Here is a 111,909-nt window from a genome sequence, read left to right as displayed (position 1 = left end):
AGCTGATGTGTGTGTGTTTTTAACCCGGTTGAACTAAACTGGAATTAACCCGGATTCCCACGACGCGCTCATTGAAAATTAATTAAGTAGGAATTAAAAGGGGCCGGGGTTTGGAGGTCTCCAGACATTTGCGCGGCTCAAACGTCGTTCCGAGTTTTGGGTTGGGGTTGTCCCAGCAGAAGCAGGGCTGCAACGGGCAACTTAAGGTCGTGGGAACGGCAAAGCCCTTGGCTTCGTTAAATTCGGGTTTTATCTCAACCGGCTCCCCACGGTCAAAAATACATTATATCAGCAGCGTCGATTTGGCGGAGCTTTTCGAGTCACGAATGATGCTTTGCGCGAATTTGGCGCGGGTTCAGCCGGTTGTGTGAACCCGCCTCGATAAGACCTCATCCTAAACCTAGAACTGTCTTTAAAAGTGGCTTTAAAGAGAGAGAGAGAGAGAGAGAGAGAGAGAGAGAGAGAGAGAGAGAGAGAGAGAGAGAGAGAGAGAGAGAGAGAGTCAGTTGGAGAAGCAGCGGGAAGGCGAAGGCGATTTTTCTTTTCCGGCGGCTCTGAAAAGAAAGTCTTTTATTTTGTCGTTAGAAGCGAGGTGTCAAAATAAGAAAGCGGATCGTAGAACCCCTATTCGATATTTGTAGGAGCAGAGCTAGGGGGAGGGAGGGGGAAATAGTCTTCGGCAGCCAAAAATCAGAAATGTGGGCAGGAGGAAGCGAATTTTGCGACCCTATAAGGTTTAAACTCAAAAAGCCGCCTCGGAATCAAATGCATTTAGTTGGAAAAGGAAGAAAAGGATCCCCGGATTCCTTCTGATTTGGAGCAATTCCTGTATTTGTTCTCTGGAGACCTTAGAGAACGATTCCTTCCCCCCCCCAACACAAAATATGGGGGGGGGGACAGAACGGGGCTAGCCGAAAAAGGAAAGAGACAGAAGGGTACGGAGACACCCCGCTGTAGGTCTTGGAAAAGGAGGTGAAATCCGTGGAAAAACTAGGACGGGAGGAGGAGCGGACGGAGAAGGTCACCGTCCCTGGGGCGGGCCCTCCTTCCCTCCCTTCCCTTCCCCTCTCCTTCCGTCGCCTCTCCCTCCCTCTGCCCTTCGCCAAGTGCGGCCCGAATCCAAATGCGGCTCTTCGGATCCATCCCAGCGTAAAGGCGCCGGGTTGCCGACTGTTCAACCCGTGATCTCAAAGCCAAACGCGGCCTTCTTTTCTTTGGTCCCATTGCCGCTCCCGACGGCTTTCCACTCACCCCACCGGGCAGACGAGACTGGCCGGCTTCTACCCCCCTCCCCCCCCCCACGATAAAATGACCCCCACCCTTGCACCAAACCAGATCATTTTGCGCTCAGTCTTGCGCCCAAGTCTGTTAGTAGGGAAGGATTTAGATGCGCCTCCCTATTCTTCTCAGCGTTTTCCCTAGAGTTCTTTCTTGAGCCTTTCTGCTTTGGTTTCCAAGTTTCTAGTCCTTTTTGTCCAGCTTGGTTTGCTTGGATTCCAACGCCTGTGCGGTGTCTCCTTTCCCTTCTGCAAAGCCGGGCGAGCGCTTGGCTGCTTTAGCGAGACTTCCCGGCGGCCGGCGATCTTTCGGGATCGACTTTCTTTCCTTTTAAGGCGTCAAAACACCAATCGGTTCCCCCCACCCACCCTCGACACCACAGGGATAACCCCACAGAAACCTCTCAAGGCAAGAGAGGTGACCAAGTCCCCAGACAGACCATGGGGTGGGGTGGATTCCTACCCACAGAGCATGAAGAATCCCGAGTCCTGGTCAGTGGGGAAAGGCCGGAGGCAGCCGGGCAGTTTGTAAACTCAGATGTGGAGATGGTTCACAAAAACGTGCAGTTTGTTAGATGTTGAGAAACAGCCTCGCCGGGCCCCGTCATTCCTTTCCCCTTACTACTACCCACGGTTGGACCCCGTTGGAAAGCCAAGCGATTTTGCGTCCGGTGAGAAATTGGAAAGGAGGCCACTAGGAAATTGCTGGAGACTGGAGGCTAAAATACAGTATATGAAGAATGGTTGCAGGAACTGGGCATGGCAAGTTTAATGAAAAGAAGGACCAGGGGGGACATGATACCGTAGCAGTCTTCCAATATCTCAGGGGTTGCCGCAAAGAAGAAGGAGTCAATCTATTCTCCAAAGCACCTGAGGGTAGAACAAGAAGCAATGGGTGGAAACTAAACAAGGAGAGAAGCAACTTAGAACTAAGGAGAAATTTCCCGACAGTCAGAACAGTTGATCAGTGGAACAACTTGCCTCCAGAAGTTGTGAATGCTCCAACACTAGAAGATTTTAAGAAGATGTTGGACAACCATTTGTCTGAAGAGGTGGAGGGTTTCCTGCCTAAGCAGGGGGTTGAAATAGAATACCTCCAAGGTCCCTTCCAACTCTGTTGTTGTAGTTGTTGTTGTTGTTGTTGTTGTTGTTGTTGTTGTAGTTGTTGTTGTTACAAATCTAATTTGGGAACAGTAGGAATAAACAGCCTTGAAGTTCCGTGTCCTCTGGCCTTAGAAAAGACACGTGTCCACCAGATCTCCGGAGCTTGACCTGACCCACAGAGACCGGCCCAGGGGTTAGCTACTTCAGCTAACTGCTAGCTGTAGTTCAGCAGTTCAGATCTCACCACCTGCTCAAGGTTGACTCAGCCTTCCATCCTTCAGAGGTGGATAAAATGAGGACCCAGATTGTTGGGGGCAATGTTGGGGGAGTCCTCAGAGTGGGGCAGCATACAAATCCAATCAATCAATCAATGAATGAATAAATAAATAAATAAATACATTTAAAAAATAAATTAGCAAGCTGATTCTGTAAATCGCTTAGAGAGGGCTGTAAAAGCACTAGGAAGCGGTATATAAGTCAAAATGCTATTGCTATTGAATGATAGAAGTGTATCTCTACCATCTAACGGCGCGGGTTGATGCTGGTAGAAATTCCCACCTCTTCCATTATAGCAATAGCATTTAGACTTATATACCGCTTCGCAGTGCTTTTACAGCCCTCTCTAAGCGGTTTACAGTGAATGGGCAGTGGTGGTTGATGAAAATGGGGCAGATTCCTTTTTCTCTCTTCCTCTCCTTCTCTCCTTTTTTTTCTCCCTTCTCTCTCCCTTTCCCTTTCTCTCTCTCTCTCCCTTTCTCTCCTTCCCTTTTTCTCTCTCTACTCCCTCTTTTCCTCTTTTAGCCTCTTTCTCCCTCCCAAACTCTCCCTTCCTCTCTCTTCCTGATTCTCTTAACAACTGCAGCAAGGAATAGCAATAGCATTTAGACTTATATACCGCTTCACGGTGCTTTTACAACCTTCTCTAAGCGGTTTACAGAACCAGCATATCGCCCCCAACAATCGGGGTCCCCGTTATCCCCATCCCACTCCGACCGGGCGTCTTGCCGACAAGACAAGATGCTTGGGCGAGGCGTTGTGCTCTCCGCTTTCGGGCGAATCGAGGCCCCGTGGCGTTCGGCGGATGCGCGTGGGAGCGGTCGTGGGCAACCAAGCAGGGTGGGCCGAAGCAGCTGGGCCGCGGGATCCGACTGGTGGGGAGAGGGTCCATCTCCGGCTAAACCCTTCAGTCGCCTCTCCGCTTCCTCGGTGCTCAGCCCGATTTTAACCCAGCCTGGTGGCTTGTGTTCAACCCGACTTGGATGACTTCGGCCTAAAACGTGGGGAATCGGATCGGGCCCGCTCGTTGAACAAGCTTGATATTTCCACCCAGCGCGACTTATGCGTGTGTGGATCCACTTTGCGCAGAAAGCGGGCGCTTGGACCGCTTTGCCCGCGAGTTCTGTGGAACGTGGGGAAAGGACCGCGTGGTTTGGGGAAGCGCCCCGGGGCTGCCCCGGGATCCTAAGCTTCTGTCTTGGCTGGGGGGCGGAGAAGACAGGGCGCGGCCCAGACCGAACAATCCCCGGCCTCCACTCACTTGAGGAACCGCTTGCCGGTCCCAAACGCCGCTGGTCCGAGAAGCAAGCGTGGATGAAGGAACCGGGGTAGGATCGCCCACTCAGGGACTCGCCCGGCGACAGGATTGGTCCCCAAGGCCGCGCAAAGGAACGCAAAACGGCAGTGGGAAAATGGGTATTTTATTTGGGGACCGTTTTTTAGGGGCACGAGGAAAAGCGAGTCGGTAAACCTACGTGTGAACGCGCACAGACGTTAGACAAAATATCTCCGGGGTAGAAAACGGACCTCTTTTTAAAAGGGGGGCAGGGGCGAAAGTGAAGACCCTTCCCCTCCTCCCACCTCCCTCCCTTCTCCAAGCTTACTCTCCTTCAGTTACTCATTCCTTAAGTCGGTTTAGTTAATACTGCCTGGTTTGAGTAAGGCAAGTGTAAAAGTTACAATTACTCACTCCTTAAGTCGGTTTAGTTAACACTGGTGGGTTGAGTAAGGCAAATGTAAAAGTTATAATTACTCACTCCTTAAGCCAGTTTACTTAATACTGCTGGGTTTGAGTAAGTCAGGTGTAAAAGTTACTTGGCTTCCCTTTAGCTGCCACTCCCCACACACTGGGACTCCCACCCCAAAGGAGGGGCATGGAAGTGGGGGTGCTGGAAGGAAGCCGTCAGGCATGGGGGAATTGAGACATCTCCCCCGGGCCTATACAATTCATTTATTGTATGTTTGCGTGTATGTCTGCTTTAATAACGGGTTTTTAAAATGTTTTTAAATTATTAGATTTGTCTTGAATTGTTCTTATTGTTGCTGTGAGCCGCCCCGAGTCTACGGAGAGAAGCGGCATACAAATCTAATAAATAAATAAAATAAATAAATAAGCTGCTTATGGGACTTGCTGGTGGGTTAGTAAAGTCAGCTGGGGACCCATTTCTGCAAACCTGGAACTTGTGCCTATTCCCTTAAAATGTGAAGCCCTGATTCTTTTGCATGGATATAATAATAATAATAATTAATAATAATTTATTGGATTTGTATGCCGCCCCTCTCCACAGACTGGGGCGGCTAACAACAATAATAAACACAACATGTACAATCCAATAATAAAAAACAACTAAAAACCCCTATTATAAAACCAAACATACACACAAACATACCATGCATGACTTGTAATGGCCTAGGGGGAAGAGCTATCTCAACTCCCCCATGCCTGGTGGTATAAATGAGTCTTGAGTAGTTTACGAAAAACAGGGAGGGTGGGGGCAGTTCTAATCTCCGGGGGGAGTTGGTTCCAGAGGGCCGGGGCCGCCACAGAGAAGTCTCTTCCCTGGGGCCCGCCAAACGACATTGTTTAGTCGATGGGACCCGGAGAAGGCCAACTCTGTGGGACCTTATCGGTCGCTGGGCTTCATGCGGTAGCAGGCAGTTCCGGAAGTAATCTGGTCCAATGCCATGTAGGGCTTTAAAGGTCATGACCAACACTTTGAATTGTCACCGGAAACTGATCGGCAGCCAATGCAAGCCATGGAGTGTCGTGGAAACATGGGTGAATCTTGGAAGCCCCACCATGGCTCTCGCGGCTGCGTTCTGCACGATCTGAAGTTTCCAAACACTTTTCAGAGGTAGCCCCATGTAGAGAGCGTTGCAGTAATCTTGCTGGCTGTGGGCAAAAAAGTCAAGATGGCAGCCAGTGTGATTAGGTGTCATCCATAATGAATGGATGAGACTCTGGCAGTGAGGAAACCCTGGTTTTGAACCTTGGTTGTTTCGGATTCTCACAAGCAAGGAAAGAACTTGGTCCCCAGGGGAGGAGAGAGGCTCCCTAACCATGGTTTGCAATGGAAACCTTCCTTTCTTAGCCACTTTTTTTGTTACTCGGATCTCACCCAGATCCCACCCGATCTAAAAGCATCTTCCAAAGCCACCAAGCTCCCAATGGGCCTTGCCATGATCCAATGCCATCCAAAGACAAGATCCATAAGAATCTGCTTGGCAGAGAACCACGTTAGATAGGATCTATAAAGCCCTTCATGGTATCGGACCAGAATATCTCCGGGACCGCCTTCTGCCGCACGAATCCCAGCGACCGGTTAGGTGGCCTTCTCCGTCAACTAAACAATGTCGTTTGGCAGGACCCAGGAGAAGAGCCTTCTCTGTGGCGGCCCAGACCCTCCTTGCCCCCGAAGATCAGAACTGCCCCCATCCTCCTTGCCTTTCGTAAAGTTCTTAAGACCCATCTCTGCCATCAGGCTTGAGACATCTCCCCCGGGCCTATACAGTTTATGCATGGTATGTTTGTGTGTATGCTTGCCTTTAATAATGGGGTTTTTAGCTTTTTTAAAATTATTAGATTTGTTCTTACATTGTCTTTGTTATTGTTGTGAGCCGCCCCGAGTCTAAGGAGAGGGGCGGCATGCAAATCTAATAAATAAATAAATAAATAAATAAATAAATAAATAAATAAATCTCCTCCATCCAAAGCATTTTAAAATTGAAATCGGAAGTCTTTCAACTGCTTCAGCTGCAACTGAGTTTCTATCAAAAGGTGTTTGTTTTATTCATTTTTTTATAGGGTTGTGAAAGGAGCGGTCCTTGGTCCCCTCTGAACTCAGCTGGTTTCTTTTACAGTCTTGTAAACTTAACCTAGTTTAGGCAGAGAAAACAGCCTAGCTCAGAGAGCCCACCAAAGACCCCTGAGTTTTCATCGAATTGTTTATCGAATTTATTTGCCGGTTCCAGGCAACTCTGAATTCCTGCTAAGGAAATTGGGGGGGGGGGCTTCATTGTCATTTGCTGAATAAGACACAATGGTCCAGGGTTCCCACAGCATCAAACATCAGCTAGGACAGCTTCGTTCCTGGAAGGAAGCAAAGTCTAACAAGACAGTTTATCTGCTAGAAAAAAGCTTTAGGTTCTAGGCCTCTGGGCAAATAGATGGGCTTGGGAATGATGGTCAGAAAGTCCTGAGTCCTGTTTTTACACAGACACACACACACACACACACACACACACACACCTGATTTCAAGAAGATGGGAGAAGTTCTTGTTGATTCTTCTTTGCACCCCTACAATGGGCTTACTCTTCTAGTCTGATAGCTTACTAGTAACCTTGGTTATCACTAAGTATTGTATCTTTTTATCCTGGATGAATGTATATTACTCTCCTTATGTACAATGAGAACATATACACGAAAGACAAATATCTTGTGTGTCCAATCACACTTGGCCAATAAAAAATTCTATTCCTATTCTATTCTCTATTTTCTATTCTATGCTATTCTCTATTCTATTCTATTCTACTCTCTATTTTCTATTCTATTCTATATTCTATTCTCTATTTTCTGTTCTATTCTATATTCTATTCTGTTCTATTCTCTATTTTCTATTCTATTTTATTCTATTCTCTATTCTCCGTTCTCTATTCTCTATATTCTATTCTATTCTCTATTCTCCGTTCTCTATTCTCTATATTCTATTCTATTCTCTATTTTCTATTCTATTCTATTTTATTCTACTCTCTATTCTCTGTTCTCTATTCTCTATTTTCTATTCTATTCTATATTCTATTCTATATTCTATTCTATTCTATTCTATTCTACACAGACAGTGGGAGGAATCTCCCACTGAAAAAGACCTCATGGTCCATCTAGTCTGCCCTTATACTATTTTCTGTATTTTATTTTAGGATGGATATATGTTTATCCCACGCATGTTTAAATCCACAGTAACTGAATTGAAACATGCCTGGGATAAACATATATCCATCCTAAGATAAAATACAGAAAATAGTATAAGGGCAGACTAGATGGACCAGGAGGTCTTTTTCTGCCGTCAGACTTCTATGTTTCTATGTTTCTATCTATATTTTTTTAAAAATAGGAGTTACCGAGTGGTTTACAATCATTAAAGCAATGCGGGGAAGAACAGTACTGAAAAGATTTTTTTAAAAACACAGCTCAAGACAAGACAAAGATAACTTTGGGCATCTCTGGTGTCAGTGCCCAATTTTTCTTTCTTAAAGCAAGGCAGATCGGAACAGATTCTACAGAGAACTCAGAAAACTGCATTTGGAGGTTGGGGGGGGGAGAGAAACTGTGTTTGCTGTTCACCCACATGCTTTGTACTCTTCACTGAAGGATCTGCTTTATTAGCTCCTAAAACTCTGGCAATTCCCTATTTTCAGACAACTGAGTGCAATTGTTTTTGTGCACCTCTTGATTAAAGGAGCCATTAAGAATAGTCACAACAACAAAGGGAAGGCTTATTCAATATGTATTTGCCCAAGTAAACTCTCTTAAACACTATGGGGTATAATTCTAAGTAAATATGCCCACAACCATGTAATAAGATAATTGATGGAGAAATGTAATATATGCAGATACCTAATGTAAACCGTCCTTATTTTTCTTGATATTTTCCCAGCATCCCTGTGGAGTGAGGAATATTTAATATGGTAACCGGCTGCAAGTCTTAATTTATACTATGCTTTCCTTTCCTTTCCTTTCCTTCCTTCCTTCTTTCTTTCTTTCTTTTTCTTTCTTTTTTGCATCAGCAAGTAATCTGCAGCTATTCTATTGCCTCTTTTCGTCTTGTCATATGCCTTACTTCTAACTCCTTTTGATGTGTGTGTGTGTGTGTGTGTATTGTGTTGTGTTTTCAGTCCCTGCATGTGCCCCATCACCATTCAGGGAAACCTTGAAGAACTAGCAATTCCCATTTTCACCCTCAACCAGGAAACCTCGGGGGAGGGGGTTATCCGCCCCCCTCCTTCTGGAGCCGAGGTGAAGCAAATGGTTAGCTGTCAATCATTCAGATCTGCATGGAATTTAGTTCCAGAACAATTGCTAAAGGGCTCGAAAGCAGCTGGTGAAGACCCACGGCTAGGAAGCGATAAAGACATTTAAAACCCACACGTTGGAGGGCCCTGTCTTTGTGATGGGGACACTACAGAAAAATAGAAAAATGATGTTAGAAAAAGTGGGACATCAACTCTGCCCTTTGAGTTTTTTTAAATTTTTTGTTGGATGATGCATATGTTTATCCCAAGCATGTTTAACTCAGTTACTCATGCCTGCCTTCCTTCCTTCCTTCCTTCCCTCCCTCCCTCCCTCTCTCCCTCCTTTCTTTCTTTCTTTTTCTTTCTTTCTATTCCTTTGTCTGTCTTTTTCCTTCCTTCCTCCCTTCTTTCTTTTTTCTTTCTTTCTTTCTTTTGTTCTTTCTTTCTTTCTTTCTTTCATTCATTCTTTCTTCTCTTTCAGCCTTGTCATGCACCCTATTTCCATCCCCATAGATAAGATAGGAAAGAAGAGGGTTTATCTGGAAATTTTGCTCATACGCTGAATATAATTTAAATTCGGCTCTCAAATGGATCTGGAAGGATATTGATAAAGTAGAAGTTGTGTTAATTTCTTCCTTCCTTCCTTCCTTCCTTCCTTCCTTCCTTCCTCCCTTCCTTCCCTCCTTCCTTCCTCTTTCTTTCTTTCTTCCTCTTTCTTTCTTTCTTTCTTTCTTCCTTTCTTCCCTTTTTCCCTCCCTCCCTCTTTCTTTCTTTCTTTCTTTCTTTCTCCTGGAAGTAGATTCCAAGCTCCCATGACTCTTTCTGTGAATTCATGCTTCCTATCACGACTTTTGAACCACTCTCCTGTCAGTTTGAGCTTATGTCCCTGTGTTCTTGATTTTTGCTTAATGCTGAAAATTACTGCCTTCTAGAATCTTATTCATGGCTTTAATATATTTTAAGGTTGCAATTATGCCCCCTTCCCCTTTCTTGTGGGTGGGTTCATGCATGGTTCCCAGAAAAACAGCAACAAACCATTGAAAATATCAACATCTCTCGATTTGTGCTAGGTTTCTGGCACTTAAGACCGTAAGAAACATGCTGCTAGAAATAAGAGCACTTTCAGAGTCAGTTCCTGAATTTCTTGTTGGTCTCTTTACCTGAATGTTTCCCAGTTGTGGAGAAGTTCCCATTTTGAAGCTGCCTCACCTAGGCTCATAAAAAAAAAAGAGTTTCCCATTTCAGAATGGAAGGAAAATAAAGCAATGATTTTCAGCAACTAGGATCAGAATTTGGGGTGGGGGAAAGGAGACCCAAAGCTTTTGGGGGGAATCTTGTGGCTTTGGGGATCAAGTTGCTTACCTGTTGATAAAATTTGAAATAAAATCTACACTTATATGCATTATACAGTTGTTATAGGTATATTAAATTGTGGGGGGGGGCAGGGGTTAGAAACTGGTAAGGAATAAATATGGATGCCACTGAAAATGCCCCAAATGCAAAACTTCTTCCCCATGGGAAGATGGGCAAGAAATAATTTAACAAATAAATAAACTTATTGAAATTTCACATGGCTTTTAGGGGCTTGATTGCAGTTGTCAGAATGGAATGGAATGGAATGGAATAGAATAGAATAGAATGGAACAGAATGGAATTTTTTATTGGTCAAGTATGATTGAACACGCAAGGAATTTGTCTTTGGTGCATGTGCTCTCAGTCTTTCTTTCTTTCTTTCTTTCTTTCTTTCTTTCTCCTCTTTTGGCCTAGTCATGCACCTTACTTTTACCCCCATAGATAAGATAGGAAAGAAGAGGGTTTATCCATCTCGTCTGCCCTTATACTATTTCCTGTATTTTATCTTAGGATGTATATATGTTTATCCCAGTCATGTTTAAATTCAGTGACTGTGGATTTACCAACCACGTCTGCTGGAAGTTTGTTCCAAGGATCTACTACTCTTTCAGTAAAATAATATTTTCTCTCGTTGCCTCTGATCTTTCCCCCAACTAACCTCAGGTTGTGTCCCCTTGTTCTTGTGTTCACTTTCCTATAGTCCTATAGACTGGTATAGTCCTATAGACTGAATCTGTATATTAGATTCAGAAGTCCTATAGACTACAGAATCTAATGTACAGCTTGCGAATCTCCTGGTGGTCTCTTAACACACCTTAGGCAAGTCCAACTTTGTTTAATTTCCAGAAGTCCACCAGGATCATCAAGGTTTGGAGTCTCCAAGGTATGGACTATGGATTGGTAGACCAGATTAACAGTGATTTGTCTTTCTGGCTGAATAGATTGATGCAGCTAGACCTCCAATATCCAGTCATTGTCTCCTTTAGGAGCCCACCACCACTGTATCATCCAACCACTTTGTAAAAAAAATCTGAGCTCACGCAGGATTTAGAAAGTTTGGTGACCAAAACATGCTCAAGGCATTCCACTTTGGGCTGTTTCTTTCCAGAGACTGATAGATTGAACTATTGAATCATTCAGCCGTCCAATCATTCCATTGATTGATACCCTAGCAAATGTAAACTTTGGATAGCTAATAATACATTAAAGCTATGAAAATATATAGTGTTCCCTTGATTTTCGCAGGTTCGAACTTCACGAAAAGTCTATGCCACGGTTTTTCAAAAATATTAATTAAAAAATACTTTGCGGGGTTTTTCCCTATACCACGGTTTTTCCCACCCGATGACGTCATATGTCATCGCCAAACTTTAATCTGCTTTTAATAATTTTTTAAAAAATAAACTTTAATAAATAAACATGGTACGTAATAATCTAAATGGTTGCTAAGGGAATGGAAAATTGCAATTTAGGGGTTTAAAGTGTTAAGGGAAGGCTTGTGATACTGTTCATAGCCAAAAATAGTGTATTTACTTCTGCATCTCTACTTTGCGGAAATTCGACTTTCGCGGGCGGTCTCGGAACACATCCCCCGTGAAAAGCGAGGGAACACTGTACTACTCAAAAAAATAAAGGGGACACTTAAACAACAGAATATAACTCCAAATAAATCAAACTTCTGTGAAATCAAACTTTCCACTTAGGGAGCAACACTGATTAACAATCAATTTCATTTTGTTGTCAGCACATTCAATTTGTACAGATATTCAATGAGAATATTTCATTCATTCAGATCTAGGATGTATTCTTTGAGTGTTCTCTTTATTTTTTTTTTGGAGCAGTGTATATATTAGTGGAATAAAAAGTCCACGTGTGATATACATGCAAATGAATAAAATGGTCACCAAGAACAAACCAAACAAGACAATAGATTTGTTGTTGTTGCTAAGTCTTTCTTTTATTTTATTTAGTTAGTTTGTCAAACATGTAGGAGAAAAGAGGCATAAGTATAAACATGGCCATGTACACAGAAAATGACTATGAATAAATAAGGACAATAGGACAGGGATGGTAGGCACGCTGGTTGCTTATACACGCCCCCTTACAAACCTCTTAGGAACAGGCTGAGGTCCACCGCAGACAATAGGTTTTTATGGGTTTGAGGATGTAACAACAGAGTCAGGTAATGCATTCCAGGTGTTGACCATTCTGTTGCTGAATTTGTATTTTCTGCAATCGAGTTTGGAGCACATCATCTTGAGCTTTTATCTATTATTTGCCCATATATTATTGCGGTTGAAGCTGAAGTAGTCATTGACAGGTAGGACATATTGTAGCAGACAATTTTGTGTACTATGCTTAGGTCAGACCATAGGCGGCGTAGTTCTAGGTTGTCCAGGCCCAAAATTTCAAGCTTGGTGGCAAAGGATATTCTGTTATGAGCAGAGGAGTAGAGTACGCTTTTCATGAAATACTGTATCTCTGGATTCGTTCAATTGTATTAATGTCTGATATTCAGTGTGGATTCCAGGCAGACGAGCTATATTCGAGAATTGGTCTAGCAAAGGTTTTGTATTCACTAGTTTGCAGTACAATATTACCGGAGAAGAAGCTTCACAAAGTCTTGTCCAACTCTTCGCAACATGGACCACAGCATCTCTCCCAATACTCCATGTTCTCCTAGAGTTTGCCAAAATTCACGTTCATTGAATGGACGACTTTAACCATCTCCATCCTCTGCCATCTCCTTCTCCTTTGGGCCTTCTATCTTTCCCATCATTGCGGTCTTTTCCAACAAGTCCTCTCTTCTCATTTGGTAGCTCAAATGGTTGAATTTCGGGATCTGTTCTCTTCCAAAGAGCAGATTTCTTTCCATTAGGATTGAAGACACTAAATAGAAACCTCTAAAACATTTCTACTACAAAACCTCTTGCTGTTTTAATTCCTCCTGAGCCACAGGGGGCTCCACAGTCATTTTGAATCCGTTGCTCAACTCTCAGCCCAACCTACCCAGCAAGGTTGTTTTCACAGGATAAAACAGAGAGAGAGAGAGTCTCGCATAACTGTTTTTTGGGGAAAGAAAAAAACAAGGGAATTGATTCAGAGAATTGCGCTCTGGAAAAAGAGAAGGGCCATCAATGCAATGAACAAATGAATAAATAAATACATCTTGCGGACACGGGGATTTTATTATTGGTAAGTAGGTAGCGCCGCGCATTTGATTAAATGTAATGGAAACTGTAATTTGTATTCCATTATGACTGCTCGGTGCTAAACCTCTAAATCGGAATGATCAAAATACCGTCTTTGGGTTCATGTAACATGCTATATACATGCAAATAAAACCTTCCTGAGTTTAGCAGGATGGCCTGGTTTAAGCCATATTTTATTGGTATTTAGAAAAAGCATCTCGTATCACCAGATTCTTACTGGTTAATGGATTGAAGCATTAATTGTATGCTTTTGAATATTTTTTTTTTGTTCTACTGTCTTTTGCTATTTTACCTCTTGCTATGAGCATTTGTTGGATCAGGGGGAAAAAGAATAAAATAACATTGTATCTGGGCTTCTATTTTATATTGAATTTTTCTTCTTTCTCGCCCCCCTTGCTCTTAGAAAGTGGGCACCATAGATCGTATTATTTGGGAACAGAAACACTGTTTCATCTCCTTTTTATATTTGGTGCTAATAAGCAGAAAGCCTATTTCTATTTATATATATATATACAAGGCAGAAGCCCCAGGATCAAATCCCAGTAAGGGTATGGCTAGCTGATGAGGCCAGAACAAGGCCGAAATAGCGCTATCCTTGTCTCCCTTAATTTTAAAAATTCAGCAAAAACATATAATATGTTATATTATAAACATATATATATATACACTTATATATATTTGTGTCAAATCACACAAAAATATGTAACCCTTCCCTGGTACAGATCTGAAGGCATTGGATACTGTAGCCTAGAGGTTAATTCTCTACCTTACAAGGCAAAGGTAGCAGGTTCAAATCCCAGTGAGGGTATGGCTAGCTGATGAGGCCAAAATAAGGCCGAAATAGATCTATCCCTAGTCTCCTTCAATTTTCAAATTCAGCCAAAACACACACATACACACACACATATATACAGTATATGTGTGTGTGTGTATATAATTTTTCTGTAGCAGGCAGATGGAAAATCTCCCCTTTGAGTGAACGTGCACCTAGCAACATAATTTACAGTATTTATGTATGTTTAAAAATGTCACATTATCGTCCTGTTTCTGTTTTTAACCCCCCAAAAAGGAAATTGTTTTTTGGAAACAGTACCAAAATATATCAAAAGCGTTTTTGCTGTTTCCTTTTTCTTGCAAGTTTTCTGGACTCTCTTCATGGCTCTGGGATCTCCTGGTGGTGTCTATTACATATTAACTGGGCTCAGTTCAGTTTCTCTTCCTGAAATTTGCCAATGTTGGCTCGGTGCTGCCCCCTAGCTGTATTTCACCCTTCCTTAATTTTTTTTTATTTATTATTATTGTGTCTTCTGGCTGCTATGACAAAGAAAGAGGAAAAAAGATTATTTTTAAAAACCAGACAAGTTCATAGTGTTTTTTCTCCAGTGCCTTCAGCTGACAAAACCTAAGGAAATAGATCTTTAAAAAGAGACCAAAGCCAGAGCAATTTGATTTGAGATAATATTTACTAGTGAAATATATGTATGTATGTATGTATGTATGTATGTATGTATGTATGTATGTATGTATGTATGTATGTATCTATCTATCTATCTATCTATCTATCTATCCATCTATCCATCTATCCATCTATCTATCTATCTATCTATCTTTTTCTTTTATGTACGCCGAGAGCATATGCACCCAACCACACTTGACCAATAAAATTATATTCTATTCTATCTATCTATAACAGTATTTATTAGCCTTAGCAATTTTAAGATGTGTTGAATTTTCCTTAAGATGTGTCTGAAGTCACAAGTCCTTCAATCACCTTTTAATCATTTTAAACAACCTGACTGAGGAATTCTGGGAGTTGAAGTCCACTTAGCTTCAAGCATGAAGCCTGGGGGGTTCTGGGACTTGAGGCCCACAGAGCATAAAGTGTGCAGGCTTGGGAATTCTGGGAGTTGAAGTCCAGATAGCTTAGAGCCATGGGTGGGCTTCATAAATTTTAGCCAGGGGTTCTCTGCCAGGTTACTGGGTGGGTGTGGCCATGGTGGTTGTGGCCTAGCCAGCCTCTTGCACCATGGGGAGGGGCATTTTTGCCTTTCCTGGGCTCCGGAGGCATCACTCAAGTCTCTGGAAGGGCGAAAACGGCCTCCCCAGGTGCCAGAGGCCCTCTGGAGGCCAGAAATGGGCCTACTGGAAATTTGGGCCTACCGGAATTTGGGCCTATCGGAAATTCGGGCCTACTGGAAATTCAGGTCTACTGGAAATTCAGGAAGCCCGGAAAAGGGCTCATTTCCGGCCTTCCCGAATTTCCGGTAGGCCTGTTTTTCACTCTTCCTGAGCCTCCACGCGTGGCCTACACTTATTTGCAACCAAAACAGGCCGCGTGGGTACTCCTGGGAAGGGAGGGGTGGGAAGGGCCAGCCAGGAGTGGGATTTGGGGGTTCTCCAAACTGCACAGAGTCTTAGCTAGAGTGTCAGGCCGAAGCCATCATTTGGAGTTAGAGACTTTGGCCTGCCATAGTAGAATAGTAACTATGAACCAAAGGTACAGCAGCTCAGCTCTGTTTAGAGCTGCTGAGGTATAAAAACATGCAGTATAAATATCCTGCATTTCTTCTCCCCAATTAAAAACAATGAAAAAGTGTGTGTCTCATTTGATTCCTTCATTTGTAATAGAGGTAGCACCTTTCTGATAAGGCTGAACTAAAAGTCCAAGAAACTTCTGCCAACATCGATAAAAGGGGTTCAAAGTTGTAACTTGCTACCTCTGTTGTAGAGGAGGATTCAGTTTACATACCCTGGTGAGACACTACAAGATGTGGTTCCTTTGATTATTGTTCCTCACAAATAATGTGTGTTTTTCAAAGGCGTTAAATTATAACTCTCCAAATCCTACAGCCTTGACTACTGGTAGTGAGGGAGATTGCTGGTGGGTAGGTGCCAAATTGATTGGGTGGAAACTAATCAAGGAGAGAAGCAACCTGGAATTAAGGAGAAAGTTCCTGACAGTGAGGACAATTAACCAGTGGAACAGCTTGCCACCAGAAACTGGGGTAGCTCCAATGCTGGAGGTTTTTAAGAAGAAATTGGATAACTATGTGTCTGGAATGGTGTAGAATTTCCTGCCTCAGCAGGGGGTTGGCTTAGAAGACCTCCAAGGTCCCTTTTAATTCTATTATTCTGTGAAATTGGGATTGGGAAGACTGAGACTGAGGTGGGTGGCTTTGGGCCAGGTAGTATTCCTAGCCTTGAAGGATTGTTGGGCATGTGGGGGAGGCAGATAAGAGAGGTGATAGTCTTTCTTCTTTCAGCTTCTAAATAAAAGAGGAGGATGTAAATCCAGTAAATAAAGGGGGGGGGGTTTGGCACCAGAGATCTGAGATACAGCACCAGGTGGGTGGATTGGCAGGTCCCATTGGGTTGGAGTTACGATTATCCCTCTTCAATTTCTTTTAAACCAGAAAAATGGTTGATCTGAATCAAAATTCTTTCCTTATCAATTTCACTGGTGATCTGTTTTTTTCCTCCCTCCCTCCTTCCTTTTTCCTTTCTTTTCTTTCCTCCTCCCTTCCTTTTCCTCCCTCCCTCTTTCCCTTCTTTTTGCCTGCCTCCCCTTTTCCTTCCTTTTCCTTTCCTTCCTTCCTTTTCTTTTTTTTCTTCCTTGCTTCTTTCCTCTCTCTCTCTCCCTCCCTCCCTCCCTCCCTCCCTTCTTTTTCCTTCCTTCCTTCCCTTCCCTTTCTTCCTTTTCTTCTTTTCCTTCCTTTATTTTCCTCTTATTTCCTCCCCTTCTCTTCTTTTCCTCCCTTCCTTCTTTCCTCTTTCTCACCTTCCCTCCTTTTTCCTTCCTTTCTTTTCTTTCCTCCTTCCTTTTTCTTCTTTTCCTTCCTTCCTTTTCTTCCCTCTCTTCCTTCCTTCTTTTCTGCCTCTCTCCCTTTTTCCTTCCTTTTTCTTTCCTCCTTCCTTTTCTTCTTTTCCTTTCTTCCCCTTTCCTACTTTTCTTTTCTTCCCCCTCCCTCTTCCTCCCTTCCTTCTTTCCTCTCTCCCTCCCTCCTTTTCCTTCCTTTCCTTTATTTTCCCCTTCCCTTTCTTTTCTTCTTCCTCCTTCCCTTTTTTTTCTTCCCTCTTCCTTCTTCACATCCTCTTCCTCCTTTTCCTTCCTTCCTTCCCCTTTATCTTCCATTCTTTCCCTCCCTCCCTCTCTCTTTCTCTCTCTCCCGTTCCCTTCCATCCAGGTGTTTTGGTACCAAGTGCGCGGGCTGTGCGCAGGGCATCTCTCCCAGCGATTTGGTCCGGAGGGCCAGAAGCAAAGTCTTTCATTTGAACTGTTTCACTTGCATGATGTGTAACAAACAACTGTCGACCGGCGAGGAACTTTATATCATCGACGAGAATAAATTTGTCTGCAAAGAAGATTATCTGAGCAACAGCAACTCTGCCAAAGAGAACAGTTTGCACTCAGGTGAGGCATTTTCCTGGCTGGGGAGACCTTCCTCCGAACAGATTACGCTTGGTTTAGGTATCAAAGGCAGTTCTTGGTTTCAAACCTCCTAAGGTGACAAAAAGGTATTCGGTTTATATTATTATTATTATTTATTACATTTGTATGCCGCCCCTCTCCGAAGACTCGGGGCGGCTAACAACAATATAAAAAGACAATGTAAACAAATCTAATATTAAAAATAATCTAAAAACCCCCAATTTAAAGAACCAATCATACATACAAGCATACCATGCATAAATTCTATAAGCCTAGGGGGAGGGAAAGTCTCAATTCCCCCATGCCTGATGACAGAGGTGGGTTTTAAGGAGCTTGCGAAAGGCAAGGAGGGTGGGGGCAACTCTGATATCTGAGGGGAGCTGGTTCCAGAAGGGTCGGGGCCGCCACAGAGAAGGCTCTTCTCCTGGGTCCCGCCAAACGACATTGCTTAGTCGATGGGACCCGGAGAAGGCCAACTCTGTGGAACCTAACCGGTCGCTGGGATTCGTGCGGCAGAAGGCGGTCCCGGAGATATTCTGGTCCGATGCCATGAAGGGCTTTATAGGTCATAACCAACCATTATGTGCTCCAGTGTTGGTGAAACCGAGCCCAAGTTTAGAAGAACTGACCAGATTAGCTAAAAGGGGTGGGGTATAGATTCAAATTTTTCTGCAGAGCTAAGTAGAACTCTCAGAGTCCATGGCAGTCTATCTGGGAATATAGACTATAGAAAACCTATAGACTGCAAAAACTTTATACATCCCAATGGCTGTCAGGTCCTACAGAGTCTGCCTTCTCCAGGTCCCATCAGCTAGCTAGACAATGTCATCTGGCGTGGCCTAGGAGAAGAGCCTTCTCTGTAGTGGCCCCGGCCCTATGGAACAAACTCCTCCCAGAGATTCATACTGCTCCCACTCGCCCTGCCTTTCGTAAAGCTCTAAAGATCCATCTCTGCCGGCAGGCTTGGGGCCATTGAAACTCTGATATTTTGCCCCACCCAATGAATGAATGTTGGTTGCATGACGTATGAATCTGGTTTGTCTAAATTTTTAACTGCGAGTTTTATAGAACGTAATTTTATTTAGATTTCTAAACATTTTGTAAGCCACCCTGAATCTCGGGAGAAGGGTGGCATAGAAATAAATAAAATAAAATAAAATAAAATAAAATAAAATAAAATAAAATAAAATAAAATAAAATAAAATAAAATAAAATAAAATAAAATAAATAAAATAAAATAAAATAAAATAAAATAAAATAAAATAAAATAAAATAAAATAAAATAAAATAAAATAAAATAAAATAAAATAAAATAAAATAAAATAAAATAAAATAAAATAAAATAAAATAAAATAAAATAAAATAAAATAAAATAAAATAAAATAAAATAAAATAAAATAAAATAAAATAAAATAAAATAAAATAAAATAAAATAAAATAAATAAAATAAAATAATAAAATAAATAATAAAATAAAATAAAATAATAAAATAAAATAATAAAATAAAATAAAATAAAATAAAATAAATACGTTTGACAGTTGTGTGGGCTTGCAGATAGTTGACCCAAAGCCCAATGCTAGCATTCCTTTGGGAGTTTGATTTTTCTCCTTTATCAGACTTTCAAACTGTTAGCACAGAGCATGGTCTTTTCCTGACACAAAACCCCTAACCTATTTATTTCGGTATCGTTTATATAGCAGCATTTCTCAACTTTAAGAAGTCTGGACTTCAACTCCCAGAATTCCCCAGTCAGCATCACTTGAGGTCCAGACTTCTTAAAGCTGTCAAGGTTGAGGAAGGCGGGTTTATACGGACTGGCAGCTCTGTCTCTGTCTCCAAGCTTGGCAACTTGTGGACTTCAACACCCAGAACTCTGGGAATTGAAGTCCACAAAAAGTCCACAAACTTGGAGACCCCTGGCCCAAGCAACAACCTTTCTGTGTCTCAAATTAATGTACCCTCCAAACACCACATCAAACAATGGAACCGCGTCAAGGGGTGGGATGCCTTTACAAAGGCAGAAAAACCAAAATACAGTAATTAACAAAGTCACAGGAGAACAGAGGGGAAACCGTGAGAATCATTGAAATGAAAAAGGGTTGTTTCAGCTGTTGAATCCAATTTCTGGCTCAGAGCTGGAATGCAAGAGAAAGAATTTTACATCCAACAGATCAAAGTTTGCACTGGATCATATAACGGAAGACCTAAACTGGAGGGTTTTGTTTTGTTTTTATTAAAAAAGGAGATTATTGATTGGTAGCTTAAAATGAGGGGTCTTTGGTGCTCTCCAAGCTTGATTTTATTTATTTATTTATTTATCAGATTTGTATGCCACCCCTCTCCGTAGACTCGGGGCGGCTAACAACAATAATAAGACAATGTAAACAAATCTAATATTTAAGTTAATTTAAAAACCCCAATTTAAGAAACCAATCATACATATAGACATATCATGCATAAATTTTATAAGCCTAGGGGGAAGGGAAAGTCTCAATTCCCCCATGCCTGACGACAGAGGTGGGTTTTAAGGAGCATACAAAAGGCAAGGAGGGTGGGGGCAACTCTCATATTTGGGGGGTGTTGGGTCAAAAGGGTCAGGGCTGCCACAGAGAAGGCTCTTACCCTGGGTCCCACCAAACGACATTGTTTCGTTGACGGGACCCGGAGAAGGCCAACTCTGTGAGACCTAACTGGTTGCTGGGATTCGTGCGGCAGAAGGCGGTCCTGGAGATATTCTGGTCCGATGCCATGAAGGGCTTTGTAGGTCATAACCAACACTTTGAATTGTGACCGGAAACTGATCGGCGACCAATGCAGACTGTGGAGGGTCGGTGTAACATGGGCATATTTAGGAAAGCCCATGATAGCTCTCGCAGCTGCATTCTGCACGATCTGAACGTTGATTTTTTTCTTTCAGACCTTTCATTACCTATCTAGGTAACTTCACCAGTGCTAGTGACGGAATGGGAGTTTGCTTTCATTTTATATTTTGGCGGCTTGCCCTGTCCGTGGGGTTGAAAATGGTTTTGGAGCTTGTTTACTGTTAGCTTGTTTGGGGTATTTTTTATACTTCTTGAGCATTGATCAAATGTTCATAATTGGTATTATAGCATTGTTAGGCCAACATTCAAGAAGCAAACATTATTCCAAACGAGCTAGACGTAAACCAACCAACCAAAGAACCTCCAAGGCTACTCCCACTACTACTGACAGGCCAATAATAGAATGTGCAAACTGTCACTCCCTACTAACACTGATGAAGTTACCTAGTTTGGTAATAAAACAGCGAGAAAACAAACAAGTTCCGAGAGCATCAAGGATCCTCTATATCAGGGGTGTCAAACTCAATATCATTGAGGGCCGCACCAGGGTTATGTTTAACCATGGCCATGGCCACAGTGGGCATAGCCAACTCGACATCACTCATATTAGGGGCACTTATGGTGACCTGACAACTCTGTCAATAAAAATGGGCTCCTGACAGTGATGGGCTCCCATTCTTTCCCTTCTGGGCTCTGGGTATGTTTTTCCAATGACAGTAAATGAGGTTGAATTGTATATTTTTGTGTGCCTGTGTGCAATAGGTATGTACACATAGGGCATATGTACATAGAATTAAATAGTATATTTTGGGCGTTCAGTAATAGTAAATAGATGGGGAAATTGTATCTCTTTGCGGCAAGGAGAGGCCAGGCACCCTAACCCTAACCCTTGAAATGAGTGATGTCAAGTTGGTCAACTTTAAGCCAGTTACATGACCTTTAAGCCACCTCCGGTCACATGATTTTGAAGCCACTCCCACCCGGTTGCATGGCCAGCAAGCCACACCCACAAAATAAGCCACACTCACAGTGTAGTAGTAAAAAATTTTGCAGCCCTTCACTGGCTCCTGAGCTCTGTTTTCGACTGAAACGGCCTCCTGCAAACCTCTGCCAGAAAAAACAGAGCTCAGGAGGGCCGCAGTCATATACTGGAGCTTTATTTTTGCTGGCAGAGGCACCGCAGGCCAGTTTATGTGGCAGGCCAAAAGTCTACAAATCAAATGGTGGTTTCGGCCTGACACCTTCCTTGTCTCCAGGGCAGCCCTGCAGGCCGCATCTAAGTACCCTGCAGGCCGGATCCAGCCCTCAGGCCTTCAGTTTGACACCCCTGCCCTATATAGAAGATTATTTTATGATGGCAAAAAAAAAAAGGCAGCGGTTTTCCGAAAGGGAGGGAGAACATATCGGCATTATTTTATAACAAAACAGAACACGGAGTCCCATGGCAGGTTGTCTGAGGAACAAACTTTATTAAAAGGCAGCGGCTTTTGTGAGCTGCCGCTGGCTTCATCGGAGGCATTCAGCCGTCGACCCAATCTATGCATTGGATTAAATGAAACGCAGCTCACCGAAGCTGTTAATAAAAGTTGCCGTTCAGAAAAGGTGCTGTGGGACTCCGCTTTGTCCAGCGTCAGGTGTCAAAGCAATCGGTTCTTTTGGGTCCAGAACAGAACAACCGGGCCAGGAAATAAAGGATTTTAAGCTTTATTATTTGTTAAAAGCGTAGCAAAGTAATGGCGAACCATGTTTTCCTCGGGTGCCAAAAGCACATATGGATGTGCTATCGTGCATGCACACCCATAATTCAATGCCTGGGGACAGCAAATAATAATAATAATCCCCTTATATAGAGCGCTAGTGAGACCACATTTGGAATACTGTGTTCAGTTCTGGAGACCCCACCTACAAAAAGATATTGACAAAATTGAAAGGGGTCCAAAGAGGGGCTACAAGAATGGTGGAAGGTCTTAAGCATAAAACGTATCAGGAAAGACTGAATGAACTCAATCTGTATAGTCTGGAGGACAGAAGGAAAAGGGGGGACAGGATCGAAACATTTAAATATGTTAAAGGGTTAAATAAGGTCCAGGAGGAAACAGGAAAGTGAACACAAGAACAAGGGGACACAATCTGAAGTTAGTTGGGGGAAAGATCAAAAGCAACATGAGAAAATATTATTTTACTGAAAGAGTAGTAGATCCTTGGAACAAACTTCCAGCAGACGTGGTTGGTAAATCCACAGTAACTGAATTTAAACATGCCTGCAATAAACATATATCCATTGTAAATAGTATAAGGGCAGACTAGATGGACCATGAGGTCTTTTTTTGCCATCAGTCTTCTATGTTTCTATAATAATAATAATAATAATAATAATAATAATAATAATAATAATAATAATAGTAATAGTAATAGTAATAGTAATAGTAATAGTAATAGTAATAGTAATAGTAATAGTAATAGTAATAATAATAATAATAACAACAATTATTATTATTATTATTATTTATTAGATTTGTATTCCGCCCCTCTCCGAGGACTCGGAGCTGCTCCCAACAGTGCTGCCAGTTCGATCGCGAAGATAGCACGAGGTTTCGCCCACTCACCTAGATGCCCTCCATTGGGTTCTTTTACCCTCTGCACATGCACAGAAGGCTTTGCGCATGCGCAGAGGGTAAAAGAACCCAAATGGGGTTGGCGGGGTGGACCCTTGTGCTGCCTTCCCGACCAGGTCTCTGACGACTGACAGGCGCAAGCAAACCAGGAGCATTTCACCGCTGCTTTTGATCACAATTGAACCCAACATTTATGCTGCTAAGATTTGCGAAGGGAATTTTGCCCCATTTTACGGCCTTTCTTTGTTAAGTTGTTAAGCAAAGTTAAGTCGTTAAGAGCCGGGGTGGCGCAGCAGGTAGAGTGCTGTACTGCAGGCCACTGAAGCTGACTAGATCTGAAGGTCAGCGGTTCAAATCTTATCACCGGCTCAAGGTTGACTCAGCCTTCCATCCTTCCGAGGTGGGTAAAATGAGGACCCGGATTGTGGGGGCAATAGGCTGCCTCTGTTAAAAAGTGCTATTGCTAACATGTTGTAAGCCTCCCTGAGTCTAAGGAGAAGGGCAGCATAAATATTGAATAAATAAAATAAATAAATTACTGGGGGGGTTTCAGACTACAAGACGCATCTTAGTTTTAGGAAAGAAAAATTTAGAAAAGGTTGATGGGGAGGTGAATTGGCCTTCCTGAATATCCTCAATCAACTGTTCACAGAGGTGAACTTTAGCAACAGTTTCCTTCATTGTGAGCTCTGTGCCTTGCTTTTTCAGCCTGTGGAACCTCCGTTTCAGAGGCTGGGCAGGACTACATTCAGTGTGTAAGGCTCACCAAGTTTTCACCTTCTTTTAGGTGTGTCTTATACTCCGAAAAAATACAATAGTAACACAGTTGTTAAGTGAACCTCAGGAAAGACTTCATGAACTCAATCTGTATAGTCTGGAGGACAGAAGGAAAAGGGGGGACATGATTGAAACATTTAAATATGTCAAAGGGTTAAATAAGGTCCAGGAGGGAAGTGTTTTTAATAGGAAAGTGAACACAAGAACAAGGGGACATAATCTGAGGTTAGTTGGGGGAAAGATCAAAAGCAACATGAGAAAATATTATTTTACTGAAAGAGTAGTAGATCCTTGGAACAAACTTCCAGCAGACGTGGTAGATAAATCCACAGTAACTGAATTTAAACTATGCCTGGGATAAACATATATCCATCCTAAGATAAAATACAGAAAATAGTATAAGGGCAGACTAGATGGACCATGAAGTCTTTTTCTGCCGTCAGACTTCTATGTTTCTAATCTAACTTGCTCGTTGACCTTGCTTGTCAGAAGGTCCCAAAAGAGGATCACATCACTCTGGGACACGGCAAATATAAATGTAAATGCGAGTCAGATGCCAAGCACCTGAATTCTGATCATGTGACCATAGGTATGACACAACAATCACAAGCGGGAAAAACTGTCATGAAGAGCCATATTTTTCAATACCATTGCAACTTTGAGCATTTAGCATTTAGACTTATATACTGCTTCACAGTGCTTTACTTCTTTCTCTAAGCGGCTTACAGGGAGTAAACCTATTGCCCCCAACAATCTGGGTCCTCATTTTACCCACCTCAGAAGCATGGGAGGCTGAGTCAACCTTGAGCCTACTGAGATTCGATCTGCCAAACTGCTGGCAGCCGGTGATCAGCAGAAATATTATTATTACTTACTTACTTACTTACTTACTTACTTACTTACTTACTTACTTACTTACTTACTTACTTACTTACTTACATACTTACTTACTTACTTACTTACCTACCTACTTACTTACTTATTTATTGGATTTGTATGCCGCCCCTCTCCGTAGACTCGGAGCGGCTAACAACAGTGGTACAAAACAGCATGTAAATCCAATACTAAAACAGCTAAAAAAAACCTTATTTGTAAAAACAAACATACATACAAACAAACATACCATGCATAAATTGTAAAGGCCTAGGGGGTTTTAAGGAGCTTACGAAAGGCGAGGAGGGTGGGGGCAATTCTAATCTCCGGGGGGAGTTGGTCCCAGAGGGCCGGGGCCACCACAGAGAAGGCTCTTCCCCTGGGCCCGCCAAACGACATTGTTTTGTTGACGGGAACTGGAGAAGGCCCACTGCACCAATGAGGCTCTCGGTCCCTAAATGAACTGTTATAAGTTGAGGACTGCCTGTATTTATTAATTTTTTAAGATCCCATTTTCACTACTTTCTAAGCAACTCAAGGCAGCACACACAGCTTATTTCTCTCCTCCGAATCCTGCGAGGTGGGTTGGGCAGAGAGAAAGTGACTCAAAATCACCCAGCTGACTTTCATGGACTAGAATTTAGAGTTTTCTGGTGATTGGGCAACAGTCATCCATCCAGGTTTCCTGTGGAAGGCAGGACTTGAACTCACCTCTGCTAGTGCTTGGCCCAAAGTCATCTATCTGGGTTTCATAGAGAATGCAGGACTAAGAACTTCCTCTTTCCTGGTTTCTTTATGATGCCTTAACCGCTAGACAAAACTGGCTCACCAAATAATTATCTTTCACATCACCTTTGAAAATTATCTTTCAAATAGCATAGATAAATACATCCTAAGTGCAAATAGCATTATTTGAATAGAAGACTCCCAAATCAAGATTTTGCTAATCCATTAACAAGATCAGGAGACAGTTAATACATTTGCAAGCTTGACAGAGTAAGTAAAATTCGGTAGTGCATCTGACAGAGCTTGAAAACAGTGATTCCTATCCTTGGCAATTTTACTTTCTATGGACTTCAAGTCCCAGAATTCTCCAGGCAGCATTCTGGCAGGAGAATTCTGGGTGTTGAAGTCCACACATCAGTGAAATTACCAAGGTTGGAAATCACTGCTTTAGATAATCAAAGGCCTTGCAATTTAAGATTCTAAATTTATTCCCTATTTGGGGCACAAGAGTTGAATATCTAAAATTGACTCATTATTATTATTATTATTATTATTATTATTATTTATTAGATTTGTATGCTGCCCCTCTCCAAAGACTCGGGGCGGCTAACAACAATATAAAAAGACAATGTAAACAAATCTAATATTAAAAACAATCTAAAAAACCCCAATTTAAAGAACCACTCATACATACAAGCATACCATGTATAAATTCTATAAGCCTAGGATGAAGGGAAATTTCAATTCCCCCATGCCTGACGACAGAGGTGGGTTTTAAGGAGCTTGCGAAAGGCAAGGAGGGTGGGGGCAACTCTGATATCTGGGGGGAGCTGGTTCCAGAGGGTCGGGGCCGCCACAGAGAAGGCTCTTCTCCTGGGTCCCGCCAAACAACATTGCTTAGTCGACGGAACCCGGAGAAGGCCAACTCTGTGGCACCTAACCGGTCGCTGGGATTCTTCCTGCTAATCCCTCCTGCTTTCTGGAAAACCTCCCTAGTAAATCACACCTATTATTACTACTACTATTATTATTATTATTATTATTATTATTATTATTATTATTATTTATTAGATTTGTATGCCGCCCCTCTCCGAAGACTCGGGCGGCTCATTTTAGCCATCTTTTCTTTACCTTTTTAACCACAAAGGGCATTTTGAATTTTCCAGGCATTTGAATTTCTTTTATTTTTATTTCTTTTATTTCTTTATTTTTAGCCAGGACTTCATTTTCAAATCTTTTACACTGCTATGATGCTCATATCTCATTTTATTCCTGCTCCCTTTGACATGCTGTGTCTTTTTCACCAATGTTGTGGATTTTTAAAACTCTATTTTTATTGTTTTTTAAAGTAAAGTGCAGATTTTAAATATATTGCATGCTGTCCTGGGGGGGAAAATATTTTTGAAATGAGTGAGGAAACAGCAAGATGAAATGTTGGAATAAATAAATAACTGGGAAGGGGTCATACATGAAACTCCTACTTATTTCCATCAAGAGAAGACATATTAAATTGTGTTTAATTATTATATCCATACAAAACTGGACAGGAGAAATCTTTACCTTTTATATATTATGTTAAATTGCTATGCAATTTTAATCAAGTAAGGACACTTTACATTATACTGTAATATTAAATCCCAAATCTAGAATTTCCTAAGCGCACAATAGCCACAATTGCTATTGTTGTGCATTTATTCTTCACATTTATACCCTCTTTCTCTCCCCCCCCTCCACCCCAAACCTTAAGAGCTCAGGATGGCTTATCTGGGATATTCCATTTTATTCTGACAGTGAACCTATAACATAGATCAAGCAGTGATGTTAAAGCTCAGAAAGTGATTTGAACCGTTCTCTCTTTAATCCAGGAGAAGACGATTTAGACTTCCTTGTTTTTATCCTAGAATCTCGAGAGCAAAGCCATACCAAAAAAGAGAAGCTTTAAGATGTGATATTTTCATACCATGGATTTATTTTAGGGGACTGTGAGAGTTTAAATACCTTCCATCCCAAATACCTTTTCTTGTTTCCGGAAAGCTTTCTTCATTTCTTTTGTATAATTTAAGGATACATTCTTACGTTAAGGATAAAGTGAGGATAAATTTAAGGATACATTAAGGATGAACAAAGGATAAATTGTGAGTGTGATTTTGTGACTATCGCACCCCCCAAAATTGGGAACCCTTGTCAAATTATCACACATTCCTGATGAGCTGATCAGTAAATCCACATGTTCTCCCCAAATTTATCACCCTTATCACTTGTCACCCTTCACACTTACAACATTATCTCTCCTTCGAAGGGATACCAGCAGTAAAAATAAAAACATTATCATAATAACAACAGCACCAATATCAACAGCAATTCATTCTGGCATGAGGACCTGTGAGACATGATTAATTATAGTTGATGGCGTATCCTCAACTGCCTTTCTATTTCTTTTCTTCTTGTAGGTGTGCATTTTTTTTCATGTTAATTTTTTATGAATTTAAGGGAATGTCTTGAACTGGATTCCCACACCCTGAATCCTGTAAATCAGATAACATAAACAAACAAAGAAACAACACTATTATTATATTGTATTGTATTATATTATACATTCTGCCGTATAGAACATTCTGCACTTTTATGGTTGTTTATTGGCTCTATTTTATTTATTAATTACATTTATATGCCACCCATCTTGCTATTCAATGTTACAACGTGAAAACAACAACAACAGTATTATTATATATTATTACAGTATATTGTTGTTGTTTTTCATACTGTAACATTGATAGCAAAATGGGAGGCATATAAATGTAACGAATAAGTAAAATAGATAAATAAACAACCGTAATAGTGCAGAATGTAATTAATTAATTAATTAATTAAACTAATAACAATAACAATAACAACAACAACAACAATAATAATAATAATAATAATAATAATAATAATAATAATAATAATGTGGAATTTAGAGCTCGGCCATGCTTAGAAAACAGCTCAATCCTTAGCAGACCTTAAAAGTTAGAACCACTTCTTGCATATTTAATTCTAGAGGTATTTATTTGGAAGAAAATGTATCTCTGAATCAGAAAGACACTTCAACACACACACACACACTCAGTCAATCAGTGTTGCTTCCTAGGTTGACAGTTCGATTTCACAGAAGTTTGATTTTACTTGGAGTTATATTATGTTGTTTAAATGTTCCCTTTATTTCTTTGAGCAGGATAGATAGATAGATTAGATAGATAGATAGATAGATAGATAGATAGATAGATAGATAGATAGATAGATAGATAGACAGAGATAGATAGATAGATAGATAGATGATAGATAGATAGATAGATGATAGATAGCATAGATAAATAGATAGATAGATAGACAGAGATAGATAGATAGATAGATAGATAGATAGATAGATAGATAGATAGATAGATGATAGATAGATAGATAGATAGATGATAGATAGATAGATAGATAGATAGATAGATAGATAGATAGATAGATAGACAGACAGAGATAGATAGAGATAGAGATAGATAAATTCATAGATTGCCAAGATAGATAGATAGATAGAGAGAGAGAGAGAGAGAGAGAGAGAGAGAGAGAGAAATAGAAATAGATAAATTCATAGATTGCCTAGATAGATAGATAGATAGATAGATAGATAGATAGATAGATAGATAGATAGATAGATAGATAGATTTCATTTTGTCTTCTAGGATGGGCTTTTGTTCATTCTCTTCTCCCTCTAAGTCGTTTCTCAGTCTTCTGCAAAGTCGTTCCTTCTTGTCGTTCATGGGTTTTGTTCCTTCTCATCCCTCCTTTCTCTCCTTTTATCTTTGTGATTTCCCCTTTCTTTGGCTTCCTTCTATGCATCACAATTAGGAAAGAAAACTATTTTGTTATTTAGGAATGCAGGGGGGAGGTAGTGGGGGGTGGGGGGAGTCTGGATTGGAGAAAAGGCTGTAAGCTTTCTCGCGGATCAGAATCAAAGCTTCAGTGGCCCGGAAAGATTGACTGAATGTCAGACAAATATTTGAAGTGATGGGGTGGTGTTGCTTGCCGAGTCTGATTTCAGCCGACTTGTTTGTTTCTTTTACTTTGCTGGTGGTGGTGGTGGTGGGGTGTGTGTGTGTATTACTAAAGTCACACCAGACAAAGCGGATCACAAGGGTCGGGGAGATGTGTAACTCGCTATCCACACTTGGTTGTAAACTATGGGGGGCGGAGCAAGCCGTGAGGTGTCTATGGGTCTCTTCCTTTTGGAAAAGCGGCGCTGGGGGAACCGAAAATTGGATCCCCATTTTTGTTTGTTTGTTTGTTTGTTTGTCTGTCTATCTCTATCTATCTATCTATCTATCTATCTATCTATCTATCTATCTAGTCCAATACACAATGAGGGTTTTAGTGGGTATATATCTATATACACATAGTAAAATACATGATGAAGGTTATAGAGGAGATACTCATAGTAAAATATATCTAAGAAATAATAGAAAAGAAGGTATAGTAATAGAACATATCAATGAAAGAATAGAAGAAGAGATACAGGAATAGAAGAAAGGTATAGGAGATATAGGAGAGCAATAGGACAGGGGACGGAAGGCACTCTAGTGCACTTGTACTCGCCCCTTACTGACCTCTTAGGAATCTGGATATGTCAACCGTAGATAATCTAAGGGTAAAGTGTTGGGGGTTTGGGGATGACACTATGGAGTCCGGTAATGAGTTCCACGCTTCGACAACTCGGTTACTGAAGTCATATTTTTTACAGTCAAGTTTGGAGCGGTTAATATTAAGTTTAAATCTGTTGTGTGCTCTTGTGTCGTTGTGGTTGAAGCTGAAGTAGTCGCCGACAGGCAGGACCTTGCAGCATTTTAAATGCCAGGGAGATCAGAGAAGGCAGACGGGCCATGTGGATTTTGCTGGAAAGCATTTTTGGGGTGGGAGTCAGGCGTTGGGTCATGGCAGTGAAGAAATTCACAGGCCAGGCCAATGTTTGGCCAGGCAGACTTAACACAGAGGTGCCTGGGTCAGTTTTCACACCCAAGTGCCAGTGTGTACACGTGTAAAGTGTGAAGGCTTGTGGGGAGGGAGAGGAAGGAGGAGGTTGGGGACTTGGGAACAATTGTCACTCCCATGTGAGAAATTGTTAACACAGTCCTTCTTCTCTTAAGTTTAAAGAACTAAAAAAAAATGGAGTGAGATACAGAGATTAACTTTAGGAAAGGTGGGATGTCTTTATATGAAATCTAATACATGGTCTGGCAGAGCGTATTTTATTTATTTTTAAATTACACCGGTCAACACAAAAAAATAATCAGCAAAGGCAATGCAGTATGTCTGCTTTATGGAGTTTGATGTGCTGATTCCATAAATACGCTTAGTTTTGCTCTATCACATAAAGTTTCTGATATCGAAGCATTTTTATTATTACATTATTTCTACATTTGTAATATATGTGTTAATTACTGGTGGGTAAATCCACAGGAACTGAATGGTATTGCCATTCTCAAAGGCTGCTTATCATCCAAGGCTGTGGTCATCTCCAAAGTCGACTGGAGTTGGGTGGCCCACAAATTTAAGCAAAATCAAAAACAAAATTTAAATAATAAAGTAAAAAAACCTTGATCTGAGGGGTCCTTGGTGTTCCCATGAGCTCGGTTGTTTTCTTCCAGACATTTCATTACCCATCTAGCTAATGGCATCAGTGCCGATGACCATAGAATATCTGTCGCTAAGCAAGGTGGCTATTAAATAAGTTGCACCACTGGTTTTAACCAGCGGAGATCAGGGAGAGGCAGAACATTAGTTTTTCACAATCTACCATGTTTAATATTCTTAGAGACCCAACAACCACTGTGAAATGTGAGGTTTTCAGAGGGAAGATGGATAGTTCTTCTCAGCTGTTTAATAAAGGTGGCACCTCAAGTCCAATGTATTGACCCCAAGACCCTGCCTCGATTCCCTGTTCACAAACTCTGTCCACATTCAAGCTTTCTTCTGCTTATGTTAAGATGGGCCATCTGAACGGGTTGATCTGAAATAGTTTGGGATCGGAAACACTTGGGGAATGATTGCAAATTTCTAATAGCTGCCTCTGTAGTTTTTAGATAAGGAGAGTTGCAATATCCGTGTTGGTCATCATCAGTGACGGGCTCCTATGGGTACGGTCAGGTACACAGAACCGGTAGAAAAAAATTGAATATTTTTCTTTTTTTTCCCTTCTGGGCTCTGGGTGTGTTTTTCCTATCAGAGTAAATGAGGTTGAATGTGTATAATTTTAGAAGAGTTGTGCATGCGTGTGTGTGTGTACATATACATATGCAGTTTATATCAGTGTTTCCCAACCTTGGCAACTTGAAGATATCTGGACTTCAATTCCCAGAATTCCCCAGCCAGCGAATGCTGGGAGTTGAAGTCCAGATATCTTCAAGTTGCCAAGGTTGGGAAACACTGGTTTATATAGTATATATTTTTGTGTGTAATATGTATGTACACATATGGCATATATACATAGAATTAAATAGTATATTTTGGATGTTCAGTAAAATTTGTTAGCCGCTCTGAGTCTACGGAGAGGGGCAGCATACAAATCTAATAAATTATTATTATTATTATTATTATTATTATTATTATTATTATTATTAATAGTAAATAGAGAGGGAAATTGTATCTCTTTGAGGCAAGGAGAGGCAAGGCACCCTAACCCAAACCCTTGACATGAGTGACGTCACATTGGCCACCCTTAAGCCAGTCACATGACCTTTAAGCCACCCTCCCAGTCACATGATCATCAAGCTACTCTCACTTGGTCACATGGCTGCAAGCCACCCCCACAAAATAAGCCACATCCACAGTGTGGTAGTAAAAATTTTTGCAGCCCTTCACTGGTCATCATCTGCTTTGACTTTTAACCATTCTGTTAACCGTTCCTGAAGGCCAATGGTATTTGATAGCACGTTGTTATTTAGGTTATTTACAATTATTTACGATAGCACGCTGCTTGGAGGTATACCATAGATCAGGGGCGATTTCAAACTCGATTTCATTGAGGGCCGCATCAGGGTTTTGTTTGACCTCGGGAGCGGGGAAGGGCCAAGGTGGGTGTGGCCAGCTCGACATCAGTTGTGTTGGAGGCGCCTGTGGTGGCCTGGACACTCTACCAGTAAAAACGGAGCTCAGAAGGGCCACATGTGGGCCCACTCAAGCTCTGTTTTTGCTGGCAGAGGCACCGCGGGCCTGTCCTTCACTTCCCAGGGCAGCCCTGCAGGCCGCATCTAAGCACCCCGGAGGTCGGATGCTGCCCTCAGGCCTTGGATTTGATACCCCTGCCATAGATGGTTACCTTTCTTAGATGTTGAATTGTAACATCTATCCTATTGCGACTCTGGGATGCCATATTACGATGGTTTTTATCATGGTTTTACCTTACTTTAATATTTTATTTCATATATTGTACTGTCTACGTGTTATAAATGCATACAAGTGGTTGGTTCCTACCAGTGTGGTCCAGTTCACTGCTCCGGTAGCGGCCCGTCAATTGCGCAATGCTGGCGCGACGGTTCCGGTTTGTCTTTGCTGGTCTGTGCGCGCCGCCATCTTTAAAAAAAATTTTTTTTGCTATTTTTGGCTCTCTGAGCATGCGCAGAAGGAAAATTGTCCCTTTGTGCATGCGCAGAAGCAAAATTGTGCTGGGGGCGTGCGCGTGCACATCATCGCAATGTGCATGCAGCACATTGGTATGAAACAGTAAGCAACCCACCCTTCATGCAGACGTACATACATACGCTCTGTGTGTGCATGCATATATGTAGGTGTATGTGTGTATACAGTGGTACCTCTACCTAAGAACACCGCTACTTACCAACTTTTCTAGATAAGAACCAGGTGTTCAAGATTTTTTTGTCTCTTCTCAAGAACCATTTTCCACTTACAAACCCAAGCCTCCGAAACTGTAACCAGAAACGGCAGGGAGAGGCCTCCGTGGGGCCTCTCTAGGAATCTCCTGGGAGGAAACGGCCGGAAAAGGTGGGGAGAAGCCTCCGTGGGGCCTCTCTAGGAATCTCCTGGGAGGAAACGGCCGGAAAAGGTGGGGAGAAGCCTCCGTGGGGCCTCTCTAGGAATCTCCTGGGAGGAATCAGGGTCTCCACTCTCCCTGTGGTTTCCCCAATCGCACACATTATTGGCTTTTACATTGATTCCTATGAGAAAAATGGCTTCTTCTTCTCAAAACTTTTCTACTTAAGAACCTGGTCACGGAATGAATTAAGTTTGTAAGTAGAGGTACCACTGTATATACTGATGATCTACATAAACATAGATTTGTGTTTGTGTTTTATTAGTGTGGGATATCAATGAATGTAGGATGCGTGTAACATCATCTCTCTCCCCTTTTTATGTATGCCTCTACCTCTTCCTCTTGCAGCTACAACTGGTAGCGACCCCAGCCTGTCCCCGGATTCACAAGACCCCAGTCAGGATGATGCCAAGGACTTGGAAAGCGCCAATATCTCCGACAAGGAGGTGGGCAGTAATGAGAACGACGACCAAAACCTGGGGGCCAAGCGGAGAGGGCCCCGCACCACCATCAAAGCCAAGCAACTAGAGACCCTCAAAGCCGCCTTTGCCGCCACTCCGAAACCCACCAGGCACATCCGTGAGCAGCTGGCACAGGAGACCGGCCTCAACATGCGTGTCATCCAGGTATGAACGTTTGAAGAGTAGGGTGAGGGAAATGGCGGGATGGTAGGACTTCTGTAGGGAAGCCGATCGCGGTCCAGATCTTTTGAAGTTGGCTCAAGACTGGACTGGCTGGGTTCAGATTTGGGAATTCTGACAGCGGCTTGCATGGAAAACGTTCAGATCTTCATCCATTGGCTGAATTGATTGTTTGGGAGTCTACTTTTTGTTGTACATACTCCTGGTCAGTTGGAGGATGGTGAAGATATTGAGGACTCGGATTCAGATAGTGTTTATGAATTAGTGGGGGGCCCGGGGTTACAGGCAGTAGAACAGGTGGGAGGCCAGCCACAGGATGGGGCTATGAGTTCAGGATCTAGTGAGGGAGAATCAGACATTTGCTGGGTTAACCCTAAATTCAGAAGGGCCCAAAAACGTAGAGAACAGGTGTCTGGAAGAAGATATTAAGGAGAGGAATGGGTTAAATACTGTAGTGATGTATTTGGCACGTCAGGGGGTCAGTGGGGAAGAAGGGTGGAGTTTCAACATTGCCGAAGAGAAAAATGGATGTTTTTCTTGCCACTCTCAAGTAAGCAAAAGTATTCTGTGTTGATTAACAGTCATGGCTGCTGTTTTAGAAATCGTGCTGTTAGGAAAATAAATCTTGTTAAGTGGAGAAGGAGAAGGAATGTGAGAAATGCAGTTAAGGGAGATAACGGACCGAGTGCCTGTATGAAATGTGTTTGAATTCCAGAAGAGCAGAGAAATAAATGGAGTTTCTTTATTCATGATATAATGCATTTAATAAGAGTTATTTGTAATTGCTAAATTTCTACCGGAAACCAGAACACTTTTTGGGTTGCTTTTGGAACTTTCTCAGGCCGTCTCTTTAGAGTCGAAGTAAAGGGATCCTTACCACTGTCTTTAGAAAAGGAATTCTGTAGCAGCATCAATGCACTTAACATAGTACTGTATCTGGTTTTAATTCCTTTGCAAAAGATTCTCAGACTTTAAGGGGGTTTTTTTTCCCCAGCAGGAAGATATTGGACTAAGTCTCAGGAGATCTAGGTTCAGTCCATTTCCTGAAGTGATTTATTTGATTGTGATAATCAGAGGGCATGGATTTATTGGACTTTATTTGAGGATTTTATTTTTGTAAGATGCTCCAAGGGATCATGAATTGAGTTGAGAATGATATGGTTTGTAGGCAAATATAGACGGATATAAGAAAATATAGGGCACCTGTTTGAGGAAGGGTCTTTCCTGAGGTTTAGATCATTTGGAAAGAAGAATGAATTATTCTGTTTAAGTTTTAAATTACAGTGATACCTCGTCTTACAAACGCCTTGTCATACAAACTTTTCGAGATACAAACCCGGGGTTTAAGATTTTTTTGCCTCTTCTTACAAACTATTTTCACCTTACAAACCCACTGCCGCCGCTGGGATGCCCTGCCTCTGGACTTCTGTTGCCAGGGAAGCGCCTGTTTTTGCGCTGCTGGGATTCCCCTGAGGCTCCCCTCCATGGGAAACCCCACCTCCGGACTTCCATGTTTTTGTGCTGCTGCAGGGAAATCCCAGCAGGGCAATCCCAGCAGCGCAAAAACGAGCGCTTCGCTGGCAACAGAAGTCTAGAGGTGGGGTTTCCCAGCAAGGGGAGTCTCAGTGAAATCGCAGCATCACAAAAACACAGAGATCTGGAGGTGGGTTTTCCTCAGGAGAATCCCAGCAGTGCAAAAACGGGTGCTTCGGCTGGCAAAAGGGGTGAATTTTGGGCTTGCACGCATTAATCCCTTTTCCATTGATTCCTATGGGGAACATTGTTTCGTCTTACAAACTTTTCACCTTAAGAACCTCGTCCTGGAACCAATTAAGTTTGTAAGACAAGGTATCACTGTATATGCATAGTCCTTAAAACCAGTATAAAAGAGATGGGAGGGACCTTGGAGGTCTTCTAGTCTAGGTTCCTGCTCAAGTCATTCTGGACAAATGTTTATCCAATCTTTTCTTTAAAACTTCCAGTTTTGGCGCACCCATAACTTCTGAAGGCAAATTGTTCCACTGATTAATTGTTCTCACTGTCAAGAAATTTCTCCTTAGTTTTATTTGGAAGAAGTCTTCAACCTAGAAAATGGCTGATTGGTGAAGCTTTGGCATTTCATAGTCACATAAAGGTCTGGAGATATTAAAGAACTATAGCCCCACCCCATAATCATTTATAGTGTGCTGAATGTAATGTATGTTGGTTGAAAAGAAATGACTGGTTTTTAAAAATTAAATTGGGGTTTTTAGATTGCTTGTTTCAGTTATTATTGGGTTTTAGAATTGTATTGTTTTCCTCTTTTCATATGCTGTAAGCAGCCCTGAGTCCTCGGAGAGGGGCGGGATACAAATCCAATAAATAATAATAATAATAATAATAATAATACAGTAAAGTTGCCACGATACAGATAGTCCTTGACTTAAGACAGTTCACTTAGTAATCATTCAAAGTTACAGCAGCACTGAAAAATGTGTTTCATAATTACAAAGCTGGCTGAGGAATTCTGGGAGTTGAAGTCCACAAGTCTTAAAGTTGCCAAGGTTGGAGGCCGCTGGTTTAGCTTATCCAGATTTCCCCATTGATTTATCTTGTTGGAAATCAGCTGGGGATACACGCTGATTACCGAATTCTGATCACAAGATTGTGGGAACGTTGCAACAGTCGTAAGCGTGAAAAATAGTCTACTACTACTGTAACGCTCTCTACATGGGGCTACCTTTGAAAAATGTTCGGAAACTTCAGATCGTGCAGAATGCAGCTGCGAGAGCAATCATGGGCTTTCCCAAAAATGCCCATGTAACACCAACACTCCGCAGTCTGCATTGGTTGCCGATCAGTTTCCGGTCACAACTCAAAGTGTTGGTTATGACCTATAAAGCCCTTCATGGCACCGGACCAGATTATCTCCGGGACCGCCTTCTGCCGCACGAATCCCAGCGACCAGTTAGGTCCACAGAGTGGGTCTTCTCCAGGTCCCGTCAACTAAACAATGTCGCTTGGCGGGACTCAGGGGAAGAGCCTTCTCTGTGGCGGCCCCGGCCCTCTGGAACCAACTCCCCCCCAGAGATTAGAATTGCCCCCACCCTCCTTGCCTTTCGTAAGCTGCTTAAAACCCACCTCTGCCACCAGGCATGAGGGAATTGAGATACTCTTTCCCCCTAGGCCTTTACAGTTCTATGCATGGTGTGTATGTATGTATGTTTAGTTTTTTTATATTAATGGGCTTTTAATTATTTCTAACATCAGACTACTATTGTACACTGCTTTATTGTTGCTGTTAGCCACCCCGAGTCTCCGGAGAGGGGCTGCATACAAATCCAATAAATGAATATGTAAGTAAGTAAGTAAGTAAGTAAGTAAGTAAGTAAGTAAGTAAGTAAGTAAGTAAGTAAGTAAGTAAGTAAGTAAGTAAGTATAGATAGTCCTCAATTTACAATCACAATTCAGGTCAAAATTTTTGTTGAATCAAGATCCATGGATGGATGTGAAGAGAGTCAGTTCGGTCTAGTGGTTAAGCCGTGCTGAGCTAGAAATCGGGAGACCATGAGTTCAAATCCTGTCATGGCCATGCTGGGTGACTTTGGGCCAATCACCAGGAGAGGGAGAGTTCTAGTCCCACCTTAGCTATAAAAGCTAACTGGTTTACTTTGAGTCAGTCACTAGGAGATGGAGAGTTCTAGTCTCACCTTAGCCATAAAAGCCAACTGGGTGACTTTGGGCCAGTCACTCTCTGTCAGCCCAGCCCACCTCAGAGGGTTGTTGTTGTGAGAAAAATAGTGGGAGGGAGGAATATTAGGTGAGTTCGTTGCCTTAAGGTGTTCGCAAAAATAATAAAGATGGATTATAAATAAATAAAAGAAAAAGGCAAGCACTACATACATCTACATTCATGTTTTCCAGACATGTTGCTTCCTGCAAAGTTTCCAGAGAACTTACAGTATCAGCTCACATGAGAGAAACATCTTTCAGCTGTGGCGAGAGGGGCGTTTGTCCAGGTTCGCCTGGTGCACCAGTTGCGGCCCTATTTGGACCGGGAGTCACTACTCACAGTCACTCATGCCCTCATCACCTCAAGGCTCGACTACTGTAACGCTCTCTACATGGGGCTACCTTTGAAAAGTGTTCGGAAACTTCAGATCATGCAGAATGCAGCTGCGAGAGCAATCATGGGCTTTCCCAAATATGCCCATGTTACACCAACACTCTGCAGTCTGCATTGGCTGCCGATCAGTTTCCGGTCACAATTCAAAGTGTTGGTTATGACCTATAAAGCCCTTCATGGCACCGGACCAGATTATCTCCGGGACCGCCTTCTGCTGCATGAATCCCAGCGACCAGTTAGGTCCCACAGAGTGGATCTTCTCCAGGTCCCGTCAACTAAACAATGTTGCTTGGCGGGACCCAGGGGAAGAGCCTTCTCTGTGGCGGCCCCGGCCCTCTGGAACCAAATCCCCCCAGAGATTACAACTGCCCCCACCCTCCTTGCCTTTCGTAAGCTTCTTAAAACCCACCTCTGCCGCCAGGCATGGGGGAACTGAGATACCCTTTCCCCCTAGGCCTTTACAATTTTATGCATGGCATGTCAGTATGTATGTTTGGTTTTATAATAAGGGTTTTTAACTGTTTTAATATTGGATTGTTATATGCTGTCTTTATTACTGTTGTTAGCCGCCCCGAGTCTACGGAGAGGGGCGGCATACAAATCCAATAAAAAATAAATAGATAGATGATAGATAGATAGATAGATAGATAGATAGATAGATAGATAGATAGATAGATAGATAGATAGATAGATAGATAGAAAGATAGATAGATAGATAGATAGATAGATAGATATAGATAGAAAGAAAGAAAGATAGATAGATAGAAAGAAAGAAAGAAAGAAAGATAGATAGATAGATAGATAGATAGATAGATAGATAGATAGATAGATAGATAATGTTGCTTCCTGTAAAGTTATAGAGAACTTACAGTAGATGGCAGTTTCCATCAATTCCAGCCCATTGAGATGATGGGAGCTGTCATCCAAAATGTCAGGTAGAGGGCATCAGTCTGAAGAAGATGTGGACAAAACTGAACTAAATTCATTTTGGTTCCCTCCACCTCAAATGCTATATTCCAGCTGCAAACACCCCTGGGTGAGCATTAGCTGTGCCTCCCCGGCCCTTAAATTGGCTTTAATAATTACGATTGTAACCTAAGGGGATACAACAGGCGTGGGAAACATCTGTTGGAGATCCTCCAAGTGGGAGCAGATGCTTTGAAGCAGAAGGTGTCTGCTCGGCTCAATATGGGACCTGATTTGGATCAGGTAGCAAGTGATGGGAACTGCGCTGAACCTGGAAAGCAGCCACCTGGTCAAACAATCCTTGAAAAAAAAAAACGGAAGCAATTTTGTTTGCAGATGAGAAATAATTGACTTCTGCTGTTTGACATGCAACCTGCAGATTCCCCGAAGAAGAGGTGCCAGATGGAAGGCTTGTCTTTCGCTCTAAGTCATAACAGTTTGTTTGGTTTGGGCTTGGTGTGAGTGTGTGTGTGTTGGGGCGGGGGAATCATACTCCTGCCATTCGTTTTGCAAACTACAGTGAAAATAAAGCATGCCACAGGTGAACACACTGCTTAGAAATATAGAAACATATAAGATTGATGGCAGAAAAAGACCTCATGGTCCATCTAGTCTGCCCTTATACTATACAATGTCGTTTGGCGGGACCCAGGGGAACAGCCTTCTCTGTGGTGGCCCCGGCCCTCTGGAACCAACTCCCTCCAGAGATCAGAATTGCCGCCACCCTCCTCGCCTTTTGTAAGCTCCTTAAAACCCACCTCTGCCATCAGGCATGGGGGAATTGAGATATTCTTTCCCCCTGGGCCTCTACAGTTTATGCATGGTATGTCAGTATGTATGTCTAGTTTTTATAATAAGGGTTTTTAGTTGTTTTATTATTGGATTGCTACATACATAGTTCCCTCTAAGCTGAGCAGTGAGCAATCGCTCACTTAAAAATCATCATCAACTCAAAGTTTTTCAAACCTGCCCAGAAGCCGAGAGGGAAAGAGTGAGAGGGAAGGAGAGAGAGAGGAAGAGAGAGAAACAGAGAGAAAAAAGAGAGGAAGGAAAAGAGAAAGAAAAAGAATGGGAGTAAGGAAGAGAGAAAGAAAATCAAAATCTAGTTTGAAACTAGCTCAACTATTTAAGTGGCATTTTGATATTGATATAGTTGCCCTATTATGAGCTCACTGTTATAGACACACAGTACAGTATTTTATTTGGATATTCTCTGAGGCAAAACAGGGTGGGTTTTTTGTTTGTTTGTTTGTTTGTTTGTTTATTTTATTTATTTATTTAATATTTCTGTGCCGCCCAGTCCCGAATGGACTGCCGCTCAGACACTATACCTTTCCGCGCACCCCCAAAAAAAATTAGAGGGAACACTGGCTACATATTGTTTTTATCACTGTTGTTAGCCACCCCGAGTCCACGAGAGGGGTGGCATACAAATCCAATTAAAAAAAATAAATAATAATAATAATAATAATAATAATAATAATAATAATTTCCTGTATTTCATCTTAGGGTGGATATATGTTTATCCCAGGCATGTTTAAATTCAGTTACTGTGGATTTACCAACCACGTCTGCTGGAAGTTTGTTCCAAGGATCTACTACTCTTTCAGTCAAATAATATTTTCTCACGTTGCTTCTGATCTTTCCCCCACAACTAAGCTCAAATTGTGCCCCCTTGTTCTTGTGTTCACTTTCCTATTAAAAACGCTTCCCTCCTGAAACTTATTTAACCCTTTAACATATTTAAATGTTTCGATCATGTCCCCCCTTTTCCTTCTGTCCTCCAGACTATATAGATGGAGTTCATGAAGTCTTTCCTGATATGTTTTATATGCTTAAGACCTTCCACCATTCTTGTAGCCCGTCTTTGGACCCGTTCAATTTTGTCAATATCTTTTTGTAGGTGAGGTCTCCAGAACTGGACACAGTATTCCAAATGTGGTCTCACCAGCGCTCTATATAGCGGGATCATAATCTCCCTCTTCCTGCTTGTTATACCGCCCCAAGTCTGCGGAGAGGGGCAGCATACAAATCTAATAGATAGATAGATAGATAGATAGATAGATAGATAGATAGATAGATAGATAGATAGATAGATAGATAGATAGACAGACAGACAGAAAGGCAGGCAGGCAGGCAAACAAACAAACAAACAAACAAACAAACAAACAAATAAATAAATACCTCTAGCTATGCAGCCAAGCATTCTACTCGCTTTCCCTACCGCCTGACCGCACTGTTCAGAAATAGTAAAAATAATGTTTTTAAATGTGTATTTTATATCCTGTTGTAAGCCGCCCAGAGTTCTTTGGGAGTTAGGCAGAATAGAAATACAATAAATAAACAAATCTCCACAGACATTTAGCTCTGCACTTTGGGATTAGCCCCCTTCAAGTGGTGCAGAAGTATGAACGGATGTCCAGAAAAATTGCAGACTGCGGCATAGTTCCCTCTAAGCTGAGCAGTGAGCAATCGCTCACTTAAAAATCATCATCAACTCAGAGTTTTCCAAACCTGCCCAGAAGCCGAGAGGGAAAGAGTGAGAGGGAAGGAGAGAGAGAGGAAGAGAGGAAGAGAGAGAAACAGATAGAAAAAAGAGAGGAAGGAAAAGAGAAAGAAAAAGAATGGGAGTAAGGAAGAGAGAAAGAAAATCAAAATCTAGTTTGAAACTAGCTCAACTATTTAAGTGGCATTTTGATATTGATAGAGTTGCCCTATTATGAGCTCACGGTTATAGACACACAGTACAGTATTTTATTTTGAAATTCTCTGAGGCAAAACAGGGTGGGTTTTTTATTTGTTTGTTTGTTTGTTTGTTTGTTTGTTTATTATTTCAGTGCCGCCCAGTCCCGAAGCGACTGCCGCTCAGACACTATACTTTTCCGCCCACCCCCCAAAAAAATTAGAGGGAACACTGGACTGCGGGGACCGTTTGCATTTCAGTTTGAGATGCAGACAGCAGAAAAATTCCCAAACTGGCAAAGCTTCACTGAAACCCCAGAGGCAAAAAAAATCCCACAAACGGATAAAAGCTCGGGAAAAGGCACTTCCGATTTGCCTTTGCGATGTTTTTTGCACTCTGGGGCTTCAGGAAGCTTCCCTGGAGACAAAACGGCCTTTCCCAAGGCCGAAAATCAGCTGGCCAGCATGTGGACTGGAGGTGAAACATGGCAAAGTCTCGTGTGGTTCCCCATGCCACCTGTGGCAAGCATGCCGTAGGTTCGCCCTCAGGGCCCTATATCAGTAATGGCGAACCTTTTTTCCCTCGGGTGCCGAAAGAGTGTGGGCGCATACCCACGCCCATAATTCAATACCTGGGGAGGGGAAAAATAACTTTCCCCCACCCTTCAGGCCCTATGGAAGCTAGAAACAGCCTGTTTCCAAACTTCTGGTGGGCCCAGTAGGCTTGTGTTTTGCCCTCCCCAGGCTCTAAATGTTTATGTTTATTAGATTTGTATGCCGCCCCTTTCCGTAGACTCGGGGCGGCTCACAACACAATAAAAACAGTTTATAACAAATCTAATAATTTACAATTTAAGATATTTTAAAAAACCCATTATTAAGCAGACATACATACAAGCATACCATACATAAATTGTATAGGCCCAGGGGAGATATCTCAGTTCCCCCATGCCTGACGACAAAGGTGGGTTTTAAGGAGTTTACGACAGGCAAGGAGGGTAGGGGCAGTTCTAATCTCTGGGGGGAGCTGGTTCCAGAGAGTCGGGGCCGCCACAGAGAAGGCTCTTCCCCTGGGGCCCGCCCACCGACATTGTTTAGTTGACGGGACCCGGAGAAGGCCCACTCTGTGGGACCTAATCGGCCGCTGGGATTCGTGCGGCAGAAGGCGCTCATGTCAGGAGCGCCTGTGGTGGCCCGAGTGTTCTGCCAGCGAAAACGGAGCTCGGGAGGGCTGTGTGCATTTTGGCTGGCATAGGCACCTTGGGCCAGATCTAAGCATCCCGTGGGCCAGATCTAGGCCTTGAGTTTTACATCCCTGGTTTGACCATTCACAAGTCTTTCTGGAACTGAGTGTCCTGATTAAAGATTAATGATTAAAGCAACATTTTGAACATGTTCAAAATTGTTCAGAACTCGCTGGGATTCGTGCAGCAGAAGGCGGTCTCGGAGTTATTCTGGTCCAATGCCATGAAGGGCTTTAAAGGTCATAACCAACACTTTGAATTGTGACCGGAAATGCTTTTTTGGAGCTTGTGGAGGGTAAAAACGTTCTCTCCCATCCTCCCAAAGCTCTCTAGAAGCCAAAAATGCCCTCCAGAGCCTTTGTACGAGCCAAAAATCAGTTGGACAACACACATATGCACGTTGGAGTTGAACTAGGGCAACAGCTTGCGTGCCAGCAGATATGGCTCCGCGTGCCACCTGTGGCACCCGTGCCATAGGTTTGCCATCACTGTCCTATGCCATTTCAGGCAAATGGTTGTCCAATCTCTTCCTAAAAACTTCCAGTTGTGGAGCACCCACAACCTCTGGAGAGAAGTCGTTCCACTGATTAATTGTTCTCACTGTCAGGAAATTTCTCCTTTGTTCTGAGTTGCTTCTCTCCTTATTTAATTTCCACCCATTGCTTCTTGTTCTGCCCTCAGGTGCTTCGGAGAATAGCTCGACTCCCTCTTCTTTGTGGCAAACCCTGAGATATTGGAAGACTGCTATCATGTCTCCCCTGGTCCTTCTTTTCATTAGACTAGACATACCCAGTTCCTGCAATCGTTCTTCATATGTCGTATTTAAAAATAATTTTCTCGAATATATAAATATTTAAAAAGACAACAAATACTTTATCATGTGGATACATCTTCAATTGCATACCACATCACATCACATAACCCTAATCCTCCCCCCCTCCTGAACTGTAGCTCAAGACATTTCTTTCCTTGTATGTATGTGTATGTTTGGTTTTTATAATAAGGGGTTTTAGTTGTTTTATTAAATTGGATTGTTACATGTTGTTTTTTATCATTGTTGTTAGCCGCCCCGAGTCTGCGGAGAGGGGCGGCATACAAATCCAATCAATCAATCAATCAATCAATAAATCAATAAATAAATAAATAATGTTTTCACGGCCTATAACAGCAGCGGTTGTTTTCCACTTTTAAGTGTAAGAAATAAACATCAGCAATATAATAATACTTAACGTTATAATCTGTTCTAGATCTAATTTTAATTTTGTTTAGAAATTCTAAAATCTAACACCATAATATATATTATTTACAGCTATTCTTTCTCCTATTATCAACCCATGTGTAAAATTACTCCCAAGTATTGTAGTAACATGATTGTTCTTCATATGTTGTAGCCTCCAAGTCCCCTAATCATCTTTGTTGCTCTTCTCTGCACTTTTTCTAGAGTCTCAACATACTTTTTACATTGTGGTGATCAAAACTGAATGCAGTATTCCAAGTGTGGCCTTCCCAAGGCCTTATAAAGTGGTCTTAACACTTTGTGTGATTTTGAGTCTATCCTTCTGTTCATGCAGCCTAGAACTGTGTTGGCTTTTTTGGCAGCTGCTGCACACGGCTGGCTCATATTTAAGTGAATGTCCACTAAGACTCCTCAGTTGGGGTTTTAGCCTGCAGATGATGGTGTTAGCATCACAGGAGATGGTTTGTGACACTAGAGATAATAATAATAATAATAATAATAATAATAATAATAATAATAATAATTTATTAGACTTGTATGCCACCCCTCTCCGAAGACTTGGAGTGGAGATGCTTTGATTGCTTTAATTTTTTGTAATGACGTTTGGTTTTTAAATAGTTGTGAGCTTCTCAAATTGTGTTTCGTAATATAGGCAGACATAAAGTACCAATAATGGAGAATACTTGTAGCTCAGGTTGAAATGAGGGGTCCCTGGTGCTCTCTGAACTTTGTTGCTTTCTAGCAGATATTTCAATTAGGGAACATCATCAGTGCTAGAAGAGATGGAGGGAGGGAGAGAGAGGTGAGAGAAGGGGAGTGATGGGATCCTATGAGTACCGTCAGGTATGCAGAACTGGTAGAAAATTTTGATTTTTTTTCTTTTTACCCCTTCTGGGCTCTGGGTATATTTTTCCTATCGCAGTAAATGAGGTTGAATGTGTATAATTTTAGAAGAGCTGCGCGGGCGTGTGTGTGTACATACACATACAGTTTATATAGTAGATAATGTATATTTTTGTGTGCCTGTATGTAATATGCATGTACACATATGGCATATATACATAGAATTAAACAGAATACAGTGATACCTCATCTTATGAACTTAATTGGAAACCCCACCTCCGGACTTCCGTGTTTTTGTGATGCTGCGATTTCACTGAGGCTCCCCTCTCTGGGAAACCCCACCTCTGGACTTCCGTGTTTTTGTGATGCTGCGATTTCGCTGGGGCTCCCCTCTCTGGGAAACCCCACCTCCGGACTTCCGTGTTTTTGTGATGCTGCGATTTCCCTGGGGCTCCCCTCTCTGGGAAACCCCACCTCTGGACTTCCGTGTTTTTGTGATGCTGCGATTTCGCTGGGGCTCCCCTCTCTGGGAAACCCCACCTCCGGACTTCCGTGTTTTTGTGATGCTGCGATTTCCCTGGGGCTCCCCTCTCTGGGAAACCCCACCTCTGGACTTCCGTGTTTTTGTGATGCTGCGATTTCGCTGGGGCTCCCCTCTCTGGGAAACCCCACCTCTGGACTTCCGTGTTTTTGTGATGCTGCGATTTCGCTGGGGCTCCCCTCTCTGGGAAACCCCACCTCCGGACTTCCGTGTTTTTGTGATGCTGCGATTTCGCTGAGGCTCCCCTCTCTGGGAAACCCCACCTCCGGACTTCCGTTGCCAGCGAAGTGCCCGTTTTTGCGCTGCTGAGATTCCCCTGCAGCATCGCAAAAACACGGAAGTCTGGAGGTGGTGTTTCCATGGAGGGGAGCCTCAGGGGAATCCCAGCAGCGCAAAAACGGACGCTTCGCTGGCAACAGAAGTCCGGAGGCTGGGCATCCCAGTGGCGGCGGCTTGGGTTTGTAAGGTGAAAATAGTTTGGAAGAAGAGGCAAAAAAATCTTAAACCCCAGGTTTGTATCTTGAAAAGTTTGTATGACGAGGGGTTTGTAAGATGAGGTATCACTGTATTTTAGATGTTCAGTAATAGTTAATAGAGAGAGAAATTGTATCTCTCTGGGGCAAGGAGAGACCGGGCACCCTAACCCTAACCCAAATCCTTGACGTGTTAAGTTGGCCACCTTTAAGCCAGTCACATGACCTTTAAGCCACCCCGGTCACATGATCATCAAACTACTCCCACCTGGTCACATGGCCAGCAAGCCACACCCACAAAATAAGGCACACCCACAGTGTGGTAGTAAAAAAAATTGCAGCCCTTCACTGGGGGAAGGAGACGGACTGTGGGGGCCTTCGTATTTTTTGAACTTGGTTTTTTCCCCCTGCAGATGGTTTCTAAGTAACATAATCACGAGAGTAAAGTTTTCTCCCATTTTATACAAGTAGACCTTGACTTACAACATTTCATTTATTGACCATAGTTGCAGCATAGAAACATAGAAGACTGACGGCAGAAAAAGACCTCATGGTCCATCTAGTCTGCCCTTATACTATTTCCTGTATTTTATCTTACAATAGATATATGTTTATCCCAGACATGTTTAAATTCAGTTACTGTGGATTTACCAACCCCGTCTGCTGGAAGTTTGTTCAAAGGATCTACTACTCTTTCAATGAAATAATATTTTCTCATGTTGCCTTTGATCTTTCCCCCAACTAACTTCAGATTGTGTCCCCTTGTTCTTGTGTTCACTTTCCTATTAAAAACACTTCCCTCCTGAACCTTATTTAACCCTTTAACATATTTAAATGTTTTGATCATGTCCCCCCTTTTCCTTCTGTCCTCCAGACTATACAGATTGAGTTCATTAAGTCTTTCCTGATACGTTTTATGCTTAAGACCTTCCACCATTCTTGTAGCCCGTCTTTGGACCCGTTCAATTTTGTCAATATCTTTTTGTAGGTGAGGTCTCCAGAACTGAACACAGTATTCCAAATGTGGTCTCACCAGCATTCTATATAAGGGGATCACAATCTCCCTCTTCCTGCTTGTTATACCTCTAGCTATGCAGCCAAGCATCCTACTTGCTTTTCCAGCACCCGTGAAAAAAGTGACTTATGGTCATCTTTCACACTTACAACTGTTGCAGCATCCCCATGGTCACAGGACTAAAATTTGGATGCTTGGCAAATGGTTCATACTTATGATGGTTGCCACGTCCCCAAGGTCATGGGATCACCTTTTGTGACCTTCTGACAAGCAAAGTCCACGGGGAAGCCGGATTCATTTAACAACAGTGTTAATAACTTAATAATTTATATGAACCGAGATGGCACAGAGAGTAGAGTGCAGTACTGCAGGCCACTAAAGCTGACTGCTAGATCTGCAGGTCAGTGGTTCAAATCTCATCACCGGCTCAAGGTTGACTCAGCCTTCCATCCTTCTGAGATGGGTAAAATGAGGACCCGGATTGTGGGGGCAATAGGCTGGCTCTGTTAAAAATTGCTATTGCTAACATGTGATAAGCCATCCTGAGTCTAGGGGGAAGGGGGCCATTTAAAAAATTGAATAGATAAATAAACTCCAGTGATTCAGTTAACAACTGGGGTAAGAAAGGTCATAAAATTGGGCAAAATTCACTTAAGAACTGTTTTACTTTGCAACAGAAGTTTTGGCTTCAATTCTGGTTGTATGTTGAGGACTTCCTATATTCTAGGGCAGGGGTCTCCAACCTTGGCAATTTTAAGACTTGTGGACTTCAACTCCCATTTGATAAATGGTCAAAGCAATGGAAACTGCAGTTTAATGTTTCCAAATGTAAAATAATGCACTTGGGAAAAAGGAATCCTCAATCTGAGTATTGCGTTGGCAGTTCTGTGTTAGCAAAAACTTTAGAAGAGAAGGATTATGGGGTAGTGATTTCTGACAGTCTCAAAATGGGTGAGCAGTGTGGTCGGGTGGTAGGAAAAGCAAGTAGGATGCTTGGCTGCATAGCTAGAGGTATAACAAGCAGGAAGAGGGAGATTGTGATCCCCTTATATAGAGCGCTGGTGAGACCACATTTGGAATACTGTGTTCAGTTCTAGAGACCTCACCTACAAAACATTTAAATATGTTAAAGGGTTAAATAAGGTCCAGGAGGGAAGTGTTTTTAATAGGAAAGTGAACACAAGAACAAGGGGACACAATCTGAAGTTAGTTGGGGGAAAGATCAAAAGCAACGTGAGAAAATATTATTTTACTGAAAGAGTAGTAGATCCTTGGAACAAACTTCCAGCAGACGTGGTTGGTAAATCCACAGTAACTGAATTTAAACATGCCTGGGATAAACATATGTCCATCCTAAGATGAAATACACAAAATAGTATAAGGGCAGACTAGATGGACCATGAGGTCTTTTTCTGCCGTCAATTTTCTATGTTTCTATGTTAATTAATTGGATTTGAGATATTTATATTGTGTATTGTTTTTTTGATATGTTGTCAGAGGGGCGGCATATAAATCCAATAAATAAATAAATATAGCCCCCCCAAAATAAGTCATAAAATGGGGCAAAATTCACTTAACTAATTGTTACACTTAGCAACAGAAATGTTGGGTTCATTTGTGGTCATAAGTCGAGGATTACCCGTCAATAGATTCTTTTCCCCCCCCTGCATTGTTACCATAACGAGTCCCTTCGCTTTGCTGCTCCTCATCTGCTTCTCTTTCCTTCCACCTTTCATGTGTGTGATGTATGGGGGGGGGGGAAGAGATTTTCCAGTTTTGTAGAAAATTGTCAAGTGACCGTAGTAATAAGGTTGCGTTCTGCCCTTGTGAATTTGACAGAAACTCCATCAGCTGACGTCTAAAAAAAACCCAGAGATCTCCCCAGCTTGGGAGCCAGCTTAATTGCATCTCAATATTGGTTGTTAAAAGTAAAATTATTGTGATTGGCTGGCCTGGCAACCTGAAAGATGCTGTTGTGTGAACACAATAATTACTATGTGTGAATATGTTAGGCTGCGGCAGCGTGTGGAATTCAGCCTCTGGGGCTTCGGTTTAATTTGAAATGTGACTTTTGTTCCTCTCTATGGTTGCCTTCTCTTTATCAGAATGTCACCACCAGCTACACAAGGGGAGAAGATTTGTATCACACCATCCTTAAAGGCACAGGCACTGGGCCAGAACACCAGGGGCAATTCAGATTTTAAGCAGTTCTCCATGTGCTCTCTTTGGCTATCTCTCTTGTTTTGTATGCTGTTAGGTGGGTGGTGTGTTTTAACAGATTTTTTTTTAAAAAAAAGAGTAGCTGAAAATATACAAAGGGAGGGAGAAGGAGGGAGAGAGAAAAAGGGAAGAGGGAGAGAGAAAGAAAGATGAGAGAGAAAGAAAGAGAGAGGAGAAAAAGAAAGAGGGAGAGAGAAAGAGAGGAAGAGGGAAGAGGGAGAGAGAAGGAAAGAGGGAGAGAGAAAGAAAGAGAGGGAGAGAGAAAGATAAAGAGAGAGAGGAGAGAGAAAGAGGAAGAGAGAGGGGGGAGAGAGAAAGAAAGAGAGAGAGGAGAGAGAAAGAGGGAGAGAGAGAGGGAGAGAGAGAGAAAGAGAGAGAGGAGAGAGAAAGAGGAAGAGAGAGGGAGGGAGAGAGAAGGAGAGAGAAAGAGAGGGGAGAGAGAGAGAGAAAGAGAGAGAAAGAGAGAGAAAGAGAGAGAAAGAAAGAGAGAGAGGAGAGAGAAAGAGGGAGAGAGAGAGGGAGAGAGAAGGAAAGAGAAAGAGAGGGGAGAGAGAGAAACAGAGAAAAGAGAGAGAAAGAAAGAGAAACAAAGAGAGAGAGAGAAAAGCGAGAGAGAGAAGAGAGAGGGAGAGATCAAAATGGAAAGCTACGTTAAAGCCACAACTCAATAACCCAGAGGAGAATTATAGGGAGCAAAATGTTCCCAAAGCCCAGTTATGAACATACTGTATATTTCTTTTATTTTTCCCATTTCACTGAAATTAATAGCAAAATGGTCCTTTGAGGCTAAAATCCATAGGAACTGAATGTGTAGCTTAGTCCAAAGCATTTTGCATTCTTTCTCCCAGCCTTTGTTATAAAAGCCTGGGAAAATTATCCTGTGTTCCTTATGGTTTGTTTGTGTGTGTTTGTGTGTATACAGTGGTACCTCTACTTAAGAACGCCTCTACTTAAGACCTTTTCTAGATAAGAACCGGGCATTCAAGATTTCTTTGCCTCTACTTAAGAACCATTTTCTACTTAAGAACCGAAACCTGGAAAAGTTTCCCAGAAATTTGAGAGCGGCGCAAAGGCCCGGCCAGTTTCCTGCCATTCCCCCTTTAATCCCAGCCATCTCGGGCTTTTTTTGGCCTGCCAGAGGAGCCTTTCGGTGGTGCTTAAGGAGGCTTTGGCAGCCCAGAGTGAATGGAGCGTTTTCCTTTCTTTGGGTGCTTGGAGAGGGAATAAACCACTTCGCTGTGGTGACTCTCTCGCGCTGCCTTCCGGCGCGAGGTTGCCTCCCGGAGCGTCGGAAAGGCAAAAGTGGGTGTTCGCCCTGGGCAGATCAACTCGGCTTCAACCAAACCGAGGAATCATCACAGTAAAGGAAAGGAACCAGCTACAAAGCCAACGAGCAAGAGGAGAGGGGAGCCCTTCAACATGGGAAGGAAGAGGCAGCAGGTAGTAGCAGCAGCCGTCTTTTGGTCAAAGGAGCAAGAGGTTCCCCCCTCTCGCCCGCCTGGGTGTCTCTCTCTGGTGCAGTGTATGGGAGGCAGCCTCATGCCAGGTGTATGGGAGGGGCCTCCTCCTCCTCCTTCTTCTTTTCTCCTTTCCCATCCCTTCTCTTCTTCCTTCCCTTCCTCCTTCTTTTCTCCTTTCTTCTTTTCCCCCTTCTCTTTCTCCTTCCCCTTTTCCTTCCTTCCTTCCTCCTCCTCTTCCTGCTCACCTCTTCAGAGTCTCTCTTTTTTTTAAGCCTTAAAGTTTTGGGTTTTCTTATTCCCCTCACCTCACTTTCTTCCTTCGGCAGCAACTATCCTCCTCCTCTTCCTCATTCCTCCTCCTCCTCCCACCCAAATTCAAAGCTTTTATTTATTTCCTAATGGGTTTGTATGCATTATTTGCTTTTACATTGATTCCTATGGGAACAATTGCTTCCACTTAAGAACCTGGCCATGGAACGAATTAAGTTCTTAAGTAGAGGTACCACTGTATATATATTTATATATTTGGAATATTTACTCTGTTCACCCTAAGAGCATTAAAGCATGGAGGGGGAGAAAGAGGTGGGAGAAGAGAGGAGAAAGGAGAAAAGAAGAAGGAAGAAGGGAGGAGGAGAAGGGGAAAGGAGGAAGAGAAGGGAGAAAAGAAGAAGAAGAGGAGGAGGAGGAAGGAAAAAGGGAAGGAGAAAGAGAAGGGAGAAAAGAAGGGAGAAAAGAAGAAGGAAGGGAAGGAGGCAGGGAAGGGAAGGGAAAGGAGAAAAGAAGAAGGAGAAGGAGGAGGAGGCGGAGGCAGAAGGGGGAGGAGAAGAAGGAGAAGAGAAGATAGAGAAGAAAAAGGAGAAGGGAGAAAAGGAGGAAGGAGGAAGAGGAGAAGAAGGGGAAGGAGGAGAAGATAGAAAAGAAGAAAGGGGAAAAGAAGGAGAAAGGAGGAGGAGGGGGAGGAGAAAAAAGGGGGAGGAAAGGGGGAGAAAGGAAAGAAGGAGAAAAGGAGGAGATTGTGGTTTTTTTAAAAACCAACATAAAATCCTGCCTAAAATTGCATTATGTGTTTTTTTCTCCTTCCTCCCTTTTCCTTTGTTATCCCTCAACATTTGGGGAAGCTCCCTAGTTCCCTCGAAGGCTAAAAAAAGGGGGGTAGGAGGAACAAGCAGTGATTTTCAATGGCCGCTCCTATTTATTTTATTTACTTTCAATTGATATAGCTGCCCGCCTCCAAAACCATGGCTTCTGGGCAGCTAAAAAGGTTAATAACATTTGTAACATTGATTAATGGTTATAACAGTTCATAGCCAGCGTAAACAAGAATGTAATAAATACTTAAGCAGCAGCCAAGATGAAACCTCCAAAGCCCATCAAATCAGCATCCATTTCGGGAGCTCTGTCGTGCAGTCAGTCCCACCAGCCGTGGTGCCACAGCTAAATCTTCCAAGGCCCTGCGAAAAGGCCAATAGAGTTTGTCTTGTCTCTACGGATGCTCCCAATGGTGCCGTGACATAAAAGGCATCTCCTCGGGGTCCCCGCTCCCCAGGGGTGGGCAGGAAGTGGTGCAGCTCCATCACCACTGGCTGAGCACGCACTGTGCACGTGAGATTTGGCTCCTGCGTATGTGCAGCAGCCGAATCTCAACGCCCCAGCTAGCAGCAACGGTGCCCCACGCTAGTGGGCCAGAGAGCGTGGCACTCATCCAGCGGGCATGGGGCGCCTGGGACAGCTGTGGGGATGGGTCCTGCGAAGTGCTGCAGCAGCAGCCAATCCCGGCCGGAAACCACTAGTGGGAAGAAATCCTCCAGGAAAGAGGATTTTTGCTGATAATGACATCTACAGTGGTACCTCTACCTAAGAACGCCTCTACTTAAGAACTTTTCTAGATAAGAACCGAGTGTTCAAGATTTTTTTGCCTCTACTTAAGAACCCGAGTCTGGGAAAATTTTCCAAGAAATTTGAGAGCGGCACGAAGGCCCGGACAGTTTCCTGCTATTTCTCTCTCTGGCGCAGTGTATGGGAGGCAGCCTCGCGCTGGGTGTAGGGGAGGCGTGTACTCCTTCTCGACGCTTCAGAGTCCCTCTTTTTTTAAAAAAGCCTTAAAGTTTTGGATTTTTTTCATTCCCCTCACCTTACCTTCTTCCTTCAGCAGCGACTGTCCTCCTCCTCTTCTTCTTCCTCCTCCTCCTCCCACCCAAATTCCGAGCTTTTATTTCTTTCCTAATGGGTTCGCACGCATTATTAGCTTTTACATTGATTCCTATGGGAAAAATTGCTTCTACTTACAAACTTTTCTACTTAAAAACCTGGTCAGAGAACGAATTAAGTTCTTAAGTAAAGGCACCACTGTACTATTACTTTCCTACTTAAGAACCTGGTCACGGAATGAATTAAGTACTGAAGTAGAGGTACCACTGTATATACTGATAATGACATACTGATAATGACATATATATATGAGCCAACGCATAGCAGAACATGTGAATGCAGTCAAAAAACAAGAAAAGACCTCCTCCCTTGTCCAGCACATTAAAAAAACAGGGCACGAAATTGACTTTGAAAAAACTAAATTACTCCACAAAACAGAGAATTTATATAGAAGAATTTCTCTAGAAGCTATCGAAATTGAGAGAAGACCCCTTTGTCTAAATAAAAGAGATGATACCTCCCGCCTGCCAGAGATTTGGAAACCAGCCTTAAACAAAATAAACACTTCATAATAATCAGCATGTCAATCCTTCTAATAATTATGATTTTAGAATTTTATATTTGGAAATCAGCCTTAAACAAAACACCTCAAAAAAAATATCTCCATATCATTCCTTCTAATAACTATGATTACACCAACCAATCAGATCACTGAAACGTGGTCACCCAATCTATTTGCTACATTCAAAGCAAATCTCCACCCCCACACTACATACTAGGAAGAAATGTCAGTTGCAAACATTCCATTTAAAACAACACAGAGATTGGAACTACAGCCTGAAGATGGTGAATGTGATTTAATTCGTTCTGTGACCAGGTTCTTAAGTAGAAAAGTTTGTAAGAAGAAGCAATTTTCCCCATAGGAATCAATGTAAAAGCAAATAATGTGTGCGACTGGGGAAACCACAGGGAGGGTTGGAGATCCTGCTTCTTCCTAGGAGATTCCTAGAAAGGGCCCACAGAGGCTTCTCCCTGCCTTTTCCAGCCCTGTTTCCTCCCAGGAGATTCCTAGAGAGGCCCCACAGAGGCTTCTCCCTGCCTTTTCCGGCCCCGTTTCCTCCCAGGAGATTCCTAGAGAGGCCCCACGGAGGCTTCTCCCTGCCTTTTCCGGCCCCGTTTCCTCCCAGGAGATTCCTAGACAGGCCCCACGGAGGCTTCTCCCTGCCTTTTCCAGTTACAGTTTCGGAGGCTTGGGTTTGTAAGTGGAAAATGGTTTTTGAGAAGAGGCAAAAAAAATCTTGAACACCCGTTTCTTATCTAGAAACGTTCGTAAGTAGAGGCATTCTTAGGTAGAGGTACCACTGTATGTCAGCATAGTTCCCTCTAAGCTGAACAGTGAGCAATCGCTCACTTAAAAACCATCATCAACTCAGAGTTTTCCAAACCTGCCCAGAAGCCGAGAGGGAAAGAGTGAGAGGGAAGGAGAGAGAGAGGAAGAGAGGAAGAGAGAGAAACAGATCGAAAAAAGAGAGGAAGGAAAAGAAAAAGAATGGGAGTAAGGAAGAGAGAAAGAAAATCAAAATCTAGTTTGAAACTAGCTCAACTATTTAAGTGGCATTTTGATATTGATAGAGTTGCCCTATTATGAGCTCACTGTTATAGACACACAGTACAGTATTTTATTTTGAAATTCTCTGAGGCAAAACAGGGTGGGTTTTTTATTTTTTTATTTGTTTGTTTGTTTGTTTATTTAATATTTCTGTGCCGCACAGTCCCAAAGGGACTGCCGCTCAGACACTATACTTTTCCGCCCACCCCCCCAAAAAATTAGAGGGAACACTGTATGTCAGTGGTGGGTTCTAAACTAGATTGCCACCAGTTTGTGTGTGACACTTCCGCCTGCAATGCTTCTACTACCAGTTGACTGCTGGTATATGTGTGCGTTTGTGCGTGTGAGTGTGTGCCGTATATATCCTAGCATAAGAGAAGCCTGTAAAAGTAAGACACAGCATCACGAAAGGTGAATGATTCTCAAAGTGTCCTTGAAGGTGACCACAACAAAGGGATTGAAGCTCTGATGTCTGTGGGGGTAGGGTGTGCGTTTGTGCACGGGTGTGTGATTTTATATGGACACATACCCTTCCTCTCCTCCCCCACGAATATCTTCTCCAGTTCTAGGCTAGAAAACTGCTGTTCCTGCAAAATCCAAACTCATTAAAAGGTCGTCTTCAGAGGACACAGAAAGTAACTATGTTTTGATTGGCACTTGCAGTCTCAAAATGTGTCTAACTTAAAGCAGTAGCGAAGATTTTAGAGCAAGGGGTGTCAAACTCAAAGTCCGGGGGCTGGATCTGGCCCACAGGATGCTTAGATCTGGCCCATAGGGCGACCCTGGGAATGGTGAAGGGTCGGCCCATTGTGCCTCTGCCAGCAAAAACGGAGCTTGGGAGGGCTGCACTTAATGAAGGGATGTGGCTTCCTTGAAGTGGGGGTGAGGGACTTCTGTGCGCGCGCGCGTGTGTGTGTATGTTGTGTTGTGTTTATCTCTGTTCCCTCCCTCTGTCTCACTCTTCTCGGCCTCCAGAACCACTCTGCAGCCCCAATAAAAATTCAATGGGGATTTCGTAGGATTTAGAGATTTCTGGTGACGTTTCGATGAGGTCCCACTCGTCATCTTCAGGCTGGTGCTTCTGTCCTTGTTCTAGGGCGAACGCTGACAACATTGTCTGGTTGACGGAACCTGGAGGAGGCCGACTCTGTGGGACCTGACCGGTTGCTGGGATTCAAGCGGCAGAAGATATATGATTATATAATATACATAGTATGTTTTAATGATTTGATTGGTTGGTGGAATCACATTTAGTTGAAGGATTGACATGGTGATGATTATGATATGTTTTTTTGTTTAAGGCTGGTTTCCAAATTTCTGGTAGGAGGGACGTGTCATCACGTTTATTCATGCTGAGGGGGTGTTTTTCTATCTCTATGGCTTCCATGATTATTCTTTTATATACGTGTTCTGTTTTGGAAAGTAATTTAGTTTTTTCAAAGTCAATTTCATGTCCTGTTTTTTTAATGTGCTGGAAAAGGGAGGAAGTTTTTTCTTCTTTTTTGACTGCATTTTTATGTTCTGCAATGCGTGCGTGTATTCTTCGATTAGTTTGTCCAATGTATGTGGCTGCACATGTTTTGCATGGTATTTCATAGATTCCTTGGTTTTCGAGTTGGATTTTGTCTTTTGGGTTTCTTAGGATGTTGGATATTTTCTGGTTAGTGACAAATGAAGTTTCGATATTATGTTTGTGGAAAATTTTACTAATTTTGTCTGTGGTGCCTTTAATGTAAGGGAGGAGGGTGATGCCATTATCCTGTTCTTTGTCTTGATTTTTGGGGGATGTCTCTTTTTTGATTAGGTTTGGAATTGTCTTTCTTTCGAATCCATTAGAAATTAATACATCTTTGAGTTTGTTCAATTCAGTTTTTAAGTGGTCATGGTCAGCTAGGTGTTTGGTTCTGGTGATGAGGGTTTTGGCTACGGAGGTGATCTGTGCAAGGTGGTGGTGGGAGTGTGCATTTAAATAACGGTTGGTGTGAGTTTTCTTTTGGTAGATGGTGTGTCCTAGGGTGCCATTGGGTTTTTTATAGATTAGGACATCCAGGAAGGGAAGTTGATCATTGGCTTCTGTTTCCATAGTGAATTGTATTTTGGGGTGTAGGCTATTGAGATGTGTGAGGAAATTGTCCAGTTTTTCTTTTCCTTGTGGCCAAATTGTAATATATATATATGTCACATGTTTTTTTGCCGAATTTGAAAATTAAGGGAGACTAGGATAGATCTATTTCGGCCTTATTTTGGCCTCATCAGCTAGCCATACCCACTGGGACTTGAACCTGCAACCTATATATATGTTTTTTTCTGTTGGATTTTAAATACTGTATTAAGCAATATATATATATTAAAATTCCAGCTAAAAACATTTAACACATACAGAATATAGTTGTCGGCTATAAAATATATTAACTGCCTTGTAGTGGTCCTGGGTTGGGCCTAGAGGCAAAAAAGGAGCTGTGACGTTCCTTAAAATATACCAGGGTGATCCGACATAAAAAAACATATACCCCCTCCCTGGTACAGAGCTGGAAGGGTTCTGATCTGATAGCTCTAACTGCTAGTTCTCTGCTTTACAAGGCAGAGTTCACCAGATCGAATCCCAGTAAAGGAAAGGGTGTGGCTAGCTGATGAGGCCAGAACAAGGCCGAAATGGGACCATCCTAGTCTCTCTTGGAATATTCGGGTTTCTTCCCGTGTAAGATTCAGAGATTTCTTTCCTACACAGGAAGAAACCTGAATATGCCAAGACCTTTATACCAGTACCTGTGAAAATCTATATATAGATTTTATATATTATATATGTTATATGTGTGTGTGTGTGTGTTTATAATATAGTATATACTGTGTGTATAGGTACATATAAGAGAGAAATAGGATAAAAATATAATCATCTTAATAAAAATTATGATGATGGCTTCAAAGCAGTGCAAACCATTTCTAGCCTGCGAGACCCCCTAGGCCATAATAATAATAATGAAGAGCTTACATCTTGCAATGATGCCATTAATATCATGAAACAACAACATCTGCCTATCACAGGTTTTATCCCAGCTGGATAAAAAACGGCAAGTTCTGTCTAAACATCTGGCCGACTGTGCCTTGAAGCAGAACATAAAGACCTGAAAACAGAATGACTCTGGCGAAAAAAGAAGCAAAGAGCGTATCAACAGCGGTAGGCTTGAGCACCATTCCAAAACATGTGGAGTGCCACCTGTGCACCATCAGCATTGACAAAACCACCACCTGTCAATAGCAAATGGCAGCTTTACTCAGAACAGCTTACATCCTGCAGCAATGTTAACACCATGGAATTTCAACATCTGCCTATCCCAGGGCTTTGGGATTAGGACTCACTAGGGAGAGAAAAATGCTAAATACAATCTGAACATCTGGCTGATTGTCACAAACCATAATAATATGGTTATAATATTATTAATAATAATAATAATAATAATAATAATAATAATAATAATAATAAGAAGAAGAAGAAGAAGAAGAAGAAGAAGAAGAAGAAGAAGAAGGATTTAGGGGTAGTGATTTCTGACAGTCTCAAAATGGGTGAGCAGTGTGGTCGGGCGGTAGGAAAACCAAGTAGGATGCTTGGCTGCATAGTGAGAGGTATAACAAGCAGGAAGAGGGAGATTTATTTATTTATTTATTAGATTTGTATGCCGCCCCTTTCCGTAGCCTCGGGGCGGCATACATTGTGATCCCGCTATATAAAATGCTGGTGAGACCACATTTGGAATACTGTGTTCAGTTCTAGAGACCTCACCTACAAAAAGATATTGATAAAATTGAACGGGCCCAAAGACGGGCTACGAGAATGGTGGAAGGTCTTAAGTATAAAACGTATCAGGAAAGACTTCATGAACTCAATCTGTATAATCTGGAGGACAGAAGGAAAAGGGGGGACATGACTGAAACATTTAAATATGTCAAAGGGTTAAATAAGGTTCAGGAGGGAAGTGTTTTTAATAGGAAAGTGAACACAAAAACAAGGGGACACAATCTGAAGTTAGTTGGGGTAAAGATCAGAAGCCACATGAGAAAATATTATTTTACTGAAAGAGTAGTAGATCCTTGGAACAAATTTCCAGCAGACGTGGTTGGTAAATCCACAGTAACTGAATTTAAACATGCCTGGGATGAACATATATCCATCCTAAGATAAAATACAGGAAATAGTATAAGGGCAGACTAGATGGATCATGAAGTCTTTTTCTGCCGTCAGTCTTCTATGTTTCTATGTTTCTAATATTTATTGATATGAATAATTGATTAACTGGTTGGATATTTTGATTGATTATGTGCCATCCACTTATTTTTGATCGTTACTTTTTTAAAATTGGTATACTGATTTTTCTGCAATTCTTTTTTAAACATTGCAATGACATTTTTGTTTTTCCAAAAAAAAAAAAGTGCCCGTAGGAGCAACAGAAACGGTTCCTTGTTTTGGGGGCAAAGATCTTGCCGCGTTCCCTTGGGTTTTCTCTGTAACCAAGGGAGGAATTGGAGTTGATGTAGCTCCTTAACACAGCCAAATTGGATTAACAGACCAATCAGATTGGATTAACAGGCCCGAGTCGCCGAGGGGCTTCTAATATTCCCTTTGGTCAGTAAATACCCCTCCTTCAGCTGGCAGCCCAATTCCTCCCCCTCCCCCTATTCAACAAGTAAAAGCCAGTTCTGAATACACACACACCTGTCAATTTTCAGTTTTTGCCTTGATTCCAAATACAATTTTGGAAGAGTGTTCGGAGACTGCAAATAGTGCAAAATGCAGCTGCGTGAGCTATTGTGGGGCTCCCAAGATCTGCCCACATTTCAACAACAATGTGTGAGGTGCATTAGTTGCCAATTGGTCTCCGGTACAATGCAAAGTGCTGGTTATGACTTATAAACCCCTACATGGCTTAGGACCAGACTACCTACGGGACCGTCTTCTGCCTCGTGCATCCCAGCGGCCGGTTATGTCCCACAGAGTTGGCCTTCTCCAGGTGCCGTTGGCTAAACAATGTCGTCTGGCATGGCCTAGGGGAAGAGCCTTCTCTGTGTTGGCCCCGGCCCTCTGTAATGAACTCCCTCCAGAGATACATACTGCTCCCTCCCTCCTGCTCTTTTGTAAAGCCCTGAAGATCCACCTCTGCCGGCGGTCATGGAAACCATGAGCCACAAGATTGTCCCTGGCCGGCTGATATGAATGATTGAATTAGATGAGTGTGGTTTTAGATTTTTATTAATTTTGTATATGTCTTTTTAAAATAATAAGACTTCCCACATATATTGTTTGCATTTACATTGTACGCCATTATTATTATTATTATTATTGTTATTATTATTATTGTTGTTGTTGTTATTGTTATTGTTATTGTTGTTGTTGTTGTTATTTAGATTTGCATGCCGCCCTTCTCCGAAAACTCGGGACCACCCTGAGTCACTTCGAGAAGGGCGGCATAGATGTCAAATAAATAAATAAGTAAAAATTTATCCCACATGGGAAGCTTGTAACTCACCTATGCCAGTGATGACGAAACTATGGCACTTGTTGCCTCTGTACAAATCAATGGTGAGACCACCCTTGCAGTACTATGTACAGTTCTGGTCACCGCGCCTCAAGAAGGATAGAATGGAACTGGGAAAGGTGCAAAAAAGGGCAACAAGAATGATCAAGGAAATGTTACACCTCACTTATGAAACCAGGTTGCAACGCGTTGGTCTCTTCAGCCTTGAAAGGCGGTGTTTAAGGGGTGACTTGATCGAAGTGTATAAAATCATGCATGGGATAGAAAAGGTGGATGGAGAAAAATTCTTTTCTCTATCACACAATACTAGGACAAGGGGGCCCTCCCTAAAGCTCATAGATAAGAAAGTGAGGACAAATAAAGGGAAATATTTCTTCACCCAGAGGGTCCTTGGTTTATGGAATTCACTTCCAGAAGAGGTTGTGACAGCTGTCAGCCTGGATAGCTTCAAGGCAGGATTAGACAGATTCATGGATGCCAAATGTACCATAGGTGATTATTGAAACGGATGTCCATGTGCCGCCTCTATGTTGGTTGAGGCAGTCAGGATTCCCTTGAGTACCATTTGTTGGGGGTCAAGGGAAAGGGAGGGTTTTGCCCTCTCTTTCTGCTCAAGATCCCCATGGACAATTGATGGGCCACTGTGTGACACAGAATGCTGGACTCGATGGGCTTTGGCCCGATTCAGCAGGGCTCTTCTTATGTTCTTATGTTCACAGGTGGCACATGGAGCCATATCTGAGGGCACACAAGAGTTTGCCCTATGTCAGCACCAGTGCGCATGCACACGCTCACCAACTGATTTTCAGCCTTCTTTTAGCCATTTTCACTCTCCTCAGTCTTCAGGAGGCTTTCCTAAAGCCTGGAGATGGGGAAAAATGACCCAATGGGCCTAGAAGTCTGGAGGCTTCGGGGGGCAGCGCAGGGGGGGGACGCATGCACTGGGAACAGCATGGGGGTTATTCATTATGGGTATGGGCAAATGTACGCAAGTTATCGAGGGCACGCGCACCCTTTTGCCACCCAAGTCTAAAAAGGTTTGCCATCACTGTCCTGTATCATTTCAGAAAGTGGCTGTCCACTGTCTTCTTTAAAAACCTTCAGTGGTGAAGCACCCGACCCTTCTGAGGGCAAGCTGTTCCACTAGTTAATTGCCCTCAATGTTAGAAAGAGTCTGCTTAATTCCAGATGGCTTCTCTCCTTGATTAGTTTCCATCCATTGTTTTTTGTCCTGCCCTCTGGTGCTTCAGAAAATAAACTGACTCCCTCCTCTTTGTGGCAGCCCCTCAGATATCCTGGAATTAATTAATTAATTAATTAATTAATTATCTATCTATCTATTTATTTATTTATTTAGTCCAACACACAATGAGAGTTTTAGTGGGTAGATATACTGTATATATATATATATATATATATATATATATGCACACATAGTAAAATACATGATGAAGCTTATAGAGGAGATACTCATAGTAAAATATATCTAAGAAAGAATAGAAAAGAAGGTATAGTAATAGAACATATCAATGAAAGAATAGAAGAAGAGATATAGGAATAGAAGAAAGGTATAATGATATTACAGTATATAGAACAGAATAGAATTCTTTTATTGGCCAAGAGTGATTGGACACACAAGGAATTTGTCTTTTGTGCCGGTGCTCTCAGTGTACATAAAAGAAAAGAGATATTTGTCAAGAATCATGAGATAAAAAACATTTAATGATTGTCCTAGAGGTCAAATAAGCAGTCAGGAAACAATATTAATATAAGTCGTAAGGATACAAGCAACAAGTTACAGTCATACAGTCCTAAGTGGGAGGAGATGGGTGATAGGAATGATGAGAAAAACTAACAGCAAAAGTAATGCAGTCTTAGTGAATAGTTTGACAGTGGTGAGGGAATTAGGAGAGTGATGGCATTCAGGAAAATGAGGTGGTGCAGTGGGTAGAGTGCAGTATTGCAGCCCACTAAAGCTGATTGCTAGATCTGCAGGTCAGCGGTTCAAATCTCATCCCCGGCTCAAGTTTGACTCAGCCTTCCATCCTTCCCAGGTGGGTAAAATGAGGACCCGGATTGTGGGGGAATAGGCTGGCTCTGTTAAAAAGTGCTATTGCTAACCAGCGTTCCCCATAAGCTGCGTGCGTGAGCATGCATGCGCCCCAAAATCCACCCGCGCACCCTTTTTCACGGGCGCATGCTCCCCATCCCCCTGCCAGCCCGCGGGGGCAGGGAGGCGCCAGCAGTAGAACGGAAGGGAGCCGTGGCTGCCCCTGCCTCCCCACGGGGCCTCCGGCCCCCTCAGCCTTTCGGAGCTGCCCCCCCGCCCCCCCGATCCGCGCCCTCTGCTCCTCCACCGCCTCCTGCCTTTGGGCGCGGCTCCTCCCGCACCAGGAACGCACACCCTGCCCGTCTCACACTCCCTTTGCCGAGAGCACTTTCGTCCGGGGCTCTCAGCAAGGGGGTTGCAGAAGAGGCGGGGCAGGCGTTCTCACAGCGTAGGCCGGCGAAGGTGATATTCAATGTCGGGGGCGCGCGGGCGGTTGTGTGCGCTCCCTATCCCTGCCAGCCCACTCGGAACATTCAAAATAAGAAAAACCTTCGCCGGCGAAGGCTTTTCTTATTTTGAATGTTCCGGGCAGGCTGGCAGGGGGATGGGGAGCGCGCGCCTGACATTGAAAATCACCTTCGCCAGCCTCTGCTGTGAGAAGAACGGAGAGAGAACGAGTGAAAGTGAGAGCAACAGACAGCAAGATAGAGAGAAAGTGAGAAAGAGAGAGAGAGAGAAAGAGGGGAGAGAAAGAGATAGCAAGAGAGAGAGAACAAGAGAGAGAAAGAGTGTGAGAAAGAAAACAAGAGAGAAAGAGTGAGAGAGAGAGAAAGCAAGAGAGAGAGAGAGAAAACAAGAGAAAGTGAGAAAAAGAGAGAGAGTAAGAGGGGGAGAGAGAGAGAGAGAAAGAGAGAGAAAGAAAGAGAGAGATGAGAGAGGAAGGAAGAGAGTGAGAGAGAGGAAGAAAGCAAGAGAGAGAGAGAGAGAAAGCAAGAGACAGAGAGAAGAGTGGAAGGAAGAGATAGAGAGAAATGATAGAAAAAAGGGGAGAAAAAAAGAGAAATGAGAAAATGATTGAGGCAGAGAATGACAGGAAAGAGAGAGAAACAGAGAGAGAAGTGACTCTTGATTTAAGGCATATGGTAAAAGCACTTAAATAATAACAGAGAAAAAAAACCCAGCCCTCACCTGTTTTTATTAATAGTTATGTTTTTGGTTTTGCTGGTTGATTTAGTTTTAATAGTAATGGATTTTGGTTTTTTTAAAATTATTAATTTCTTTTAATAAAAAAGAAGGGATTTATTTATTTATTTATTCATTCATTCATTCATTCATTCATTCATTTATTTATATGCCGCCCAGTCCCAAGGGGACTGCCGCTCAGACACTATACTTTTCTGCCCACACTGAAAAAAAATTAGAGGGAACATTGTTGCTAACTCAGCCGCCCTGAGTCTAAGGAGAAGGGCAGCATAAAAAAATCGAATAAATAAATAAAAACTGTTCTTGTGTCTAGTTGTCTTGGTGTGCAGTGCTCTATAGCGACATTTTGACGGTAGGAGTTGAAATAATTTATGTCAAGCATGTGAGGGGTCAGTAAATATTTTCACCGCCCTCTTTTTGACTCATGCAGTATACAGGTCCTCAGTGGAAGGCAGGTTGGCAGCAATTGCTTTTTCTGCAGTTCTGATTCTCCTCTGAAGTCTGTGTCGGTCCTGTTGGGTTGCAGAACCAAACCAGACAGTTATAGAGGTGCAGATGACAGACTCAACGATTCCTCTGTAGAACTGTATCAGCAGCTCCTTGGGCAGTTTGAGCTTCCTGAGTTGGCGCAGAAAGGACATTCTTTGTTGTGTTTTTTTTTATGACGTTTTTGATATTATTTATTTTATTATTATTTGTATGCCGCCCCTCTCCGCAGACTTTAGGTCTTGAGATATGTCTCTACTGTTGATACTGTGTTGTCTAGTATTGTGAGAGGTGATAGGATGGGAGGGTTTCCCCTAAAGTCTACTACCATTTCTACGGTTTTGAGTGTGTTCAGTTCCAGATTGTTCTGGTTATACCGTGAGGCTAGTTGTTCAACCTCCCATCTTTATGCAGTTTCATCATCGTCTCAAATGAGACCAATCACTTTTGAATCATCAGCAAACTTCAGTAGTTTAACAGATGGATCATTTGATATGCAGTCATTGTTGTATAGAGAGAAGATAAGTGGCTCAGAGTACACAGCCTAATTGCACAGGTATCTGATGTGATTTTGCCTAGCTTCATCTGCTGCTTCCTGTCTGTTAGGAAGCTTGTGATCCACTACAAGTGTGTTCAGGTTCCACTAGCTGATTTAATTTATTTAGAAAAATGTTCAGTATTGAATGCTGAACTCAAGTCTACAAAGAAGACCCTTGCATAGGTCTTTGGAGATTCAAGATGTTGTTCGATGTAGTGCAGAGCCATATTATTGATTGATTGATTCATTCATTGATTCATTCATTGATTCATTCATTGATTCATTCATTCATTCATTCATTCATTCATTCATTTATTGGATTTGTATGCCGCCCCTCTCCGTGGACTCGGGGTGGCTAACAACAGTGATAAAAACAGCATGTAACAATCCAATACTAAAACAACTAAAAAACCCTTATTTATAAAACCAAACATACATGCAAACATACCATGCATAAATTGTAGAGGCCTAGGGGGAAAGAATATCTCAGTTCCCCCATGCCTGACAGCAGAGGTGGTTTTTAAGGAGCTTATGAAAGGCGAGGAGGGTGGGGGCAATTCTAATCTCTGGGGGGGGGGTTGGTTCCAGAGGGCTGGGGCCGCCACAGAGAAGGCTCTTCCCCTGGGTCCCGCCAAACGACATTGTTTAGTCGATGGGACCCGGAGAAGGCCAACTCTGTGGGACCTAACTGGTCGTTGGGATTCGTGCGGCAGAAGGCGGTCCCGGAGATCATCTGGTCTGGTGCCATGAAGGGCTTTATAGGTCATAACCAACACTTAACAGCATCATCTGATCTATTTGCTCAATATGCGAATTGCAGGGGGTCTAATAATGGATCCGTGATGGTTTTCAAGTGGGACATCACTAGCCTTTCAAAGGTTTTCATAACTACAGATGTTAGAACAACTGGTCTGTAGTCAGGGGTGTGCTATTGCCCGGACAGGGAGGAACGCAGTGGGGTAGTGAAAATGGAGCTCCACCCCAGAGCACCCAATTTGCACTGAAAGATGTTGAAAGAAAATGCATGGCGTCCTGCATAAGCCACGCCCACAGTGTGGGAGTTAACATTTTGGTAGCCCTTCACTGTCTGTAGTCCTTCAGTTCCTCGACGAAGGGCTTCTTTGGCACTTGGATGATAATGGAGCATTTGAAGGAAGAAGGAACATAGCACATCTCTAGTGATTTTGGTGAAGATGGAGGCCAATTGGTCAGGACAGACTTTTAAGGAAGCAAGAGTTGTCTTGTCTGGGCCTGGTGCTTTTCCTGGCTTCTGTCTGTGAAATAGATCTTTCACTTCCTTTTCTGTGATCACCAGGCAGGGGTGGGCTACTGCCTGGACAGGGTGGAAACCCAGTGGGGTAGCGAAAACGGAGCTCCACCCCAAAGCACCCAATTTGCACTGAAAGATGTTGAAAGAAAATGCAGGGTGTCCTGCATAAGCCACGCCCACAGTGTGGTAGTTAACATTTTGGTAGCCCTTCACTGTCACCAGGGGTTGTAATCTCAGTTGTAGGAAATTTGGCTGTTGTTGATGTGTTTGGGATGGAAGTTGTGGAGATAGGTGGCTGTATTTATTTATTTTATTTTATTTTATTATTTTATTATTTTATTTTATTTTATTTTATTTTTTCATTCATTCATTCATTCATTCATTCATTTATTAATTAGATTTGTATGCCGCCCCTCTCCGAAGACTCGGGGCGGCTAACAACAATATAAAAAGACAATGTAAACAAATCTAATATTAAAAACAATCTAAAAACCCCCAATTTAAAGAACCACTCATACATACAAGCATACCATGTATAAATTCTATAAGCCTAGGGGGAAGGGAAATTTCAATTCCCCCATGCCTGACGACAGAGGTGGGTTTTAAGGAGCTTGGGAAAGGCAAGGAGGGTGAGGGCAACTCTGATATCTGGGGGGAGCTGGTTCCAGAGGGTCAGGGCTGCCACAGAGAAGGCTCTTCTCCTGGGTCCCGCCAAATGACATTGCTTAGTCGACGGGACCCGGAGAAGGCCAACTCTGTGGGACCTAACCGGTCGCTGGGATTCGTGCGGCAGAAGGCAGTCCCGGAGATATTCTGGTCCGCTGTAGTTTCCTTTTAAACCTGTAGTAGAACACATTCAACCTGGTCCTTCTTTTCCCTAGACCTGCCATATCCAAATCTTGCAACCAATCTTCATACGTTTCAGTCTCCAGCCCTTTAATCATCTTAGTCGCTGATTAAAGGCCCGAAGGCCATCTAGAGGGGTAGGTTTATGGCATCCAATAATAGTTCTGCTAGCTCAGGGGCGAAATGCTCACAATTCGTTCATGCCTATCGGTCGTTGGAAAGCTGGTCGCAAAGGGAGCGTGAGGCTCTGCCCACCCCTGTGCTAGCTTCATTTGATAGACCTCCAAAGTTCCTTCCATGCCTATGGTTCTAAATCTAAATGGAGATTGCAAGCTGTCCCGCTGTATAGAACGCTGGTGAGACCCCATTTGGAATACTGTGTTCAGTTCTGGAGACCTCACCTACAAAAAGATATTGACAAAATTGAACAGGTCCAAAGACGTGATACAAAAATGGTGGAAGATCTTCAGCATAAAACTTATCAGGAAAGACTTAATGAACTCAATCTGTATAGTCTGGAGGACAGAAGGAAAAGCGGGGACATGATCGAAACATTTAAATATGTTAAAGGGTTAAATAAGGTCCAGGAGGGAAGTGTTTTTAATAGGAAAGTGAACACAAGAACAAGGGGACACAATCTGAAGTTAGTTGGGGGAAAGATCAGAAGCAACGTGAGAAAATATTATTTTACTGAAAGATTAGTAGATGCTTGGAACAAACTTCCAGCAGACGTGGTTGGTAAATCCACTGTAACTGAATGTAAACATGCCTGGGATAAACATATATCCAACCTAAGATAAAATAAAGGAAATAGTATAAGGGCAGACTAGATGGACCATGAGGTCTTTTTCGGCAGTCAATCTTCTATGTCTCTGAAATGTTTTTGTTTTGTTTTTAAAACTGGACAGTCATCTCCTGAGGATGATTGATGGTCCTCCTATCTGACTCTTTAGAATCTTTTACAGTTCTACAATTCCTTGATTCTTAAAATAGAATATAATTCTTTATTGACCAAGTATGTTTGGACACACAAGGAAGTTGTCCTTGGTGCAATTCGGTGAAAAATGCAAATCCTAAACCAAACAAAGCCCATTTTACTTTCAAGTAGTCAGAGGTCTGATTGAAAGAAGCCCCCCCACCCCCCATCTCCCATATGGTAGGATTATCTAGGGATGCAAAGACCCTTTGGGGCAAAGGGAGAGGGGGGATAAATGCATGGAAGGCGCACAACTGAAATTTTCTCACCTTCTAAACGCAATCAAGATCTAACCCAATGGCTCTGTCCACACAAGCCTTTTGATGCGATGATTGAATTAATCACATTTTCTGGATATGTCCAACGTATTTAACTATAAGCTTAAAGAGTCACTTTGGTTTGCAAGAAAAGTTGTTGTTAATAGCAAAGTTGTGTCAGACCCATCATGACCCCATGGATGACGTTTCTCCAGGCCTTCCTGTCCTCTACCATCCCCCGGATTCCATTTAAAATTTCTTCAGTGGTTAAACACTATAATGTTAGATTAGAAAAGTTTGTTATGACTTTCTGGGAAGTCAGGAGCAAAAAAAAAAAGTTACATCAGGTCCAGCAATCCAAGTCAAGCTTTTAACCTTAAGAATAATTTTACAAAGCTTTGGTAGAAGAAGGCTGTATTGAAGTGACATGGGTGGCAAACAAATTTAATAATTTAATAATAACACAGAGTTGGAAGGGACCTTGGAGGTCTTCTAGTCCAACCCTCTGCTTAGGCAGGAAACCCTACACTACTTCAGACAGATGGTTATCCAACATCTTCTTTAAAAACCTCCAGTGTTGGGGCATTCACAACTTCTGGAGGCAAGCTGTTCCACCGATTATCTGTTCTGACTGTCAGGAAATTTCTCCTTAGTTCTAACTTGCTTCTCTCCTTGATTAGTGTCCACCTATTGCTTCTTGTCCTACCCTCAGGTGCTTTGGAGAATAGGTTGACTCTTTCTTCTTTGTGGCAACTTCTGAGATGCTGGAACATTGCTGTCATGTCTCCCCTGGTCCTTCTTTTCATTAAACTAGCCATGCCAATTTCTTGCAACTGTTTTTCATATGTTTTAGCCTCGAGTTCCATAATCCTCTTTGTTGCTCTTCTCTGCACTTTTTCTAGAGTCTCAATATTCTTTTTGCATGTATGTAGCGGCGAATTATGTTTGCCGATCCCAGTAAAGCGGCCTTTTGCAATTGACAGATGGAGATTTTGTCAATTCCGATGGTTTTCAAATGTCCACTGAGATCCTTTGGTACTGCGCCCAGCGTGCCAAGTACCACTGGGACCACTTTCACTGGCTTATGCCAGAGTCGTTGCAGCTCAATTTTTAGATCTTCGTATTTCACTAATTTCTCTAGCTGCTTCTCCTCAATTCTGCTGTCTCCTGGGATTGCGATGTCAATGATCCATACTTTCTTTTTCTTTTCTTTATTTTGTTGTTGTTGTTGTTATTATTATTATTGTGGCAATACAACACAGCAAACGAGATCACTATGCTGGATGATGATGATGATTATTATTATTATTATTATTATTATTATTATTATTATTATTATTATTATTATTTGGTGTAAAAGTCTCTCTACTGCTTGAAATTTGCAAACTGGATTATTTGTGGCTCTGGGGATTTGGGCCAAAGGAAATTAAGGTGAAACATCATGACATCTTTTAAGACAGAATCATAGAGTAAGAAGGAACCACAGAGGTCTTCTAGTCCAATCCCCTGCTCTAGGCAGGAGGAGACACTCATACCACCATCCGGGTCAAAAGCTTGTCTGGTTTATTTTGGAAAACCTCCAGCGATGAAGCCGCCAACCTCTGCCATTACTTCTGCAGAGATGTAGGTTTACTTCTTCACACCTGGTTTGAAAAAGCGGGGAACAGAATTTTTAAAAATTGAGGTTACAAAATGGGCTACAAAAATGGTGGAAGGTCTTAAGCATAAAACGTATCAGGAAAGACTTTAATGAGCTCAATCTGCAGAGTCTGGAGGACAGAAGGGAAAGGGGGGACATGACTGAAATGTTTAAATATGTTAAAAGGTTAAATAAATAAAAGGTTAAATACTGTATGACTGTAACTTGTTGCTTAAATCCTAAGATTTTTATTAATATTGCTTCTTCATTGCTTATTTGACCCCTATGACAATCATTAAGTGTCGTACCACATGATTCTTGACAAATGTATATTTTATTTTATGTACACTGAGAGCATATGCACCAAGAAAAATTCCTTGTGTGTCCAATGACACTTGGCCAATAAAATTCTATTCTATTCTATAAAGTTCAGGAGGGAAGTGTTTTTAATAGGAAAGTGAACACAAGAACAAGGGGGCACACTTTTTATCACTTCTTTATACCTTGTTATGTTAATACAAACTATAAATTCTATACTTGTTTGACAAATACAATAAATAAAATAAAAATAAATAAGATCAGGAGCAACGTGAGAAAATATTATTTTACCGAAAGAGTAGTAGATGCTTGGAACAAACTTCCAGCAGACGTGGTTGGTAAATCCACGGTAACTGAATTTAAACATGCCTGGGATAAACATATATCCATTGTAAGATAAAATACAGGAAATAGTATAAGGGCAGACCAGATGGACCATGAGGTCTTTTTCTGCCGTCAGACTTCTATGTTTCTATGTTACTCTCGGGCTGATGGATGCAACTCCGTGCTCTACTTTCCCCTTCTTTTTTGTCCTGCTCGAGGAAATTTTAGAAACAGATGCAAAAGGCAGTTTCACACTCCTGATTTATAGCACTTTCAAACCTTGGGGTGCTACCGAGTTTGCTTTATGAATGGTTAGGTTGTTCCAGCAATCTCTAATGAGCCAACTGCCTTTGGCCAGAAGGGAATTGCAGGAGCCGAGGCCCTGATCTCAAAATGGGGCTCAGAGGGCTCAGAGGATCTCTTCCCACTAGATCAGTAATCACCTACTCACTGGATCACGCCTCAACTCAGACAGTATGACAGTATCACTCAGGTTATGGTGGCTAAGAGGTTGGGGAGATTTCTTTCTTTCTTTCTTTCTTTCTTTCTTTCTTTCTTTCTTTCTTTCATAGAAACATAGAAACATAGAAGACTGAGGGCAGAAAAAGACCTCATGGTCCATCTAGTCTGCCCTTATACTATTTCCTGTATTTTATCTTAGGATGGATATATGCTTATCCCAGGCATGTTTAAATTCAGTTACTGTGGATTTACCAACCACGTCTGCTGGACGTTTGTTCCAAGGATCTACTACTCTTTCAGTAAAATAATATTTTCTCACGTTGCTTTTGATCTTTCCCCCAACTAACCTCAGATTGTGCCCCCTTGTTCTTGTGTTCACTTTCCTATTAAAAACACTTCCCTCCTGGACCTTATTTAACCCTTTAACATATTTAAATGTTTCGATCATGTCCCCCCTTTTCCTTCTGTCCTCCAGACTATGCAGATTGAGTTCATTAAGTCTTTCCTGATACGTTTTATGCTTAAGACCTTCCACCATTCTTGTAGCCCATCTTTGGACCCCTTTCAATTTTGTCAATATCTTTTTGTAGGTGAGGTCTCCAGAACAGAACACAGTACTCCAAATGTGGTCTCACCAGCACTCTATATAGCGGGATCACAATCTCCCTCTTCCTGCTTGTTATATCTCTAGCTATGCAGCCAAGCATCCTACTTGCTTTTCCTACCGCCTGACCACACTGCTTGCTTGCTTGCTTGCTTACTTACTTACTTACTTACTTACTTACTTACTTACTTACTTACTTACTTACTTACTTACTTACTTACTTACTTACTTACTTACTTACTTACTTACTTACTTATTTCATTCAATCATCCATCCATCCATCCATCCCATTCTACAGGACATCCTTGAGTGGTGTAATGGCCTAGAAGTGGAGCTCTCACCTCATAATCAGGAGGCTCTGAGTTTGATGCTAGGTAGAGGCAGATAATTTTTTCTCTCTCTGGGCATTATTTAATTTAATTAATTTAATTTATTAGATTTGTATGCCGCCCCTCTCCAGAGACTTGGAGCGGCTCACAACAATAACAACAATGTAAACAAAATTATGATAATATATCTGCTGAATAGAATTCCGCATTGGTGACAGGAAGGGCATCTGGTCAGTAAACACTGAGCTCCATCGGGTTGTCCAGAGTCCACCCCACAAGGGATTATGAGGTCATTAAAAGAAGATGATTCTACATGACTTACAATCGGCTGCTTAGCAGTTGTTTGAAGTTATGAAAACCCTGAAAAAAATGACTTACGATCCAAGTTCAAAGTTCTGGCGGCCTGACCCTGCTCCACCCTGTGGTCACATGACCACATTTTGGGCACTAGGCAAAAATTTACATTGTCCAGCAGTCACATGACCACAATTTATGACATTTTTGCTGCAACCCGCTGATTATTTCCATTAAGCAGTTTGCTTGCACGCCTGTAGAGATGACAGAGTAGGGTTAAACCCACTGATGGCCTGCTACCGGAATGGTAAGGTACTACGTTCCGGTAGTGACTTTCAGGATGCGAATGCAGCTGCGGGTTCCTGGAGGCACGCACGTGCGCGCCCGCATGAGCTTTGATTTCTGCACATGTGCAGAAAGCAAAACCTCATGTGAAGAGGCTCGCATGAGTGAGATTTCAATGATTTTTGGAGATTTTTTTGCTTCTGTGCATGTTAAACCTGTATAGGTTTGGGGTGGAGATGTAGCACAGTTTACTTAGCGCTTTGGCAGATTTATTTAAATTTTATTTATTGATTGATTGATTGATTTCATTTATATGGGAGCCATCTCATTCTACAAAGCAACAAATTTATGATTCTGTGGGATGTGGAATTGCAAACGTGGTGAAGTGTGCAGTATTAATAGAGGTAGATTATATTCAAGTCCCTTCTTTATAATCATGGGGTTTTCTCTCCCTGCCGCCCTCCCTCGCTGTACTTATAAATCTGCAGCACATATAACTATAACGTGATCGACTGCATTATAATTAAGAATGAAAATACAGAATAACAGAGCTGGAGTGGATCTTGGAAATCTTCTAGTCCTACCCCCTGCTCAAACAGGAGATCCGATACCTGGGGTGAAATCTAGCAGGTTGGGACAGGTTCTGGAGAACCGGTAGCGGCTATTTTGAATCGTTCGGAGAACCAGTAAATACCACCTCTGGTTGGCCCCAGATTGGGGAGAGAATGGAGATTTTATTTTATTTTATTTTATTTTATTTTATTTTATTTTATTTTATTTTATTTTATTTATTTATTTATTTATTTATTTATTTATTTATTTATTTTATTTTATTTTATTTTATTTTATTTATTCATTCATTCATTCATTCATTTATTTATTGGCTTTGTATGCCGCCCCTCTCCGTAGACTCGGGGCGGCTAACAACAGTGACAAAAAACAGAATGTAAAAATCCAATATTGCAACAGTTAAAAACCCTTGTTATAAAACCAATCATACATACAAACATACCATGCTTAAATCGTAGAAGCCTAGGGGGAAAGATTATCTTAATTCCCCCATGCTTGACGGCAGAGGTGGGTTTTGAGGAGCTTACAAAAGGCAAGGAGGGTGGGGGCTATTCTAATCTCTGGGGGGAGTTGGTTCCAGAGGGTCAGGGCCGCCACAGAGAAGGCTCTTCCCCTGGGCCCCACCAACCGACATTGTTTAGTTGACGGGACCCGGAGAAGGCCCACTCTGTGGGACCTAACTGGTCGCTGGGATTCGTGCGGCAGAAGGCGATCCTTGAGATTTTGCAGTATCCTTCCCCCAGGAGTGGGTAAGGAGTAGAGATTTTGCAATATCCTTTCCCTGGAGTGGGGAAGGAATGGAGATTTTGCAGTATCCTTCCCCTGCCACCCTCACCAAGCCACGTGCACAGAACCATTTGGAAAACAAATTTGAATTTCACCTCTGACCTATACCATTTCAGGCAAATGGTTATCCAACATCTTTATAAAAATTTCCACTGTTGGAGCATTCACAACTTCTGGAGGCAAGCTGTTCCACGGATTGTTCTAACGGCCAGGAAATTTCTTCTTAGTTCTAAGTTGCTTCTCTCCTCGATTAGTTTCCATCCACGGTTTCTTGTCCTGTCTTCTGGTGCTTTAGAAAATCCTCCTCTTTGTGGCAGCCCCTCAGATATTGGAAGACTGATATCATGTCACCTCTAGTTCTTTTCTACATTAAACTAGACATACCTAATTCCTGCAGTCGCTCTTCATAGAAAAACAGAATTCTGTTTGGGGGAGAAATTCAGTGGGGATGAATGGGAGTTTCATTGTATTCCCATTTTTTAATTAGCAAGGAACCGTACAAATCTCTGATTTGAATTCTGCATTATCTTGAAAGAAAGACAGCAATCAGTCCATCACTCAAGAAAAGTTGCTGCTTTATGTTCTTAAGTTCTCTGCTTTCCCTGATAGACCAAATGGAGGGACACGTGAGAAAATAAATGTGGAAGCATTCTGCGGGCTCTTGCAGGAAGGAGAGCAACTTATGTACAGAAGTTGGGTTGGAGTAAAATCTCTGCAGCAACCTCTACAAAGCTAGTTAATTTTGCACCTGCCGACTCCGGAAGCTCAAACTGCCAAGGAGCTGCTGATACAGTTCTACAGAGGAATCATTGAGTTTGTCATCTGCTCCTCTATAACCGTCTGGTTTGGTTCTGCAACCCAACAAGACTGACACAGATTTCAGAGGAGAATCAGAACTGCAGAAAAAACAATGGCTGCCAACCTGCCTTCCATTGAGGACCTGTACACTGCACGAGTCAAAAAGAGGCCAGGGAAAATATTTACTGACCCCTTGCATCCTGGACACAAACTGTTTCAACTCGTACCTTCAAAACGATGCTGTAGAGCACTGCACACCAAGACAACTAGACACAAGAACAGTTTCCCCCCGAACGCCATCACTCTGCTAAACAAATAATTCCCTCAACACTGTCAAACTATTCAATAAGTCTGCACTACTGTTAATCTTCTTATCGCGTTCCCGTCACCCATCTCCTCCCACTTATGGCTGTAACTTGTTGCTTGTATTTTTACAATTTATATTAATATTGATTGTTTTCTGATTGCTTACTTTTATCCTAGGACAATCATTAAGTGTTTTTAACCTCATAATTCTTGACAAATGTCTCTTTTCTTTTATGTACACTGAGAGCATATGCACCAAAGACAAATTCCTTGTGTGTCGAATCACACTTGGCCAATAAAGAATTCTATTCTATTCTATTCTATTCTATTCTATTCTACTCTACTCTACTCTACTCTACTCTACTCTACTCTACTCTACTCTACTCTACTCTACTCTACTCTACTCTACTCTACTCCACTCCATTCCATTCCATTCTAGACAATCTGAAAGGTTTGTGCATGGTTTATCTTCTTGTTACACAAGATTATCTTGGCTTAATCAATCCTGTGTATTGCTTCCCAGATTGATACCAGATTCAGGAGTCGTTCAAGTAAAAAAAAATGAGCTGAAACTCCGCCATCCTTAGAGACTAACCAGTCTACTAGGACAAAAATCTCCCTAATTTCTGAGGTCTGAGAATTCCATCAGCTGAACTATTTCACTTCCAAAACCAATATATTTCCAAAATGAATATTTCTTTAATATGGGTCCTTAACTTTTCAAAAAATGTTAAAGACCAACGCAAGAGGATATTTTTAGCTCAGGGTTGAATTGGTGAGGGTCGACGGTGCTCTCTGAGCTTGGTTATTTTTTTGCAAATGATCCATTACCCAACTAGGTAACATCGTTAGTGCTAGCAGGGAACGTGGTTTTTCTCTTTACAGAAATTACAGTTTTGAACCTCTCGTTCTTGCAATGATATGCTTGCTCCTTGGTTTCTATCTGCAATTAATCTTTGTCATACTCAGTAATACATAGTCATAAACTGATTTAGTGGATAATCAACTAAACATGAGCCAGCAATGTGCAGCAGCGGCCAAAAAAGCCAACACCATCCTAAGCTGCATCAACAGAGGGATACACTCCAAAATCAGGGAAGTACTAATACCACTCTACTACGCCCTGGTCAGACCATATCTGGAGTATTGCATTCAGTTCTGGTCACCACACTTTAAAAGAGACATTGAAACTCTGGAGAAGGTGCAGAAAAGAGCAACCAAAATGATTAGGGGATTAGATACCAAGACTTACGAAGAGAGATTGCAGGAACTGGGCATGGATAGCCTAGAGAAAAGGAGGGCCAGAGGGGACATGATAGCTGTATATAGGTATATGAGGGGTTGCCCCAGAGAGGAGGGGGTCACTCTATTCTCCAGAGCACCAGAGGGCCAGACAAGGAACAATGGCTGGAAGCTGACCAAGGAGAGATTCAACCTAGAAGTAAGGAAGAACTTCCTGATGGTCAGAGCGATCAACCAGTGGAACAACCTGCCTGCTGAGGTTGTGAACTCCCCAACTCTGGACACTTTGAAGAGGAGATTGGACTGCCACTTGGCTGGGGTGCTTTAGGATTCCTGCTCAGGCAGGGGGTTGGACTTGATGATCTGCATGGTCCCTTTCAACTCTAACAATAAACAAATAAACAGTCTTACGTGAGCATCGGTGGTGTAGTGGTTAGAGTGCAGTACTGCAAGCTACTTCTGCTGATCACCGGCTGCCAGCAGTTTGGCAGATCGAATCTCACCAGGCTCAAGGTTGACTCAGCCGTCCATCCTTCCAAGATCGGTAAAACAAGGACCCAGATTGTTGGGGGCAATAAGCTGACTCTCTGTCAACCGCTTAGAGAGGGCTGTAAATCACTGTAAAGCGGTATCCCTGGTTCCCCGAAAATAAGTCACCCCCGAAAGTAAGACATAGGAGAGGTTTCATAGAATTGCCTAATATAAGGCATCTCCCAAAAGTAAAGACGTAGGAGACATTTCGTTTTGCAGCATTCCCGAACAGAACCTATATAACATATACTTGAAGAAAGTATAATTGTTGTACATGGAAATAATGGTACGGTAGTAGTAAGAAATTCTTGATAGGATTCACAGTTTGTCTGGTTATTATTATTATTATTATTATTATTATTATTATTATTATTATTATTAATTGGATTTGTATGCCGCCACTCTCCGTGATAAAAACAGAATGTAAAAATCCAATACTAAAAGAGCTAAAAACCCTTGTTATAAAACCAATCATACATACAAACATACCATGCATAAATTGTAGAAGCCTAGGGGGAAAGATTATCTTACTTCCCCCATGCCTGACGGCAGAGGTGGGTTTTGAGGAGCTTACGAAAGGCAAGGAGGGTGGGGGCTATTCTAATCTCTGTGGGGAGTTGGTTCCAGAGGGCCGGGGCTGCCACAGAGAAGGCTCTTCCCCTGGGCCCCACCAAATGACATTGTTTAGTTGACGGGACCCGGAGGAAGCCCACTCTGTGGGACCTAACTGGTCCCTGAGATAATCTGGTCCGGTGCCATGAAGGTTATGCTGGTTTGTGATGACAATTACTGTACAGTATATAATAAATGTTCGGGTTTTTTGTTCAGCAATAAATGTGAATTGTTCTTCATTGAAAAAAAAAAATAAGACATCCCCTGAAAATAAGATGTAGCAAATCTTTAGGAGCAAAAATTAATATAAGACGCTGTCTTATTTTCGGGGAAACAGGATATAAGTCTAAATGCTAAATGCTAATGCTCATTACGTTCTCTGATTGTTTCCCAATTGCTAGGAAAAACTAACTTTCAACCCGATGTTCTTGTCTCTCTTCTCTTCCATGGCAGGTTTGGTTCCAGAACCGGCGTTCTAAGGAAAGGCGCATGAAACAGCTGAGTGCACTGGGGGCTCGCAGGCACGCATTTTTCCGCAGCCCCCGCCGCATGAGACCGCTGGTGGACCGTTTGGAGCCGGGTGAACTCATTCCCAACGGGCCGTTTTCTTTCTATGGAGGTGAGCAAGCGTGCAGGGTCGGTCCACGAGGGAATGGGTAGACATCAAGACGGGATGGCAGCCAAGAAACTGGATTTTACGGTTCAGAGGGCCTTCAGCTCTCTTCCCGTTCGTTGCTCTCCCCCCCCCCCCCAATTTGCACCGGGAAAAGGAGAGAACAATGGAATTAAAAAATGTATGGATAGCACGTTTTAGCTAACGGGTGAGGCTGTTCAGGTAGACCTCAACTTATAACAGTTCATTTAATGACCGTTCAAAGTTACAGCGGCCCTGAAAAAAGTAAACTTATGACCACTTTTCATAATTCCGGCTAAAAAAACATTTGACACATATAGAATATAGTTGTCGGCTATAAATAAATTAACTGCCTTGAAGTGGCCCTGGGTTGGGCCTAGAGGCAAGAAGGAGCTGTGACGTTCCTTCAAATATACCAGGGTGATCCGACATAAAATATATATATTTATGTCGGATCACCCTGGTATATTGAAGGAACATCACAGCTCCTTTTTGCCTCTAGGTCCAACCCAGGACCATTTCAAGGCAGTTAATTTTTTAAAAAAAATTGACATACCATATATATATGGTATGTATATATATATTTATATATATATAAACATTTGACATATATATATATATATATATATATATATATATGTCAAATGTTTATATATATATATATAAATAAATGTTTGTAATTGTAAATTGTAAATATTTACAACAGCACGAAGCTTGAAACTTCAGCCTGATGATGGTGAATGTGATTTCACCAAAACGTCGCATAGACACTCAAATTATTACACGGGGCAAAACCCGAACTCAGAACAATCTACATACATATACCCGTGAAAATCTATGAAAACAAATATATATGTAGATTTTCACAGGTACAGGTATGACAGTCTTGGTATATTCGGGTTTCTTCCCATGTAGGATTCAGAAATTTCTGGCGACATTTCGACGAGGTCCCACTCGTCATCTTCAGGCTGGTGCTTCTGTCATTAACTTAACAACCATCTCACTTAGCAACATAAATTTGGGGCTCCATTATGGCCATAAGTTAAGGACTCCCTGTATCATGGTTTTATTTCTGTACGCAGCCCAGAGTCATTGTGAGTTGAGCAACTATATAAATTTACCATATTTTTCAGAGTACAAGACGCACATTTTTCCTCCGTAAAAGAGGCTTAAAATTTGGACCTGTCTTATACTCTGGATGTAGCTTTTTCCAAGCTTTCTTTCCAGCCCTGACTAGATGCTTATTATCTTCCCAGCTCTTACCTTGCAGGCTTTTCATTGTTACTCCTTGGGAATAATGTTTTTCCAGCCCTAAGTCTTTGCAGGCTTTTTTTCATTGCTCTACTTATTTATTTTATTTATTTATTTATTAGATTTGTATGCCGCCCCTCTCCGTAGACTCGTGGCGGCTCCCTATAAGTTTCTTTCCAGCCCTAACGAGGTGCTAACGATGTTCCCAGCTTGCAAGCTCTTTCATTCCTACTCCCTCTGAAAAAGGCTTTTTCAGCCCTAACCAAGGGATAAAATAATGTGCTGAAGCTGACCAGACTTAGGACACTAGCTAGATGAATACCTGCTAGTCAGATTCCCCTGCCTATTTTCCTCCCCCAAAACTAAGGTGTGTCTTATACTCTGAAAAATACGGAAATAAATTAATCTCTTCCTTTCCCTTCTCTTCTCCGTTCACTAGATTATCAGACTGAATATTACGGGCCCGGAAGCAATTATGATTTTTTCCCGCAAGGACCTCCCTCTTCCCAAGCGCAGACCCCAGTGGACCTCCCCTTCGTACCATCCTCAGGACCATCCGGAACCCCACTTGGGGGAATGGACCATCCTTTACCTGGACATCACCCCTCCAGCGAAGCTCAGCGTTTCACAGACATCATGTCCCACCCACCCGGAGACTCACCTAGTCCGGAGCCCAATTTACCTGGTTCCTTGCACTCCATGTCAGCAGAGGTTTTTGGACCGAGTCCTCCATTTTCCTCCATATCGGTCAACGGAGGTGGTAACTACGGCAACCACTTGTCGCATCCGCCGGAAATGAATGAGGCTGTTGTATGGTAGCTTTAAACCCCTAGAACTTTGTTTGCAAGACATGGGTCAAGCAATTTCCATCCTGCACATACCGAGATGTATAGATATGAGTTCCAAGAAACAGACATTTTTCTCCCCCTTCTGCCCTGCATTTATTTTTGCTTCCCCCCCCCCCATTCAGCTTAATTCTTGGGAAACAGTTGAATTATTCAGAGCCCAGGGAATTTTTGCTATAAACTGGGGGACAACCTTAACACAACAGAATGAAGGAATACTGGTTTGTTTGTTTTTAAAACTGAATGAAAAAGACACTTGTGAAGTGTTTCGGTACTGCAATATATATTATGGGATGGCGTGTCCTTGGATGCTCACAACACAATCTCTCTCTAGGAATTGAGAGGAGTAACCTTCCACCAGGAAAAATGAAAACGAGTAGTGTACTGGGGAGGAAAAAAGGCAAGCCAAGGTGCATAAGAAGAAAAAGGGAAAAAATGAACAGCTTAAAAGAATTCTAGCAATTTTAAAATTTATGATTTTATTGCTTGTTAATTTTGCCTCTGAAAGTTGAACGACAACGACAAGACTTTTTAAGCCTCTGAAATGCTTCTCAGGCAGACAAAATGTAGTTTATTTTATTGTTCTTTTGGGAAGGGATTTTTGGTTTTTTGGGAGGGCGGGGGGGTATGACCAGAGTAACAAATATTTAAATGTTAGCCCTCAGTATCAACTTTCTACCTTCTCCGAGCAACACACACCAATAATCCTCAAAAGACAGAAGTCCTCTTTGACTTTTATGTTTAAAAAAGAATGACTTGAAAAGATGAATAAAATGTTCTACCTTCACACACAAAAAAATAAAAGCTAAACAAATAACAAATAAAGACTCTATGGAACTAGGGGGGAAAAACAGTCAACTGTTTACGTCGAATGTTAAAATTCAGGAGCTCAATGTTTTACAAAAAATAATAATAATCCTGTTTTAGAACCTCTTGTTCAAAAGCAAAGTATTTTGAGCAATCAACCAAAATCGTTCATCTTCGCTTTATTTTTCCTTTGATTCCCTCCCACCTCCCTGTAGATGTAAAATAGGACATTCACTCTGCTAGTTTGTTGAGATGGTGTTTACACAAGACAAAAGAAGACAATACCTTTTTTAAAAAATCAGATGGTTGCCAAATAAACAATTCTATAGCACAAAATACTTAGGTCAGGAAAATCTTTTAAACCAAGTGTTACAAGGCTAAGGGGAGGAGGGGGGGAAATTAACATCTTTGCTAATGTTTAGTCCTGTTCAACATGAATGGAATTGTTAATATGACTTATATAGATCCCACAGGTTTTATTTTTGTGTCTTTAAAAGAAAGTCCAAAATATTTAAATTTTATGATCAAATATGCAGTCAACAGCTGCTACTTTTTTTTTCTTTATATATTAAATTTCTCATAGGTCTTTTATTGTTCTCAAATAAAACTAAGCTCGTGTGACCTCCAGTGCATATTAGACCATTCACTGTATGAAATGGGGGGAAAGTTGGATTAAAAAAAAAATTGTGAATTTTTAATAAAACTAGAAAATCTGATATTTAGATAAACCGTGTTTCATTCAGTGCTTTCAACAAGGTTATGTGAGACTATCCAAAACAAATAGGTTAAAAAAAAGTGAAATTATTTTAGGGAATTTGCTACAGAGTTTGTTTCTCAATCTTTGCAACTCTGATGTATGGACTTCAATTTCCAGAATTTCCTTTGTTAGCAAGGAATTCTACTCCCAGAATTCCACAGTCAAAGTGCTTTAAGACGTGTGGACTTCAACTCCCAGAATTCCATAGTCAGCTGCTAAATAATTTCCTCACATCTTAAAAGTACTGAGTTTGAGAAACACTGTTTTACATAATCGGTTCTCCTTCAAATTTCGGTGAGAATCTAAAAGAAGCTTTCAAGGCAATCTATAGCTGAGTTTGATTTTTTTGATTAATGAGTCATTTTCCATCACTCAGATAGAATTTGACGATGGACATCCTTGTGAAATTTTGAAGGGAAACCTAACAAAAAGTCTTCTCTTAGTATTTACAACTGCAAATACTAATTTTAAAAAATAGTTTTTTAAAAAAATTAGTAGTTTCCACCTTTTGAAGGTGTTAAAGGACATGAAATTAAATATATTCCAAATTTCTAACAAGTCAGTCATCCCTGTGGTAAGATCTGGTACAAATGGATTTTTATGGCCAATACTGGATTTGATTGGTTCTGGGTGCATCCTCAAAGGCAAGACTGGACCTCTAATACCTAAAGCAAAACTGAGCCCCACCCGTGGAAATTCAGTGGGTGAGGTGGTGGAGGAAAACCTTGAATAAATACAGGTACAATATGGTAACTATATGTACAAACGCCTCTACTTATGAAGTTTTCTACATAAGAACCAGGTGTTCAAGATTTTTCCACTTACAAACCCGAGCCTCCAAAACTATAACCGGAAAAGGTGGGGAGAAGCCTCTGTGGGGCCTCTCTAGGAATCTCCTGGGAGGAAACAGGGCCGGAAAAGGTGGGGAGAAGCCTCCGTGTGGCCTCTCTAGGAATCTCCTGAAAAGAAACAAGGTGGGAAAATGCTGGGAGAAGCCTCTGTGGGGCCTCTCTAGGAATCTCCTGGGAGGAAACAGGGCCTCCACCCTCCCTGTGGTTTCCCCAATCGCATGCATTATTTGCTTTTACATTGATTCCTATGGGAAAAATTGCTTCTTCTTACAAACTTTTCTACTTAAGAACCTGTTCACGGAACGAATTGAGTTCATAAGTAGAGGTACCGCTGTAGTCCTCAACGTATGACCACAATTGAGCCCCAAATGTCTGTTGCTAAATGAGCTTTGCCCCATTTTACGACCTTGTTTGCCATTCTTGTTAAGGTTTTCAGAGAGAGCACCATGTGCCATGCAATTGGACTGGCCATATCATGACTGCAAGAAATCCAAACCTCTAAAAACCAAACTGTGGCCCCCTTTATGGCTTGGGGACTTCAACTCCCAGATTACTTGAGCCAGCATGTCTGGGTCAGGAATTATGGGAGTTGAAGTTCACAAGCTATAAAATGGCCATCGTTCCCTACTCCTGCTCTAAAAACATCACTTTGCTACCCCCTAGCGGTGATCCACATTTCTGCAGCCTAGAAACCATAAGTCTGAAAAAGAGAAGCCGGAATGCATGAGTATCTGTATCAACTCTGCTCAACTCCATACAGGCCACATACAGGCTCTCTTTAAAAATATGACTGGTTGCTGGGTCCTGCCCAGTAATGTGTGTGTGGAACTGTGAAGACCAAAATAATTGGATGTGGTAAAGAGGATTGCTGAAACTGGAAAAAGCCAGCAGGCTTTTGGGGGCTTAGCACGGCAGCCATTTTGTGCCAAAGCCATAATTACTCTTGGCAGCCATTTTATGGGTCTCCCCAAATTCCTCAGTAAAGAAATGCAAGGGTACAATCAACATGTGCATGCAAAAATTTTCGATGTGCATGTGTGAGTGAATGCATACACTTCATTCCAGGTGTGCCCATGACTGAGGGAGGTCCAACAGGCCAAGATAAACCTATCAGCAAAGCCGCTCCCCTTATATACATCTAAAGCTTTGCATGCTTATTAAAAGGAATTTGCATTACGTGTAGTGATGCTATCTTGTTTATATCAACCTCTTTTACAGATCCCTCTCTGTTGCTCTTTTCTGCTCAGCATTGCCTTAGGATTGCTGTGTGTCCGTTACTATGTTTGTGTATCAATCCAGCAATCATGGTTACTCTTGGACTCTCCTAGCTGCAGCAAAGTGGGCTGTGATCTATCACAAATAAAGGAGGGAATATAATGTCCTTTCTCATGGGGAGGGATGGTTGGAGAATTCCGGAAGTTGAAGTCCGTACCAGATTATCTCAGGGACCGCCTTCTGCTGCACGAATCCCAGCGACCAGTTAGGTCCCACAGAGTGGGCCTTCTCCGGGTCCCATCGACTAAACAATGTCGCTTGGCGGGACCAGGGGAAGAGCCTTCTCTGTGGCAGTCCCGGCCCTCTGGAACCAACTCCCCCCAGAGATTAGAATTGCCCCCACCCTCCTCGCCTTTCGTAAGCTTCTTAAAACCCACCCCTGCCGTCAGGCATGGGGGAATTGAGATTCTTTTCCCCTTAGGCCTTTACAATTTATGCATGGTATGTTTTGTATGTATGTTTGGTTTTATAATAAGGGTTTTTAATTGTTTTACTATTGGATTGTCACATGTTGTTTTATCACTGTTGTTATCCGCCCCGAGTCCACGGAGAGGGGCGGCATACAAATCCAATAAACAGAATAGAATAGAAATAGAATAGAATACTTAAAAGTCGCCACAATTAAGCACACTTGCTTTATATACATTTGGGGCACAGTTATGATTTTTTTTTTGGTTTCTGTAATTTAAAAAAAAAAACTTTTTAGACAATTCGTTGCCCAGAGTCATTGGGAGTATAATTGTGAATTATGAATTAAGAGTGAAGAGAAGAGCAACAAAGATTAGGGGACTGGAGGCTAAAACATATGAAGAACGGTTGCAGGAACTGGGCATGGCTAGTTTAATGAAAAGAAGGATCAGGGGAGACAGGATAGCAGTGTTCCAAGATCTCAGGGGTCAACCTATTCTCCAAAGAAAAGGGAGTCAAGCTATTCTCCAAAGCACCTGACGATCGAACAAGAAGCAATAGGTGGAAACTAAACAAGGGGAGAAGTAACTTAGAACTAAGGAGAAATTTCCTGACAGTTAGAAAAATTAATCAGTGGAACAACTTGCCTCCAACACTGGAAGCTTTAAAGAAGATATTGGATAACCATTTACCTGAAGTATTGTAGGATTTCCTGCCTAAGCAGGGGGTTGGACTACAAGACCTCCAAGGACCCTTCCAACTCTATTGTTATTGCTATTGAAGGCAAACAGTTATGAATGTTTTAAATGGTTAAATAAACGAAGAAAGAGATGGTCCCCCTGGACATAGCAAGGAGCTTATTTCTGAATAAATCTGTCCCATATTTGGCTAAAAATGTTAATGGAATTGGAGAGTGATCCCATCCGACATGCCTTGCCATAATATTTACTGCTTTTCTAGACTGGAAAAACAGAAGCATTACTCTTGGGCATGTAAAAATGCAAATTTTACATGGATCAATATATCGACCTTTTTTCTCAGTAAGACCCATTCCAGCCCCAATTGTGAACGTATCTATATGTACTGTACACTCTCGTCTCGCCTCCCCAAACTATCTTGTTTTTCAAGAAATGGAGACGTTCCTACTGCATTCCAAATCTTTCAGGTTGTTTCAACTTCTTCACAATTTGTAGTGCTGAATTCAAGAATCTTCTGGTTGAGCATGGAGGGAGGTGTTTTGACTATATTAGAAGTGGCGCAGCCGGTAGAGTACTGTACTGCAGGCCACTGAAGCTGACTAGATCTGTAGGTCAGCGGTTCAAATCTCTTCATCAGCTCAAGGTTGACTCAGCCTTCCATCCTTCCGAGGTGGTTCAAAAGAGGACCCGGATTGTGGGGGTCAATATGCTGGCTCTGTTAAAAAAGTGCTAACATGTTGTAAGCCGCCCTGAGTCTAAGGAGAAGGGCAGAATAAATAAATAAATAAACAAACAAACAAACAAACAAAATATTTGACTTACAAGTACACAACAGAGTTGGAAGGGACCTTGGAGGTCTTCTAGTCTAACCCCTTGCCACAGGAAACTACTTCAGACAGATGGTTATCCAACATCTTCTTAAAAACTTCCAGTGTTGTTGGAGCATTCAAAACTTCTGGTGGCAAGCTGTTCCACTGATTAATTGTTCTCACTGTCAAGAATTTTCTCCTGAGTTCTAAGTTGCTTCTCTCCTTGATTAGTTTCCACCCATTGCTTCTTGTTTTACTCACAGGTGCTTTGGAGAATAGCTTGACTCCCTCTTCTTTGTGGCAAGTCCTAAGATATTGGAACACTGCTATCATATCTCCCCAGGTCCTTCTTTTCATTCAACTAGCCATGCCCAGTTCTATGTTGTAGCCTCCAGCAGTCCCCTAATCATCTTTGTCACTCTTCTCTGTGACTCTTTCTAGAGTCTCAACATCTTTTTGCATCCTTTCTGGAATTGAGTCAATAGGGCTGAGACTGTTGTGTGACAGCAGCCATTAACATGACAGCTGCATCAACAGGGGAATACACTCCAAGACCAGGGAAGTCTTAATATCACTGTACTACGCCCTGGTCCAACCAGACCTGGAGTACTGTATTCAGTTCTGAGTCACCACACTTCAAAAGAGACATTGAAACTCTGGAGAAGGTGCAAAAAAGAGCAACCAAGATGATTAAGGGATTGGAAACCAAGACTTACGAAGAGAGACTGAGGGAACTTGGTTTATCAGTGTTGTTGCCAAGGGTGGGGGAATGGGTTACTAGATTTTGTATTGGATTTTTATCTTTATAAGCTGCTCCAACTCAGAGAGAGAGTTGAGCGCCCATATAAGTTTTCTAAACAAATAAATAAAATTGGGTAATCAATGCAAGATTAAAGCAGAACTGTTAACCAGCAATCCAGGATTCAAATTTATGCAAGATGGAAACTATTTATTTTCTACCCTCATTATTATTTTTACAAATAACTCAAGGCAGCCAAATTGTCCAACATATATCCAATCCGAAAAGACCATAGGAACAAGGCTGCAGAGGGAAGTAGCGATGACTTGCCCATTAAGGCTGCATTACAGAGGGACAGAATCAAGGTCACGTGAAGTGTTAATACCACTTTACAAGGCCTTAGTAAGGCCACACTTGGAATACTGCATTCAGTTTTGGTTATATTGAGTTATATTAAGAGGAACCCCTTTTCATTCAGCAGAGTCCCATAAAACACGCGCCATACCCGAGCAAAGCGGGGTCTCGAAGCTCCGCCCACCGCCGTTTCCGTGGAGAGGCCCCGCCCCTCGCGCTGCCCCAATCACCGCCTCCTCCTCCTCCTCCTGACGAGATCAAGATGGCGGCGCCCTTAGCGGCAGAATTGGAGCGTCTGCTCAACCCGCTGCCCCGCGCCCAGGCAGACCCGGAGGACGACCCCGAGGAGGGTGAGGGCTCGCCTGCGGGGCCGGTGCGGGAGTCCCCCGGGTTGGGTTTCGCTTCTTCTGCTCTTTGAAGGGGTCGGGTTGAGAAGTTGGGGCGGGGGAGGTTGGCGTTTCCCACGTGGCTTTCCGCCGTCGCCTCTGTACACATGTTGTGGGGGAGAGTGCTGGGACTGAGGCGCCTGTTTCTAACTCTGCCCCACCCTATGGGCGGAAAATCCGGATCTTGGCCCCTGGGAGAAGTCGGGGTTGAAGCAAGGGATGGATAACTGGTGAGCGTAGGAGAAGAGGCGATGGGTAGATGTCTATGGAGATTCTCATAAAATCAAGTCAAGAGTAGGCAAAGTTGGCTCTTCTATGACTTGTGGACTTCAACTCCCAGAATCCCTGAGCCAATTTTGCTAGTTCAGAAATTCTGGGAGTTGAAGTCCACATGTCATAGAAGAGCCAACTTTGCCTAGCCCCAATCCAAGTCATGGTTGTTCCAAAAGTTCTTTTTCAAACAGGCAACTGGACTTTCTGCTTTTTATTTTATTTATTTTTATTTGTTTGTTTTGTCAAGTACGTATTGGTGGTATACAAAGAGATAACAATATCTATATACATGATACTAGTAAGAGAGAAACATTAGCACAGGGGATGGAAGGCACTCTGGTGCACTTATGCATGCCCCATACTGACCTCTTAGGAATCGGGGGAGGTCAACAGTGGATAGTCTAAGGCAGGAATGGGCATTTTTTAAATTTTGATTTGATGATTTGATTTGATTTGATTTGAATGCCGCCCCTCTCCGTAGACTCGGGGCAGCTAACACCAATAATAAAACAATATATAACAAATCTAATATTTAAAATAACTAAAAATCCTTATTAAAAGCCAAACATACACACAAATATTCCATGAGCTGTATTCAAGGATTGATTTGGCGGAAGTTTTGTATGCTCTGTTTAGTAGTGTGAGATTACCGGAGCAGAAGCTACCTACTATTAGGTTAACAACACTTTTTAGAATAGAATAGAATAGAATAGAATTCTTTATTAGACCACCCCAAAGTACTGCATCCAGTTTTGGTCACCACACTTCAAAAAAAGACATTGAAACTCTAGAGCAGTGATTCTCAATCTTCCTCATGCCGTGACCTCTTAATGCAGTTCCTCATGTTGTAGTGACCCCCAACCATAAGTCTAGCACCAATTCTCCCAATAGAGCTTTAAGCTGATTGGCAGGAAGGTCAGAGGGACACCCTCACTATAAACACCTGATTGGTCAGAATGTAAAAACATATTCCAAGGCGCCAGAATAGAAACTTTAGTTCCTAACATCATGGGAAATTTGTCCTTTCCCATGGTCATAAGTGACCCTTGTGAAACGGTCATTCGACCCCCAAAGGGTCCCAACCCCCAGGTTAAGATCTACTGCATTAAGTGAATACTGCATGAAAAAAGTGACTTACAACTAGTTTTCATACAGCCTTTGTGGCATCCCCAAAGTCACATGATCAAAATTTAGATGCTCGACAGCTGACATCTATTACTGACAGTTGCTCTATCTCAAGATCATATGTTACAAATGATGGTCAAAGGTGTCATATGTAAAGCGCTATGAGTCTTAAGTCCTACTAAGAGCCTTTTCGATCTGTGGTGGCACAATGGTTGCAGTGCAGTACTGCAGGCTACTTCTGCTGACTGTCAGCTGCCTGTAATTTGGCAATTCGAACCTCACCAGGCTCAAGGTTGACTCAGCCTTCCATCCTTCTGAGGTGGGTAAAATGAGGACCCAGATTGTTGGGGGCAATAGGCTGACTCTGTAAGCTGCTTAGAGAGGGTTGGTAAAGAAGCACTGTGAAGCTGTATATAAGTCTTAGTGCTATTGTAATATTCCCAGACTGCAGAGTCAATGGGGAAAGCTGGATTTGCTTAACGACCATGTGATTCACTTAGCAACTGTTGTGATTCGCTTAATAGCTGTGATTTTAAAAAATCATAAAATGAGTCCTAACTCATTTAATTTAGCAGGAGAAACTTGGGGCTCCATTGTAGTTGTAAGTTGAGGACTACCAGTACTGCCTTTGTTAAGCAGCACAATCACAATTTTCTTGTGAGATGAGCAGCAAACAGATTGAATAAATAAACTTTATTTGTTTATCATAACTTTGAACTGTCTCTGAATGAAGGGTTGTTAAGCGAGGACTACCTGTCATTTTTTTTAATGTACTGGACCACTGCTATCCAAACCTCTTAACTAATCATTCACCAACCCACAAGTTATTGTTATTGTTATATAGTTATTGTTAATGGCGAGTATTCTGAGCAGAGACAGGTTACAAGTGGTGCGCCACAAGGGTCTGTTCTGGGTCCTATTCTTTTTAATATGTTTGTGAGTGACATAGGGGAAGGTTTGGTAGGGAAGGTTTGCCTATTTGCTGATGACTCTAAAGTGTGCAATAGGGTTGATATTCCTGGAGGCGTCTGTAATATGGTAAATGATTTAGCGTTACTAGATAAATGGTCAAAGCAATGGAAACTGCAGTTTAATGTTTCCAAATGTAAAATAATGCACTTGGGGAAAAGGAATCCTCAATCTGAGTATTGCATTGTGTTAGCAAAAACTTCAGAAGAGAAGGATTTAGGGGTAGTGATTTCTGACAGTCTCAAAATTGGTGAGCAGTGTGGTCGGGTGGTAGGAAAAGCAAGTAGGATGCTTGGCTGCATAGCTAGAGGTATAACAAGCAGGAAGAGGGAGATTATGATCCCGCTATATAGAATGCTGGTGAGACCACATTTGGAATACTGTGTTCAGTTCTGGAGACCTCACCTACAAAAAGATATTGACAAAATTGAACTGGTCCAAAGACAGGCTACAAGAATGGTGGAAGGTCTTAAGCATAAAACGTATCAGGAAAGACTTCATGAACTCAATCTGTATAGTCTGGAGGACAGAAGGAAAAGGGGGGACATGATCGAAACATTTAAATATGTTAAAGGGCTAAATAAGGTCCAGGAGGGAAGTGTTTTTAATAGGAAAGTGAACACAAGAACAAGGGGACACAATCTGAAATTAGTCGGGGGAAAGATCAGAAGCCACATGAGAAAATATTATTTGACTGAAAGAGTAGTAGATGCTTGGAACAAACTTCCAGCAGACGTGGTTGGTAAATCCACAGTGACTGAATTTAAACATGCCTGGGATAAACATAGATCCATCCTAAGATAAAATAGCCATCAGTCTTCTATGTTTCTATGTTTCTAAGTGGAAAGAAATATAAACTTTGTTTTACATCAAGCTTGACTTCCTGAGGGTGTCCATGTAGGTTTTGGTGTAACACCATGGAGTTGGTTTGTATTATGAGAAAGTCCTTGGTGTTCTCTAAGCTTGATTGCTTTCTTGCAGACATTTCCCCACCATACTAGATAACATCAGTTTGCAAACCTCTTGTAGCACTGATTATGTTATCTAAATAACATATGTTATCTAATAAAATGTCTGCACCAAGGACCCCTCATCTCAACCCAGAGATATAAATATTCCTTATTGCACGAAGGCTTATTTTTCAACTTTCTGCTTCAATTTTTCTTGAGGTCTCCCAATGACCTAACATCCAAATATTAACTATCTTCAACTTTTAGCTTTTTTCCACAATCAGCACGTTTGATTGGCTGCTGCCACCTGGTGTGAAGTGCTGGCCCTTGGGTAGATCAGCAGTGTTTAACTGAGGGCTGATTAGATTAAAAGGTTCATTATTTTTAATAAGCAAATTGGCTATCTGATTATCAATGATACCTAGATATTACAAAGATAATATGAAAAATGGCCTCCTTTCTCTTCTCAAATCATGGCTTCTCAAATCACGCTGGCTGGGACAAATGTATGTATTGTCCTTTTATAAAAATGGCCTTTTAATCATAGGCTGTTTTATGACAACTCATCAGGGCGTGATTGAAATTAATCAGCCGAGCCTCTCCTGTTTGAGTGACATTCCTACTTTACATCATTTCTGTCTGAACCAGTTAAGAGCCAGCAGCACTGCCTCTCCGAAGCAAATTCTTTCTCCAGTGGTTAAACACTACAATGTTAGATTGGAAAAGTTTGTTATGACTTCCTGGGAAGTGAGGGGGGGGGGGAACGTTACATCAGGTCCAACAATCCAGGTCATAGAAAATAGAAACATAGAAGACTGACGGCAGAAAAAGACCTCATGGTCCATCTAGTCTGCCCTTATACTGTTTCCTGTATTTTATCTTAGGATGGATCTATGTTTATCCCAGGCATGTTTACATTCAGTTACTGTGGATTTACCCACCCCATCTGCTGGAAGTTTGTTCCAAGCATCTACTATACTTTCAGTAAAATAATATTTTCTCACATTGCTTCTGATCTTTCCGTAAAATAACCAACTAACCTCAGATTGTGCCCTCTTGTTCTTGTGTTCACTTTCCTATTGAAAACACTTCTCTCCTGAACCTTAGTTAACCCTTTAACCTATTTAAATGTTTTGATCATGTCCCCCCTTTCCCTTCTGTCCTCCAGACTATACTGATTGAGTTCATTAAGTCTTTCCTGATACGTTTTATGCTTAAGACCTTCCACCATTCTTGTAGCCCGTCTTTGGACCCATTCAATTTTGTCAATATCTTTTTGTAGGTGAGGTCTCCAGAACTGAACATAGTATTCCAAATGTGGTCTCACCAGCACTCTATACAGCGGGATCACAATCTCCCTCTTCCTGCTTGTTATACCTCTAGCTATGCAGCCAAGCATCCTACTTGATTTTCCTACCGCCCGTTCAATTTTATCAATAACATTTATTTTATCAATAATGTTGTATCAGGTCCAGTAATCCAGGTCAAGCTTTTAAGCTTGAGAGCAAACGTACGTACGTACTTACTTACTTACTTACTTACTTACTTACTTATTTATTTATTTATCAAATTTATAAGCCACCCCTCTTCTGGTAGATTCAGGGCAGCGTACAACAGTAAAATGAATACAAACATTTTTTTAAAAATACCCCAAAGAACATACAATAAAAACGAATACAGTGTTCCCTCGATTTTTGCTCGTTCAAACTTTGCGAACAGCCTATACCATGGTTTTTCAAAAAATATTAATTAAAAAATACTTTACGGGTTTTTTTCTATACCATGGTTTTTCCCGTCCGATGACGTCATATGTCATCGCCAAACTAATAATTTTTGCAAATAAATAACAAGAAAAATAATTAGTGTTAATGAATAATTATGTTTATAAATATCAGGATCACTAAGTGTCTTATTCAATGGTGAGTACCAGTAATAATGGTGAGTAAATGGTTGTTAAGTGTTGTGGTTCAGCCTGAGCCAGATCAAAGACCAGCTGCGTCTCTGCTGGCTCCATGCCCGGGAGAGTCTGAGAGAGGAGGGGAGAGTTCTTGGCAGCCAGACAGTGGAGACAGCAGGCAAGAAAGTGAAGATGAAGCAAGGCCTGGGAGCCCTGGGGAAGGGCTATCTCAAGCAAGTAGCTTGGATTCTCTGGATTGCCTGGAGCCCCTGGATGACGAAGCACAAGCTATCATTAGTATGCGACAGAGATGCATAGCTCAAAGGTGAACTCAACTGCGTAGATATTATCAGCGCTGAATGAGGAGCACCTGGGGGTTGGGTGTGGTCCTCATTAGCAGGGAAGGGTTTATAAGGCAGGCAAACCCTTTCGGCAGCGTGGAGTGTTATCAAAGTGGAGTTGCTGTTATCTGCATTTTCTCTCATCGTTTTTGTTTCTGGCTCGTGGCCCAGCACCGGGGGGAGGTTTGTGCCTGTTAGCACAACAGCCTCGTTTGGCATTGAGGATCCTGTGTTTCTGTATGAACAATTGCCTTCGTGTATCTATTTGGAGTTCCAGTGCTTTCCTGACCTGTAAGGACATTTTCTGTTGGCTTCTTTTCTCTTTACCATTATAGAACTGTGTTTGGATTCAACCGGTGTGTCTGGCTTATCTTTTTGGGTTGGTCATAGCTTCCGGAGTGACCCAGACAGAACATTAAGGGAGTGGGAAATGGTAATTTAGGGGTTTAAAGTGTTAAGGGAAGGCTTGTGATACTGTCCATAGCCAAAAATGGTGTATTTACTTCCGCATCTCTAATTCGCGGAAATTCGACTTTCGCGGGCGGTCTCGGAACGTGTCCCTTGTGAAAATCGAGGGGACATTATATAAAATTTAAAACCCAATATAAAATAAGCATACAACTATCACCCATTCATACTATTGGCCGGAGCAGAATGCCATCGCTCAATGGCCCCAGATGGGAAAGAAGGAGATTGGATGACCCGCAACCCAAACTAACCATCTCTCTGTTTTTTCCCCCCTTACAGCTACAGCAGCCAAAGTGATTGACAAATTTGACGAAGGAAACCTTGATGAAGATGTCCGTTCTGTTGGCCAAATACGGAAAGGAGTTGCCTCTCAGCTTTTGGATGCTGATAAGCGGTACCAGGGAAAAGCCACAAGCCGCAAAGCCTTAGAAGAAGAGTTGTGGGGCTCAGCTGAGCTGCCAGGTGAGTTGTTACCTGGATTTATTTTCTAGCCAAACTGCTGTGATTTTCACAGCCGCAGAGAGGTTGCCTCTATCCTGCAAAATTGTGGTGATTCGGTTACTCATTGTTAATTGGTTCCAAGAGGTGTGATGAGCACCAAAATCGCTGTACCAAATCATTTTTCCCATAAGGAATAATGTAATGACTCACAAGGCAGCCAACACTGATAAGTCCTAGATTGTGCTTTGAGTACCAAACATCGTGACGACGAGTACCAGGACAAAATTTTTGCATCAAAAAGCACCAACTACCAAATTCAATGAGTTTTAAAGTACAGTGGTACCTCATCTTACGAACGCCTCTTCTAACGAACTTTTCAAGATACGAACCCGGTGTTTAAGATTTTTTTGCCTCTTCTTCCGAACTATTTTCACCTTACGAACCCAAGCAGCTGCTGCTGGGATGAAGGGGTTTCTTTTTTTCCTCTTTTTTGAAGAAAGAAAAGGGAGGGGCAGCTTGGAGGAGTAAAGATTTTGCATGCTTGCAAAGGCACTGAAAGGGTGTCTTTTGAAGAAAGAAAAGGGAGGGGCAGCTTGGAGGAGTAAAGATTTTGCATGCTTGCAAAGGCACTGAAACGGTGTATTTTGAAGAAAGAAAAGGGAGGGGCAGCTTGGAAGAGTAAAGATTTTGCATGCTTGCAAAGGCACTGAAACGGTGTCTTTTGAAGAAAGAAAAGGGAGGGGCAGCTTGGAGGAGTAAAGATTTTGCATGCTTGCAAAGGCACTGAAAGGGTGTCTTTTGAAGAAAGAAAAGGGAGGGGAGCCCCCCCTTGCCTTTCTTCCTTCCCACTCACCCTTTAGCCTAGCCTTGCTTCTTCCACCCGCCCCCTTTAGCTGCTCCTCCCTGCCCTCTGTTCGCCTCCCTTCTAAAGTTTGGGATTTTCCTGAAGGATTTGCACCCATTATTTGCTTTTACATTGATTCCTATGGGAAACATTGTTTCATCTTACGAACTTTTCACCTTATGAACCTCCTCCTGGAACCAATTAAGTTCGTATGGTGAGGTACCACTGTACTTGAGTACCAAGGTATTCATACTGTCCTGGTTCAAAAAAAAATATCAGGAATTGTTGTTGCATAAAGTATCATTTAAGTCTTTAAGAAAATGATCCAAGATTATTATTATGTTGGTTATGACCTATAAAGCCCTTCGTGGCATCGGACCAGGGTATCTCCGGGACCGCCTTCTGCCGCACGAATCCCAGCAACCGGTTAGGTCCCACAGAGTTGGCCTTCTCCAGGTCCCGTCAACTAAATAATGTCATCTGGTGAGACCCAGGGGAAGAGCCTTCTCTGTGGCGGCCCCGGGCCTCTGGAACCAACTCCCCCCAGAGATTAGAATTGCCCCCACCCTCCTCGCCTTTCGTAAGCTCCTTAAAACCCACCTCTGCCGCCAGGCATGGGGGAATTGGGATATTCTTTCCCCCTAAGGCTTTACAATTTTATGTATTGTTATATCTGTATGTATGTTTGATTTTTATAATAATGGGTTTTTAACTATTTTTAGTATTGGATTATTATCATATGCTGTTTTATTACTGTTGTTAGCCGCCCCGCGTCTGCAGAGAGGGGCGGCATATAAATCCAATAAGTAAGTAAGTAAGTAAGTAAGTAAGTAAGTAAGTAAGTCGAGGACTGCCTCTAACTAGCTATTCATACGTAAATGGCCTGGATGCACCTGCTGGCAACTCCTATTAAGAGAAGTTTGGATCATCGGACTGGGGTTTATTTTCTCTGGAGACCCAGCGAGATTAATGCAACATGCCCAAATGATCGGCAGCATTGTTGGCTGGCATCTGCTGGGATTAAATTTATTCTCTCCACTTCGGTCAGCTTTTGGAGATCTGCCAGTACGACCGGCCAGAGAAAATCTATGTTTGGCAGCGCTTGACCTCTGGATGCTAAATGTTGGGGGGGGGGGGTGTTGTTAAATAGGGAGCGGGAGGTGTACCCCATTTATGTCCAACTGGCTGGCACCTGGTATCAATTCTTTCAGAGCTGAAGCTTGTTTGGGATGGTTATGAAGAGTGGGCAGCGTGAAATGATACACCGTCCTTATCCAGGCAGGCAGGTAGAACAAGAAGCAATGGGTGGAAACTAATCAAGGAGAGAAGCAACTTAGAACTAAGGAGAAATTTCCTGACAGTGAGAACAATTAATCTGGAACTACCGTATTTTCCAGAGTATAAGACACACCTTAGTTTTGGGGGAGAAAAATAGGGAAAAGAAACTGTTTAACGGGTATTCATCTGGCTAGCATCCTTTGATGGTCAGCTTCAGCACATTATTTTATCCCCTGGTTAGGGCTTTTAAAAAACTTTATTCAGAGAGAGTAACAGTGAAAGAGCTTGCAAGCCAGTAAGAGCTAGGAACATCGTTAGTACCTGGAAAGAAACATTCAGAGCGAATAGAGTAATGAAAAAAAATCTGCAAAGACTTAGGGCTTCGAAAACATTCACAGAGAGTAACAATGAAAGAACTTGCAAGTGGGTAAGAGCTGGGGACATGGTTAGCACCTGGCTAGGGCTGGAAAGAAACTTATTTGGAGCAAGTTAGAGCAATGAAAAAACCCCCACAAAGACTTAAAGCTTGGAAAACATTCTTTGCAGAGAGTAACAATGAAAGAGCTTGTAAGTGGGTAAGAGCTGGGAACATCGTTAGCACTTGATTAGGGTTGGAAAGAAACTTATTTGGAGCAAGTTAGAGCAATGAAAAAACTCCTGCAAAGACTTAGGGCTTGGAAAACATTCTTTGCAGAGAGTAACAATGAAAGAGCTTGTAAGTGAGTAAGAGCTGGGAACATTGTTAGCACCTGATTAGGGTTGGAAAGAAACTTATTTGGAGCAAGTTAGCAATGAAAAAAACCCCACAAAGACTTAAAGCTTGGAAAACATTCTTCGCAGAGAGTAACAATGAAAGAGCCTGCAAGTTAAGAGCTGGGGAGATCGTTAGCAGCTAGTTAGGGCTGGAAAAAGGGGGGGGAAGCTAAATTCAGAGGATAAGGTGCACCCAAATTATCAGCCTCTTTTAGGGAGGAAAAAGGTGCCTCTTATACTCTGAAAAATACGGTACTTTCCTCCAGAAGTTGTGAATACTCCAACACTGGAAGTTTTAAAGAATATAACAATTTGTGGGAAACGGTGTAGGGTTTCCTGCCTAAGCAGGGGGTTGGACTAGAAGACCTCCAAGGACCCTTCCAAATCTATTCTATTTTTGCAAGCTGCTCCATGTGTTTAAAGCAGGGGTGTCAAACTTGAGGCCTGGGGACCGGATATGGCCCTCGGGGTGCTTAGATCACACAACCTTGATGTGGCCCTGTTTGACGTCCCTGGGTTTTAAAGTGAGGCAGGGAAGGGTCTTAGGAGGGGCCATCATTACAGTTCTCCCTTTTAAATACTCAGGTTTAAAACCTTGTTTATCTTCCCGAGCTCTTTAATTTGAAAAACGTCTTCCTTTGTCACAACGCCTTTCCTTGCTGCCTCGTTTTATTAATGGCATGGCTTTTATGATATATTTGAGTTATCCCTCCGATGTCGTAATATCTGTTGCATAACGGATGGTATGCAAACACTTTAAATAATGAAAGGATAACAAGGGGCCTGTTTTCTTATTGACATAAATTGACCGTGTTATGATGTGAAGCCCTGGCAGAAAGCATCCTCTCTCCTATGCCCCTTTCTTTTGATCGGTCACACCACGCCGGCAGTCTTGAATACAAATTACACAACTTAGAAACAAAGAAACATAGAAGACTGACGGCAGAAAAAGACCTGTGCGTCTCTGACATGTGCACATGTGCCCCTGTGCGAGATTTGGCTTCTGCGCATGTGCAGCAAGCAAAACCTCATGTGAGGACGCTCGCATGAGCTAGATTTCAGCAATTTTTGCCAATTCTTTGCTTCTGCGCATGCAGAATCATCTTGCTCTCATGTACATCCTCACACGAGATTTTGCTTTCTGCACATGCACAGAAGCCAAAGCTCGTGTCAGATGCGTGCGCGCCCGCAATGGCCTCGGAGGGCATACCGGTAGCACCAAAGACGAGCAGCCCTTCACTGGTACGACACCTTCTCCTCATTTATTTATTTATTATTAATTAATTAATTAATTAATTAATTAATTAATTAGATTTGTATGCCGCCCCTCTCCGTAGACTCTTTATGAAGACATGGACAAGGGAACGTGATCACCCTGTAATGCTCACCCATTATCACACTATTTAATGGGAAAAGTTGTCAGCTAATCAATGGGTCTGATAATCAGTCCAGCTCCTGCTGTGGATCAGCGTGAGTTTGAGATCTTAATCTGCTGGAGACTTTTCCAATGGTCCCTTCGGGCCAAAAAACCCCCGAGGTTGGTATTCTACATGTGCCTCGTCACGTGGAAAATGTAAGAAGTGATGCTTTCGGGCAGACATGTGTGGCATGTATGTATGATTTCTTAGAAACATAGAAACATAGAAGACTGACGGCAGAAAAAGACCTCTTGGTCCATCTAGTCTGCCCTTTTACTATTTCCTGTATTTTATCTTAGGATGGATATATGTTTATCCCAGGCATGTTTAAATTCAGTTACTGTGGATTTCCCAACCACGTCTGCTGGAAGTTTGTTCCAAGGATCTACTACTCTTTCAGTAAAATAATATTTTCTCATGTTGCCTTTGATCTTTCCCCCAACTAACTTCAGATTGTGTCCCCTGGTTCTTGTGTTCACTTTCCTGTTAAAAACACTTCCCTCCTGAACCCTATTTAACCCTTTAACATATTTAAATGTTTCGATCATGTCCCCCCTTTTCCTTCTGTCTTCCAGACTATACAGATTGAGTTCATGAAGTCTTTCCTGATACGTTTTATACTTAAGACCTTCCACCATTCTTGTAGCCCGTCTTTGGACCCGTTCAATTTTGTCAATATCTTTTTGTAGGTGAGGTCTCCAGAACTGAACACAGTACTCCAAATGTGGTCTCACCAGCGCTCTATATAAGGGGATCACAATCTCCCTCTTCCTGCTTGTTATACCCCTAGCTATGCAGCCAAGCATCCTACTTGATTTCTTTAACTTCAATAGCCCCAAATTTTCAGATGGTATTGTATGATTAATTAGGTTTATTGAAATTTTCATGCTTGTGGATGGGGGTAAAAAAAATGGATTTCTTCGAGGGCCGGGTCAGCATTGTACTTCTCTTGTTGTGGTTAGCTCTGGCCCAGCTCCTGCCCCAAGGACTGTGGATGTGGGGGAGACATCCACATGCTGCAGGCCTGTTTTGCCCCCGGTGGAATCTGCTGATGAAGGCTCCTCTGACCAAGAAGACAGGAGTGACAGGGAGGAGGAGAGTGTGGCAGACAGCTCAGAAGGAGATCAATTCTCTAGCTCCTCCTTGGATTCGCAACAAGAGTTAATGATACAGCCACGCATGCGGAGAGCGATGCATAGGCAGCAACAACTGAGAGATTATTATCAAAGAAAATGAGGCCACCTGTGGTTGGGTGGGGCTGTGGTAACTAGTGAGGCTGCTATAAAGAGCAGCGTGTTGGTTTGGCCATTGTGGAGGATTATCTGATCGTTGTCTTTCGTGACTGCTTTACTGACTTTGACCTTTGTGTGTTGCTTTTTCCTGCTTTGAAACTAAACCAGAGCAAAGGGTGTTTCACTTTGTGAAAGAAGAAGGACTGTGAATTGCCTCACAGCTGCAAGCTAAGTATCACAGAACTGATAAGGGACTTGTACAAATTACCAGTTTGTTTGGAGACGAGTGCTCTTTGATATACAAAAAGAGTGCTTAGCTTATTTGAATTTTCGGTATAAAGAACATTGTTTTGAATTTTCAAACGTGTGCGTGTCTGAAATTTGTATCTGAATTTTCGGGAGGATTCTGCCAGAGAGCTCGACAGAACATCTCTGTTGGCCAGGAAGGGTGGGAGATGGGACGGACGTCTTCTGCAGCACCCTACTGGCCAAAACAAGACACGAGGGACCTCACGTAGCCTTCTGCTTCCCATTTTCAGCCTAGACGGCTTCCTGCAGCATCCTGCCAGCCAAAACAGGGCATAGATTGCCTCGCACAGCCCGCTTGCACCCCCATTTTGGCCAGCAGAGTGCTGAAGGAGGCCGTCCTTACAAAACAGGGTACTAGGGGCCTCACACAGCCCCCTTTTGCTCCATTTTGGCTGGCATAGGCACCGCGGGCCAATCCTTTGCTATTTCCAGGCTAGCCCCATGGGCCAGATTTAAGCACCCTGTGGGCCGGATTTGGCCCGGAGGCCTTGAGCTTGAAAACCCCTGTCTATAGAAAGAAACATTTATAGCAGTGATGATGAACCAACAAAGGCTTGGGTGCCAAAAGAAATCCAATCAATCAATGTGCAAAATTGGAAAGGGGAAAACGTTCCCAAAGAGGAGGAGGTTATTAAGAAAATATTTGACTGCGCTGAAATGGATATGATGACAAGACGGTTAAAAGACCAAGAGGAAACAGAATTTTATGAGATGTGGAACAAAGTGTATATATGGATAAATAAGAAGAAAAACTAAAAGTAAAAAGAATAAGAGAATTGTATAAGTAGGGATATGACTTAAAAGTTATGTTAGAAGTAGTTTATATAAGAAGATTTACTATATAAGGTAAAACAAATTTCTTCTTTTCATTTAAAGTAATGAGTTGATTTAAAGTGTTTCTAATGTATTCTTTTTTCTGTACTGAAATTTTACTTCTAGAATAAGCGGGGAAGTTACAACCCCATTTCTATGTTAAATGTATGTTTGTCAGTTTTGTCCATTTTATGAAAATTAATAAAATTTATTGGAAAATAGAAAAAAGAAATCCAATCAATCAGTCAATCAGTCAATCAATCAATCAATAAGTGTGCCCATCCATAATGCAGTGCCTTCCCTCCCACGCATGCGCATAGCCCTTCCACTGACCCCACGCATGCATACCACCACCCCTGTCTTGGTGTCACTAGAATCTTTATAAAGTCTAATCTCTTCATAATTGGGGAGATGGTCCATCCTGCATCACACGCATAGGTTATTGCTCCCAAAATAAACAAGAAAAGAGTTATAAATATTCTCACTTGTTACTTTCCGGCTTCTTAAAAATCATATTCTCAGTCAAGAATTATTTGTTTGTTTGTTTATGTATGTATTTATTTTTTTCCCCAAATACAAATTTTATTTTTCTCCAACATAGGATAAAAAACAGCACATACGTACAAACACTAAAACCGTGCTTAAAATAAAACATATATAAACATTTTCTTTTTCTATTAATCATTCAATGGAGGCTTATCTTTCTTCCATTAAAAAACACTCTATGGAACCTATATAATATTGTCAAATGAGAAAACCTCAAAAAAAACCCAGCAATCTTTACCCCACCTTACACTAAAAAAAATTATGTTACATATAATGTAATTTATGTATGTATGTATGTATTTATTTATTTATTTGATTGATTGATTGATTGATTGATTGATAGGCTGCCCTTCTCCTCCTGGACTCAGGGCGGTTTACAAAAATGGAATACAATCACAATAAAATAGTTAATTATGAACTATTTTTGAAAAGTTAAGAACAATAAAAAGACCCAATATAAAACAGTCAATCATCTCTCGTTCACACTACTGGGCGGAGTGAAAACTATCGCTCACAGTCCCAGGCCTGCCGGCATAGATGTGTTTTCAACGCCTTTCGAAAGGCAAGGAGAGCGGGGGCGGTACGAATCTCCAGGGGGTGTTGGTTCCAGACGACTGGGGCCGCAACAGAGAAGGCCCTTCCCCGTGGACCCGCCAGGGTTAATTATCTTGCAAGTTACGAGTACTTGCAGTTGTAAAGTCCATCGTTCACCAGTCTTAACCGTTGTGTTTTCTTATTGGCAGATGAAGAAACTTCAGGCGAGGAGACGGATGAAGGTGACCTTGACAGCGAATCTCTGGCTGAAGATGAGAGTCCAGAGGAGGAGGAGGAGGAAGGGGCAGCCAGTGATGCTGAAGAAGACCAAAAGCTGTCCCACAAGCTGAAAAAACCAGCCTTCAGTTTCCAGGCCATTGATGACTTTGAGAAGTTTGCCGAAGGGATGGATGAGCTTGGGAGCGAGGAGGAAGAAGAAGAGGAAGCCAGCTCCGGAGAAGACGACGAAGGCGAAAGTGACTCCCAGGAGAGCGAGGAGGAAATGGCCGATGTTGATAGAGATCCAGAAAGTGGCATCCTCGTTGCACACTATGAAGGCGAAGCAGCGGAAGACGTAGCGAAGGGAAAAGCGGTGAAAAACCAAATAGGTGAGTAGGAGGTCCTCCTTTTCTTTCTAGGTGGGGTCTTCGTGGCTTCTTGGGCTTGGGAGTCAATAGAGACCCCTTTGAAAGGTAGCATAGAAACCTCTAAGCAGTGAGGGCGAACCTATTTTTGGTTGGGTGCCAAAAGGGTGCACATGTGTGCAAGATCCATAATACACATCCATAATACAATGCCCCTCCTTCCATGCATGCGCACAGCCCCTCCACTGCCCCCACGCATTCACATGCACACATACACCTGCGCTGCTCTCCTGCGCATGCATAAAAGCCCCATTGAAGCCTTTTATAGAAACATAGAAACATAGAAGAACATGTTTGTTTTTCAGTGTGTCTAACGTTGTTTTTTCTTCTTCCTCTTCTTCTTCTCCCTCCTCCTCCCCTCCTCCTCCTCTTCTCCTCCACCACCTCCTCCCCTCCTCCTCCTCTTCTTCTCCTCTTCCTTCTCTTCTCCTCCTCCTCTTCTTCTTCTCCTCCTCCTCCTTCTCTTCTCCTCCTCCTCCGCTTCTTCCCCTCCTCCTCTTCTTCTTCTCCTTCTCTTCTCCTCCTCCTCCTCTTCTTCTTCTCCTCCTTCTCTCCACCTCCTCCTCCTCTTCTTCTTCTCCCCCCTCCTCCTTCTCTTCTCCTCCTCCTCCTCCTCTTCTTCTCCTCCTCCTCCTCCTTCTCTTCTCCTCTTCCTCCTCCTCTTCCTCTTCTCCTCCTCCTCTTCTTCTTCTCCTCCTCCTTCTCTTCTCCTCCTCCTCCTCCTCCTCCTTCTCTCCTCCTCCTCCTCTTCTTCTTCCCTTCCTCCTCCTCTTCTTCTCCTCCTTCTCTTCTTCTCCCCCTCCTCCTCCTTCTCTTCTCCTCCTCTTCTTCTCCTCCTCCTCCTCCTTCTCTTCTCCTCTTCCTCCTCCTCTTCCTCTTCTCCTCCTCTTCTTCTCCACCTCCTCCTACTCTTCCTCTTCTTCTTCTCCTTCTTCATCATCATTATCATTATTATTAGCAATACAACACAGCAAACGAGATTACTATGCTGGATTTCGTATTTCATCACCAGTCGGATGCTTCCCAAGTTATTATTATTATGATCATTATCATTATTATTAGATTAGATTTCTATACCGCCCTTCTCCTGAGACTCAGGGCAGCTTACAACAGGACTATACAGACTATACAGATTGAGTTCATTAAGTCTTTCCTGATACGTTTTATGCTTAAGACCTTCCACCATTCTTGTAGCCCGTCTTTGGACCCATTCAATTTTGTCAATATCTTTTTGTAGGTGAGGTCTCCAGAACTGAACACAGTATCCCAAATGTGGTCTCACCAGCGCTCTATATAGTGGGATCACAATCTCCCTCTTCCTGCTTGTTATACCTCTAGCTATGCAGCCAAGCATCCTACTTGCTTTTCCTACCGCCAGACCACACTGCTCACCCATTTTGAGACTGTCAGAAATCACTACCCCTAAATCCTTCTCTTCTGAAGTTTTTGCTAAACACAGAACTGCCAATACAATACTCAGATTGAGGATTCCTTTTCCCCAAATGCATTATTTTACATTTGGAAACATTAAACTGCAGTTTCCATTGCTTTGACCATTTATCTAGTAAAGCTAAATCATTTACCATATTTCAGACCCCTCCAGGAATATCAACCCTATTGCACACTTTAGAGTCATCGGCAAATAGGCAAACCTTCCCTACCAAACCTTCCCCCATGTCACTCACAAACATATTAAAAAGAATAGGACCCAGAACAGACCCTTGTGGCACACCGCTTGTAACCTGACTCTGCTCAGAATACTCGCCATTAACAATAACTCTCTGATGTCTACGCTTCAGCCAGCTGCAAATCCACTGAATTATCCCGGTGATGATGACTTATAAATAATAATAATAATGATGATGATGATAATAATAATAATAATAATAATAATAATAATAATGGCTTATAAATAATAATAATAATAATAATAATAAATAAATAAATACTTTATTGTCATTGTATGTATATACACAGTATACCCATGTAACGAAATTCGTATGATGCCAAAGTTTTGTGTTTTTCATCCTCCCTCTCCTTTCCCCCTCCTCACCCTCTTTATTTCTTCCCAAAGCCCTGTGGGATCAGCTCCTGGAAAGCCGAATCAAGCTGCAGAAGGCCCTCTTAATAGCCAACCAACTTCCCCAGCCGGAAACCTTCCCTGAATTCAAGAAGAAAGGAGGGCAGGAATATTCGAACGTGCTCAAGAACAGTAAGAATCTATCTGCCATTTATGTATTTTTTTATTTATTTTTTAATTATATTAATTATTTATTATACCACCCATTCCTGAAGGACTCTGGGCAGCTTACAGCAGCTAAAAACAATATATAATAATATAAAACGCCATTTAAAACAATCATACATTATTATGCAGAATGCAGCTGCGAGAGCAATCATGGGCTTTCCCAAATATGCCCATGTTACACCGACACTCCGCAGTCTGCATTGGTTGCTGATCAGTTTCCGGTCACAATTCAAGGTGTTGGTTATGACCTATAAAGCCCTTCATGGCATCAGACCAGAATATCTCAGGGACTGCCTTCTGCCATACAAATCCCAGCGACTGGTTAGTTCCCACAGAGTTGGCCTTCTCCGGGTCCCGTCAACAAAACAATGTCATCTGGCGGGACTCAGGGGAAGAGCCTTCTCTGTGACGGCCCCGACCCTGTGGAATCAACTCCCCCCGGAAATTAGGACTGCCCCCACCCTCCTTGCCTTTCGCAAACTCTTAAAAAGCCACCTCTGTCGTCAGGCATGGGGAAATTGATTCCCCCTGGCAGTTTCGCTTTATGTATGGATTGTTTGGGGTGTATGACTGTTTTTATATTAAGGGTTTTTAACTGTTCTTTTTAATAATTGGATTTGTACTTGCTTTGCTGTTGTGAGCCGCTCTGAGTCTCCGGAGAGGGGCGGCATACAAATCGAATGAATGAATGAATGAATGAATGAATGAATGAATGAATAAAATAATAAAATAAAATAAGATAAATAATAAAATAAATAAAATAAAATAATAAAATAAATAAAATAAAATAAATAAAAATAAATAAAAATGACCAGATGTAAAGGTGTGTCAACTGATCCTGGCCGCAGGCTTGCCAGCACAGCCACAGTTCTTAAGAGCTTTATGGAAAGCCAGTAGGATAGAGGCAGTACAGATCTCAGAAGGTAGCTGCTTCCGGAGAGCTGGTGCCGCCACAGAGAAGGCCCTCGCTGCGGCCCTGCCAACCTGCATTGTTTAGTCAATGGAACCTGGAGGAGGCCAATCCAGGGGGCTCCAATCAGTCACCGGGAGCTATGATTTTTATATCATTCATAGCAATAATCAATAATTATTGACAGTATTGATAATGCATTATTGAATTTTCTTACAGACACATGGACATTTTACATGCTTAAGGGGGGGAACTATTTCTGCCTCCATTCATCTCAGTGTACTAATTACACAAAATTAAACACCCATTCCTAGCTCTGCTTATTCTACATATGGGTAATCCTTGATTTACAATCTGTTCACTTAGTGACTGTTTGAAATTATGAGGGCACTGAAAAAAGTGACCGTTTCCCACACGTTTGACCTTTGCAGTATCCTTATTGTTGGCAGTTGACTCACATTCGTGACAGTTTGCAATGTCCCAAAGTCATGTATGATCGATCACCTTTTGCAATCTTCTGACAAGCAAAATCAATGGCAAAAAGCCACATTCACTAAACAACTGGGGGACTAACATTACGACGGTAGTGATTCACTTAAACAACTGGGACAGGAAAGGTCGTAAAATGGGGTCAAATTCACAACAACTGTCTCACTTAAATTTGGGGGTCAATTCAAGTTGTAAGTTGAAAAGTATCTGTGCTTAAGAGGGAAAAAATAAAAAACGTGGGGCCATAGCCATCTCGGTGTGTTAATTGTACAAAATTAAACATCCAATCCGCAGTCTGCTTATTCTATATAATTTGAGAGGTACGAATCGCAGCGACCAGTTAGGTCCCACAGAGTGTGTCTTCTCCGGGTCCCGTCAACTAAACAATTAATTTTTTTTAGTATTGGATTATTATTGTACACTGTCTTATTATTGCTGTTAACCGCCCCGAGTCTCCGGAGAGGGGCAGCATACAAATCCAATGAATGAATGAATGAATGAATGAATGAATGAATGAATGAATGAATGAATGAATAAATAAATTAATAAATTAATAAATGGGATTGGAAATGAGTCTAGAATCACTCTCTTTTATTTTATTTATTTTTTAATGGGGATTTTGCAATATCCTTCCTCTGCGAGGCCCACTAACCCAGACCCACAGATCCAGTAGTAAAAAAAAAAGGATTTTACCACTGGTGAAAAAGAGTCATAAGTCACTTTTTTCTCAGGGCCATTGCAACGTCAAACAGTCACTAAACGAATGGTCGTATGTCAAGGACTGCCCGTAATTGCGACAGCTCCTCGATCTTTGAAGACCAGCCTTAGGTAATGTTGTGGTTGGCTCTGGCCCAGCTCCTGCCCCAAGGAATGTGGAGGTGGATGCAGAGGAAACATCAACATGTCATAGGACCGTTTTATTGCCGACAGAGGCAGGTAGTGCAGTTTCCTCGGACGAAGAAGAAGGTGGGGGTGACTTGGAAGAGGGGGGCTTGGCACACAGCCCAGGAAGCCAATCTCCATTATCTTCGGTTGATTCGGATGAGGAAGTGTTAGACCCACGCAGGCGCAGAATTATGCATAGAAGAGACCAATTGCAGAAATGTTACAGGAGATAAGAGAGGCCACCTGTGTTTGGGTGGGGCTCCAGCAATTAGAGCTGCTGATATAAATAGCAGCATGTTGGCTTGGCCGTTGTGGAAGATTATCTGATCGTTGTTCTTCAAGACTGTGCCTTGCTGTTTCTGGACTTTGTTGATTTTTCACGACTTTGAAACCAAAGCAGAGCAAAGTGTGTGTGTTTCACTTCGTGGAAGAAGAAGGGCTGTGATGTTCCTTCACAGCTGCAAGCTAAGTATTTAAGGACTGATTAAGGGGATTGTACAGACTACCAGGTTGTTTTGGGACGAGTGCTCTTTGCAATACAAAAAGGGTGCTTTGTTTCTTTCGAATTTTTGTGATAAAGAACATTGTTTTTGAACTTTCAAGTGTGTGTGTGTCTGAAATTTGTACGCTTGAATTTTCGGGAGACTCATACCATAGAGCCAGGTAGAACGGGTAATAGGTGTTATGCTACGCAGCTTGCTGTTTCTTTTAACTAAGGCTCTTTTCTCTTTTCCCTTTCTCTTTTTTTGGTTTAAAAGGCAAAGTCCCAGCAACAGGAAGCCTGACCTTTTAGTAAAACGTATGCTATTAACGTATTTAATGAGATGCATTACAAACGACAGCAAACGACGTGTTTCATTACTGGTCCAAAAACGGTGATATCGTTAAGACCTTTAACAGAAACAATGGTTGACATTTTGATATTCCCCATAAGCAAAACTCAGTTATGAACATGGAGTTTAATACATAAATCCCGTAAAGAGCTGAAAATTCATATACATATAGGATTTTTTTTAAAAAAAGCTTTGCCAGGATGATAAAAGAAGACTCTGCACTTTAGCATGGCTTCCATTGATGGAATCTTCAGCTAGTAAGTGCCAAATATCGTAAAGGATTTAGAAATAAAATCCTGACTGGCGTAACCTCCTCGATGCACAGCTAACATTGGAACATCATCTTTCGGCTGTGGCGAGGAGGGCGTTTGCCCAGGTTCGCCTGGTGCACCAGTTGCAGCCCTATTTGGACAGGGAGTCATTGCTCACAGTCGCTCATGCCCTCATCACCTCGAGGTTTGATTACTGCAACGCTCTCTACATGGAGCTACCTTTGAAAAGTGTTCGGAAACTTCAGATCGTGCAGAACGCAGCCGCGAGAGCCGTTGTGGGGCTTCCAAGATTCGCCCACGTTTCTTCAACACTCCGTGGCCTGCATTGGTTGCCGATCAGTTTCCGGTCACAATTCAAAGTGTTGGTCATGACCTTTAAAGCCCTACATGGCATGGGACCAGATTACCTCCGGAACCGCCTGCTACTGCACGAATCCCAACGATCGATAAGGTCCCACAGAGTTGGCCTTCTCCGGGTCCCGTCGACTAAACAGTGTCGTTTGGCGGGCCCCAGGGGAAGAGCCTTCTCTGTGGCGGCCCCGGCCCTCTGGAACCAACTCACCCCGGAGATTAGAACTGCCCCCACCCTCCCTGTCTTTCGTAAACTACTCAAGACTCATTTATGCCACCAGGCATGCGGGAATTAAGATATTCCTTCCCCCTAGGCCATTACAAGTTATGCATGGTATGTTTGTGTGTATGTTTGGTTTTATTATAAGGGTTTTTAGTTGTTTTATTAATTGGATTTCTACATGCTGTTTTTATCATTGTTGTTAGCCGCCCCGAGTCTGCGGAGAGGAGCGGCATACAAATCCAATAAATAAATAAATGAATAAATAAAAACCATCTTTTGCTACCTGATAAAGTTCTGTGTTGCAAACACAGATCTCCCATAACCTTCTTTCCAAGACATTATTTGTCTTCTGGTTAATAGCGCTCAGAACAATGCACGGTTAAAAACACAAATAAAACACAAATCTGTATAAATCAAAGCAAAAGGAACATAATAAAACAGTCAGTTAAACGGCAATGGCTAAAGCAGTGAGTAATACAGAAAGTATTATACAGTATTATAAAAATAAAACTACATTTAAAATAGGTCACAGCTATGGAAATGCAAGGGGTTAAGAGGCCCGAGAAAAATAAAAAGTAAAACATTATAATTTACGTGTGATGAATGTCACAGATGCGACCAGAGAAAACATAGGGAACAGATATGAAAAAGAAAATAAAAGGTATGGATACAGGCATAATAAAGTGTGCTATAAAATATCAAAATAACAGCGAGATAAAATCTGCCTACAGGTTGTCCTTGATTTAGGATGTAGTAGAACTTGACAATTACAGCCATAAAGTTCATGTGACCAACCTGATTTTGCAAACTTTTTTTTTTGCACAGTAGTTGCTAAGTGAATAGGTATTATTTGGATTTGTATGCCACCCCTCTCCAAGGACTCAGGGCGGCTCACAACATATCAAAACAATAAACAATATGCATATCTAAAAAACCCAATTAATATGGGTAAAAAACTTTAAAAACTCTAACATTGTTTGCTGGAGGTTTTTTGGGCAAAAAGTCACATGACCACAGGATGCTGCAGACAGCCATAAATCCAAGCCAATTGCGTGACTGGGTAGGAGGGCAGTCATTGGACCTTTGGAATGTTGTAAGTGCATTTAGGGGACAGACAGTTGAACGACCTATTGCAAGTCCGTGGCCACCTGTATTAAAAATCAAATTCAAATCAGTTGGAAAGTTTGAAGGAATTAAAATAAGTCAGCCTTAAAATTAGATTGCTATGCAATAATTAACTGTGGTGAATATGAGCAATATCAGCAAAATCTAAAAAAACCCCGCAATAATGTATTCCTAATCTAGAAAAAAACTTGGGGGGGGGGGAAGAATTAAACATTGAATATTAAAATCTAAAATTATAGAAAATAAAAAAACTTTGAATTTGCCACCTTCGTGACGTCAAAGCTCTGCCCATGGAATTCCCTATTGGGATTCCCCACCTCCTTTCCAGCCTCCCGACCGGCCTGACAGCTCCGCGGCTCTTTTGAAAAGCTAACAGCCGGGCGGCGGGGCTTCTCAGTGTCCTCCTGAACCCGAACGCCGACCCCAAACTTTTGCCGAACTTCTGGGTTCGGCGTTTGGGAGAACGCCGAGAAGCCCCCTGGCTGTTTCAAAAGGCGACAGCTGGGCGGCGGGGCTTCTCGGTGGCCTCCCGAACACCTAACCCTGAAGTTCGGCAAAAGTTCGGGTTTGGCGTTTGGGTTCGGGAGGACACCAAAAAGTCCCCCGGCTGTTTCAATAAGCGACAGCCGGGCGGTGGGGCTTCTCAGCGGCCACCCGAACCCGAAGTTTTGCCGAACTTCTGGGGTCGGCGTTCGGGCGGCGGGTTCGTAAGTTGGAAAAAATTCGGAAGAAGAGGCAAAAAATTTCCGAACCCCAGGTTCGTATCTCGGATTGTTCGTATGGCGAGGGGTTCATATCACAAGGTACCACTGTACTTGTTAAATACATTTAAAAAAAATCTTTTCTCTACTTCACGGAAATTCGTTTTTCACGGGTGGTCTTGGAACGCATCCCCCGCGAAAAACGAGGGATCACTGTACTCTGAAAAATACGATAACCGGTTTTCTCGTTTAGCCGCAAAAAGTTTGGGATGAATTGTGGTTGCGAGATACCGTGTGCAGAACTGGAAGCATGGGAGAGATCCATACTCAACGGTTGAACGAGGGAGGACTGGCCGGCATATAATTTTAAATTGGGAGGTGGGGTCATATGGGGGAACTCTTTTCCTTCCTCCTCCTAGGAGCCCCCCTCCCTTTTTTCCCCGCCTTGCCTTACGTACCACCGCATGGCCTGGCTGTCACCGGCCCGCGGATCTCCCGATTCTGGCGGGTGATTTACTGCAAAATGGCTTATAAATTGGAAGTAGAAAGTGTTTTGCCGACGTGGCAGCTTTCAAGCTTCGCACCCATTTGTCACCCAGCATTTCCCTTTGTGTATGGAACAGGAATTAATTAGGCTGCACTGCGGGGTGAAGGAGAAGGGGGGGGGGGGAAGAAACTTTATGACCATAATTTATATAGGACGGCTTTTTTGTTTTTGTTTTGTTTTAAAGAGGCAGTGTCGCTTTGTTTAGGCTTGAGAGCAGAGGGTCTGACCCCCATTGCACATGTGTGTGTGTGCAAACACACACACACAGCCTGAAGCGCCCCTCTTAAATACAAATACAGCCAGCTGTGCTGAAGGAGGCAAAACTGGGTGGTTTTTTGCAAGAACAGGCCCTTGTGAGTCAATTGGAAGATAAGCGTAGGATTTACACATTGTGCTGAGCCATGTTGCGTTTTGCTTACCTTTGAGGAGGCGTATGTATGTGGGCCGGTCATTGCGTGTACCTGTAACAGGCATGGTTAAAACAAAACCACAGAATATTGGCAGGATATTGGAATCCGGTATATGAATTTGCAAGGGGTTTTATGCCGAGGGGAAGGTTCAGCTGTTTGTCAACCCTTGTGGAGGAAAGGGGTGCAAACGGTCCCCACTTTATAACCATCCCTGAAAGTTTTAAAGAAGAGTCCAGAATGTCACTTATCTGAAATTGTATGGATTCTCCTGCTTGAGCAGGGGGCTTCTATCCCATCCCATCCCATCCCAACATTCTATTCTATCCCATCCCAACATTCTATTTTATTCCTTCCCATCCCATCCCAACATTCTATTTTATTCCATTCCATTCTTACATTCTATCCTATCCCATCCCAACATTCTATTTTATTCCATTCCATTCTTACATTCTATCCCATCCCATCCCAACATTCTATTTTATTCCATTCCATTCTTACATTCTATCCTATCCCATCCCAACATTCTATTTTATTCCATTCCATTCTTACATTCTATCCCATCCCATCCCAACATTCTATTTTATTCCTTCCCATCCCATCCCAACATTCTATTTTATTCCATTCCATTCTTACATTCTATCCCATCCCATCCCAACATTCTATTTTATTCCTTCCCATCCCATCCCAACATTCTATTTTATTCCATTCCATTCTTACATTCTATCCCATCCCATCCCAACATTCTATTTTATTCCATTCCATTCTTACATTCTATCCTATCCCATCCCATCCATACATTCTATTCCATCCCATCCCATTTCTACATTCTATTCTGTTAGTACAGGAGTACATGTGTGTTAGGGATTGCCATTGTAAACTGCATATTATAAACTGTACCAAACTTGCACTGCCACTTTAAATGTTACAGTTGCTACTGTAAAACTGTACTGTCACTTAAAGGGTTAACTTGTACTTGAAGAGTTAATCTTCAAGGCTGTTTTGTCACTTCCTCATTGAAGCTATAAAAGCTCATTATTTTGCTTGGTCATTTCCTTTCCTTTACTTTTGCCTGAGACTGGGGGAGTTGTGTCCAAGCTCCTTGCTTGTATAAGCTTTGTGCTCTTATTGTATTTTAGCTTCGTGCTTTATCTATGTTGTGTTTAAGCTTCGTGCTTGTATAAGCTTTGTGCTTTTATCTATATTGTATTTTGCTTTGTGCTAATCTTGTAATTGCTCAGTGCATATTATTCTGTATATGCTTCGTGCTTATTCTGGATTGTTT

At 42.2% G+C, this 111,909-nt stretch overlaps 2 protein-coding genes across 4 annotated transcripts in view; both read left to right on the top strand.

The window, feature by feature from the left end:
• Positions 1 to 13,180: 13,180 nt before the first annotated feature.
• On the top strand, positions 13,181 to 81,241 carry LHX1 (LIM homeobox 1; the record flags this gene model as incomplete). The annotated part of the gene is made up of 5 exons (XM_070730791.1): positions 13,181 to 13,215; positions 17,417 to 17,643; positions 33,895 to 34,172; positions 77,438 to 77,603; positions 79,309 to 81,241. Coding segments are annotated over 5 exons (1,086 nt in total), but the record flags the coding sequence as incomplete, so codon positions are not given.
• A 5,382-nt stretch (positions 81,242 to 86,623) lies between these two features.
• AATF (apoptosis antagonizing transcription factor) overlaps positions 86,624 to 111,909 on the top strand; it is a 141,266-nt gene continuing 115,980 nt past the window's right edge. For all 3 annotated transcript variants that reach the window (XM_070735332.1, XM_070735331.1, XM_070735334.1), the window contains exons 1-4: positions 86,624 to 86,762; positions 93,101 to 93,283; positions 101,199 to 101,597; positions 103,708 to 103,845. In XM_070735332.1, the coding sequence (XP_070591433.1) occupies positions 86,675 to 86,762; positions 93,101 to 93,283; positions 101,199 to 101,597; positions 103,708 to 103,845 (808 nt within the window). In that variant the 5' untranslated portion in view covers positions 86,624 to 86,674. The remainder of the gene's footprint in view (positions 86,763 to 93,100; positions 93,284 to 101,198; positions 101,598 to 103,707; positions 103,846 to 111,909) is intronic.

This window comes from Erythrolamprus reginae, chromosome 1, assembly GCF_031021105.1.
Source record: "Erythrolamprus reginae isolate rEryReg1 chromosome 1, rEryReg1.hap1, whole genome shotgun sequence".
NCBI classification, from domain to species: domain Eukaryota; kingdom Metazoa; phylum Chordata; class Lepidosauria; order Squamata; family Dipsadidae; genus Erythrolamprus; species Erythrolamprus reginae.
Note: the sequence above shows the minus strand (reverse complement) of the source record. Positions and strands in the feature narration are given on the sequence as shown.